Source organism: Hyperolius riggenbachi, chromosome 1 (genome assembly GCF_040937935.1).
Source record: "Hyperolius riggenbachi isolate aHypRig1 chromosome 1, aHypRig1.pri, whole genome shotgun sequence".
In the NCBI taxonomy this organism is placed as follows: domain Eukaryota; kingdom Metazoa; phylum Chordata; class Amphibia; order Anura; family Hyperoliidae; genus Hyperolius; species Hyperolius riggenbachi.
In genome coordinates, this window is record NC_090646.1 from 456,535,786 (window position 1) to 456,679,964 (window position 144,179).

At 45.4% G+C, this 144,179-nt stretch overlaps 2 protein-coding genes across 4 annotated transcripts in view; both read left to right on the plus strand.

Annotated features, from left to right (window-relative positions):
• Positions 1 to 13,341: 13,341 nt before the first annotated feature.
• On the plus strand, positions 13,342 to 102,209 carry TPST2 (tyrosylprotein sulfotransferase 2). Of its 3 annotated transcripts, none has more exons than XM_068238846.1 (9): positions 13,342 to 13,536; positions 16,279 to 16,384; positions 72,826 to 72,878; positions 79,492 to 79,573; positions 83,994 to 84,915; positions 87,849 to 88,047; positions 90,796 to 90,846; positions 92,309 to 92,351; positions 101,551 to 102,209. In XM_068238846.1, exons 5-8 carry the CDS (start codon positions 84,068 to 84,070, stop codon positions 92,336 to 92,338), a joined length of 1,128 nt encoding a protein of 375 aa, XP_068094947.1. In that variant the 5' UTR covers positions 13,342 to 13,536; positions 16,279 to 16,384; positions 72,826 to 72,878; positions 79,492 to 79,573; positions 83,994 to 84,067; the 3' UTR covers positions 92,339 to 92,351; positions 101,551 to 102,209. The 3 variants fall into 3 exon arrangements, with proteins under 3 accessions (XP_068094947.1, XP_068094939.1, XP_068094930.1); XM_068238838.1 differs by having other exon boundaries at positions 16,308 to 16,384; XM_068238829.1 differs by lacking the exon at positions 16,279 to 16,384.
• A 38,813-nt stretch (positions 102,210 to 141,022) lies between these two features.
• LOC137525207 (clustered mitochondria protein homolog) overlaps positions 141,023 to 144,179 on the plus strand; it is a 139,219-nt gene continuing 136,062 nt past the window's right edge. The window contains exons 1-2 of the mRNA XM_068246198.1: positions 141,023 to 141,197; positions 141,623 to 141,889. Of these exons, the coding sequence (XP_068102299.1) occupies positions 141,023 to 141,197; positions 141,623 to 141,889 (442 nt within the window). The remainder of the gene's footprint in view (positions 141,198 to 141,622; positions 141,890 to 144,179) is intronic.

Here is a 144,179-nt window from a genome sequence, read left to right on the forward strand (position 1 = left end):
TCTGAGCCTTAGTAGCAAGGGCTTATGGGAGCTCAGTCTGGGCAGGAGGAGGTTACTAGCCAGAGATTTCAGAGGCAGAGAGGAGGAGGAGAGGGTAGAGAAGTTTATACAGGCTGAGGGCTGAAGATACAGATCAGCTTGCTAGTGTGTAATGTGACAAACAGAAAATGACCGCTCTCATTGTATCACAGGAATAAATAATCATAAACTGTTGAACCTGTCTGCAGCTAGATTTGCTGTCTAAACTTTAGATAAGATATATAAACAAGTTACTTGTTATAGTTAGTTTTTCATCTCTGATCCGCTTTAAAGGACCACTATCACAAAAAATTTGAAAATTGAAAATGTGTGTGTACTGTATATATACAGTAGGTGTAATAAATAAATTGCTCCCAGAGTAAGATGCATTACATTGTTTTCCTGTTGCTAACACTTACAGTAGATAGCACAAATCTGACTTTTGACTAGTCCATCTCCTCATAGGAGATTCTCAGTAGTATACCAATCAACCAATTACTGGTCTGAGCCATGCTTATGCGCTTTGAGTCCTACGGGAGAAAAGCGCTTTACAAATGTAGTTTGTTGTTTGACACGATAGAGTTACCAGGCGGCAAAGAAACACGCCAGATGTAACTCCATAGAAGGGCCGCTTTTTTGAACGAGTGGTTGCCGAGCGCTAAAAGGCACCTGGCCATTGCAGTGGAGCAGCGGACAGAAAGTAAATTCCTCACCCTCAGCCTCCCATGGGAAAGATTCCTTATGGACACTTAGAAGTTTATGTAAACAAAACACTTGTAGGTCCTCTTGAAGTTTATTTCTCGGTGACCTCTTCAAAGTGAACATTTTAATCAGACGGATCAGGAATACCAACGTTTTATATTCTCCATCGCCATTAATTCTCAGCTTTCTACAGCTTCACATGGAAAACATTAAGTACCATGTGCTTGAAGTATGCTTTACCAGATTTCCCCAGTGAGAGTTATTTTTGGGAAGTGACAAGTTCCTCTTTTTCAACTTCTAGTTTTAGAAAAAAATTTCAACATGCAGTGTCACATAAAGACATAACTGAAGAAAACCTGGAAAATGTCTGAGCTACGGTATGACACCTCCTACCACACTAGTGCAGCACAGTGGAGTCACGGTTATTGGGTACAGTCCAAGGTGTCCTGAGGTGTGAAAATGGCATTTGAGTCTTATTTATTATGATTATTAGCATTACATATTAGTTGCCAATACATCAATGTATGTTCTGTGTTTCAGCTTTAAAAGCAAACCCAATTAAATAAACACATGATGTACCTGCAAATGAATATTACATACTTACTTTGCCATTGGTTCCTCTCAGGAGCTCAACATTTTCTTCTTACAACAATTCCTTCCGTTTCTGACAAAACTTTGTCAAAACTGAAATATATCAGTTGCTGGCCGTTATAACTGAAAGTACAACTGATGAGCAAGGTAATGTCCATGTTTCCCTATGGCTCAAGTGGAGGATATGACAGTTTAAGGGCTTGTTCACACTATGAGCATTTGTGTATTTTTCAAGCGCTGGTGATTTTAGAAATCGTCCTAAAAGCGCTTGTGCAATGATTCCCTGAGAGTGTTCACATATGAGTGGTTGGATTACAATCCACTTAAAAAAGCACTGCCTGTACCATATTCTGAGCGCTTAGGCTCAATGGAAGGTATAGGGAAATCGCTAAGCACTTGAAAAAGCGCTTTGTATAGCGATTTCCTGAGCGCTTTTAATAATAAATACATTGTATTTATTATTTTCCGGGTCTAACGTCAGGGAGTGAAAATCTCAATCGCTCATCAAAAGCACTTACAAAAGTGTTTACACAAAATCAGCCAACACTCAGAAAATGCTGGCTATTGCTTGACAAAAATCACGCACAAAAACGCTCATCGCTTGCGGTTTATAATATGAACATAGCCTAACAGTGAGCTGACCAGGTTGCTGTTATGGGGTAATGGCCATTTTCAAAATGAAGGAGAATTCCATTTATCACAGTGGACAAACAGGAGGCAGGAGAGAAGAAAGAGATTGATGAGTAGACTACACGGGACATAGGTATGATGTGTGTGTATATTTTGACTTTTAAATTACAGTTCAGGTTTGCTTTAACCACTTGAGGACCACAGTGGAAAGCCCTCCTAAAGACCAGGCTCATTTTTGTGAAAATGGCCACTGCAACTTTAAAGAGAACCAGAGACGAAGCACCCTCATGTATTTTATTACATGTATCAGTGGGAGCATGACAGTAAACACCTACCCTGCTTTTAGTTTCATTCTTATCTGCTTAATTAGTCTATTAGCAGCTGTGATAAGAATCCCCGACTGGCTCAGTCTAGGTTTGACCTGGAATCATTCTAGCTGAGTCACTCTTCTGTGGAGTATTTTCAAGCCCAAGCCAGCCACCTCCTGGCTCAGATTTCCTGCTTTGCATACTGAGAGCTGTGATGACATGGGAGGGGCTGCTGCTGCTGAGAGAGAATCTCTGAAACAAACAAGTGGCAATATGATCTGTGTGCTCTGTGTGCACTCTGTCTGCATAGATGATGATGACTGCAGGTTCATTCCTATGAGAGACCCTTCTTACTGCCTGCACATCATACCAAAATGAAAGCACACAGATGAAAGGCTGCAGCAGCCTTTCTCATATAGCCTAGATAGCAGCCTAGTCTCATATAGTCTAGACAGCACATCCAGAACAACTCATAACCCGGAAGCAGAAGGGATATTCGGTGGTTCGCGTTCGCGTCCCGCAGGCGAACCTTTGCGGAAGTTCGGTTCGCCCCATAATGCACATGGAGGGTCAACTTTGACCCTCTACATCACAGTCAGCAGGCCCAGTGTAGCCAATTAGGCTACACTAGCCCCTGGAGCCCCACCCCCCCTTATATAAGGCAGGCAGCGGCGGCCATTACGGTCACTCGTGTGCTGCCTGCGTTAGTGAGAGTAGGGCGAGCTGCTGCAGACTGTCTCTCAGGGAAAGATTAGTTAGGCTTAACTTGTTCCTGTCTGGCTGCATACCTGTTCTGTGAACCCACCACTGCATACCTGTGCTGTGAACCCACCACTGCATACCTGTGCTGTGAACCCACCACTGCATACCTGTGCTGTGAACCCACCACTGCATACCTGTTCAGTGAACCTGCCACTGCATACCTGTTCTGTTCAGTGGACCCGCCACTGTATACCTGTTCAGTGAACCCGCCACTGCATACCTGTTCTGTTCAGTGGACCCGCCACTGTATACCTGTTCAGTGAACCCGCCACTGCATACCTGTTCTGTTCAGTGGACCCGCCACTGTATACCTGTTCAGTGAACCCGCCACTGCATACCTGTTGTGTTCAGTGAACCTGCCACTGCATACCTGTTCTGTGAACCCGCCACTGTATACCTGTTCTGTTTAGTGAACCCGCCACTGCATACCTGTTCTGTTCAGTGGACCCGCCACTGTATACCTGTTCAGTGAACCCGCCACTGCATACCTGTTGTGTTCAGTGAACCTGCCACTGCATACCTGTTCTGTGAACCCGCCACTGCATACCTGTTCTGTTTAGTGAACCCGCCACTGTATACCTGTTCTGTTTAGTGAACCCGCCACTGCATACCTGTTCTGTTCAGTGGACCCGCCACTGTATACCTGTTCAGTGAACCCGCCACTGCATACCTGTTCTGTTCAGTGGACCCGCCACTGTATACCTGTTCAGTGAACCCGCCACTGTATACCTGTTCTGTTTAGTGAACCCGCCACTGCATACCTGTTCTGTTCAGTGGACCCGCCACTGTATACCTGTTCAGTGAACCCGCCACTGCATACCTGTTGTGTTCAGTGAACCCGCCACTGCATACCTGTTGTGTTCAGTGAACCTGCCACTGCATACCTGTTCTGTGAACCCGCCACTGTATACCTGTTCTGTTTAGTGAACCCGCCACTGTATACCTGTTCTGTTTAGTGAACCCGCCACTGCATACCTGTTCTGTTCAGTGGACCCGCCACTGTATACCTGTTCAGTGAACCCGCCACTGCATACCTGTTCTGTTCAGTGGTCCCGCCACTGTATACCTGTTCAGTGAACCCGCCACTGCATACCTGTTGTGTTCAGTGAACCTGCCACTGCATACCTGTTCTGTGAACCCGCCACTGTATACCTGTTCTGTTTAGTGAACCCGCCACTGCATACCTGTTCTGTTCAGTGGACCCGCCACTGTATACCTGTTCAGTGAACCCGCCACTGCATACCTGTTGTGTTCAGTGAACCCGCCACTGTATACCTGTTCTGTTTAGTGAACCCGCCACTGTATACCTGTTCTGTTTAGTGAACCCGCCACTGCATACCTGTTCTGTTCAGTGGACCCGCCACTGTATATCTGTTCTGTGAACCCGCCACTGTATACCTGTTCTGTTTAGTGAACCCGCCACTGTATACCTGTTCTGTTTAGTGAACCCGCCACTGCATACCTGTTCTGTTCAGTGGACCTGCCACTGTATACCTGTTCTGTTTAGTGAACCCGCCACTGCATACCTGTTGTGTTCAGTGAACCTGCCACTGCATACCTGTTCTGTTCTGTGAACCCGCCACTGTATACCTGTTCTGTTCAGTGAACCCACCGCATCAGTGCGCATACCTGTGCAGTTAAGTGAACCCACCTACCTACGTGAGTGCACGCAGTGTGATATACCACTCCGTGCATACCCGATATGGACAAAACAGGTAGAGGAAGAGGTAGTGCCAGAGCCAGAGGAAGGCCACCCGGCAGGTCTGCGCGAGGTCGTGTAAATGTAATTTCGTGTGGACCTGGCCCACAGTACAGTGCTCGGAAGAAGGCACGTCCCATCACCTCCCAAGATTGTCAGGACGTGGTTGAGTATTTAGCGACACAGAACACCTCATCTTGCTCAGCCACCAGCGCTACTACTAGCACCACTTCCGCTGCATTTGACACTTCGCAAGAATTATTTAGTGGTGAAATCACTGATGCACAGCCATTGTTGTTACAGCCAGATGAATTTTCACCAGCTCATATGTCTGAGTTACGCGGCAACACTATGGATGTAACGTGTCAGGAGGATGAAGGACCTACTGATGGTGCAAGTTTGGATTTGTTTGAGGCAAGCGAAGCTGGGCAGGATGACTACGATGATGACGATGATAGGGATCCTCTGTATGTTCCCAATAGAGGAGATGAAGAGGGGGACAGTTCAGAGGGGGAGTCAGAGAGTAGTAGGAGGAGAGAAGTTGCTGAAAGAAGCTGGGGCAGCTCTTCGTCAGAAACAGCTGGTGGCAGTGTCCGGCACCATGTATCGCCACCTATGTACAGCCAGCCAACTTGCCCTTCAGCATCAGCTGCTGAGGTCCCCATAGTGCCCACATCCCAGGGTGGCTCAGCGGTGTGGAAATTTTTTAATGTGTGTGCCTCAGATCGGACCAAAGCCATCTGTTCGCTCTACCAACAAAAATTGAGCCGTGGAAAGGCCAACACTCACGTAGGGACAAGTGCCTTACGAAGGCACCTGGAGAAAAGGCACAAACAGCAATGGGATGGCCACCTGAGCAAAAGCAGCAGCAGCACACAAAAGCAAAGCCACCCTCCTTCTCCTCTTCCTCCTCCATCAGGTGCATTATCTGCTTCTGCCGCTTTCTCCCTTCCACCTTCACAGGCACCCTCCTCCACTCCGCCTCTGCCCTTGAGCGGTTCCTGCTCCTCTGCCCACAGCAGCAGTCAGGTGTCCGTGAAGGAAATGTTTGAGCGGAAGAAGCCAATTTCGGCCAGTCACCCCCTTGCCCGGCGTCTGACAGCTGGCGTGGTGGAACTGTTAGCTCGGCAGCTGTTACCATACCGGCTGGTGGACTCTGAGGCCTTCCGTAAATTTGTGGCCATCGGAACACCGCAGTGGAAGATGCCAGGCCGCACTTATTTTTCGAGAAAGGCCATACCCCAACTGCACCGTAAAGTTGAGAGGCAAGTGGTGTCATCTCTTGCGAAGAGCGTTGGGTCAAGGGTACACCTGACCACGGATGGCTGGTCTGCCAAGCACGGGCAGGGCCGCTACATTACCTACACAGCCCATTGGGTGAACCTGGTGGTGAACGATGGCAAGCAGGGCGCAGCGGACCAAATTGTGACACCTCCACGGCTTGCAGGCAGGCCTCCTGCCACCTCCTCTCCTCCTGCTACATGCTCTTCGCTGTCCTCCTCCTCCTTGGCTGAGTGGCAGTTCTCCTCTCCAGCTACACAGCCCCAGCTCCGCAGGGCCTATGCTGCATGCCAGGTAAGACGGTGTCACGCCATCTTAGACATGTCTTGTCTCAAAGCGGAGAGTCACACTGGAGCAGCTCTCCTGGCTGCTCTTAAGAAACAGGTGGATGAGTGGCTGACCCCGCACCACCTGGAGATAGGCAACGTGGTGTGCGACAACGGCAGTAATCTGCTTGCCGCTTTGCATATGGGGAAGCTGACACACATACCCTGCATGGCACATGTCATGAATCTAGTGGTTCAAAGATTTGTGGCAAAGTACCCTGGCTTAGCGAATGTCCTGAAGCAGGCCAGGAAGTTCTGTGGGCATTTGAGGCGGTCTTACACAGCCATGGCACGCTTTGCGGAAATTCAGCGCAAAAACAACATGCCGGTGAGACGCCTCATTTGCGATAGCCCGACTCGCTGGAATTCGACCCTGCTCATGTTCTCCCGCCTGCTAGAACAGAAGAAAGCTGTGACCCACTACCTCTACAACTACAGTAGAATGAAACAGTCTGGGAAGATGGGGATGTTCTGGCCCGACAACTGGACACTGATGGAAAATGCATGCAGGCTCATGCGGCCGTTTGAGGAGGTGACCAACCTGGTGAGCCGCAGTGAGGGCACCATCAGCGACTTAATTCCCTACGCTTACTTCTTGGAGCGTGCTGTGCGTAGAGTGGCGGATGAAGCTGTGAATGAGCGTGACCAGGAACCGTTACGGCAGGAACAGGCATGGGACCAATTTTCATCAGACCCAGCTGTTTCCTCAACACCTGCGGCAGCACAGAGGGGGGAGGAGGAGGAAGAAGAGAAGTCGTGTGCAGAAGACGAGTCAGACTCAGAGGATGATGAGCAAGGTGTTTCTTTGGGGGAGGAGGAGGAGGGGACAGCGGCAGGAGAACAACCTCAGCAGGCATCGCAAGGGGCTTGTGCTGCTCAACCTTCCCGTGGTATTGTTCACGGCTGGGGGGAGGAGGTTGACTTACCTGACGTCACTGAGGAAGAGCAAGAGGAGATGGAGGGTACTGGATCCGACTTTGTGCAGATGTCGTCTTTTATGCTGTCCTGCCTGTTGAGGGACCCCCGTATAAAAAACCTCAAGGGGAATGAGCTGTACTGGGTGGCCACACTACTAGACCCTCGGTACAGGCACAAAGTGGCGGACCTGTTACCAACTCACCGGAAGGTGGAAAGGATGCAGCACATGCAGAACCAGCTGTCAACTATGCTTTACAATGCCTTTAAGGGTGATGTGACGGCACAACGCCAGCAAGGTACCACTGCCACTAATCCTCCTCCCGTGTCCACGCAGTCAAAGACAGGACGCTCCAGCGATCTCATGGTGATGTCGGACATGCGGACGTTCTTTAGTCCAACGCCTCGCCGTAGCCCTTCCGGATCCACCCTCCACCAACGCCTGGAACGGCAGGTAGCCGACTACCTGGCCTTAAGTGTGGATGTAGACACTGCTGTGAACAGCGATGAGGAACCCTTGAACTACTGGGTGCGCAGGCTTGAGCTGTGGCCAGAGCTGTCCCAATTTGCCATCCAACTTCTCTCCTGCCCTGCCGCAAGCGTCCTGTCAGAAAGGACCTTCAGCGCAGCTGGAGGCATTGTCACAGAGAAGAGAAGTCGCCTAAGTCACAAAAGTGTTAAGTACCTCACCTTTATCAAAATGAATGAGGCATGGATCCCGGAGGGCTGCTGCCCGCCCCAAGACTAAGTCAGTCCCCGCACTCACAGCATCTCTGCCTGCACGCCGTGTGACTGGCTGCCTGGCCTGCCCCAAGAAGACTAAGTCGCTCCCAGTCCCTCCACACAGCATGTCTGCCTGCAGGCCGCTTGACTACCTTCTCCGCCACCACCAACAGGGTCCGGGACTCCAGGCGGATTGCTGAATTTGCTGTAATAATTTTTCTGGTGCGTGAACATGACTGCCTAATTTTTCTGGCTGCACTGCGGGCAGCTGCAACAACAAAAGAAAAGGCATGTACATGCGCCCATTCCCCTTCGTGATCATTACCTTGCCGTGGTGAAGGGGCTTGCGTATCACAATGAAGCAATGACCGGCGCCTAGATGAGTGTCTCGGGGGGCACAACCACGATAATAAGGTCGTTGCCTCATTGTGGTCAGACCAAATTTGATCAGCTGGACAGTCACTGTTCTGTCATTCAGCTACATCAGCCAGGCGACCATATGGGCTGTAAAGCCACCAAAACCTGCACTCTCGCCATGGTGCGCACCAGTCCAGCATGGCCGTCACTACACAAACAGCTGTTTGCGGTGCGTTACACGGTGAGTTTGGTGTGTCAGTGTGAAGCAGTACCTTAATTACACTACCTGATTGATGTATACACATGCAAGATGTTTGAAAGCACTTTAGGCCTGTCATTTAGCATTCAATGTGATTTCTGCCCTTAAAACGCTGCTTTGCGTCAAATCCAAATTTTTCCCCGGGACTTTTGGCATGTATCCCACTCCGCCATGCCCCCCTCCAGGTGTTAGACCCCTTGAAACATCTTTTCCATCACTTTTGTGGCCAGCATAATTATTTTTTTTGTTCAAAGTTCGCATCCCCATTGAAGTCTATTGCGGTTCGCGAACTTTAACGCGAACCGAACCTTCCGCGGAAGTTCGCGAACCAGGTTCGCGAACCTAAAATCGGAGGTTCGGCCCAACTCTAACGTTCATCTCTGGTTCCCTTTAAGGCCAAGCTCCAGGGCCGCACAACACTCCTTTTCTCCCCAACAAAGCTCTCTGTTGGTGGGGTCAGATCACCCCCCGCATGTTTATTTCTTATTTATTTTTAAATAAATATTTGTTTTTTAAATGAATTTTGCTATTGTTTAAAATTTTTATATACAGTTCCCTCCCCCCCTCCCCCCGCCAGCCAATCCATGTGATCAGCTGTCATAGGCTTCAGCCTATGACAGCCGATCACCACCAAGTCAAGAGGGGACAGCCGTGTCACACGGCTGTCCCCAGTACAGCGCTGCTGCTGATCGCAGTGCTGTACTGTGTAAATAGACGGCGATCACGCCGTCTAACATTGCCGGATACTGATGACGGGGCGGTTCTCCGCCCCGGAGAAGGAAATGCGCTCTCAGCCTGCACGCGATCTTCAGTAGCCGGCTCCAGGACCTGACGCCAATTGGCGTTAGGCGGACCTGGGGCTGCCGCCGCGTCACGCCCATTGGCATGGAGCGGTCGTGAGGAAGTTAAAGTGGACCTGAACTCTTGCACAAGACAGAAGGGAAACAGAGATAAATGCACCCTGTATGTATTTAGAGAGTTTAACCTGTCTAATTCCCCCTCATTTTTGTCTAATCACAAGTTGTAATTTGATCTCTCCTCTGTCACCTGACTGCCACGGCAGATAAGCTCATTGGAAAGCACAGGATGTTAAAGTGGACCTGAACTCTTGCACAGGACTGAATAAATACATAGAGAAATGCACCCTGTATGTATTTAGAGAGTGTCTAATTTGTGTCCCCCCTCATTTCTGTCTAATCACAAGTTGTAATTACATGACTGCCAACGGCAGAGGTGGCAGATAAGCTCATTTGAAGGCACAAGATGTTAATAATATGTCTGCTTCCATGAATCAGGAAGTAGAAACAGTGCAGATTTGTTTTAGGATTTATATCCGCTGTAACCAAGAAATGTGTTAATGGTTATTATGCTGTTGCGTATCTTATAGAGCAGAGAGGATATCTTATAGAGCAGAGAGGATATCTTATAGAGCACAGAGGATATCTTATAGAGCACAGAGGATATCTTATAGAGCACAGAGGATATCTTATAGAGCAGAGAGGATATCTTATCGAGTGGAGAGGAAGTTTTGAGCTCAGTACGCTTCCGGTCCTGTCAGTTTTCTATGTGTTTTTATGGCTGAGCTCACACATTAAAGGTGTACATGTCTAGTCCAGTCAGGTAAAACTGATTAAAAAAAAAACTGATGCACAGCTGAACAGAAATGTGCAGATTTATGTGTCAACCAGGCCTAAGGAGTGCTTGGGCTAGACTCCCTAACACTGCTACTGCCCACTGAGCACGCAGTAGTGGCTGCAGCTCCAGCGCTTTGAATCTACCAGGAGAAAAGCATGATATATATGTTGTCTTGTCAATCTCTGCACTCTTGGCTAACAGCCAGCTGACTGGAGGCAATAGAGAATCACATGCGGTATGCAAATAAAGCAAACAGGCTGTATTTTTCTACCCGCAGGATAAAAACACACATTACCATTATACTTCACTACGAATCTCCATAGAGAAGCATTAGGGCTCATTCACCCATGTCAATGAGTTGAAATGCGTGAATAAAAACTCATGAATTGGTTTGTGAGTTGGTGTGCATTTCCATACATTTCTATGAGTTTAAGGGCCCATTTCCACTATCGCGATTTCGCATGCGTTTTTCTCATGCAAATTCACATAGCAATACAAGTGAATGGGACTGTTTCCACCGGATTCCTTTGCGGTTTTCTGTGCAGAAAAAATTTGCATGGCAGAGCCATCAGAATTCGCATGCCGCATACCGCTATGCGAATCGCATACAATGTATTTAATAGGAAATTTGCATGCGGTTTGGGTATGCAAATTTTCATGCGAATTCGCATAGAAACAATGGAAAAACACACCAGCACTGCCATGGTTAAATTCGCATACATCGTCATCCATGCGAATGTGCATGAAAATTCGCATAGACCCGCATACGAAATTTGCATCCGCATGCAAATTTTTACCGCGGCGATTCGCACCGCACAAGTGGAAATGGGCCCTTAATCACTCCAGACGGGTTTAAATGCATTGCACAGCAACTCACTGTTGTAGTGTGAATGATCAAATAAACGTCTAGGTACTTTGATGTTACCATGCAAAACGCACACTATGTGCAGAGTCAAAACTCACTGTAACTTACATAGAGTGAATAAGCCCTTATTGCGTTTTCCCATGATGCAGGAAAACTTGTGCAATTCTTCCAAGTGCAAACCCTGCCTCACTGGCGATTATTAGGCAGGGGAAAACTGATATGTACAGAATTATCCAGCAGGACGTCAATTTTTTTCTGCGTGCGAAAAATGGGATTAGCATAAGATCTCAGTTAATCAGTTTTTTTGTGCAGAAAATGTGTACATGCCTTATGGTCCTTTCACACTAAGAGCTGTTCTGTCCATTTTGATGGAACGCGCCTAGGATGAGGTTAGAAAGAAACATGAAAGTCTATTAACGTCATGTTACCGTTCACATTAGACAACGTGTTCCAGAGCTTTGTAACGCCTCTGGGAGCTTTAAGGGCTGGTTCAGACGGACGTCCGCCTGGCTTCTGGCGGCGTGGCGTTCAGACTTTCAGCGTCATCCCATAGTGGTAGGCGTTTTTCATCCCCATATGGGGGACACTAGACATGGCGCTTAATCGACCCTGGGCGCTACATGTAGTGTACAGGGTCACCTCAAACAGGACAAATCGAGATCAGAATTCCATGTTTACGCAAACGCCAATAAAAGCCCGATACAAATGCTCCCATTTACTTGAATGGGATTAATGTTGAGGCAGACACAGGAGGTAAAGTCCGCCAAGCGTCTGTGTGAACCAGCCCTTAATCGTACAATGCAGTTGTTTTCCCCCCAGGTGAATTAGAACTAGAACCACTGATAAGCGTCGAACTGCAAATTCCCATCATCATGCTGTGCTCATGAAATCAGGCTGTGCACGCGCAGGGGCATAGCAATAGGGGGTGCAGAGGTAGTGACCGCATCGGGGCCCTCCCTCAACTACAGTATTGGCTCTCTATTGGTCCTGTGCTCATAATAATCACTTCTATGGATACTTTGAATAGTGGTAATCATTAAAGAGAACCCGAGGCAGGGTTCTGACAATGAAATCTGCATACAGAGGCTGGGTCTGCCTACACAGCCCAGCCTCTTATGCTATCCAGATCTCCCCTAAGCACCCCCTGCGCTCACCCATAAATGTGTTTACTTCTGCGTTGTCAGTCTCAGCACTCCCCCCGCCTCCTGCATAGCTCTGGTCCCCGCCCGCGTCCCTTCCCTCCAATCAGCGGGGAGGGAAGGGACGCAGGCGGGGACTGGAGCTATGCAGGAGGTGGGGGGAGCGCCGAGACTGACAAAAAAGAGGTAAACACAGCCCGCTGTGACACGCTGTGTGTCGGCAGCGTGGCTGTGATTTATGGGGGATAGCAGAGCACAGGGGGGTCTGTATAGCAACAGAAGATGGGCAGTATAGGCAGACCCAGCCTCTGTATGAGGATTTCATTGTCAGTACCCCACCTCGGGTTCTCTTTAACAAGCTGTTCCCCATCCCCTTCTTGCACCTCTGACACTGTGGTTGTCATTGGCAGGTTTGGTGCACCGTACAATTCTTATGTATAGATTGCTTTGGGGGCCCCATAGTAAAACTTGCATCGGGGCCCACAGCACCTTAGCTACGGCACTGTGCACGTGTTAGGGCCCTTTTTCACAAGCCGCGATCCGCTTGAACAAGCGGTTCACCAGCGTTTTGCCGATTGTGACTGCACCGTGATTTACATGTAAATTGCAGCACACTTTTCCCATTATTTCAATTTTTCCCCAAGTGCAATCGTAGTGCTGCGCGATTATTGCTGCAATTACGTTTCGCTCCCAATAATGAACTTCGCAAGAAGTGGCAAGATAATCTTTTGCAAGCACAAACACATTTTCAAAATGCCCTTGCAAGTGGAAAAAGAGCCGTAAATAAATCCAGTGTTCACTTGAAGCAAAATGCACGTTATGCAGAAATGTGCTAGTGAGAAATCGTCAGTGGTTTCTGCAGACACAAGTGTGATCTCTCTCTGAATGCACGAAGCAAGTCTGGTACAACGTCCCTGCAGGGGAACAAGGCATCCAATGCACATGGATGGGTCGCACGCTGGCTGGGTGACCGCTCTTCTATGTGTTTATGATTATATAGGGGAGGCAGACATAACGGTCCGGCTAGGGGTGCGCGCACACTGCCGCCCGGTGCTGGCAGCACACACGACGTCGCCAGAACCAGACTCGCCACCTCAGGAGCGCGCTAACCAGTAACCACCGATTCGGCGGCGGGAGGCGTGGCCACGGACACGCGTGAGGGGCGGGGAAGCGGTGTGTGCGCGGCCCCGGGCTGGCGTGGGCGGAGTGAGAGTGTGAGTCTGTCTGGCCGTGGAGAAGGAATCGTGTGCGTGGGCGCGCGGCCGGGTCGCCGAGGGAGAGAGAAGAATACTACCGTGTGTGGCTGCAGTAGGGACAGTGTCAGAGGTGAGAGTCCGGGAGGGGGCGGGGCCATGATTGGAGAGGGCGAGAGGACCACCATTGGGTTACTGTGGCCCCCTCAAGTTTGTGGTGTATGGAGGTGTTGTTATTCTGGGTACAGTGAGAATGGGGGGCGCTCCATTCATTGCAGGGCTGTGTGATCCCCTTCTATACATCATCACATCTCTATATGTGTCTTATATGTGTGATAGCAGCTGCACTGGGATGCTGTGTGTGAGGCTGGATGTCCATTAGTGGATGGGATCCCTCACTGCTACACTACTGCTGTCATGTATGATGGACCTGTCCCCTGCCTGCTGCTGCTGAGCTGGCTGCTTGTGCACATTGAGCATTCAGGCCACCAAACTCCCTCACAACTTGATGGGGAAACTTAGTGTCATGGTTCCAACCATCATCAGTGTTATTTGCTGAGGCTGCTGGCAGGCACGAGTGTCTGTACACTGCTGTCTATAGCTCATATTGACAAGTTCATAAAACAAGTGTCAGTGTTCTCTTGTTGGTTAAAATGGGGCTCTGAGCAATAATGCTATGTATTTATATCACTGTAGGACAATAGCATGTGACCCCAGAACATGCAGTATCAGTTAATTTATACTGATAATAAACTGACTACACTGGGTGTTAATTTCTCTCTGTTATTCTCACTACTGTACAGTACTTTGTAAATACTTCGGCTTTCCTTGCTAGTTGTAAATGGTCTCCCTCTACTCCTTTTAAAGATGCATCTCTTTTTACAGTTAGCAAAATGAACAAGGTTTGAATCACATTTGCACAGGACTAATCAAATTTGGAATCAATGTATTAATTACTTGGGAGCTTGACTGATTAATCAGGCTCTCGGTTAATTAATCTTTGGTTTTTAAATCTGTTAAGGCTGTGCAATGGTCTGGTTTAACCCCTGCTATATGAAGTTTCCGTATGGCAAAAAAGTACAGGAAAGTGCAGTTAAACGTTTAGTTCTGTATCACTGATAATCCCAGTGTCAGTGTATGAAGTATTCTAACAAAGTACAGTAGTGCAGGCTAGGGTTGTATTTTATTTATTTTTTTTTTTTTTTCTGAATGATTAAAATTGTTAATGTATAAACATTGGACAAGTGATCAGATTATTTTTTTTGGTACTTATCCGTTAGCCGGGCGCATCTGGCAGGTGGCGACAAAACTCCACCAGAGTTACATCTTTCCCTACTATCCATGTCGGCCTGGAGGGGGAATAGTAATTAGCGCCACCTGCCGGATGCGCCCGGCTAACGGATAAGTACCTTCTTTTTTTTTTACTACTATTGTGAGTACCCTCAATAAGGCCTCTTTCACAGTGGGACGTTGCGTTTGATGCAATGTTAAAGTCGCACAACGTGCCCCTAAAGCACCGCATGTAGGTTATAAAATTGGATGCTCTTTTGCATAGCGTTGTGTCTCTTGGTGCACTGTTTTCATCGCATACTCATGGAACGAAAACGGCGCATGCGTTGCATTAAAAAAAAAAAACCTTACTGAGCATGTGCAACACACATAACGCAGCAAATGTATTGCTAAACGCACAGCATGCAGCACTTTCTAAATATTGCTACATGTTACACACAACGCACCGTGTGCACTGTGAATGTCACACAGACTTTGTATTGCTGTGCGTTAGTCTGCGTTGGAACATTTTCTAACGTGTGACTTTAACGTCGCACTGTGAAAGAGGCCTTGGCTTCATATACACAAATGGTAAATGATCACTTTGGGTAACAGTTTAATCAGAGCTTGTCTAGTTTAGGGGACCCCACAGGAAACCTCATAGGGACCATTTATCCAATCTCAGTACCCACTACAGCACAAAGTATTGTGATTTGCCAGATTTGAAACCTAGCAGGTTGAGAGGATGCCCAGTCAGTGTACAGATGAGCTGCAGGGCTTTCTGGGGGGAGAGTCCCACTACAGTGTGCAACAGGAACTACAATACCAGGCAGGCAAAGTGTATCTATAACTACATACTGTATACTAGAGCAGGGGTGCCCACACTTTTTTTTTTTTACCGCTACTTTGATGACTACCCCCCCCCCCCCCCCCAAAAAAAAAAAAAAAAGAATAAAATAGACTGGTAGCAATCAAAACAATTTGTGGCAATCATTAATGAAGAGGCTTGTGTAGGGTACATACTAACACTTTCAGTAACTGATTCTTATATCAGTGAAGTGTGGCATGTATTGGAAGTGAGAGAAGTAGATGTACTCACTTTGTGAGGAGTGTGACAGCGAGAATCGCTTGATCCCCACAGACCCAGCTGTGTAGGCTCAGCGTACAACAGCCAGCTGTACAGCGCTGGTGAAACATGTCCCCTCCTCCAGACTGCATGTGACATCACAGGATGTTTCAGCCACACTGTTTGGCTGATGCCTGCAGGAAGGGCTGGACGCAGGCACATTTGCTGCCCTTATTGGCCGACACAGTACTGTCAGCAAAGAGTGCATGACCTGTCTTCCGCGTCAGATCGCAGTCTACCCATTAGGCCTTTGCGATCGATGCAATGGGCACCCCTATACTAGCGTCTTCTTTGAAAGAAGGGCCTATCCCTCCCTTTTGTGTCCAGTTCTTGTACTAAAACTGCCACTCAAAACAATCTACTTAATTGATGAAACTGGACTGAGTAGTGAGAAGTGTTAGGCCCCGTTCACACTCGGAACCGCAAATTGCAATTATGATTTTGCATTGCTGTGTTTTGCTTTTTTTTTCTTTTTCCCAGTGATTAGCATTTTGCAATCCTCATTCCAGTGAAAGAGAATCGTGATGCAATCATCGGGAAAATGCTACATGCAACACATTTGTGACTGTCAGAAATCACAAACAAGGTGAGTAATCCCATAGGATTACGTATGCAGCAGTGCTTTGTTCATCGCCAGCGATCAGCAAAGCGCAAACTGTGGTCAGAAAGCGCCCGAGTGTGACTGAACCCCATTTGGTGACTTATATTGCACAAAAGTGAGTTTGTTGCCTTTTCATCGTGTGATTGGTGAAACTTATTTGGTACAATATTCTGTTTTGGCTGAGCTGATATTCATAATCCGGACCAGGGTCAGTGCAGATTAAGGCCTCTTTTCATATGCAGCTGTACTGCCTGCTTGTTGGGCAGTTCAGCCTTCCAGCTGCCGGCCGCAATTGCCTTCTGGCTACATGCAGCTGAATGGTAGCGTTTGCTGACACGCAGTGGTGTTACACGGTGACTGAAAACTCTCGTGTTGTCAGATGCAACTTCATGGGTGGGGGGCATCCTGCCCACTGTCTGTGCCAAGCACCAACAAGTATGTGGCTGATGAACAGAAGCAGGTAACGCAGTGAATTCAGTTGCACATGCAAAGGAGGCCTTGTGCCCACTAATATACAATCTTTTATTTGTCAAATTTTACCATTTCTGTCTAATATGAGGGACTAGCCAAAGTATCAATTTAAAGTATAGTCACACAGGTCCCATAACTTTGAGTAATCCTGCCATAGGTCTGTTGAAATCTTTTCAAGCTTAATTGGTGCAATATTGTATGCGGGCCGCTATATTTGGGGAGTAATGATTTGTTTGACACGTGGAGCTACTATTAATCTGTGTATAGCCAGCGATACGTCTTCTGTAATATTGTTTAGTGGCTCTGTTTCAGCTGACAGCCTAAAGTTTGGCAATGCAGCAGTGATTGTAGAACCTCTGTTTGCAATAACCGTAAGGTAACATTGCCATAGATACACAACTCTTACCCAATACTTGGCTGAAAGAATCTGGTCCAGGAAAGTGTGTTTTTCAGCAGAAAACAATTGTTTTTTTCTGGTAAACAAACTGGCTAATACTGACCACACATGTCTATAGGCTGTTTAGTGCATTTTCAGCAATTAGTCTGTTTTTAGCACACACACAAAAAAGCTTGAAACTCTGAACATTTGAAATATTACAAATAACTGCTTTAGCCTTTGTTCACACTACAGCAGATATCAAATGCATGATTTTATCTGTTTTCATAGGTCACTTGCTCACCTAGGGCTTCTTCCAGCCCCCATAGTGTGTCAGGTCCCTTGGTGTCTCCAAGTCCCCTCCGTTGTGCTGCTGGCAGCTCCTAAATTCCTGGTGTCCAGTCTGCATGCGCTTCACAATCACACTTCCATCACCAGGAGCATCTGTGCATGTGCAGTTCTCAAAAGAATGAACCACTCATAAGCAGAACGCTCTCAGTGATTGGAGCATAATTGTAGAGCGCGCACAGATGGGGCAGCGCATGCAGGGAGGAGACCCAAAGGACGCTGAGGGATCTGATGGAATATGGGGGGTTGGAAGAAGCCCGAAGTAAGTTAAAATCCCCAGTTTTGATTTCAGTACAGGTGTGCTTTAATGGACTACATCTCCTGGCATGCAGGGGCCGCGTAATATCACTGCCAGCACTTCAAACATCAGTATCTGCGTCTGGGAGTATCAAAATGCAGGCCTACATACAGACCAGGGGCTGGAGATCAGCCCCCCAAAGATAATTAAATGCTCACTGCTTCCCCCCCAATAGCCCACACCATGTACGAATCTCCCTTAGAGGAAAGTTAGTTTGATATGTTTCTTTATTTTTGCTGAGATTCCTTTAAAGAGAACCCAAGACAGTTCCATGGGGGACAGATGGGACACAGATGCATGCTCACTGCCTCCTGACATGCCTCTGTGTCCCCACACTGCTGCTCTGTGCCCCCCACCGCCACGCTATAGCCCCCCGAGATTAGCGATAATATTTGTCACTATCTCAGAGGTAAACACCGGGAGAGCGATTCCCTTTTTAAAATGCCCGCCAGGGGTGTCGCTGCAGGGTCTCCAGAGCTGCCATTGGGCAGCTCTCTCTCCCTGGCTGCGCCCCCTTCCGCTCCCCCATCTCCCTGCATGCTCGATGAGAGACATACAGTCTCTCCTTGCAGCGAAGTGAAAGGGGTTCAGTGTGGCCCACAGGAGCAGCAGGGAGCGTGTTTTTTTGCGGCTACCTAATCCGCTCAGTTCTCCAGATCAGGTAGCCTACAGTTTTTCAATTTTATGAGCCCACCTTGGACTCATAATATTCACATTTGGTTGCTTTGAAGCAATATTTTTTCCAGCTGAATTTTCTGGTGGTGGCCATACACTGATATGGCTGAAAATAAGATATGGAAAAGTGCAAAAACCCTGATGAAGCCTGCATTGTATACAATGAACAGAGGCGAACTTAAATGGCAAAAATGAAGGAGGAAGTGGTGGTCTTACCTCCCTCAAGCAGACACGCTGATGAAGCCTGCGATTGGCAGGCGCAACATGTAGGTGGGCAGGGCCTAATCCGTCACTAAGGATCACGCCACAAGCTTACTGGGCAGCATCTTCAAGTTCCAACATGAATGCTGTTTACAGTTGGGTAATAGCCCTCAACCTATATTGGACAAGATAATGATGGATTTTTGTGTCTTGGAGGCCTGCATCTGATGCTATTTGACTGGAGTGGTGACTGTCTATACTACTGATACAAGGCAACGCATATGCTAAAGTCCTGGCGGAGGCTATGTGAGTTTACCCCTAACTTGACTAATGCCTGCTTCCATGTTAAAGCGAAATTGAGTCATGGTTTATACCCCAACATCTCCCCTACTCTGAAGAGGTCTGCCAGTATATTTGTTACCTGTATGTGTGGCGGTGAGTGATGCATGAGGGGGCATGTGATGCAATTTGGAGCTGTTCCTTTTTAATTAATTTTAGCATGTATGGTGTTTTGCAATCTAATTTAGGGCTCGTTTCCATATAGCGCGTTTTCAGGCGCTTATAGAAACGCGATCACAGGGAGAGCCATTTCCATACATGCGCAGTGATTCACCCATGAATCACCACGTATGGTTTGCTGCATTTCGATGCGATTCAGCCCGCAATCCCATTCAGTATAATGAATGGGATCGCAAGCCCCGCTCCCCCGCCAAGAGTGACGCGCAGAGCCAAGGGGCTCTGTGCTGCATGGAAACGAGCCCTAAAGGTTTTTGCACTTTTCCATATCCTATTTTGAGTCATGGTTTCTAAGTTGATTTGCAAGACATGTTTATGTAGTTAACGTGACTCCTGCACTAGATGCAGTATATAGGTGGATTTATGTGTAGTTGAGATATATAGGCATCATTATCTGATCAGAGATGGATCTATCTGCTCGATTCCCTCCACATTTTACACACAGATTTTTTTTAAATCAATTTCAACATGAAATCCCCTCCCCTTCCCAGGCTGTGCAGTGTAGCAGCGGACTCTCACCTGCCAGCTACTCCTTCACTGCCGAGTCCTGGGATACATGTGTAATGTAATGCAGTGGACAGACACTAGGGGCACTGTGACCACTAGTGTAATAGTAAAGGACCTGGCCTCTGACACAGGAGGCCTGGATTCAAATCTCAGCTCTTCTTGTTCAGTAAGCCAGCACCTATTCAGTAAGGAGTCCTTGGGTTACACTCCCTAACTCTGCTTCTCTAGAAGTAAAAGCAGCTGGCTTGGTACTAAGTTCATATATTATCTAGATATGCAAAACTTTTCACTTAATACCTGAATTCAAGGTCCTTGCCCACAAGAGAAAGCAGCACTGTTCAACAAACAAGAGGAACAGTTTCAGGTCAACAGAATACCCAAGCAGCTTGGGGTATCCTACAACAGTCTATAGTCCAGTATAAAACATTACATAGATACAGTAAGCAAATAGTGGTTGCTGAGACATAGGGACCTAAAAATATGTCTCACATGCTTCTATATAAAGGGTTGGACTGAGATAATTAATCGCATGCGCTTGAAGCATAATGATCCAAATAGTTTAATATTAACAGTTTGTGAACATGTTCCAGTTCCACATCATGGAGAATGTAGTAAGTGTGTTGGCTTTCCTGTTCTACTGTTCTATACTGTGCTTTCTATGATACAGATTTATTAACCTAGTGCAAAGCAAAACTGGTGCAGAATTGGAGCAGATGCGTAGATGAAAGTTTATGATGGGTCTCACTGAGTAACTGCTTCACTTTTACGCCTACTTTATTTTTGCACCTGCTTTGCTTTAATATTTGTTTGCACTGGTCCTGATAGAACTGCCCCTTTGTGTTATTTTCTCATTTTTGTTCTGCTTATTCTGTTTTTCATGGGTTCTTCTGGCTTTTTTCTATTTTATAAAAAAAAGTGCTCCTTTTCAGAGAGGCTTCTGTAATGTGCCTTATATTTTATTGCACCCCTGAATGATTTATCTTTGTCCCCACTGCTGGCCTGTATTCTGTTTTGTAGCCAGGTAGCAATTCTGGCAACAGGGAACTTAGTGGGCCTTTGTGCAGATAGAATATGGCTGGGTTAACTTTGGCAGTAAAAATGTTCCATTTATCAGAACTGAACGGAACAGTTGCTAAAGTATCCTATGCAAAGCAATAAAGATCTTTTTACATCAGTCCTTTATTATAGGCCAGGCATGTCCAAAGTACGGCCCAGGGGCCAAATGCAGCCCACTGAGCCTTCTCTGGTGGCCCCTGAAGCTCTCTACAGTTGTCCATTCCATGTGGTCTGCAGGCGGTAGCTGTGGTGCCATATGCAGTGGCTGTTCTGCCTCCTCCTTTACTCTCCTGTAGGTTATCAGTCACCACTGTAGCAGAAGCAGCCACTGATTAGCAGCTACCACTATGCCAGCAGCAATAACCGCAATCCCTAGTTCAGCAACCTAGCAGTCTCTAGAACGGCGATATGGAATTTATCCTAGAAAGTTTGGACACTTCTGATATGGGCAGCATGCGATTTTACCTGAAAGTATGCATGCAATCCTGATTCTGAGCAGGACATACAAATAACTCTACACATTTTTCTTTAATTAAAGTTAAGGTACGCAGCATAAGTACAGTAAAGTTATTGACACACACTCAATTTGCTTTGACATTAAAAATTGTCTGCCATGTTTTGCCATTGAAGTTCCTACAGTGAGGTGCTTCCTGGTCATCCTCCCTTTTCTCTCTCCACAGAATATGACCGGCTGCTCAGCAAGCAATGTCTGTGCAGCGATCATTGCCAGAGTGCCCCCCAATACAATCACTAATGTTTGCAATTTTGAACAATGTTGGACTTAAAACAGCTACTCGTACGTAGAGAAATTGCTGTTCTTTGCAGTTGCATTTCTCCTGTGTATATCATGCCTAAAACATTTGGATGTAAAGAAATGTATTTACATTACTATGATTATCACAATGAATTGTAGAGTTAGGGCCCATGAGTGGAAACCAAGGCTGTGGAGTTGGTACAAAAATCATCCGACTCTGACTCCTCCGATTAATGAAAGCACAGACTCCAGGTACCAAAAATTGCTTGACTCTACTTCTTAGTCTAATACTAGGGCTGTGGAATGGGTACAAAATTCATCCGACTCCTCGGTTTATGAAATCACAGAGTCCTACTTTAGATACCCAGAATTGTTCCAACTCCTTAGACTAATAGTTATCAGGGTTGTGGAGTTGGTACAAAAATCACACGACTCCTCGGTTTATGAAACTACCCACTCCTCCTCCAGGTACCCAAAAATTACTTTGACTCCTCTACTCCAACTCCACAGTCCTGACGATCCCTTATGTGGGCCACACTCCAATTCATTTACAGTACACAAGTCTGTTGGCGGGGCTTGATGCTTTCATTTTGAGGAAAAGTATACTGTACTTATCTGTCAGAGAATAGATTTTAGTGGTTACTTTGTTTCCTAGCCTCTAGCTGACCTCCTATAGCATAGTTAAGAAAATAATCATCTGAAATGAACTTCAGCCTTAAAGGGAAGGTCCAAGCAAAAAAAAAAAAATGAGTTTCACTTACCTGGGGCTTCTACCAGCCCCATGCAGCCATCCTGTGCCCTCATAGTCACTCACTGCTGCTCCAGTCCCCCGCTGGCAGCTTTCTGACCTCGGAGGTCAGGGCCGCATTGTGTACATTTTTACGCATTCCCGCTAGTGCAGGAACATTAACATATACATTTTTACGCGTTAGTGGTGCAACGCATACATTTTTGTTCCTGCACTAGCTGGAATGCGTAAAAATGTATGCAATGTGTCCCTGACCTCCGAGGTCAGAAAGCTGCCAGCGGGGGACTGGAGCAGCAGTGAGTGACTACGAGGGCACAGGATGGCTACATGGGGCTGGTAGAAGCCCCAGGTAAGTGAAACTCATTTTTTTTTTTTTGCTTGGACCTTCCCTTTAAGAGGTTTTGCAGTTATCACTTTTCTCTTGATCACATCATTCATTTTTAATTAGCGTAAGAAAGTAGCCTGCTTAGAGTAGGAGTGCTTTAATTTTGATCAATATTCTCTGTGTGTTTAGTATCCTTAAAATTAAAAGCCGCTTTAATAAACAGCGGATGTTTGATTGATAACCTATGTCTTCACGTGAGTGTTACTATAATATTGTTACTTGTGGCACTGCTCTGTTTTTAAAAAGTTCTGTTGATATTCTTAGAAACGGGTTTTCATGTATCTTGTTGTTGTATTCCACCCTGATGGCATGGCACTATGTGTTTTTGGGATGAGCTGTAAGTGCAGTTCCCTGCAGTTTTATTTTACCTTAAGCTAACCTAACACTCCTGTTTTTATCCTCATTTGAATGAATGTTCACAGCACCAAGACCAAGCCCAGCAGCTTTGTACTGTTGTGTAATATGAGTGCAGAAGATCCTGGAGTAGAATGGGAGACACATGGGAGTTGATGTGTTCTAGCTCGTTTATGCTCTTATAAGCGTGGTACACTCATGCAATTTTGATTGGCCAGTAGCTGGCCAGTGTTACTACTTTCTTGTAGTACAGTTATAGAACTTCCCTACACAATGTGTTCATAGTATTAAAAATATATAGTGGTTGATTCACAAGGGTTAATTATTTTTCACCTTAAAGAGAACCAGAGAGGAATAATTAAAAGGTTTTTTTTATACATATGTTACGGCCAGAACCCGAAGTGTGGCCACTTCGCGTTCTGGCCAGCCACTTCGGGTTCTGGCCGGCCAATGTGCGAAGTGGCCGCAGCGCTGCGGCCAATGTGAGGAATGGCATGATGACACATAAGTTACAATGTATTTTATGGCCGTCACGCTGCGGCCAAATGTATTAGAAGTCTCGCACTGCCTCCTCGCCTCCTCCCCCCGCCTCTCTCTTCTCCCTGCCTCCTATACCACATACGGAGCAGCCAGCGGGGACACGCGTGTCCCGGAGAGTTGTTCGTTGCAGCAGGGCAGCAGAGCGGGGAGGCTGCAGACATTGCTTCTGCCAGCACCCGCTCTGCAGGAACGGCAGGATTCCCCTGCCGCGACGAACGACTCTCGGGGATACGTGTGTCCCCGCCGGCTGCTCCGTATATTGTATAGAGGCAGGGAGATGAGAGAGGCGGGGGGAGGAGGAGAGGAGGCAGTGCGAGACTTCTAATACATTTGGCCGCAGCGTGACGGCCATAAAATACATTGTAACTTATGTGTCATCATGCCATTTCTAACATTGGCCGCTGCGCTGCGGCCACTTCGCACATTGGCCGGCCAGAACCCGAAGTGGCTGGCCAGAACGCGAAGTGGCCACACTTCGGGTTCTGACCGTAACACATGTAACACATACATGGGGCTTCCCGCAGCTGCAGAAACCCAAATTGCTCCGTTTGCCGGTGCGGGTCCCGTCACTTCAGCCTGCTGCCCCAGGACTTTATGCCGATCGGCGTGACGCGTTAGGCAAGCAGTTAAAGTGTACCTTAAACGACTACAAATTAAAAAAAAAAAATGAATGATATATAACTAGGGCTTCCTCCAGCCCCCTTCATGCTGATCGGTCCTGATGCTAGCGGAAGATCCACGTGGTGTGGGAAGACTGCGAGGGACTAATCAGCCTGATGGAGGCTGGAGGAAGCCCAAGGTATGTTTAATTTTATTTCTTTTAGCTGTCTCAGGTCTCCTATAAAAGAAGGATGCAGGAGGAAGTTTAAAGATCTGTTCATATGGGGGAAATTAAACAAATTGATCTGATTTGATCCTTCATGACGAGCTTTCAAAATGCAAAAAACTGGATATGAAAATGGGGTCTATTCATTCTCAGCGCGCGCCATCTCGGCACAGGGTGTTGCTGAAAAACTGCTCGCCTTGCTCCTGCGCAAACTCTGGACCCGCACTGATTACTACTCCCCACTGAGTTGTAGCAACTGGGGGACGTAATTCAGGCACTGCTATTGCCAGTGACCAAATTACTTTTTTTTTTTTTTTTACTTTACTAAAAAAATCAGGCACACCGGGCTGGTCCTGAAACATTGCTGTGCCGAAAGCAGCTCGTTTTAATCATGTATTTCATTTTACTAAATGTCGTTGCTGTGCCTTTTAAAACTTGAAGCATTACTAGCATGGATAGATATTGATATTGACTATGCTGGCACATGGACTTTTATGATGTTTGTTATACCTGCTGGCCATTTTAGGCTTAGAATTAAAAGCTACGTTTTATAAATCCTCCTGTTATGGACTAGCTACAGGCCTGTTAAACCCTCACCTGGGGCCATATGCAATTCTCTTTTTCACCTGAGTTTTCACCTAGGAGATCATTTTTCATCTTAGATTTTAAATAACTTTCCAGTACTTTTCAACTAAAAAAGTACCAAAAAGTTGGTGAAATAGTACTAAAAATTATTTTGAGTATTTTCTTGCCTTCTGGGGGCTTAAAAGGAATTTTATTGACAAGTTTAAAAATATCACCTAGGAGAAAACACAGGTGAAAAAGTGAATTGCATATGGCCCCCTGTGTTGTTTTCCTTCTATATAGCATGGATAGAGCCATGCATTGCCTGAAAAAGCATCATTTTTGTCTGCTATCATAAGTTGCGATTGGCATAGTAGATGTGGTAACAGGAAGAAGAATAGAGGTTTTATAGCTTCCTCAGTTTGTGGTCTTGAAATGGCAAATCCAGCATGTAAAGATCCTTCAGTGATAAATGCAGTAAAACATTTGTCAGATTGAATATGGTGTATTGCAAGTACAATTAAGTTGTTCAACATTCCTTTACCTTGATAAACACCGGTGCTTAGTTATGTTTTAACTTTTACAATCTCAGAGCAATGCCAGTCAGCAATAGTGGATTATATCTTCCCAAATAAAGATTGACATTTAGGTAGATAGAAAGATGAGCGTGATTGTGTAACCCCAACCATGCAAAGCACTTGTACCTATTTTTGTTCTCCGTGTAGCTACAGTCACATGAAAGTGGTTTAAACTGTCATTGTCAACTGTAAAATAATGTAACCCTTAAAGAGAACCTGAAGCAAGGAAAATTATTTAAACTAAACACATGATGTAGCTACAAATGAATATTACATACTAACCTCACCGTCGGTTCCTCTGAGGCTCACCATTTTCTTCTTACAGTGATCCCTTCCAGTTCTGACAATACTTTGTCAGAACTGAAATATACCAGTTGTTGTCAGTTATATATCAGCAGCTGTCAGTTACAACTGAATGTGCAAGGTTATGTCCATGTTTCCCTATGGCTCAAATGGGTGATATTACAGTTTAACAGTGTGCTGACCAATTGTATAATCACTGCTGGGGCTGGAGGAGGCTCTGCTAGGCTAGGCTAGGCAGAAGCAGCCTAGCAGAGCCCACTCCAGCCCCGGATCCGCCAGCAGCAGCGAGACGTAACGAAGAGAGCTGCTAGGATAGGAAGAGGCGACATGCCCAGGAGGAAGCAGCAGGCACCAAAACGGGCAGCAGCTGATTTTATGGGAATAAATGAAGACTTGTGACGAATTGAGGCTGTGGTATTGACTGGCAGTGGGCCAAAAGTGAACTTTCCACCTGCAATCTGAGGTGGGCTACATCTGGTGAGCGTTTTGGCATACATCAGTTGGGGATTATCACGGAATGAGCACGGAATGAGAGCACTGAACACGGATGTGATTTGTCACCTGGTGGAGCTTGCATGCGAATTATAGAGACTTGTTTAATGTTACAGAACGGTATCACCCTATGTGAAGCTTTCATTGCAGGTCAAGGAAAGGTCACTATATTCTTTTGTTGAAGGCACAGATCTGAGGAGCGCAGCAGTGATTATACATTTGAAGTTTTCCTGAACTGGACTTTCTGTAGCGATCTCATATACTGGTGCAATTAGGTTCTATTTTATTTGAACTGTGGCGCAGTGTTTTTTTATTAATATTTTAACAATAGTGTGCTGACCAGGAAGCTGTTAGGGGGAAATGGGCGTTTTTAAAATGGACGAAGAAATCCATTGATCACAGTGGACAAATGGGACGCAGGAGAGGAGAAATAGATTGAGGAGTAGACTACACAGGAGGTAAGTATGACCTGTGTATGGTTATTTTGACTTTTTTATTTTCAGTTCAGGTTTCTCTATAACGGAATGCCACAGGTATAGTTGCTGTTTAAATGTACCCGAGTCAAAAAAAGACATATAGTACTCGCCTACGAAGAGGAAAGCCTCTGGAAACGGGCTTCTCACGCCGTACACAAGTGTGGCTGTACTGTGCCTGTGCGAGTGCGGCTGTGCTTGCACAGTAAGCTGGAGCAGCGCATGCAGGTGTGGCCCTGTGCTACTGCGCAGGCATGGCAGTACTCAAGCAGGTGCCCTCGTGCCCCTGAAGAGAACTGACGTTCGAAACGCGTAGGGCGGGGTCGAGTGTGCTATGGAGGAACTACACACCCCTCGGCGTGCAGGGATCCAGCGTGGAAGGTCCGGCTGCCAACAGAGCGCCAATCCGGAGTGGCGCACGGGGGAGAGCCCGTCTAAACTCTATGCTGTGACCATCTGCCGCAGATTGTGAGTGCAACAGATGTTTATAACTTTATTTTAATAAACAGTATTACGCTATGCGAAGTGTGTATGCTTGTGTTTTGAGGATCATCTAGTGAAGTATATCGCTTTCTTTGTGAGGACCATAGCCAGGGTGAGTGGCCAGAACCTCTGTAGTGGGGGTCTGTGAGAGTGGTCAGAAACCTCTGTAGTGGGGGTCCGTGTGAATCTATTCCAACTGCTGGGGCGCACTGTGAAGAGGTTAAGCCAGTGAGCTAGGAAGGGGGCTGAGACCCCTCGCTGCTAATGCTGACTCCTGTGATAAGAGTCAGTATATCTGGTGAGTGCGGTTTTGATCTGCAAGTGACCCTGGAGTGACATATGCCTTTATTAATGGTTTTGGAATAATAGATGGTGGAAGATCACTGGACTCTGATGATAGTGACTGTATTATTGGGATAGCGCTGCTGTTAATTTCTGTAGTACTCAAGCAGGTTCAGCTTGACCGCACTCAGTGCCAGATGAGGAGCATAGCCCCAATGTTCTGGAAGGTTCCGGCGAGCAGCAGCGAGAACATGGGGGGAGTCTGCACAGGATCCAGAGGGCTCCTCGTCTCAGCAGAGATTGCACTAGAATATCTGGCAGGGTGATGATAAAGGAGCCCCTCCTGCACTAATGCTATTAACAGTTACTTGTTGTATGTACAAATTTAGAGGACACAAACCACGTTCATTTTGGAACAAAGCGCTTTGGACTGGTGAAACAAAAATGGAGTCATTTGGTCATAACAAAAAGCACTTTGCATGGTGGAAGAACATTAAAAAAAAACCCTGCTCTGTACTGTGAAATTTTGTGGAGGGTCCATCATACTATGGGGCTGTGTAGCTAGTTCAGGGACTGGGGCGCTTACTAAAGTGATGAATTCAACCCAATATCAACAAATTCTGCAGGATAATGTTCAAGCATGAGTCATAGAGTTGAAGTTATGAAGGGGTTGGATATTCCAACAAGACAATAACCAAAAACACAGGTCAAAACTACCAAGGCAGGGGACACACGTCTTTTTCTGCATGCGTTTTTCTGCATACCCTGTGTGTTTCTATGCAGTAAAGTGTGCCATGTTTTTTCACAGCAGCTAATGTAATTGATAAAGAAAATTGACAAAATGTGCAGAATTATCCTGCAGAATTTTTTCTGCACACGAAAAGCGCCCGGCTGTCTCTGAACAAACTTCGGGTCCCCCGCCGCGCTCAGTTTAGTTACTGCAAGTCTCCGTCCACTGCGCGGCCCTCGTTCGCGTTCCCCTTGCTGGTAGTGTCCTGCACAAGGTTTTCTGGACAGCGGGAGTGCGAGTGAGGAGTGGCCGTCAACTCGGCAAGTCGGCGGTAAAGAAACTGAGCCGCGGTGGGGGACCATAGGATCGTTCAGAGATGGTGCGGATACAGGGAGGCTGCAGGAGGCTGGCAGGAGATCAAGGTAAGTGAAACTCCCCTGCCAAAGGCATTCATGTAGAGGGAGATTTACAAAGATCTGGAACGACCGTCATAGTCCCCTAACTTGAATATCATTAAAAATTTATGGGTTCAGATTTTATATACTGTAGAAGAATGGTCAAAAATGCCTCCATCCAGAATCCAGACACTCAGCCATAGGAGACATCTAGAGGCTCAATTAAGTGTTGATTTAATATCTCTGTTGGGGCGCACCTGTCTAATTTTGTTATGATGGATACTGTATAGTATTTTCGGTTATTCCAACGAATTTAATTTCACTGCATTAACATCCCTGGCGGTAAACCCAACTTGAGCTCGGGGTAGGAATAATGTGCTGTGAGCAGTAAGCCCGAGCTCAGGTCGAGGTAGCTGATTACCTGCTTGAAATGCTCTTTTGCAGTCCCGCGTGCAATCGGCGCTGTGCAGCTGGACTCAAGCCCCTCTCCCCAGCAGCATGAAGTTTTATCACGCCGCTGGGATCCCCATATCTCCGCTCTTCTTCCGGGGACCCGGGAGCCAATCAGTGCAGCGGACCGTCACAGGGCGGGACAAATTGTTAAAGTGGACTGTAAGCGAGAGTGAGTGTGTGTGTGTGTGTGTGTGTATTAGTGTTTCTAATTCCTCCTCATTTGTCTCTAATCTCAAGTTGTAATTTGATCTCTCCCCTGCGTCACCTGACTGCCATGGCAGATAAGCTCATTTGAAAGCATGCCGCCTGCACCGACCTCTGCTTGGATTTTGACCACTCTCTGCCTGCCGCCTGCACTGACCTCTGCTTGGATTTTGACTACTCTCTGCCTGCCTTATTTGTATAAGTTTCACAATTTTTAAAGTTGACTCATAAATGTAATTAAGTCAACAAATGTGTGCTCTAGTCTTTTATTCATATGCAGAATGTCTACCAGGCTTTTATTTGACATATTTTGGTGAGTTGTGATTTAAGAATTGGAGGCCTTGCACTAAGTTTACCAGGACCAACTTGCAATGTTAACAATTAAATAGTTCTGTAAAGAGGAATGGTCAAGAATTACTCCTGCCCATTGTGCGTGTCTGATCTGAAACTACAGGAAACGTTTAGTTGAAGTTATTGCTGCCAAAGGAGGTTGAACCAGTTATTAACTACATAACAACCGAGTCACGCGGATGGGCGTGACCGCGGCGGCAGCCCCAGGACCGCCTAACGCTGTTTGGCGTCAAGTCCTGGAGCTGCAGTTTCCCAGGGAACAGCCGCGCGCATGTGCGATCGTTCCCTGCCAGTTCACGGAGTGGAGCTCCGTGATTAGCCTGCTAGCCGCTGATCGCGGCTAAGAGGCTGCTTATAAACGAAAGGGGAAAGAAATCCCCTTTGTTTACATCTGTACAGCGCTGCGGTCTCCAGCAGCGCTGCATGAGATCGGCGATCCCCCGCCTCTGGCCAAGGATCGCTGTCCTCTCATAGGCTGATGCCTATGAAAGGCGGAGAACAGGATCGCCGTCCTGTTCAATCCTGTAGGCGGAGGGGAGGGAGCGAGAGAGAGCCTCTATGAGGCTTAAAAAAAAAAAAAGTACAGCAGCGATCGGACACCTCCGACGGCATGTCCCCTTAGGGACAAAAATAGGAGGGGAGTCTGATCGCCATGCTCCTTAGCTGGGCTGTGCAGGAGGCTGAAAAGCCTGCACAGCCCAGTGCAGCAAAAATGGCCTGGTCTTTAGGGGGGTTTAACACTGCGGTCGTCAAGTGGTTAAATCTAAGTTTTTCACATACCTTTTCCACCTGCACTGTGAATGTTTACATGGTGTGTTCAATAAAAACATGGAAACATTTAATTTTTTGTGTGGTATTAGTTTAACCCCTTCCAAACCGTCTAATGCCGATAGGCGTTGGGAAGGAGGCAGACCCAGGACCGCATAATGCCGAAAGGCTTCTAGAGCAGTGGGTGGAGATTAGCGGCGATTGCGTGCAGTGGGTGGAGATTAGCGGGGATCGCATGCGCCGATGTGCGCGCATCTCCACTTGAGTGCCAGCATCGATCGCCGCTAACAGACTGAAAAAAGAGAAAAGAAAGGAAGGTTTCTTTTCTTTGTACAGCGCTGCGATCTGATGCAGCGCTGTACTGGGGACAGCCCTGTCACTTGGCTGTCCCCTGGAGAGGCTCACAGAGCAATCGGCTGTTATAGGCTGATGTCTTTGAGAGACGATTCTGCTGATTGACAGTCACCGGAGGGAAAGAGAGTAAAAATAAATGAAACAATAGCTATATATATATATATTTTTTTAATTCAAAATAAAATACAAATGAATTAAAGAAAACAGAACTCCCCAGCAGCGATCATAAAGCTCTGTTGGTGGGCAGAAAAGGAGGGGAGGGGGCTCAGTTGTATGGCTCTGCAGCAAGTTTTTAAAGCTGTGGGAGGGGGGGGATGAAGCCTGTGGTCCTTAAGTGGTTAAGCAGACTGTGATTGTCTATTATTTTGACTTAGATGAAGATCATATCACATTTTACATGGGGTTCCGATCAATTTCTGCTGCGAGGGCAATGGCAATTATGGAATTTTATGGGAATTGCAGGATTCCGGGGGGGGGGGGGGGGTGTTTTGTACGCTGGAGGATACAGTACTTTTCTTCTTCTTTGGTCTGTTTCTCTTTTCACCTTCTTTATCTAATTCTATGAAGAAAAAAATTATCACATTTTATGATCAGTCTGTGCAGAAATCCATATAATTCCACAGGGTTCACATACTTTTTCTTGCTGCTGTGTACCGAGCATAAAAGCTCGCAATAACTATACAGTGGAAAAATGAAATACACTTGCAAGTAAGTAATCATTAGAGTGGGCAAGGAGATATGTATATAAAAGAAAAAGAATCCTTCATATAACAGCTTGACGCACGTTTTAATAGACTGAATCTGCTACAGAGGCATAAAAAGGTTCAGTATAACCAAAATAGTATCTCCAAAAATAGAAACAAGGTGTAACCTTGTAATCAAAGGAGACTTAACAATAGTTAAATATGAGCTTATGCAGAATGACAGGTTATCCCACAAATATATTCAGAGGTACACAATAGAATATGACCAGGTATCATGTGGGAAAAAAACACCAGCTATGTAAGTGGACCACCAGGTGGTTGGTGATGGTAGGCACAACTTGCCAGGAGTAGGGCTATAGTCTTGTACCTACCCAGAGTACACGAGTAGGCACAGATTTAGTATTTCTGGAGTTACGGTGCATATGCACACACAGTTACTGTCACCAAAAGGGAACTGCACTCCCTTGGGTAACAGTTCAGTCCTGGGTTCTGTACAGACATATTGCTAGCTTTGTGCATGCTTAATGCAAAACCATGCTAGAGCTGCTAGGAATGGAAATCATTACAGCATAGAACTGAAAATGAACACTTCTTACCCTGTTTACTACCACTTTAACGTATGCCCTTGACTTGCAATTACCTACACTGCGTATCCTGGTATTGTTTTTGTCTGTGTCTGTTAAGCAACTGCCAAGTCAAATTCCTTGGAAGTGTAAACTTATTTGGCCAAATAAAACTGATTCTGGTCCTGATAGAGGCACTTTGCTATGGAGGAAGCTGGAACTACGACTCAGAGCAGGAGGGCCAAGGAGCAGAACAGTAGCATCAGCTTTCATTTGGATAACAGATCTTTTCCTTAAAACAGAAGGTATTTGGGATTATTCAGGTTGGAGTGAGCATAGGAGGGTGTCCCACAGCACATCACTGCTGAATATGCAAATCATCCCTTTGTTCTTGCTGATAGCTAAACACTCCTTTCACTTTCATGTGATAAAGGGGAGATGGGTACCAATCTTCTCATCTGTTCAGTGCAGGATGTCAGTCTGTACAGGGAATGGCTCTTTTTAGCATCACATTATTGAATGTTATCCATAACTAGAGTTGGTCAGTAAAATGCTAATAACTTTGAATTGATACAGGCTGTATGTTAGTTATATGTAAATGTTTGCAACTTTGAATTTGACCAATCACAATCCTCAGCTACTGCATTTGATTGCTCCAGTTCCAAGCTGCTTGAATTTGCATAAATTCATTTAACCACCTCCTGTTCTTGGACGTGACTCTGACGTCCTAATTTGTCTCCCTAAAAATGCCAGGACATGAGTAGACAACCCCCCTCCCCCCCCTCCCTTGCATCCTGTTATTTATGCACATATCTGTACCAGTTTAACCACTTGCCAACCGCCCACAACCGATGGGCGGCAGCAAGGGCTGGGCCCAAACGACCGCAATACGGCCATCGGCGGCGGCGGGCGTTGTTATGCTGCGATTGCGTGACGCAATCTGGCGGCTGGCTCCGCCCACCCGGTGCTCTTACCCGCCGCCGCTTCCGTACGCTTAACTTTACGATCGCCGCATACAAAGTGTATAATATGCGTTGTATGTATACAACGCGTATTATACAGGCTGCTTCCTGCCCTGGTGGTCCCAGTGATCGAGGGACCACCAGGGCAGGCTGCAGCCATCACTGTCTGCACCTAAGCACACTGATCCTGCCCTCTAATCGCCCACAGCACCCCTCAGACCCACCCCCCAGACCCCTGTTTGCACCCAATGACCCCCCTAATCACACATCAATCACTCCCTGTCACTATCTGTCAGCGCTGTTTTTTTTATCAGGTCCTAAACTGCCCCCTGGGGGCTCCTGATCACCCCCCACACTCAGATCAGATCACCCTCCCACACCATCAGATCGCCCGCAGACCTAACCTCAGATCACCTCCAAAGTGCATGGTTTACATCTGTTCTGCCATCTAATCACAAACTGATCACCCATCAATCACCCCCTGTCACCACCTGTCACTGCTACCCATCAGATTAAACCCCTATCTGCCGCTAGGGCACCCAATCACCCGCCCACACCCTCAGAATGCCCTCAAATCCCAGCCCTGATCACCTCGCCAGTGCATTGCTTGCATCTATTCCCCCCTCTAATCACACCTTGAGACACCCATCAATCATCTCCTGTCACCACCTGTCACCCCTTAGCACACCTACCCATCCGATCAGACCCTAATTTGCCCCGTGTGGGCTCCTGATCACTCGGCCAAACCCTCAGATCCCCCTCAGACCCCCTTCCGATCACCTCCCCAGTGCCTTGATTGCATCTATTTTCACCTCTAACCACCGCCTGAGACACCCATCAATCACCTCCTGTCACCCGCCTAGCACTCCTATCCATCAGATCAGGTCCAATACAACCTGTCATCTAAGAGGCCACCCTGCTTATGACCGGTTCCACAAAATTCGCCCCCTTATAGACCACCTGTCATCAAAATTTGCAGATGCTTATACCCCTGAACAGTCATTGTGAGACATTTTGGTTTCCAGACTACTCACGGTTTTGGGCCCCTAAAATGCCAGGGCAGTATAGGAACCCCACAAGTGACCCCATTTTAGAAAAAAGACACCCCAAGGTATGCTGTTAGGTGTATGACGAGTTCATAGAAGATTTTTTTTTTTTTTTTTGTCAAAAGTTAGCGGGAATTTATTTTTATTGTTTTTTTTTTTCACAAAGTGTCAATTTCCACTAACTTGTGACAAAAAATAAAATCTTCTATGAACTCACCATACACCTAACGAAATACCTTGGGGTGTCTTCTTTCTAAAATGGGGTCACTTGTGGGGTTCTTATACTGCCCTGGCATTTTAGGGGCCCTAAACCGTGAGGAGTAGTCTAGAAAACAAATGCCTCAAAGGGGCCCGAAGTTCAATGAGCACCTTTAGGCTTTATAGGGGTGCTTACAATTAGGCACCCCCCAAAATGCCAGGACAGTGAACACACCCCACAAATGACCCCATTTTGGAAAGTAGACACTTCAAGGTATTCAGAGAGGAGCATAGTGAGTCTGTGGCAGATTTCATTTTTTTTTTTTCGCAAGTTAGCAGAAATGGAAACTTTTTTTTTTGTCACAAAGTGTCATTTTTCGCTAACTTGTGACAAAAAATAAAATCTTCTTTGAACTCACCATGCCTCTCAGTGAATACTTTGGGATGTCTTCTTTCCAAAATGGGGTCATTTGGTGGGTATTTATACTATCCTGGAATTTTAGCACCTCATGAAACATGACCGGTGCTCAGAAAAGTCAGAGATGCTTCAAAATGGGAAACTTCACTTTTGGCACCATAGTTTGTAAACGCTATAACTTTTACCCAAACCAATAAATATACACTGAATGTTTTTTGTTTTTTTTTTATCAAAGACATGTAGCACAATAAATTTGGACAAAAATGTATACAGAAATGTTACTTTATTTGAAAAATGTCAGCACAGAAAGTAAAAAAAAAATCATTTTTTTGACAAAATTCATGTCTTTTTTGATGAATATAATAAAAACTAAAACTCGCAGCAGCAATCAAATCGCACCAAAAGAAAGCTGTATTAGTGACAAGAAAAGGAGGTAAAAATCATTTAGATAGTAGGTTGTATGAACAAGCAATAAACCGTGAAAGCTGCAGTGGTCTGAATGGAGAAAAAAGCTCTGGTCCTTAAGGGGCGAAAAGACTGGTCCTCAAGTGGTTAAACATGAATGATTGATAGCAAGTTTAAAGTGACAGTGTCCCATTAAATTTATAAAGTGTTTTTCCCACTCTTAGGTAACTTTTAACCCCTACCTAACTAATGATCCACTTTTGTCACCTATACTTGGCCTTAAAACTCACAGGAACCTGTAATGGCCGCCCCCAAAGCGATCAGATGAAGTCGCTAGGGCGGCGGTTCAGGGAACCCAAGGCTGTATAGATGCATCCCTATGCTGTTGCCTAACAATGCCTGCACAGCATTGGGGTCTGCAAACTATACACCATAGCAATCGCATCCAGTCCTGCAGATGCACAGACTGGCGATAATGGTATGCTACATGCCCAACTAGTGGTAAAATATGGCATGTAGGGTATTATTTTCATCAGGAAAAGCCAAATAATAATATTTTGAGCTGTGGCACTTTTCAGGTAAAAATTGGATTTTAACATGATCAAATGTGTAATTTTTTTGCGTTTATGCCTAATTTTCCCAGAGAAAATGCCTGTGAAACTGTACCAGAGGCGATTTGTAATATTAAAAAAAAGGGACACAAAGGCACTCCGCTGACACGAGTCTGGCGACTGGGAGCTTGGTGGCAGACTAATGGGGAAGGGACGTCCCTTGCAGTAGAGGAACTCCAGCATAACTCCCCTTTCGCACCGCGAAGAGCGTTCTCATTGGCTCTTTCTGACTGTTACCCTCTTCTCCCTCGCTCCTTGATCATCAATCACCGCTCTGTGCTCTCGGAGGAGAGAACACAGCTGCATTTGCAGCTTCGTGACCCCAGGGGGTCACAAAAGCTAAACTAGAACAAAACAGAAAGGAGCAGTGGGGAGAGGCGATAATGGGCAGTACCTGATCTGGCCACCCTCCCGGATCAGGTAGGATCCTTTTTTTTTTTTTTTTTTTTTTTTTTTTTTCTATGACCGATTTGGGTTCTTTTTAAACAATACTTTGAACAAAAATATTACCCCAGAAAAGCCTAGATTGTCCCCAAAAAAGCAATGTATATACAGTGATGTGAAAAACTATTTGCCCCCTTCCTGATTTCTTATTCTTTTGCATGTTTGTCACACTTAAATGTTTCTGCTCATCAAAAACTGTTAACTATTAGTCAAAGATAACATAATTGAACACAAAATGCAGTTTTAAATGATGGTTTTTATTATTTAGTATGAAAAAAACTCAAAACCTACATGGCCTTGTGTGAAAAAGAAATTGCCCCCTGAACCTAATAACTGGTTGGGTAGCAGCAATAACTGCAATTAAGCATTTGGATAACTTGCAATGAGTCTTTTACAGCGCTCTGGAGAAATTTTGGCCCACTCATCTTTGCAGAATTGTTGTAATTCAGCTTTATTTGAGGGTTTTCTAGCATGAACCGCCTTTTTAAGGTCATGCCACAACATCTCAATAGGATTCAGGTCAGGACTTTGACTAGGCCACTCCAAAGTCTTCATTTTGTTTTTCTTCAGCCATTTCAGAGGTGGATTTGCTGGTGTGTTTTGGGTCATTGTCCTGCTGCAGCACCCAAGATCGCTTTAGCTTGAGTTGACAGATGGCCGGACATTCTCCTTCAGGATTTTTTGGTAGACAGTAGAATTCATGGTTCCATCTATCACAGCAAGCCTTCCAGGTCCTGAAGCAGCAAAACAACCCCAGACCATCACACTACCACCACCATATTTTACTGTTGGTATGATGTTCTTTTGCTGAAATGCTGTGTTACTTCTATGCCAGATGTAACGGGACACGCACCTTCCAAAAAGTTCAACTTTTTGTCTCGTTGGTCCACAAGGTATTGTCCCAAAAGTATTGGCAATCACTGAGATGTTTTTTTTAGCAAAATTGAGACAAGCCTTAATGTTCTTTTTGCTTAAAAGTGGTTTGCGCCTTGGATATCTGCCATGCAGGTCGTTTTTGCCCGGTCTCTTTCGTATGACCTTAATTGAGGCAAGTGAGGCCTGCAGTTCTTTAGATGTTGTCCTGAGGTCTTTTGTGGCCTCTCGGATGAGTTTTCTCTGCGCTCTTGGGGTAATTTTGGTCGGCCGGCCACTCCTGGGAAGGTTCATCACTGTTCCATGTTTTTGCCATTTGTGGATAATTGCTCTCCCTGTGGTTCGCTGGAGTCCCAAAGCTTTAGAAATGGCTTTGTAACCTTTACCAGACTGATAGATCTCAATTACTTTTGTTCTCATTTGTTCCTGAATTTCTTTAGATCTTGGCATGATGTCTAGCTTTTGAGGTGCTTTTGGTCTACTTCTCTGTGTCAGATAGCTCCTATTTAAGTGATTTCTTGATTGAAACAGGTGTGGCAGTAATCAGGCCTGGGTGTGACTACAGAAATTGAACTCAGGTGTGATAAACCACAGTTAAGTTATTTTTTAACAAGGGGGGTGTCAGGAACCGGCCCGCGGCACGCCTGCGTATACGGTTCCCGACTGCGGGTTTGACCAGATTAAGCGGGGAACAGCCTTATTTAAGCTACAAACAAGGCTGGAACCCCTCAAACACTTCCCACTGCCACCACTAGCGTTGCTAGACACGTTCACTCAGCTATCGAGTGCTCAATACGCAATCTGCGTTTTCGTATTTGGGTCAGCTTTGCGCTTAGGCCAAATACGGGAACGCCACGCACCCACACACACACACAGTTGCAATCTTACACTGTCGTGAAGCAAAGACCCACTAACGGTCGTTCCGAACGATACTGTTAGCCACTCTGCTGTCGCTACTCTGCTGTCGCTACTCGCACTGGCGTTGTTCGTACGTTGGGTCAGCTGCGCGCTTAGGCCAACGTATGACAAACACCCCCACACACAATGCAATTACAATTTCATACGGTAGTGTTGCTCAAGTGTACAATTAGGCATGAACTTATACACGGTTACACTTCAGTCTCTTCTAGGCTATGAGTGTTAGTTTAGTACGGCAGAAGTCAAACTTCTTAAATAATAATTTAATATTCTAGAAAAACATAGAACAATGCAGAACTTAATATATACAAAAAGATTACAAAAAGACAAAGTAAAAAAGTTACACAATTAAGAGTTACAAAGATACCACACACGGATATTTGCGTAAAAATAAACGGGGGAAAAAAGAACGTTACCAGCTTAGGTTAGAACGTTGTTTGACGGGAGGACGCCGTTTCGACCAGGAGTCGCGATCCTCCCTAGCTATTCGCTACCTCCGAGAGAAGACAGTCACTAGGCATCTGCCTCTGCTTTTTATACTCTGAGCTACGCCTGTAGGCTGCAACTTCCTTGGGGAGGGGAGGAACTAGGTTTTAATTAAATCTCAGACATATTCCATTTCCAGGTAAAAGTCCATACATCAAAGATTGTGAAGTGAGCCTTTCAACTCCAGGTGAAAACTTGATTACGGCTTTTTCCTGTCTCAGTTCTCAGACATAAATGGGATTTCCAGAGATCCACATACATGAAAAGGGTACTATAGCACCTCCACTAATGATTTAATTTCCACAGGTAAAAAATGGTATCAACAGGACTTCACCCATTTCTAATAGCCTGTCATGTACATTTCAAACGTTCCTGTGTTAGTCTCCAGACTCTGGTCCTCTGGCTTTGTGTATTGAGACAATGGGCCGTCTCCTGAGTTCAAACAGTCAGGCAGATAATCCCATTAGCACTCTCAGAGGAACTGCATACAGACTGAAAGCACCTGATATGGTCAAGACAATCACCCATTTCCTTGCCCCAAGCAACTCAAGGTAACCTGCTCCCTTCTGGCAGAAAAAAAAATGAAAGAATATGTTCCTGTTATCCTTAAAGAGAACCCGAGGTGGGTTTGAAGAATGTTATCTGCATACAGAGGCTGGATCTGCCTATACAGCCCAGCCTCTGTTGCTATACCAAACCCCCCTAAGGTCCCCCTGCACTGTGCAATCCCTCATAAATCACAGCCACGCTGCTGACAAACAGCTTGTCAGAGCTGGCTGTGTTTATCTCTATAGTGTCAGTCTGCTGCTCCCCCCGCCTCCAGCAGAACTCCAGTCCCCGCCTGCATCCCTTCTCTCCCTGCTGATTGGAGGGAAGGGATGGGGGCAGGGACCGGAGCTATGCAGGAGGCGGGGGAGCAGCTGAGACTGACACTACAGATGTAAACACAGCCTCACAGCATGGCTGTGATTTATGAGGGATTGCAGAGTGCAGGGGGACCTTAGGGGGGTTTGGGATAGCAACAGAGGCTGGGCTGTATAGGCAGATCCAGCCTCTGTATGCAGATAACATTCTTTAAACACACCTCGGGTTCTCTTTAATATCATCAGCACCTCAATATATCTCCACACCTCCGCCGTTAACTTGGTGCAAGGCAGATGATCTTCCCAGATTATCCTGCCAGCACCTACATTGTTGGTTCTGCTTGACGGGACAGTCCGTCAGCATTCCCATGATTGCTCCCCTTCCTATGTTGAATGGTGAAGCCATATTGTTGGAGAACTAAGCTCCATCTCAGCAGTTTTCCATTGTCCCCAGAAACCCGATGTAACCAACTAAGAGGGTTGTGGTCGGTTACGACGGTGAATACACGACCGTAGAGATAGTGCTGCAGCTTTTGTAGGGCCCATACAATTGCCAAGCACTCCTTCTCTATGGTGGCGTAAGCTACCTCCCGGGGTAGCAGCTTCCGACTTAAGTACAGAATCGGATGTTCTTCCCCAGTTTGGTTTACCTGGCTTAATACAGCACCTAGGCCAAAGGCTGAGGCGTCCGTCTGGACTACAAACCGTCGGCTGAAGCCTGGCGCTTGCAACACGGGAGGGCTGGCTAGGGCCCTCTTCAGAGCTGTGAATGACTGTTCACATTCTGGCGTCCAGAGAATCTGCTTGGGCAGCTTCTTTTTGGTGAGATCTGTCAATGGCTTGGCGAGGGCACTGTAGTTGGGGACAAACTTTCTATAGTACCCAGCCGTTCCTAAGAAGGACTGAATCTGCTTCTTCGTGTGGGGGGTGGGCCAGGACACAATGGCATCTACCTTCCCAGTATCTGGACGAAGCTCTCCCCCCCCCCCCCCCCCACCACATGTCCCAGGTACTGTACCTGTTTCTTGCCTATCTGACACTTGCTAGGCTTGACTGTTAGTCCTGCTGCAGTGATGCGTCCCAGAACCTGTGACAGCTGTGCTAAGTGGTCGTTCCAGTTGGCGCTAAACACGGCGATGTCATCTAGGTAGGCGACAGCGCAGTGTTCCAAACCTTCCAGGAGACCATTTACAACCCTTTGGAAGGTGGCCGGGGCATTTTTCATTCCAAAAGGCATTACATTAAATTCAAACAGACCTGAGGGGGTGATAACGGCAGACCTCTCCCGTGCCTCAGCTGTTAGAGGGACCTGCCAGTATCCCCAACTCAAATCCACGATTGTTAGATATTGCGCGCCAGCTAGCTTATCTAACAATTCGTCGACCCTCGGCATTGGGTAAGCATCTGACGCAGTTATCAAATTTAGTTTTCGATAATCTACACAGAACCGAGTGGTCTGGTCCCGTTTGGGTACTAGCACTACAGGTGATGCCCATGCGCTGTGCGACCGTTGGATCACCCCTAGTGACAGCATTTCCTCAATCTCCTTGCTGATGTGGGCCTGAACCTCAGGGGAGACTCTATAGGCTGACTGTCTAACCGGCTTGTTATTTCCGGTGTCAACATGGTGTACAGCCAGGCTGGTCAGACCAGGGCGGGCTGTAAAGGTACCACGGTAAAGGGTCAGCACATCAGATAGCCCAGCCTGCTGCTCTGCTGTCAACTCCGGATCGATCTGCACCTCGGCAACAGAGTCGGTTTCCTGGGTGGATGCCAGGATGTCAACCAGGGCCTCTGCTTCACCGTCCGGTAGCAAACTGCAGACAGGGAGAGCGCAAGCGGTTCTAGCATGATGTTCCTTTAACATATTTACATGGTATGTTTTCAGCTGCTTACCTCGGTCATCCAGCGCGACCACATAGGTCACATCACTAATCTTCCTATGTATGGTATAGGGCCCATCCCAAGCGGCCTGCAGCTTATTCTGTCGCATCGGGTTTAGGACCCATACCTTGCGAGAGTCCTGAACTTCTGCGGGGGATGCAGGCTCCATGGGGTTTGGAGTAGGCTCATACCGGGCCACTAACCGTCCCAGGTCAGTACCCAACAAAACGTTCGTGGGGATGGCATCAGTTACCCCCACTTCTTTCATTCCGCTGCCGGCCCCCCAATCCAGGTGGACCAAGGCGGTGGGTATGGCGGGGGTGACACCCCCAACTCCTTTGACAGCCATAGTCTTGCCAGGAATGTACTCCTCAGGGTTCACAAGCTGGGGGTGCACTAGAGTCACCTCTGCTCCAGTGTCTCTTAGACCGGTGGTAACCGTATCCCCAACCGTGACAGGTTGCAGATTCTCTGCATAGCTACCTGCATTCCTGGTGGCACACAACGCATTCCGGGCCCCGCCAGAGTTTGGGGCTTCCTTCTTCTTTTCTGGGCACGTAGCACTGATGTGACCCGGTTTGTTACAGGCAAAACATCTCCGAGTGTCAACGGTGGCTGTTCTACCTCCAGGCGGCTGCGGGACTTGGCTTCGCTGGGTGCTCAGAGGAGAAGGTCTCGCAGGCTTTTCTCCCTTCCAGCTGGGCGCCGTAGTCCTCCGAAAATCAGATGCTCGATTGGACGTGTAGGCATCAGCAACTTTCGCGGCCTCATCCACGGTCTTTGGCTCTCGGTCCCGTACAAACTGCCGGACCTCAACAGGGCAAGTGTGGAGGAACTGGTCTTTTATTATCAGTTCCTGCAGGGCATCAAAGGTTTCAACAGCCAGTCCTTTTACCCACTGCTGGAAGGCAGTGCGCAGGTTGCAAGCATGATCCAGGTAACTGTCATTAGGACCTCGCTGCACTGTCCTGAAACGTTTGCGATACACCTCTGGCGTGAGGTGGTATCGCGCAATAATGGCTTTCTTAATCGCCTCAAAGTCTGTTTCTTCCTCCTGGGGGAGACTCACAAATGCCTCCAGGGCCTTGCCTCTCAGCCCTGGTGTGAGGTATCTTGCCCACTGCTCACGGGGCACCCCATACTGCCGACAAGTCCTTTCAAACCCCTGTAGGAAAGTGTCTATGTCAGAGTCCTTGTCCATAGCAGGGAACTTATCCAGGGGGATTCTGTGGACTCGCTCACCTTCGCGTTCTGCGGGTCCAGCAGACCGGTTCTGCTGCTGAAGTTTAGCCAGCTCCAGCTGGTGTTGCCGTTCAGCACTTTCCCTCTCGGCCTGGTGTCGCTGTGCAGCTTGTTCCCTCTCGGCCTGGAGTCTGTCCCTCTCGGCCTGGAGTCGCTGTGCAGCTTGTTCCCTCTCGGCCTGGAGTCGCTGTGCCGCTTGTTCCTTCTCTGCCTGTCGGTGCAGTAGGATCAGCTTTAGGCGCAGTTCAGGATCAGCCGAGTTCAGTAGCTGTAGATCAGCTTCCAGAGATGGCATCTCCCTGCTCGGTGGATCGTCCAGGACATCGTCTCCCCTCGCATTCTGTGGCGGGAGCGATTCCTCCTCTGGCGTGTCGTGAGCTGCATCCACTGACGTTGAAGCACGGGCTCGCTCTGCCTCATCATACTCCTCGAGCGCACGAACTAACTGCTCCTTAGTCTGGCCGCTCGCCGTCTCGATGCCTTTGTGCTCACACAGGTTGAGTAGTATCTCTTTGTTTTGCCTTGCATAGCTGGATGCTTTCTGAGCCATCGTGTTGCACAAAATAAAAAGAAAAAAAAGGGGGGGAGGGAAAGCAAACACCAAGTGTGTATCTTTGAACAAAAAAAAAAAACGTATATAGATTCTGCACTGAGTAGACTTCTGTAGGCTAGTTGCTTCTAGCAAGCTTCCAGCCTTTAGTACTCAGAATAGCGAGCTAAACTGCGTACTAATGTACTAAACTATGCCACCACTGCCAGCCAATTATGTCAGGAACCGGCCCGCGGCACGCCTGCGTATACGGTTCCCGACTGCGGGTTTGACCAGATTAAGCGGGGAACAGCCTTATTTAAGCTACAAACAAGGCTGGAACCCCTCAAACACTTCCCACTGCCACCACTAGCGTTGCTAGACACGTTCACTCAGCTATCGAGTGCTCAATACGCAATCTGCGTTTTCGTATTTGGGTCAGCTTTGCGCTTAGGCCAAATACGGGAACGCCACGCACCCACACACACACACAGTTGCAATCTTACACTGTCGTGAAGCAAAGACCCACTAACAGTCGTTCCGAACGATACTGTTAGCCACTCTGCTGTCGCTACTCGCACTGGCGTTGTTCGTACGTTGGGTCAGCTGCGCGCTTAGGCCAACGTATGACAAACGCCCCCACACACAATGCAATTACAATTTCATACGGTAGTGTTGCTCAAGCGTACAATTAGGCATGAACTTATACACGGTTACACTTCAGTCTCTTCTAGGCTATGAGTGTTAGTTTAGTACGGCAGAAGTCAAACTTATTAAATAATAATTTAATATTCTAGAAAAACATAGAACAATGCAGAACTTAATATATACAAAAAGATTACAAAAAGACAAAGTAAAAAAGTTACACAATTAAGAGTTACAAAGATACCACACACGGATATTTGCGTAAAAATAAACGGGGGAAAAAAGAACGTTACCAGCTTAGGTTAGAACATTGTTTGACGGGAGGACGCCGTTTCGACCAGGAGTCGCGATCCTCCCTAGCTATTCGCTACCTCCGAGAGAAGACAGTCACTAGGCATCTGCCTCTGCTTTTTATACTCTGAGCTACGCCTGTAGGCTGCAACTTCCTTGGGGAGGGGAGGAACTAGGTTTTAATTAAATCTCAGACATATTCCATTTCCAGGTAAAAGTCCATACATCAAAGATTGTGAAGTGAGCCTTTCAACTCCAGGTGAAAACTTGATTACGGCTTTTTCCTGTCTCAGTTCTCAGACATAAATGGGATTTCCAGAGATCCACATACATGAAAAGGGTACTATAGCACCTCCACTAATGATTTAATTTCCACAGGTAAAAAATGGTATCAACAGGACTTCACCCATTTCTAATAGCCTGTCATGTACATTTCAAACTTTCCAGTGTTAGTCTCCAGACTCTGGTCCTCTGGCTTTGTGTATTGAGACAATGGGCCGTCTCCTGAGTTCAAACAGTCAGGCAGATGATCCCATTAGCACTCTCAGAGGAACTGCATACAGACTGAAAGCACCTGATATGGTCAAGACAATCACCCATTTCCTTGCCCCAAGCAACTCAAGGTAACCTGCTCCCTTCTGGCAGAAAAAAAAATGAAAGAATATGTTCCTGTTATCCTTAATATCATCAGCACCTCAATATATCTCCACAGGGGGCATTCACTTTTTCACACAGGGCCATGTAGATTTGGAGTTTTTTTTTATCACTAAATAATAAAAACCATCATTTAAAACGGCATTTTGTGTTCAATTATGTTATCTTTGACCAATAGTTAACGGTTTTTGATGAGCAGAAACATTTAAGTGTGACAAACATGCAAAAGAATAAGAAATCAGGAAGGAGGCAAATAGTTTTTCACATCACTGTATTTCTTTGGTGGCATAAGTAATACAAAGTTATTGCTTTATCAATCGTGACACAGATGAAATGCCAACATTTTCAGGAATCTTAAAGGGTAAAACTCAGAAATGCAAAGTGGTTAACATAAATTTGCACCAACTCAAAATGATTAGCACCTCACTTTACCCATCTGTATCAGTGACCATGTAAATTTAACTAGCACACCGAGGGCCAGTTAACATACGGTAGGCTGTTGGTGAAAGGTGCTGTTAGCAATTCTCATCCATCTCAGCTAGCCCCTATTAATTCCATAGTTTTTGTACGCGAGGATCAAAGTGTATACCAAGGGTTTTGTAAGAATTTGTAATCACCAAAGAAGTCAACTATTAAAGTTAAACTTTGTTTTCATCCGGAAAATAATCAATATTACTAAATAACATTTAATCTTTTCATCTGTGCTTGAAGCAGACAATTGCTGATATTACCAGTTGTATTCTCTTTCTTAGTTAATTATTCATTGGAAATAGTCCTCTTCCTTACCAGTTCTGCTCTCGCTGCTTACCTCAGAATCACTTGCACCTTGGCTGTTTGTGGTGGTTCAGGCCTCCATTTACTCATTAGGCTGTGCACACTTATACTAATGACACCCAGGCTGTCTAATGATAGTCTGTATGTGCTCAGGATCACAGGAAATGGCTGAGGTGTGTAATGTTTCGAGTTGTGATGAGCATTGCTGCTGCTGCAAAAAAGAAAGTTCATCAGAATTAATAATTAATAATGGGAGCCAGTGGAGCAAAGTAATACCTGCATCTGTGTGCATTGTGTAGTGTTCATAAGCCTGAGAGCCTCTAATTATTGATGAGTTTAGTTGGGCTTTAAAGAGAACCCGAGGTGTGTTTAAAGAATGTTATCTGCATACAGAGGCTGGATCTGCCTATACAGCCCAGCCTCTGTTGCTATCCCAAACCCCACTAAGGTCCCCCTGCACTCTGCAATCCCTCATAAATCACAGCCGTGCTGTGAGGCTGTTTACATCTGTAGTGTCAGTCTCAGCTGCTCCCCCGCCTCCTGCATAGCTCCGGTCCCTGCCCCTGTCCCTTCCCTCCAATCAGCAGGGAGGGAAGGGATGCAGGCGGGGACTGGAGTTCTGCAGGAGGCGGGGAGAGCAGCAGACTGACACTATAGAGATAAACACAGCCAGCTCTGACAAGCTGATTTTCAGCAGCATGGCTGTGATTTATGAGGGATTGCAGAGTGCAGGGGGACCTTAGGGGGGTTTGGGATAGCAACAGAGGCTGGGCTGTATAGGCAGATCCAGCCTCTGTATGCAGATAATATTCTTCAAACCTACCTCGGGTTCTCTTTAATGATGATAGTTATACAAATCTGCTCAATGGACCCTTGCAAAGAACAACTATAATGTGCAAAGTGCGGAAATGCATGGCAGTCAGTCAGATCAGTGAAATATATAAAATATTACTAATAATAAAAAATATAAACTGTAACTGAATGCTATGGTTTGCTGGATTTTAAAAATGTTTGCCATACAGACTGTGTGTAAAAGTGCGTACACACTTTGCCTGTCAGGGATCGGGACCCGATCCCCCAAGGGCGACATTGCTGGTCAGCCTGTACAGATGAGTGTCAGCTATGTTGCTAACGACACATTCTGTTGCTATGTGCAGGGACAACTGAGTGGCTGATGCATGGCGCAACGGGGGGCGACGCAGACAATGCTTGTATACGTTTCTCAACTGTTGGGTGACTTTCTGCAGTAATTTAGTAGTGCCCCTTTAAAGTGATCCCAAGGCGAAGCTTTGGATCAAAATCAGAGCCATACCTTTAAGAGGGAAGCCTCAATAGGATTCTGAGGCTTCCCTCTTTTAAGGTGCTGATTTGAAGTCCCCCGTTGTTGGCCGTGGCCCCCCTCCACATCGGGGCCATACAGCTCTTTCTTCTGAAGCGTGGCCGCACACTAACTGTGTGAGCCCGCCCACACATGCACGGTAGCACGAAGCCCGTGGCTCCAGCTTACTGCGAATGCATGGACAGGCTGATTCGGCTATTGCGTGGCCACACAGGAGGAAGAAGAGCTGCGCAGCTCTGATATCTACTCGCTCAGTTATGGGGACATCAGAGCAGAGAGGGAAGACTCAATAGGCTTCCTTTTCTTTAGGTAAGTATCTAACTTAGTACTCAAGCTTCTTCTCGAGTACTCTTTTACCCTCCTGGCGATCTATTAAAAACCGCCAGGGGGCAGCGCAGCAGTTTTTTTTTTTTTTTTTTTAAATCATGTAGTGAGCCTAGGGCTCGCTACATGATGGCCGCCCACCCGCTTCGATCGCCTCCGATCTGGAAATCCCGTTCAAAGAACGGGATTTCCTGGTGGACTTACCCCGTCGCCATGGCGACGGGTGAGATGACGTCACCGACGTCGTGACGTCATCGGGAGTCCCGATCCACCCCTCAGCGCTGCCTGGCTCTGATAGGCCAGGCTGCGCAAGGGGTCTGGGGGGGGGGGGGGGGGGGCAGCGGAGCGGCGGCAATCGGCGTGCACTTTGCTAGCTGCGTGTAGCAAAAAAAAATTATGCAAATCGGCCCAGCAGGGCCTGAGAAATCCTCCTGCGCGGCTTACCCCAAACTATGTTACCAGGGGTTACCGCCAGGAAGGTTAATGCTTAATGTTTTGCTTTGCCAGTGGAGCCAGACTTAAGGTGCATACACACATCAGACTATAGTCTTTGGAAAATGAAAGATCACAGACCAATTTTACCCCCCTCCATGTAGTATGAGAGCCATACCTTCACAGTCTATTCTATGGAGCTGAACTCCTGATCAGAAAAAAAATCTTTGCAAGATGCTGCACACAAACATGATGCACACACTCAAAAGATCTGTAGCTGCAAAAGATCTGTTCCTGCCAAAAATCCATTCCTGCAAATTGCAATGATAGTCTATGAGATCTGCAGATCATCATACACACATGATTTAACTAACATTCATCTGCAGATCAGATCCACCAGGATGGATTTTCAGATCTTCGGATGATTGCTTGATCTGCAGATGAATGTCAGTTAAATCATGTGTGTATGATGATCTGCAGATCTCATAGACTATCATTGCAATTTGCAGGAACGGAAAATATCACCAATTAAAATCAAGGTTCTATTCACATGAGGAAGCGAAAAGGAGACGGCACATCCATTACTTTTATTTTACAACAACTTTGTATCAGAAAAGTTCATTTTTCACTTTCACGTGATAAGACTGGTACCAGTTTTTTCACTTCTCTACAGTCTCCACAGTCTTTTCACCACCACAGTCTCTATAGTGGAGGGCTCTTTCTGTATTAAGGGAATTAGGGACAGAGAAGTGCCATCGAGAGAACATTCGTCAGGTAGTAAGGGCCATGTTGAAAGCACCATGAAGTCCGTTCACTCCTGCTGTATGTACAAAAGATCTGCTTGTGTGAATATGCTCATGTACTGAGAACAGTTAGATGCACAAGATTCACCCACTCTTAAAGAGAACTGAAGTGAGAAGTATATGGAGGCTGCCATATTTATTTTCTTTTATATTGTACAATACCAGTTGCCTGGCAGCTCTGCTGGTCTTTTTGGCTGAAGAATCACACCAGAAGCAAGCATCCAGCTATCTTGTCAGATTTTACAGAAATGTCAGAAACACCTGATCTGCTTGCATGCTTGTTCAGCGTCTGTGGCTAAAAGTATTAGAGGCAGAGCATCAGCAGGATAGGGATTTTATGGGAATTGTATGGTTTAAAAGGAAATAAATAGGAAATAAACCATATCATGTGTAGATGTGAAACTGCATAAATAATCTTAGTTGGGGTATATTTGTAAAGTTGAGGAAAACTGATACTTTGATTACTATACCACACCCCTGCACAGCAGGTGCACAATAGAAACTCCAACCTATTTGTAAGCTGAAGCTTCTGGCCATGTTGAAACACTTCTGCAGTCTGGCATTGGTGTTCCTCTACTTCTTCCTGGCCTCCAATTGGTTACAGCCGGTCAAATTATTAACCTGTTGCCAGCCGCTCCACGCCGATTGGCGTGAATGTGGCGGCAGCCCCAGGACCGCTCCACGCTGATTGGCATGACGGGCCTTCTATGAGGATTGCAAGACAGCGCACTTGTTGATGCGCACACATCTCTGCTTGGATGACGGAGTTCTGCTTCGCCTTCAGTCTGCGCTCTGAGACTGTTATACGGCAAAACCGCTGTCTAATAACTATGTACTTCGCTGCAATCTAAGGCAGCGCTGTACTGGGGACAGCCGGGGGACAAAGGAGTGATCTGCTGTGATAGGCTGACTGGTGGAGGGAGGGAGGGAAAATTAAGAAATAAGTGTATTTATTTTAAAAAAAAAAGGAAAAAATATTTACCCAAAAAATAAACAAACATTGGTAGAGCGATCAGACCCCACCAACAGAGAGCTCTGTTGGTGGAGAGAAAAGGGTGGGGAATCACTTGTGTGCTGAGTTGTGCGGCCCTGCAGGGAGGCCTTAAAGCTGCAGTGGCCCATTTAGAAAAAAATGGCCTGGTCACTAAGGGGGGTTTAACACTTCGATCATTAAGTGGTTAAAAAAACGTGGCTGACCTTGCTGACCAATAATAGAGTGGGAGGATATTCCCACCCTACTGTTAATTTAAAACAATAGCAAGGGTTAGTTGCTGGGGCCTGTGCACAGCAATGAGAACAATCTCTTGTACTAAAACAGTGGCCTCCTATACATGTAAATAGATACTGCTACCTAAAGATGCCAATGCTGTTCTTTGGTAACCAACAATGTGGCACTAGAGATGTGACAATCACAGTTTTATAAATAATTTGCTCTGTATACCTCATTTAGCGTAAAATGTGGATGGACAATTCTTTAAATAGATCCTAAAGTATTAGGAAAACGGATTTCCCTGAGAAAACATTTCTGCTTTCCCACCAAAGTGTCCTTGGCAATCCCACAGACATTCCTTTGTGTTCTGAGTGAGTCATTTCACTTTCTGATTTGTGCAGACTTCTTTGCAAACATTGCAGCAGTGACTCAAATAGAAAGATGGGAAATCTGAAAATATTATATACAACCGAACCATGTGCTGCAGCCAGGTGTTCTAGGTAACTTCTATAGATTTTTTTTTTTTTCATTTCAACTAAAAAGCTAAATACATTTTAGACTGAAAACACTGAAAAACTATTGAAAAGGTAGAGTTATCTCTTAGTTATTTGTAAGATCATGTTTAACATTGGTTTGCAAGTATTATATGTTGTCATACATAATTACAATTGATTTATTTTGGCCATAGTTTGACTAGAAGAAGGGCGTGCCAGACTTGGCATGAAATGCACACTGAGCTGCAGCTGAAGCCTTGTAACCACTGCTAAGCAACTGATAGAAACGCGGAGCTTCTCCGTTCTGTTTTTTCCCTTTGCCGTATTAACATGAACCTCCCAGGCTTTGCACTGTTAGTAAGCCGACTGTTGGTAGAATAAACTTTACATTGATATCCACTTTTAGGGTGGATGACTAAGAGTGGGTTAGGACACCGTAATAAATAAATCTATTGAAAAGTTACATTCTCAGGAAGTTCTGCTGACAGTTACACAACAGTGAAGGTAAAGATCTATTTTTTTTTTTTGTATAAAGACGCATCTGAAGGCTAGTTCAGGCTTCAGACACAGCTGTCAGAAAAGCAAAGCTTTTTTTTCTGTCAGTCATTATACCAGGCTAGTATATGACTAGGCAGCCTGACCGCATACCTGTACATTTCTGTGGAGAGAGAAGAAAGGAAGCGGGCACCACATTCATCATTTTGGGTTAAAAATAAGTTTACAGTAGCATCTGCCACCTAAAGCTAATTTTAAACTTTATCTGCAGATTGTTAAAGGCACTGTCCACATCTTCAAGCATACACAGCATAGCATAAGGTGGTACTGTATTCATATGAAGGTACAGCTTAGACACATACACCCTAGCAAAACAGACATATCAAATGGGCGATTGTTAAAGTGTCAGTGGATGCGAAAAGGCTGTCGCTTCTGCCAGCACCCACCTGCCTTTATTATACTAGAGTGCAGTAAGTCTTTGATAACTTCATAGAGCCATCAAATTTCGCCTGCAAGTGGTTACCCCATTTTGCATTATGTTTGGCCAACTCTAGACTACCAGGGCAGCTATATTAGAAGTGAAGCCCCAAATCACCAGGGAAGCCACTTAGGGGTGGGAGGGGACCGCGAGACACCAGGGAACTGTATAGGTTACGTGGGCCACTAGGCACCAAGGAACAGTATAGGGGAGGGAGGGGCATCTAGACACCAAGAAACAGTAGAGGGGAGGGAGGGACATCTAGACACCAAGGAACAGTATAGGGGAAGGAGGGGGCTATTAGACACCAGGGAACTGTATAGGAGAGGGAGGTGGCAACTAGATGTTGAGGTTGGCCTGTGACTTGGTCCCAGTATTCAATTTCGGCCTACTTTTGTATTTGAGGTTTACCCCCCGCCCTAGACTAAACTGTACCAAGGTGGGCATCTCTCAGCTGATGATCTAGCTTGTGTACAGGTGTCCCCGGATGTTAAGTGATTGCAACAGCTGAGCACATTGTTCCCCCACCTTACACCGGCCACTGGAACCCTATCCGTTGTGCAGTGCAATGTCATGTTTTCTCCATAGCAGCAGAACATGTTGCTCTGGTGACAATTATTGACGTGTACGAAGCTGTAGTGCTTCCTTTTCTCAACTGAGGTACTGCCTATGATGGATTTTTTTTCTTACGTAGTAAGGGCATCCCGTGACATGCTGTTATATTCAAGCTTGCCATTGAGTAAGTTTTTTTTTTTTTAACATTGTTTATTCAGCAAATCCCAGCTTGCTAGAAGTACATAGCTTTTCCTCGTCCAGTTTCATATCTCTGAAGGTGGCCATCAATAATTCAACCTTGATTGTACATTCTTAACATTTCTATGTAATTATCAGAGACTACCTAAAGTATCTGTTCAAAGTACGTTTTGCCTTCTACTACACAGATTTTGTAAAATTGTACAATCAAGATTGTATCATTAATAAGCCCCTTTACGCAGCTGAATCTTATCTTAGTAGTCATTAGCACCTGTTTGCTATTATTGTTCAATAATGTACTTGATTAATTCTGCACCGGACCTTCAGTTCAAATCCTTTAGGCTCGGTTTTCAAGTTTGCGCTAGGTCCGTTTGGCACAGAGCGGAGCAAATAGTTCAGGTTTTTTACAGAGGGCTGTGGCAACGCATCCACTCCATCTAGGAAAATGGAGCAGGTTCGGACTCTGCAAATCTGGATTTTTTTTTAACAAATGGAAGCAGATCCTATTTTAAACAATAGGATCTGCTTCCTGCATAGAACAAAGCTTGCAAAAAATGTACCTTTTTGCAACAAGCTGGAACCAAGCATAACTCTGTGCAAATGTACTTGGGAGGACTGATAATATTTTAAAGGCGTGAGATATGTAATGGCTTTTGGGCACACAGCAAAGGTTATGAAGTGTAAAGGTGAATAAAACTGTTTTGTTGTATGTGCACTTAAAATAGACGTTGCTCCAGAACAAACTTTCAAAATGAGGTATACAGGAGCCCCATAGTGGCATGCTTGAATACCACATTTAATACCATTTCCAGTCTATGTTGTCATTAAAGTGAACCTCCGGACTAAAAATCTACTCAGCAGCACTGAAAAGGCTTGGTGTTTCTTTAACAGTTTCACAGCATCAGAACTTTGTTTTTCTTACCAAAGCATCATTTTTAGCTGCATTTTTAGCTAAGCTCCACCCATCAAAGAAAACCGCCTGGGCTTTTTTTCCCTGATGCTGTGCAAAGCATGATGGGATTTCCTATGTTGTTCACGTTACCTAGCAACTGGGAGGGGTGATCAGCACACAGGACAGTTGGAACTGTGTCTCATGCTCCCTGTCACCTCCTTTCAACCAAAAAGATGGCTGCCCTCATGAAATCAAACATTTGCCTGTTCTTTTAAAACAGGGTGGGTAAGACATTAGGTGTCCGTAGCTGTGCCAGCTTCAAATCAGGGGTCCTTAGCGAGCAGCGTGGACCTATAGAGCCGTACAGCGCTGTACGGCGGCTGCAGCCTGCAAAGAGCTCGAGTCGGAATTCGGCAGTTACAAGTTGGGATAAACCTATCTGAGCGGACCCGGGGGGGAGAGATATTACGGCAACATGGAGAGCAGTTACAGTGCCTCCTATCACACAATGGTTTATGCTAAATCGGCGTCAGATAGGTAAATCTTCCCGACGTGACTCCTTAGCTATATAAATGTGCTATCAGTGTAAACAATACTTTTTTCATCAGCCACAATACTTATCATTAACATTGCTACACATACAAATCTTTGTTAAAGGGACTTAAAATGAAGAATTTAGCCATAGTGCCCCTTTAAGATGGCCATACACATTTGATTCCCTGCACATCACTCTGATGGAATCTTTGGAATCAATTCTTTGAAATGTTTTATTCAATCAATTTTGACCAAAAATCTATATAAAGTATTGATTGGGCGGGACGTCACCAGCCTTTCATCTGCATGCTACAATGCCAGTATGGGTAATTAACCACCCTGGCGTTCTGATTAAATCGCCAGGGTGGCTGCGGGAGGGTTTTTTTTAAATAAAAAAAAAACTATTTCATGCAGCCAACTGAAAGTTGGCTGCATGAAAGCCCACTAGAGGGCGCTCCGGAGGCGATCTTCCGATCGCCTCCGGCGGCAAGAGATAACACGGAAGGCCGCAATGAGCGGCCCTCCGTGTTTCGCTTCCCTCGTCGCCATGGCGACGAGCGGAGTGACGTCATGGACGTCAGCCGACGTCTTGACGTCAGCCGCCTCCGATCCAGCCCTTAGCGCTGGCCGGAACTGTTTGTTCCGGCTACGCTGGGCTCGGGCGGCTGGGGGGACCCTCTTTCGCCGCTGCACGCGGCGGATCGCCGCGCTGCAGCGGCGATCAGGCAGCACACGCGGCTGGCAAAGTGCCGGCTGCGTGTGCTGCTTTTTATTTGGTGCAAATCGGCCCAGCAGGGCCTGAGCGGCAGCCTCTGGCGGTGTTAGACGAGCTGAGCTCGTCCAGACCGCTCAGCAGGTTAAAGAGCAGGTCACGGCTTTCGGCTTATTAATCCAAAATTGGGAGCAGTTGGCACATACACAAGTAAATGCAAGAGAATCCTAATTTTGCAAATATATCTGGTATTTAACCTTCTTGGCGGTAACCCCGAACGTAGTTCGGGGTAAGCCGCCGGAGGGTGCCGCTCAGGCCCTGCTGGGCCGATTTGTTTAATTTTTTTTTTGCTGGACGCAGCTAGCACTTTGCTAGCTGCGCCAGCACCCTGATCGCCGCCGCCGCGCGCCCGATCGCCGCTTTACGGTGCGGCGCGCGGCCCCCCCCCCCCCAGACCCCGTACGCTGCCTGGCCAATCAGTGCCAGGCAGCGCCGAGGGGTGGCCCGGGACTCCCAATGACGACCCGACGTCAGTGACATCATTCCGCCCCGTCGCCATGGCGACGGGGGAAGCCCTCCAGGAAATCCCGTTCTTTGAACGGGATTTCCTGATCGGAGATCGCCGAAGGCGATCGAAGAGGGCGGGGGGATGCCGCTGAGCAGCGGCTATCATGTAGCGAGCCCTGGGCTCGCTACATGATATAGAAAAAATTTTTTTTTAAAAAAACTGCCGCGCTGCCTCCTGGCGTATTTTTTTATACCGCCAGGAGGGTTAAAGCAGCAGGTAATGGCCTCAATTCACTAAGATCATGCTGGAGAAAATAAGGCAAGAGATAACTTACCTCCACACAGTGAGGGAGTTATCTTATCTCTTCATTCCTTAAGTTAGCGCCTCTGTAGTCTGTAGTTATTTTCACACGCAGTTAATAAACAGCCTGTCTTTAAGTTAAGAATTCTGTAGTTATTTTAAAGACAGAAGAGTTAACTTTAGGTTTGCCGGAGGTAAAATGTTTCCTGAATACTACATGCCTTATCACCATGGTGATAACTCTAGAAACTTTATTAAAGACAGGAGATAAGCTTAGTGAATTGAGGCCAATGTCACATGTGTTGAAGTATGTCTTGAGTTTCCTTTCGTCATCTGTTTTAGTTAGCCTCCGTCTATGAGAGAAAGTTCTATGAGACTGTCCCTCTTAACAATCAGATTCACCTGAATGCAACTCACTCGTGCTCTCACCATTAAACTTCAGTTGCATTTTCCATGTTTTGCTGTTACTGATGGAAGAATATTTTCACATTTTTCTCAGTATACCCACTGAGATTTACCATTTGAAAACTGAAATCTAATGTATAATAGAAGCTTTTCTGTTCATTGTCATCAGCTCCTTCTGTCCACTGAGCGCACTTGTATAAAGAATGTATTGTACGGTTAATGAATGGTTCAGTGGAAAAATGATGTCCTGTTTTATCTGCTGTAAGAATATACAGCTATTGCTGGCTAAAATTCATCAATCCCGTGCTCTTGATTCAAAATTCCTTAGATACATTTAGGAAGTTGAGTGGCTTCTGAGCGCTCACTTTACAATGTGCATTTGCACTAACCTGCATTTTTCTCCCCACGTTGGTGTGCATTTTTGTGTGCATTGCATGCTTTTGCACTTTCACCCACTATTATTAGCATTAAAACGCATGTATTTTCTGGAAGAAATGTTACATGACACTCTTTTAAAAATGCAGCACAAAGAAACACAAACGCAAGTCTAGAAGCTAAAATTTTTTTGTATGGAAAACCATATGCAGTGCGTTTTTAAAAGCATGTGTGTGTGCAAAAGCATATATTGTGAAAGCAAACCTGAATTGAAAAATAAGTCAGAAGAAACGTATGCATGTCATACTTTCCTCCAGCGTAGTCTGCTCATTAATCTCTTTCCCTGCGCCTTGGTTGTCCATTGTGATCATTTAAATTCTCCATTTTAAAAACGGTGAGGACCCCGTAATAGCTTCTGGGTTGGCACACCATTAACCTGCAACATCGCCCACTTTAGTCATAAAAACATGGACATTGCCTTGCACATCAGTTGTCCTTTCACTTATAACAGACAGCAACTGATATAGTGGAAAAGGGCCATAAGGCTTCCAGTTCCGACTAGATCTACCCGTATTTTTCAGACCATAAGACACACCTTGGTTTAAAGGACAAAAACCAGGGAAAAAAATACTAAACCTGGTTTGGCCATGGTGCCTGGGTGTCTTGTGGATCTTCTCCCCTCCCGATTATTTTGTAGCTCTTGCATCCCTGTGTCCCCTTTGTACCTTTTAGTGTCTCCCTTGTGTCCTCCTCTTCCTCCCTTGCTCTCTAAAGTGTCCCCTGTGTCCTCTGAAGCAGGGCTGTGGAGTCGGTACAAAAATCTTCCAACTCTGACTCCGACTCCTCAGTTTATGAAACCATGACTCCGACTCCGGGTACCCAAAATGGCTCAGACTCCGACTCCTTAGTCTAATACTTAACAGGTCTGTGGATTTTGTACAAAAATCATCTGACTCCGACTCCAGACTCCGATTCCTCAGTTTATAAAATCAATGACTCCAACTCAGACTCCGGGTGCCCAAAATTGCCCCGACTCCGACCCCTCGACTCCGACTCTACAGCCCTGCTCTGAAGTATCCTCTGTGTGCTCTACAGTGTCCCATGTGTCCTTTAAAGTGCCTCCATGTGCTCATAGGTGTCCCCTGTACTCGTCTGCCCAGTCCCCCTGTCCTCCTCTTTCCCATCCTCCTTAGAAACTGACAGCAAGGTAAGGATGTAATATTAATTTGCAGGTATGTCATTTGTTTATTTTAAATAATTTTATTTGGTTCAGTTTTTATTTGTGACTGTAGCTGTGGCTAGCTATTTTCTACACTACTCCAATTTCACTGAGAACTGTGGGCGTATACAGGTCCAGTTACTGAGGTTTGCATGGGGGGGTTGTAATATTAAAAGGCACTAAAACTATTTCTCCTCTTCAGCAAATTTCATGACATCTAGCTTCCCCCTTGTATGTGTGTACTAATTATGTGATCAAGGAGTTTCCTTTCTGCTCAGTTGTGGCCAGTTAGAGTGGAAAAATCTTTACATAGTTTTGCTGGCGATGGGGTCCCCCCACTCTGTAATAACCACACTACTCAAGTAAATTAGATGGTTTTGAACTGTTCTCTTCTTTGGAGGGGGGAGGGGGGTGTCACTTACTTTCAGAGTGTTGTATTTTTATGATTTTTTTTTAGGGCAGGGGTGTGTGTGTTTTTGACATTTTTTATGCACATGAAATAACTACACATTCTCTTTAGTGGAGACTATGTTAAGCACTGTATGACTCTACGCTTGTCTAGCATAGCCTCTTGTCCTTGGCAACTGGGGGCATTTTTACAAACTGTGACTACAGAGATTATTTTAGACTTATTTAGCTCTGTATCCTGCTTGAAGCAAAACTGGCAAAATTGAATTTCTGATCTTTCAGCAGAAATGACAGTTTTGCTGAGACTCTAATTTTGCATGTGACACTAATTCTCCTCTAGGTGTGAACTAATTAGTCGCCTTGCACATATAGTGCATCAGCTTATGGCTAAAGAAACACAGATTTTCTTTGATACGGAGACCAATGCTGAGCTGACAGTTGGCCAAAGGAGCAGTACTAAACTTGTCTCCACAAAAACCTACATCTACATCTACATCTGCTTATATTTAATAACATTTTAGAGCCCTTCTATGGATGTGTCCTAGAACAGCTGGAAGTAATATCCGTAGAAATGATTTCAAAAGACTCCGTCCATGCAGTAGAGTAATATCCATATGATGTGCAGGTGGGAACTTTGGCCTGGAGCACGGTTTCCATCCAGTGTACTGTGTCATTCAAAATATGCACACATCAGCAAGGAAGCATATTGTGATTTCAGCACTTCACACTGGCTATGTGGCAGAGACCATGTATTAAATTCAGCTTTCTGTGGGGGTGCAGGACAAAAGAAGGGTTCAGATGGTAATACATATTAAACCTGACCTCCTGTCAAAGCAGTTTTTCACTTTTGCATAAAGCACAAGAAACGACTGAATGTAGAATACTAGATAAGAAGAGCAATGGCTCCAGTCCTCTTTGAAGTCTCTGGAGAAAGGCCAAGCAGACAGAGAAGGTGCAGACAGCCAAGCTTGTCTTCGCTTGGAAATTATAAAAAAAGTTTTAGTCACTTATGTCAACTGAATGTTCTTTTGGATGTTAGTCGACAATATCTCAGGCAGACATGGATGGAAGAGTCTTAGGGCTATACAAAGGGGCATGTAAGAGGAATCGTTTACCAAGAAAAAATGTTAAATTGCTGTAGCATCTATTTGGTGAAATAGGCAAGCATCTATTTGGTGAATAGGCAAGAACAATGAAGCTGTACTTAGTATTTCAGGCTAAAAGTATTACAGACGTCCCAGCAAGCTGATGGTGAACCAGAACTTCTAGGAGTGTGTAAGGGACTACAAAAAGCCCTCTTACTAAAATGTTAAGCAAAACAAAAGTTTGCCTTCTTAAAACAGAAAGCATTTGCAATAATTCAGCTTAGAGTGAGCATTATGATGTCTTCCACGATGTATCAATGCTGAGTATGCAAATCATCCTTTGTTGTCCCTGTAAGATAAACACTGCTCCAGAACCGCTGGGTCAAGCTAAAAGTATTAAACTTTATTGCATAAAAAACTTGCTAAAAATTACAGCCTCAGAAACCTCCCTCCTGTCAGCCCTGAATTATCAGGAGCAACCAAGAAATAAGCCCTAACCCAATAATAATCCTCACCCACACCACATGCGATGTGTGATTGGCCTGGCTCTACTCTTCAGAACACGATTTGCTCCTGCTGGGTTGCTTGCAGTTTCAGTTGGCAATAAGGGTGGTGCATCTACGCCCTGTTTTGATGGCTATCTGGCTGCCAGGGTGTAGATTTCAACTCACCACCGATGCATGCATCCGCCATTTTCATCGATCTCGCCACTGAATCCCCGACGTCTCTCGCTGCAGCTCACTCGCTCTGCCTGTCTCTATGATGGCAGAGCCCTGTGAGTGGGTCAGAAGCCGATTTCATTGGCTCCTGGCTCTGTCTTTCATAGTAAGCAACTCCCATTGCCAAATCCTGACCGGCTCACAGGACCTCTGCCGTCATAGAGATGGCATAGTGGGCGACCCAAGTTCCTGACGTACGGCGCTTGCGTCGATTTATGTGCGGCGATCGTCTGGACTCCGCCGTTTCTATGCCAGCGGTCTCTGGTCCTTAAGGGGTTAGAGACCGCTGGTACTTAAAGTGAACATCCGGACTAAAAATCGACTCAGCAGCACTGAAAAGGCCTGGTGTTTCTTTAACAGTTTCACAGCATCAGAACTTTGTTTCTCTTATCCAAGCCTCATTTTTAGCTGCACAGAAGAAAACTGCCCGGACTTTTTCCCCCTGATGCTGTGCAAAGCATGATGGGATTTCTGATGTTGTTGCTCTCGTTCTGCTGTTTTGGTGCAAATTTTTTTTTTTACACTTTGAATTTGACATTTGTAGCCTAGCGTGTGCAGCTGGGAGGGGTTATCAGGACACAGGACAGTTGGAACTGTGTCTCCTGCTCCATGTCACCTCCTTTCAACCAAAAAGATGGCCGCCCCCATGACAAAGATGGCAGCCCCCATGAACCACAAACATTTGTCTGTTCTTTTAAAACAGGGTGGGTAAAAAATTATATTACCTATCTATTCTAATTAACATAACTAATGTAACTTAATGACAGTATGTTTGTTTAGGCTGAAGTTCCCCTTTAAGTGGTAAAGTGAATGGGAACTGGCTTTAAAAAAAAAAAAAAAAAAAAAAGCCAGATACTTACCGAAGGAGAGGGAAGGCTCTGGGTCCTATAGCTCCTTCCCTCTCCTCTTCCAGTCCCCATTGTAGTGCTGGTTCCCGCGTAGCAGCATCCAACCAATTTGGTCAAATGCTGCCTTCTCCGCTTCCGAAGGGAGTCTTTGGAAGTCTTCGGGAGCCCGAGTGCTCTCAAAGACAGGCCACTCCATACTGCGCATGCGCAAGCCCCCTCTCTGGCTCGTGCGCAGTATGGAGCCGCCTGTCTTCGGGAGGACTCGGCTTCCAAAGACTTCCAAAGTCCCCCACGGCGGGGGATTTGAACTGGGAAGCTGCCGCCTGAACGAGAGCACCAGGAGAGGAGAGGGAAAGGTGCTCAGGGCCTAGGGCCTTCCCTCTCCTTGCGTAAGTATCTGGTTTCTTTTATTTTTTTAAACAAAGATCCCATTAACTTTAAACTGTTCTAAAACAGGCATAAGGATTCTCAGAATTGGTGCAGTGGTGCTAGTCACCACTAGCAGACTGTTAGACGGTACTGTCTATTTACATTGTACAGCGGCGCAATCTAATGCAGCGCTGTACTGGGGACAGCAGTGTCACTCGGCTGGTCCCTGGAGAGGCTCCGATCGTGATCCCCTCTCATAGGCTGATGCCTATAAGAGAGGATCACCGTGATTGGCCGGTGGGGGGGGTGGAAGAAATAGAAAAACAGACAATTTTATTAAAAATAAATTAATAAAAACAATAAATAAACATGGCACCAGCGATCAGAGCCCACCAACAGAAAGCACTGTTGGTGGGAAGAAAGGGAGAGGAGGAGGATTCACTTGTGTGCTTAGTTGTATGGCTCTGCAGCTAGCAGTTAAAGAGTAACTGTTAGCCCCCAAAGTGAAATTTAAATCTCTACAGCAATGTTTTATTTAGTATTAAAGTGATCCAAAAAGCCAATGCAGAACTTAAAAATCAATATAATTATGTTACTATGTAGCCTTTTGCCTAAGCTAATGACGCAAAGCCGCATATCTGATACTGATGAGCATGCAGAGCATGCCTATGTCTGCCCGACCCGCCCCCCCTCTCCCCCCCAGGACCAGGTGCCGATCTATTTGCACCACAAACAGCTGACCGCTCTGACAGGGAGAGAGAGCGGCAGGGTAGCCACGGCAGAGCAGCCGCCACCGTGCATCTCTCTCACATGTCTCACATGTGACTCGGCGGCGGCTGCTCTGCGTGGCTGCGCTGGAAGTGCTCCCGCTCTCTCTCCCTGTCAGAGCGGTCAGCTGTTTGTGGTGCGAATAGATCGGCACCTGCCACCTGGTCCTGGGGGGGGAGAGGGGGGTCGGGCAGACATAGGCATGCTCTGCATGCTCATCAGTATCAGATATGCGGCTTTGCGTCATTAGCTTGGGCAAAAGGCTACATAGTAACATAATTATATTGATTTTTAAGTTCTACATTGGCTTTTTGAATCACTTTAATACTAAATAAAACATTGCTGTAGAGATTTAAATTTCACTTTGGGGGCTAACAGTTACTCTTTAAAGCTACAGAGCACTAAATTGTAAAAAATAGACTGGTCATTAGGGGGTGTAAGCCTATGATCCTGAACTGGTTAATTCAGTCTTGTGGGTAATAAAACACCGCATACAGCACAAGCTGACAGCTCATCCCTCAGTGTGGTAGCTTTGCATGAGTTTTAGAAGTGCTATCAACCACTTCTTATTTCTACGCAGATTAGCACTGGTTTCTTATTTTTTGTAGAGAATTTAATCTCAGAACACATGCAGATTACAACTGTGATGAAATAAGAAAAATAAGCTGTGGTAATTGCTTTGATAATTCCGGCCCAGTGTCTGTAATTATTTCTGTTTATTATAATTATGGCCTTGGAAACGAGTTACCACAGATCTGAGAAGTTCAGGGGGCGTGTTCCAGACTGCTGAGCTCAGGGTGTGCATCTCTCAGGCAATCCACGGAGACGAGAACCACAGTGTTGGCTTACCTTTACCTGAGGTGTTCAGTGCCCTGCACAGCTGTAGGACATGCATTATGAAAGAGGATGCAAATACTAAGGACAGGTGTGTATTGGGCTAAGTTCACACTAGCATAAAAAACAAGCACTTTCTATTTCAGAAAAACACCTGTTTAACATCATTAGGACCGATATAAGGAAGGAACTTCTAGCTTTTACTGGCATCTTACACAGTACAATACTCTACTGCTACTACTGTACTAGGAATTACATATTTGTTTTCTTTTGTGGGACAAGTGCTGGGCATTTCTAATAGAAATAAGTGAAACTCCTCTGTACCTCCTCTGTAGTTATTTTCACGCGCAGTTAATTAACAGCCTGTCTTTAACTTTAGAATTCTGGAGTTATTTTAACTACCTGTGGACCACCGCAGTATAAATCTACGGCGGGCAGGGGGCGCAGCGGTTCTGACCGGACGTAAACTCTACGTCCCATTTACAGCGCGTCCCCGCCGCTGTCGCCGCTCTGTCCCTGCTGCAATGTACTGCCCTGCCACCTCTATGACGGCAGAGCACTGTGATCCGGGCAGGAGCCGTTTTCATTGGCTCCTGGCCCAGTCATTCTTGTAAGCCGTTCCCATTGGCTTACATTGAGTGACAGGGTCAGGAGCCAATGAAAGCGGCTCCTGACCGGCGCACAGCGCTCTGCCGTCATCGCGACGGCAGAGAGAGCAGCCTGTGGCGGATTTTAACGGCGATTCGCCGGGAAGCGGCGGTTTACTGGACCAGATCCCTCTGGTCCTTAAAGGGAACCAGAGACGAAGCACCCTTGTGTATTTTACCATATATATCAGTTAGAACATTAGAGAAAACTCTTACCATGCTCTCTGTTTCATCCTCACTGCTAAAAGTGTCTGTTATCAGCTGTGATAAGAATCCCGGACTGAGCATTCAGTCTGGCTTTGCAGCGAATAATTATAGCTGAGTCATTATAGCAGAGTCACAAGGGGGCAGGCTTGGACTTGAAAAGACACTAGAGAAGACTCAGCTATAATCTTTCCGTAGCAAAGCTAGACTGAGTGCTCAGTCGGGAATTCTTATCAGAGGTGTTAACAGTCAGATTAAACAGAGAACAATGAAACAAAGAGCAGATTAGGTGTTTACTGTCAGGTTCCCACTGATTTATAAGGTAAAATACAAGAGGGTGCTTCATCTCTGGTTCTCTTTAAGGGGGCAGAGGGTGCTGGTCCCGAAGTGGTTAAGGATTGAAGAGTTAACTTAAAGACAGAAGAGTTAACTTTAGGTTTGCCTGAGGTAAAAGGTTTCCTGAATACTACATGCCTCATCGCCATGGTGATAACTATGGAAACGTTATTAAAGACAGGAGATAAGCTTAGTGAATTGAGGCCAGTGAGTTGAGGCATTCTAACTTTAAAGCACTAGGGTACACATCAGGCTTTATAATTACAGAAGAGATGTTGTTTTTATTTATCATTTATGAAAGATTCCTGTGTACACATCACAGTTTCAATCAGATTTTATAAATATGATGAGTGATTTTCTACAGCAGCACAAATAACTTGTTTTTTGATTTATTTATTTCATTTTTGTGGACTAAACACAGTGCTATTACTGTATATGCAAGTTCTTTATAATGACTATTACCTGAGAAACATTTTATCATAATTTCTCTTTTAACCCTCCTGACGGTTTGGCAAAATTCGCCAGGGGGCAGCAAATACGTTTTTTTTTTAATTTTTTTTTTTTTTTTCATGTAGCGAGACGAGGTCTCGCTACATGATAGCCGCTGCTCAGCGGCATCCCCCCAGCCCCTCCGATCGCCGGCGGCGATCGGAGGGGCTGGGGGGATGCCGCTGAGCAGCGGCTATCATGTAGCGAGACCTCGTCTCGCTACATGAAAAAAAAAATTTTTTTAAACAAAACGTATTTGCTGCCCCCTGGCGAATTTTTCAAAGAACGGGATCTCCTGGAGGGCTTCCCCCGTCGCCATGGCGACGGGGCGGGATGACGTCACCGACGTCATCGACGCCGTGACGTCAAAGGGGACTCCGATCCACCCCACGGCGCTGCCTGGCACTGATTGGCCAGGCAGCGCACGGGGTCGGGGGGGGGGGGGCGGCTGCGGCGACGCGTATAGCGGCGGGTAGCGGCGGCGATCGGGCACTGCACGCAGCTAGCAAAGTGCTAGCTGCGTGCAGCAAAAAAAAAATTATGCAAATCGGCCCAGCGGGGCCTGAGCGGTGCCTCCCGGCGGCATAGCCCGTGCTCAGCACGGGCTTACCGCCAGGGAGGTTAATTACAGTTTAAACCACACCATCAAAAACAATCCTTCGGAGATTGCCGCATTAGTAAGCGGTAATCCCCTTCTGGCTAACAGCCAAACAGGAAGTGATGCTTTCTTGCGGTCACTAACTGTTTTGGAAATACAGAAGTGCACAGAAGGGTATTGTAAAAATATGCTTCTGCATATGCCGCCGCACCGCCATCATCTGATGGAAAAATTACATGGTGTGTACCAAGCATTAGAGACAACTCACCTTTGTGTAATGTTTCACCTTATTATACTTTTTTATTCATCAGGCGATATCACACCAGATTTGTTTCCCCGATCCCTTACATTTTTTATTCTGTTATTAAATCCCTTTTGTCCATATTGTCTTCCTGTTTTGACCGACTCTCCTTGATCTTTACTTGACCTGACCTAGGTCATGTGTGGTGTCCCACTACCTCTTACTGACTCTCTGGTAACCAGTAGTCACACCCTGGAAGAGCCTCTGCTAATCACTGGTACCAGGGTCAACAAAGTTAATCACCCATGAGTGACACTCATACTAACTAGCCATAATATATATACACTGCAGTATTAGGCCTGGAACCCACTAGGAGCGCTTTTCTGAGCACTTTGTGATTTGAAAAGCTCTTGCTCATGTAATGTGATCCCACTTGAAAGATGTGATTTTTTTTTTTTTTTTTAATCCCCCACAGCACTGCATTAGCAAGAACTTTTTCAAATCACTAGCGCTCAGAAAAGGCTTCTGGTGGGTTTGAGCCCTTATAGCTGAAGGCAGGGCAGTTGTCTGGAACAAGTGGAACAAACTGGTCTTTCTCCTATACATGGAGTAAGGCAAATGCAGGGCACAGATTTTCCCATCACCCATTAGAGATTGAAAACATATTAAAGTCAATGGGAACCTTAAAAAAAAAAAAAAAAAAAGCCAGATACTTACCTAGGGAGAGGGAAGGCTATGGTTACTATAGAGCCTTCCCTGTCCTCTCCCAGTGCCCGTTCCAGCGCTGGCTCCCCTGTAGCAGCATTTGACCAAATTTAGTCAAATACTGCTCTATCCGCGGCTGAAGGGAGGCTTCAGAAGTCTTTAGGAGCCCGAGTGTTCTGGAAGACAGGCCGCTCCATATTGCACACGTGCGAGAGCAGTATGGAGCAGCCTTTCTTCGGGAGGACTCGGCTCCTGAAGGCTTCAGAAGTCCCCCACGGTGCGGGGTTTATATGGTGGAGCCAGCGCTGCACCGAGGGCACTGAGAGAGGAGAGGGGAGGCTCATTAGGACCCAGGGCCTTCACTCTCCTTAGGTGAGTATCTGGTTTCTTTCTTTTTTTTTAAAGACTTCCATTAGTTTTAACGACTTTATGGAGCACAAATAAGAAAGAGAATGTAGGCACATTCTTATATAACCAATATTTGTGCATGCGTTTAACATTTTAAGCATGTTTTGCCTCAGGTTTGCTTTAACTCTGGATTGGCTGCTGCAACAGTAGTGCAGTGGATATTCACAACTATTTTAAGGTGTCTGCAGCTTTTTGACTTTTTAAGTAATGTAAAAACCAACCTAATCAGTGAAAGGTGTAGGATATTTGAGTGCAGGGTTCCTATTTAGTGAGATTTGGGTTGAGATTCAACATGTGTATGTTACATTAGGTGATAATAGAGGTTATGACACCTTTCGTCAATATTTGTAATATGAGCAGAGTGTAAATACTCAAAGCAAGTGTTCCTAACCTCAGAAAAGTCAATAGAGTAATAGGAAACAAAGACGTTTTCTTCCAAGTCCAGGTTGTGGCCCTGCCGTTAGAGCAGTGCCACAATCCACATCCTATAGAAGTAGCATAAGAAAGTGGAGTATATATGTTGTAGGCACGTGACGCCTCTTTCCTTGGTCAACAAATTTCCTAGTAACTGCAAGCTGCAGCATGTTGGCGACACATTGTAAGAACTGACGGTATGATGAGAATGAGCTATCTAGACATCAGCTTGTTATTAAATGTAGAATTGCCAGATTCTCTAAAAGTTACGTCGATTTAAAAAGACATATGTTCATCATGTTTAACCAAGGAAAAAAGTAATCTTCAGAAAAATCAAAATACTGTGGACTGGTTTACTTTAGAAGACTGTTCTTTCCTGAAGCTGTATGACAATCCGATATAATCCTTAGTCAACACTATTCATTTTATTTTAGAAATGCAGGTGCAATTTTCTTTTCTGTTTTACAGCTCAAGGTTTATGATGGATAAAAAATTGGAGAGCAGCACGCAACTGATACTCATTTACTGCTAATATTGCTTAGTCTAATGTGACCAGAAACCTAGCTGTATGTTCACTAAACCCTGTTAAAGCAGGCAGCACATATTAAGTTTACTGGGATTTATGCATAACTAGTTTTTGTTGCATCCACGCTGCCACCATGACATAATACTCACATGTTCCGACGCTCATCACCGCCGCTCAGTCCATTCTGATGTGCCCGGTGGTCGGGGATCCTCCATTGAGCTGTAGCAGAACAATGGGAATTGTCAGCAACAGGGAGAATTCTCATTGGTTCATGTTGGAGTAATGAGAATTCTCCCTTTTGCTAGGGAGACTTGGCCTGTTGCAGCTTATGGAGAGCCATGCTTCTGCTGGCCCCCAGGCTGCTGAAGGCACCGAGTGCGGGACGAGAGGTGGCTGCGAGACAGGTGAGTGGCGATGCGAACAGGCCAACATAGCGACGCTCCGGACATGGAACGGACGGGTGTATTTACGTAAAGTGGATGCAGAATGGACGGGACACAGCCTTGCAGATGTGCATTCGGTTTTCTTTCTGCATCTGCACAAGTGTAGACCGAGTTTTCGGGCTGGTTCCCATGGCTACGGCGCTGGCCAATTAAGCCCTGCCCGTTAAAATGAATGGACAGCGCTTTATATTGTCCTTTACTGCCGCTCACTGTCGTTTGCTCAAACACCACGCTTTGATCTCAATTATTCACATTTTTTTCAGCAATTGCAGATGTCAAATGTTTTGCCACACACTGCACATGGATTAATAATAATTCATCAATAAAACCGCCACTCCCCCCAGGGCTGTGGAGTCGGTCCAAAAATCCTCCGACTCCTCAGGTTAGGATTCCTCCGACTCCGACTCCTCTCATTTGCATATTACAATTTTGTTGATTAAAAGTATGTAACATGAAATTCGTCTCTTAACTGCCAACGCTTAGGAATTTTACAAGACAACTGAAGTGAGAAGGATATGTAGACTACTATATTTATTCCCTTTAGACTAAAACTAGTCCTTGGTAAGAGTACTTGTAAAAGGTACAAACCGGAACAAAGAACATCTATCAGGCTCTAGGCAGTGTAAGTGTGGGTACATGTAAGAATGATGTGCAGGTACTCTGCAGGGGAATGAGGAGATTGTAAACAGACAACACCTCTGTGTTCAATGTGCACAGCATTCTCAGTGGATTCCCTGCAGCTCTGTGGGGAGTGCATATGTAGAGTATAGTACTACTGTGTAACAAAGTAAACCTGAGACAGATGAAATTAAAGTTTTATACATACCTGGGGCTTCCTCCAGCCGCCTTCAGGATAATCAGTCCCTCATTGTCCTCCTCCACCACCTGGATCTTCTGCTATGAGTCCAGGTACTTGAGCCAGTCGGACGTAGTGCGCATGCACACACTCCGCCGCCAGGAGCATACTACACCTGTGCAGCACTATTGCGCAGGTGCAGAATGTTCCTGGCTGTGGGAGCGGCATGCGGCCGGACAGCGCTGACTGGCTGAATTACCAGGACTCATAGCAGAAGATCCGGGTGGTGGAGGACAGCGAGGGACTGATTAGCCTGAAGGGGGCTGGAGGAAGCCCCAGGTATGTATAAAACTTTACTTTTCATCCGTCTCAGTTACCCTTTAATTTGTAGTCCCCAAACCAAATTTTAACAACATATCAAATTATTTGATTTCATCAGCAAAGGGAGTGCATACATTTGCATAAATCAGCATCAATGCAGAATTATTTCCATCTCGTTGACCATCTCTATTAGTGACACAGCTACACATCAGGCTTTATTCTTACAGCATAGATGTTATTTAGTATATATAAGAGATTCCTGTGTACACATCATATATACAGTCACAATCAGATATGTATATCTGACCTTAAAAATACGGGGACTGCTTTATTGAAGCAGCACAAGTAACTAATTTTTATTGGTTTATTTCATTTTTGTGGACTAAGCACAGCTATTACTGTATATATACATTATTTTTAATGACTATTATCTGAGAAATAAAACATTTTATCATATTTTCTATTTTAATTACAGTTACAAATTCATTAGAAATTGGAGTCGGTGCATTTTTTCCCGACTCCGACTCCAGGCACCCAAAATTGCACGACTCCGACTCCACGACTCCGACTCCACAGCCCTGACTCCCCCAAGTGCTAATACTTCTTTCCTAAGGGCCCCTTGCAGAGTATTAGGGCAGCGGAGCATTCACACACTCACCTCTTTAGCTATCATCTCCCAGTGCCTATACCACGTGACTGGGCGGGGAAGGTGGGTGCACAAAAGTCGATGGGTTACTACGGACACTAGGTGATGACGGCAGCGCAAAGGAAGGAGAGTGCTGGCTGAAGAGGGGCGTGTGAGAGTGCTTTGCTGTGCTAATACTATGCATGGAAGGCCCCAGGGAGCAGCATTAGCAAGGGGGGGACACTTCACGAGCTCTGGCGCCCCACCCGCTTAGATACTATTGCACCCACGATCAAGCACTAAAATAGATAGAAATTGATCAAAACTACAATTGTGCAGCATGTTTGGGCAACAATGTTCAGCATATTTGATCACAGTGATCAAATCTGCCGGGAAATGTCTTACAGTGTATGGGCACCTTCATGCCTGCTATACACGATGCAATTTCCCATCAGATTTAGGTTCCCTGCACACTGCATGTGATTCCGATTTTTAATCGTTTTTTACACGCGATTCCGATTTTTAATAGTTACTGCATGCTAAGTTTTTTTTTTTCATCCATTTTTCTGTTGATAGCATTCAGGGAAAATCAGAATCGAATTTTAAAATCCGAATCGAGAATTAGATTTGCAGTGTGCAGGGACCATAAATCTGATTTCCAATCATTTTTTCAAACAACATTTGGAAATCAGATCGGACCTGCTAGAAATTTGATTTGATCATCAATCTGATGGGAAATTGCATCGTGTGTACCAGGTATTAGTCGTAGGACAAAGTGTACCAAAGACATTTTAAAATAAAAGTTTTATACATACCTGGGTCTTCCACCGGCCCCATCTACAGGATCTTCTTAAAAAATTAGCATATTGTGATAAAGTTCATTATTTTCTGTAATGTACTGATAAACATTAGACTTTCATATATTTTAGATTCAAATACACACAACTGAAGTAGTTCAAGCCTTTTATTGTTTTAATATTGATGACTTTGGCATACAGCTCATGAAAACCCAAATTTCCTATCTCAAAAAATTAGCATATTTCATCCGACCAATAAAAGAAAAGTGTTTTTAAAACAAAAAAAAATCAACCTTCAAATAATTGTTCAGTTATGCACTCAATACTTGGTCGGGAATCCTTTTGCAGAAATGACTGCTTCAATGCGGCGTGGCATGGAGGCAATCAGCCTGTGGCACTGCTCAGGTGTTATGGAGGCCCAGGATTCTTCGATAGCGGCCTTAAAGAGAGACTGAAGCGAGAATAAATCTCGCTTCAGACCTCAGAGTTAGCAGGGGCATGTGTGCCCCTGCTAAAACGCCGCTATAGCGCGGCTTAACGGGGCTCCCTTCACCCCCAAATCCCCCTCCGTAATGCGGGGGAGCGCTTCCTGGTTGGGGCAGGGCTAACCGCCGCAGCCCTGCCCCACACGCGTCTGTCAGCGCGTATCTCTGCCTCTCCCCCGCCCCTCTCAGTCTTCCTTCACTGAGAGGGGCGGGGGAGAGGCGGCGATGCGCGGCTGATAGACGCGACTGGAGGCAGGGCTGCAGCCGTTAGCCCTGCCTCCAGGAGCGACCAAGTCTGCGACCAAGTGTCGCAGTGGGGGGTTTTTAGTGGCGCTATTGCGGCGGTTTAGCAGGGGCATACGTGAGAGATTTATTCTCGCTTCAGAGTCTCTTTAAAGAGAACCAGAGATGAAGCACCCTCATGTATTTTATTACATTTATCAGTGGGAACATGACAGTAAACACCTACCCTGCTTTTAGTTGTATTCTTCTCAGTCTAATCTATCTGTTATCAACTGTGATAAGAATCCACCGACTATTCAGTCGAGGTTTGACCTGGAATCATTATAGCTGAGTCACTCTTCTGTGAAGTCTTTTCAAGCCCAAGCCTTCCCCCTCCTGGCTCAAATTTCATGCTTTACATGCTGAGAGCTGTGATTACATGGGAGGAGCTGCTGCTGCAGGAGAAATCTCTGTCTAACAGACAAGTGTGGCTGTGTGATCTGTGTGCTCTGTCTGTGCAGCCTGTCATTATTATCTACTGTATGCAGTTTCATTACTATGAGAGACACTTCCTACAGGCAGCCACAAAGCATACCAGAATATGAAGTTGAAAGCACACAGATGAAAGCCTACAGCAGCCCTTCTTGTCTATAGTCTCATATAGCCTAGACAGCACATCCAGAACACCTCATAACCTGGAAACAGAAGGAATATGAGCCGGAGGCCATATTGGATATTTCCTGGAGCAATAATGGATAAAAAGCACTCAAAAAGCCATGCCAGAGTGGCGAAATTATCGGGTAGAGCATTTATTCTTTACAAGCTATCAACTGATATGTTTATTTTGTGTGAATCGTTCATCTCTGGTTCCCTTTAAGCTCATCCAGAGTGTTGGGTCTTGCGTCTCTCAACTTTCTCTTCACAATATCCCACAGGTTCTCTATGGGGTTCAGGTCAGGAGAGTTGGCAGGCCAATTGAGCACAGTAATACCATGGTCAGTAAACTATTTACCAGTTGTTTTGGCACTGAGAGCAGGTGCCAGGCCGTGCTGAAAAATGAAATCTTCATCTCCATAAAGCTTTTCAGCAGATGGAAGCATGAACCCACTTTTGAACCAGAAACAGCGGCAGAAGCGCCTGACCTGGGCTACAGAGAAGCAGCACTGGACTGTTGCTCAGTGGTCTAAAGTACTTTTTTCGGATGAAAGCAACTTTTACATGTCATTCGGAAATCAAGGTGCCAGAGTCTGGAGGAACACTGGGGAGAGGGAAATGTCAAAATGCCTGAAGTCCAGTGTCAAGTACCCACAGTCAGTGATGGTCTGGAGTGCCATATCAGCTGCTGGTGTTGCTCCACTGTGTTTTATCAAGGGCAGGGCCAATGCAGCTAGCTATCAGGAGATTTTGGAGCACTTCATGCTTCCATCTGCTGAAAAGCTTTGTGGAGATGAAGATTTCATTTTTCAGCACGACCTGGCACCTGCTCACAGTGCCAAAATCACTGGTAAATGGTTTACTGACCATGGTATTACTGTGCTCAATTGGCCTGCCAACTCTCCTGACCTGAACCCCATAGAGAACCTGTGGGATATTGTGAAGAGAAAGTTGAGAGACGCAAGACCCAACACTCTGGATGAGCTTAAGGCCGCTATCAAAGCATCCTTGGCCTCCATAACACCTGAGCAGTGCCACAGGCTGATTGCCTCCATGCCACGCCGCATTGAAGCAGCCATTTCTGCAAAAGGATTCCCGACCAAGTATTGAGTGCATAACTGAACATAATTATTTGAAGGTTGACTTTTTTGTTTTAAAAACACTTTTCTTTTTTATTGGTCGGATGAAATATGCTAATTTTTTTGAGATAGGAATTTTGGGTTTTCATGAGCTGTATGCCAAAATCATCAATATTAAAACAATAAAAGGCTTGAACTACTTCAGTTGTGTGTATTTTAATCTAAAATATATGAAAGTCTAATGTTTATCAGTACATTACAGAAAATAATGAACTTTATCACAATATGCTGATTTTTTGAGAAGATCCTGTACACTGATAGCTCCCACGATGCCGTCCTCAGCCTTCTCTATTGCCGAAGAGATACGCAGAGGACGCACTTCTCTTGCGCAGACTAGCCGTGACTGGAGGAAGTTACAGGACCTGGTACTGGAGATAGAGAAGGCTGAGGATGGCAGCGTGGGAGCGATCTTGCGGAGGGGGCTGGAGAAAGCCCCAGGTATGTATAAAACTTTTATTTTAAAATGTCTCTGGTTTCCTTTAAAGAGAAACTCCAGTGAAAATATTGTAATAAAAAAGTGCTTCAATTTTACAATAATTATGTATAAATGATTTAGTCAGTGTTTTCCAATTGTAAAATCTTTCCTCTCCCTGATTTACATTCTGACATTTATCACATGGTGACATTTTTTACTGCTGGCAGTTGATGTCAGTGGAAAGAGATGCTGCTTGCTTTTTTGACAATTGGAAACAGCTGTAAACAGCTGATATTTCCCACAATGCAACAAGGCTCCCACAATGTGATGTCAGAACCATAGTCCTGACATCACACTGTGGGAGGGGTTTCACCACAATATCAGCCATAAAGAGCCCCGATGATCCGTTTCTGAAAAGGAAAAGATTTCTCATGGGAAAGGGGGTATCAGCTACTGATTGGGATGTATTTACATGTATTAATTATGCCATCATTATTTCCATTAACATTATTGTTATTTAATGTGTATTAGTATCTGCTGCTGTTTGCAAATGACTGAGGTTAGCTTTTTCCTAGAATGAAATACAATGTATTGCTTTGTTTTGGTAGCATCATACTAATGTGTTGTCCACATTCTAAATGCATTTATTGCTTCTCTTTCAGAAAGTGCATTTTTAAACCGCAAGAAGACACTGCGTGAAGATGATTGCACCACGGTGGGTTAATATGAGAGAATATGGTTTTATATAATGGCAAGATAGGTATAAATATTTGATAATTAAATGGAGATCATTTTCCCTTACCATTAATAATTGACTGGCTTGAGATGGATGAGGAGGATTGTATAAAGATAGTGTGGCAGAGCTTTTTTCTCTTTTCTGCCAATGAATCAATTAGAACAGCATTTGTTCGCTGCTAACCAATATGTATTTAGGGTATAGTTGTGTATATAAATATTTGTACACATAGCATAGTGTTTGGTGTGGTGCTATCTGTGGTGCTGGAGAAAAAGTGCAACCAAATACAGATGTGAATGTAGAACTCATATTCTATAATAAGTAAATGCAGCATATGTGATCTAGTTAAAGGTTATGTGTATAATAAAGACTGATTTCAGGTATGTATTCAAAATACAGCTTGCATACGTACCTGATTCTGCCTTTATGCCAGCTACATGTTATCCCCAGTATGCAGTACCCTCCGGACAACGTGGACTTGATTGACAGCGGCGCTTGCACAAGCGCAGTAGAGGACAACTGCACAAGGTCAGCCTCTGCAGTGGATGGGTCCGAGAGCCAGTGACTGAGAGTGGAGCTGCGGCGTGGGACATGTTGGCTGCCAGGGGCTGGAGGAAGCCCCGGGTAAGGAGATCTTATTTTTTTTTTTTTTTTGAGCCTGGACATTCCCTTTAAAGAGAAACTGAACTGAAAATAAAAAGTCAAAATAATGATACACAGGTCATACTTACCTCCTGTGTAGTCTACTCCTTAATCTTTTTCTCCTCTCTTGCGTCCCATTTGTCCACTGTGAACAATGGAATTCTCCATCCTCCATTTTAAAAATGGCCATTAGCCCATAACAGCTTCCTGGTAAGCACACTGTTAAACTGTAATATCGCCCACTTGAGCCATAGGGAAACATGGACATTACCTTACACATTCAGTTGTAACTGACAGCTGCTGATATATAACTGACAGCAAATGGTATATTTCAGTTATGACAAAATATTGTCAGAACTGGAAGGGATCACTGTAATAAGAAATTGGTGAGCTTCTGCTGACCAATGTATGTAACCTTAATCTGCAGCTACTTCATGTGTTTATTTTAAATACTTTTACTCGATTCAGGTGCCCTTTAAGGTGGCCACTAATGGTTCACTTTGCCAAACGATCGATTACAAATGATTTTTCGTGTGATTGATCATTTGAGACCACTAATGAACAAAAACCTCTGAATCAATCCAATCAGAATAATGAAATCAATCCGATTTTCGTTTCCTTTCGAAAGGATTGGTTACGAGATTTTTGTCCATTAGTGGTCCTAAAAGAACATTCTCAATCATTCATACAAACAATCGTTTGTAATCAGTCGTTCAGCAAATTGTATCATTAGTGGCCACCTTTAGAGAAGGAAGACCAGAAGTGTGAACAGCTCAGGAGATGACAAGGTGGCCATTAAGGGTACAAATTTTATTGAGCAGTGAGGTTTTTTTTTTTGTAATCAGATTTTCTTGCACTCTACAAAATTCTATTGCAAAAAAAAATCACACTATTAGGCCCCGTTCACACTGCACGCGTTTCCAGCTGCGTTTTGGAAACGCGTGCAGGAGGCCGACACGCATGACATCAGACAGTGCATAGAGTGCACTGTCTGATGTTCACACTACATGCGTTCCGGACCTTTGCGGTCCGGGAACGCATGCTGCACGCATTTTTTGCAAAAAACGCACGGCTGTCCCATTCACTTTTCAGTGATGGGATCAGCCACGCAATGCATAAAAAACCGTGGATGGCGTGCGTTCCGCACGCATGGCCGTCCGCATTTGCAACATGAACGGGGCCTTAAATGGTACCTTTATATGGATTGTGCTGTTAAAGTGTACCCTGTAAGGAAAAGAAAAGCAAAGGTTAGACAGTTAAAGGAATACTATCGATGTATGCATTTATTTTTAAATGCTGTATGTTGTAGCACACATTAGGACAAGTACTAGGAGCAATTTGATTCCTCATACAGCTGTTCCTCTTGGATGTAAAATACTCCGTCAGTTTTATGGCTCATACACACGGGGCACAACTGTTGCCACAAACACGTGGCACGCGCATGTTGCGGCGACAGGTCCCCCGTGTGTATGAGGCGCGCGCCGAGAACCGTTGCCAGTCAGAGCTGTTGCCAGGCGATTGATGTGGCCAATCGCCGGCAACAACTGTCGCCGCAACTGTCGCTAGTCCGCCACGCGTACTGTGTGTTTATGCGGACTAGCGACAGCAACCCATCCACCATGCACGGAGCTTCTGGCGGGGGGGAGGAACCTTCGGCGACAGCTTCCGCCGCATCTCTGTCCCTCTGTGCGCCGTGTGTACGGCTGCTGCACAGAGGGACCTGGCGACGAACTGTTGTTGCTTTTTTTTTTTTTTTGTCTCTTGTGAGACATCTGTGCCTCGTGTGTACGAGGCTTAAAGGGAAGGTTCAATCAAAATAAAAAAAATGAGTTTCACTTACCTGGGGCTTCTACCAGCCCCATGCAGCCATCCTGTGCCCTCGTAGTCACTCACTGCTGCTCCAGTCTCCCGCTGGCAGCTTGCCGACCTCGGAGGTCGGCGGGACGCATTGCGTACATTTTTACGCATTCCCGCTAGTGCAGGAACATTAACACATACATCTTTACGCGTTACTGGTTCAATGCGTAAATTTTTACGCATTGAACCAGTAACGCGTAAAATGTATGTGTTAATGTTCCTGCACTAGCGGGAATGCGTAAAAATGTACGCAATGCGTCCCGCCAACCTCCGAGGTCGGCAAGCTGCCAGCGGGAGACTGGAGCAGCAGTGAGTGACTACGAGGGCACAGGATGGCTGCATGGGGCTGGTAGAAGCCCCAGGTAAGTGAAACTCATTTTTTTATTTTGCTTGGACATTCCCTTTAATGCTGGAAATACACCATAGATTCTTCTGTAAAGCTGGCCATACACTGGCCCGATTTGCGCCCGTTTCGACAGCAGATTCGATCACTGGGATCGAATCTGCTGCCAATCGTACACGCCGAATTTCGATCCATTTCGTCCGATCCCGTCGATCGTGCCGTGCGAAAAATAACCGTCGATCGCCCGCGGGTAAAAAGCGCATCGCTAGCGGCGTTCGAGTGCCCGACGACCGACGCAATAGAGCCCGCATACATTACCTGCTCCGCCGGCGCGACTCCAGTCCCCCGGTCACCGCTGCTCTGTCTGCGCTCTGGTCTCCAGGTCCGGCATGCCTCACTTCTTCTAGCCCGACAGGAAGTTTAAACAGTAGAGCGCCCTCTACTGTTTAAACTTCCTGCCGGGCTAGAAGAAGTGAGGCATGCCGGACCTGGAGACCAGAGCGCAGACAGAGCAGCGGTGACTGGGGGACTGGAGTCGCGCCGGCGGAGCAGGTAGTGTATGCGGGCGGGCGGGGGCAGCAGCAGCACCACCACAACAGATTGTGAACGGTTTCAGGCTGAAATCGGTTCACAATCTGTTTGCTGTAAAGGTAGCCATACGATCCCTCTCTGATCAGATTCAATCAGAGAGGGATCTATCTGTTGGTCGAATCTGATGGCAAATCGACCAGTGTATGGCCACCTTTAGATTTTTCTGTTAGATTTTCTGTTAGAATGCATAATTAGATTATTTTCTGTAGAGAATGGTCATTATCTCTGGTGCATTATCTTCTGTTTATCTCCTGCTGAGTAGAACAATGCCTAATTGTTCGGCAGATAGATGGTAAGATAGATACATTTCCAACATGTTGAACTTTATCTATCTGGCAGGTAAATCTAACAGAAAATTGTTTGGTGTATTCCCAGCATAAGATACAAAATGTATCTAATGCTGGGGATACACGGTACATTTCTGTACCGTGTATCGACCAGCTGATCCGGCCAGCTGATAATATTCAGCTGGCTCGATCAAGCCGCTCAACCCCTGCGGGCGGACAATGGCAGGGAATCGAGCGCTGATAAGGAAGCGCCGGCGGGGACAAGCGGTAATCGAGCCGCGTGCACTCGGGGATGCGGCTGGGGTCGATCCAGCGGCTAATCGGCCGCCGGATCGACCTGTGCATTCCCAGCATTATACTGACTGCTCCCAGAGGGCTAGACCATGTCTCTACATAGGGGAGTTGCTATCAACTCCTCAGTTTATAGTTTAATTACAGTATCACCTTGCTGAAAGAATCTTATTGATATGGTGGTAAGGAGTTAAAGATTGTAGCAATGTGTTTATTATCTTTGCTTCTCTTGACTGATAAAGATACTAATAATGCTAATTGTAAACAGTGGTCTTCCCCTCTCAGCAGCTTGTAAAGTGGATGCAGCCTGGGGTGAATCATCATCACAAGCAGGCAGCCAGGCAACCAGTCTGAGGCAGGGAACACACTTGTCTTTCAGTTTTCTGTGTGCGTTTTCCTGCATACTTTTTCTGCACACCAAGTGTGTTTCTATGCAGGAAAACGCGCACGTTTTTTTCACAGCAGATGTAGTTGATAGAGAAAACTGACTAAATGTGCAGAATCAGGATGCAGAATGTCAGTTGTTGTTTTCTGCGTGCGAACAACATATTAAGTGTGCACTAGCACATTGATTAACATGAGTTCTCAGTTTTTCTGTGCAGAAAACGCGCACGAAAACCGTCAAGTGTGTTCCCTGCCTGAGTGTAAACACAAACTAGTGTTATAGCTAGTTATATTCCAGCAATATTACAGCTCATTTAGTTACCTGTTACCACCTCAGATCAGCCTATTTCTCCTCATGTCTCCTGCATGCTGTGAGTGACACAGTGAAATATATTTGTGAGCTGTGTGAGAAATTAATTTTTAAGCAGGGATAGTGAGAGAGAGACCTGGGTGAATAAATAAAGTGCCCCTAGCACTAGTGGTAATGTGTACACTAATACAGAGTTTAAAAAAAAATAAATAAAAAAAAAGTTGTTTCAATCGATAGTATTCCTTTAACTCAGTAGAGGGAAGCATCTGGTTAATCCAGGGGCTTACCCCATCCTCCTCACCAATCCAGCTAGGGGGCCTTTTGATATGACGTCAGAGCTCCCTGAGCCGGTCAGGAGCCGATTTCATTTGCTCCCGACTCCATTGGCTAACATTGATCACAGGGTCAGGAGTCAATGAAATCAGCTCCCAACTGCCTCAGGGAGCTCTGCCATCATAGCAAAGACAGAGCGAGGGGGTTTCAGCGATGGGAGAGTGGCGTGATCGGCTTTAGCGGCGGGTCTGTGCAGCGTGACGTTGGTAAGCTTTTTCAAACCAGCAGTCTCTGGTCCCTAAGAGGCCAGAAAACTGCTGGTACAGAAGTGGTTGTCCTTTGTGGTTTCTTACTATATAATTATACAAATCAGACCCTTGAAGAAGATGTAAAAATTATGCCAATTTTCACTCTGCTTTGTACCTGTAATAAAGTGAGAAGGAATGGTATGAAAGATCAATTAAAAACTGCTTTTAAAGATGATAAAAAATGTAAGTAATTTAAATGTGTTTTGCTTGTGGCTGGAGCTAAGCTTTTAGCAGCTCGCTCAGATGTTCTTATGAAATCTGTTTACATTACTTCAAGCTTATCTTGTTCCTGACCATGAAGTTTGTATGAAAAAAATAAACATTCTGAACACAGCAGAAAGATAACGGAACACTGCCACCTATTGTATGTTTGTGGTATCTCCTTCAAGTATTAACCAATTATAGCAGTCAAAATATTTTTCTTCCTTTTTATCTCTCTTTTTTGGGGGGATGGAGATTTATATATAACCGGATTAATACAGTAAATTAACTGTCTCTAAGTTACTCTATCTACACTACACTGACCAGCTACACTACACTAATCCCTGCTGCTCCCACTAGTTACACTACACACTACACTACACTAATCCCTGCTGCCCTACCATCTAAGCTACATAGCAATGCACTACACAAACACTACACTACATTTTAACACAATTACACTACATGAACACTTCAGAGACACAGACGGACTGCTGTAATATAGAGATTCCTGAAACAGTGATAATGACAGGGACACCAGGAGCCAATATAGCGTAGTATTTTTGTTGTTCGATATAACTGTAGCTGTAATTAATAGGTACTCACAAATCAGGGTTGCCAATTTGTGTGGAAGTACCGTTTCCACTCCAGCCATGTGACTCCAAAAAGCGATATGGTTAAAAAGATCAAACATAAAACGAGACCCCACCCAACAAGGGTAACTACAGTTAAGACCAGGCATGAGATGCCCAACAATATACCGGTAGATAAAATAATCAAAACAAGTTTAAAAAGGATGTACTGTAAATGTGGGCTTACCTCCAAGGATACATGAGAAAAGTTTAACAATATTCATTTGTAAAGTATTTAAGACAGCACATTTTTTACATCCTTTTTCAACTGTTTAACCCTGTTTTATTTTAGAAAAGAATGTCAGCTGTTTTGCAGAACTTTTTTTGTGCACAGTCCATTTAAAATAATGCTACATTAATGCATTTAAAAGCATATTTACCATAAAATAAGAATGTCGGGACATGGGTTAAAGCATAAATATTGAACTCTATTACACTCATGTGACTGGTTTACTTTTGTGAAATCTTTTCAGGTGTTCTGGCTTAAGGAGGCCATCTAATCTGCATGACAGATGTACTTCCAACAGAGAAAAGGGGCAAAGCTGTTCCTAAAAGGTAAAACTCTGTTTTGTTTCTGTAATAAAGTAATAGGTGTGCTTTAAATGGAACCCAAAGTAAGAGGGATATGGAGGCTGACAAGTTTATTTCCTTTTAAATAATGCACATTGCTTGGCTGTCCTGCTGATCTGTGCCTCTGATACTTTAGGCCATAGACCCTGAACAAGCATGCAGATCAGATGCCTATGACAAATATGACAAGATTAGCTGCATGCTTGTTTCAGGTGTGTGATTTAGACCCTACTGACGAGAAAGACCAGCAGCACTGCCAGGCAACTGGTATTGATTAAAAGGGAATAAATATGGCAGCTTCCATAGGCCTCACACCTCGGGTTCCTTTTAAACATATAAAGGAATGGTGTACAAGGCTGTGCCCAGAGGTAATGAATAAGGCCTGGGACCCACCTGTAGCATTTTAGCCAGCGTTTTGCACAGCATTTGCATTTTGAAAAAAACGTGCTCTCATTCACTTGTATGAATTGAATTACCATAAGACAAAGTGAAATCCGCTCTGCCTCTGTCACTAGGGCAGTGCTTGACCCACAGAAACAGATGAAAGGAGAAAGTTCCGCACAATGTCCATAGCTATAATAAATCCCAACTTTTTTGAATCAAGTAAAAGCTGTACAGCCTGGTAGCTGACATGTTTCCGACTCACACGTCCTCCTTAATCATAGCACTTGTGCTATGATTAAGGACCCGCGATTCTGAAACATGTCAATAAAGTTGAGATTTATTATAGCTATGGACATTGTGCAGAACTTTTTCCAATCATCAATGAATTGAATTGTCACAAACTATTTTGATGTGATTTGGAAAAATTGTGCTGATTTTGACGCAATCCTCTTTTCATGTGAAAGCATTTTTCAAAACGCAAACACTGTGTTAAAGTGTTGGAAGGGGGGTCCCAGGTCTTATGGCAGTGGAAGTAATCATATACTGTTCAGTTACCTTATAAGGCAGTACTGTGAAGTGGGTACCCTGTTTCAGCAATAACAATCCGATTTACCCCATTTAGTAAGAACAGCTATATCCCTAGAAGTGTTGGAATCCAGATTGAAAACCCCCCTCTTCAGTTTGTCATATACATGTAGCCCTTACCTCTGGGACAAAACACATCCTGCCACCAATAATTGAAACAAGACATATTCTGCGCTTTGAGTCCTACAGCAGAAAAGTACATTGCAAATCTTGTGTGTGTGTTGAGTGCCTCTGAAATGCAAATGTACATATTATAATAGGCCCTGACTAACAGGTCTGTATACTTGCATTGACTGTCACCACCTTATTAGATAGCAACTTGTGCTGTTAAAATGTACCTGCTTGTCTACAGGCTGGTACACATGATGCGATTTTCCCATCAGATCGATGAGTGGATCGATGTTGTGCAGTATTGATTTTAGGACAAAATTGAATTGAGCGATTTCTGTCCGAAATCACAATTTCTTTCCCCTCTGTGTATCTTGGTCCCTGTCTCTCTTTGTGCCCCCTTTGTGTTCCTTCTGGGTCTTTCCCTGTAGCCACTCTGGGTCTTTCCCTGTACCTGCTCTGTCTCTCTCTCTGTACCAGCTCTGGGTCTCTCTCTGTGGCCCCTCTGTCCTCCAAGCTGCGGCAGTGTTGGACATACCTTCCACCACTAGTCCAACAATGCCCGTCTATCCACTTCTTCTTCTGCAGAATCTAATGCACGGCATACTTCCTGTATGTCTTGTGAAATACAGGAACCAGGAAGTATGCCATGCACAAGAGACGGCAGACGGCAATAGAGGCCGGACAGTGTTGGGTTTGTGCAGAAGGTATGTCCAACACTGCAGATGCTGCAGGCCGCACTCGCCAGGATTTGGGGGAAGTATGAAGCCGCTTCTTAAAACTTCCCCTATGCCGAAATGTGATTGCAATACTCGCCGCTTTGACGATTCTGAAATTGTGATCTTGGTGATCGCGATTTCAGTTTAAATTCGATTTATTGTTCAGGCCTATTGGACATGCCAGAAATTATCAGCTGACCAGTCGATCTGATGAGAAAATTGCACAGTATGTACCAGCCTTTCCACCCCTGTGGTGGTGTCTTATTATACTTCAGTTTGCTCCCCTATCTCATTTGATTGTGAAGTGTCCCTTGCATGCCTACAGTGGTGTCTTGTTATGTTTGTATGTATCTCTCTCTATACTTACCTGAGATTCTGCTGTTGATCTTCTTTCTAGTAGAGTGGTACACACATTTTTGAACAGTGACAGCAGCTGCAGTACATTTCTTCGTCGCTCTGGTGCTGATTTATAGGCTCTTCTACCTCTCGTAAGATTATGCTATTCCCACATGTAAACCATGAAAGAATAGCAGACCTAAAAGGGAATGCTTGCAAGATATAAAGTGTTTTTACCCTTCAAAAGCTATCAACTGCAAACATTTGTGATATTCTTCAAGTGTTCTCTCTAGTCAGCTATCAGACCTTTGCCTAGGAACGAGAGATGCAAATTGCTTGATGGCACCTGGCGACAAGAGACTCCCATCCAGAGAGAATAGAATAAGTGTGTTCTGTTGGGGGAAAACAATCTTATGGTCAACAGTTGTAGAAATAAAGTTGTATTTAAAGTGAACCTAAAGTTAAAATAGACTATTAGATAAACAATTGTATCTATCCTTCTACTCTAAATGACTTTTAGATCTCCCACAGTTTTATGTTATGTTTAAAAACGTAAAAAAGTAGATATATTGTTTTGTCTCCGCTCAATGAAACAGTCTGTTCCATGTCTGAGAGTGCTCAAATAACTGAATCATTGCCCTTCTCAATCTATCCCATGCTCTCAGATGCCCAGTTCTCTGCCAGGAAAGTATTTTATGGCTGTAATTCTTCATCATATAGTCTGCCCTGATCCTGACTGGAGAGAAACTGTCAGTTGCATAATGTAGCAACAGAAGAAAAGCATCACAGCATATTTGTGTGCTAGGCACTGTACACACGTCTAGCCCATCATGTCACATGCCAGTTAAAGGGACTCAAAGCTGACAAATTAAAGATTGTATACATACCTGGGGCTTCCTCCAGCCCCATCTGCTCCAGTCGCTCCCACGCCGCTGTCCTCCGCTGCCCGGGTTTGAACCTCACCTTGCTCACCGATGTCTCGCGACGCATCTCCATGTCAACAGGACGTCACATGATGTGACGTCAGGACGTGCCAGCGTGTAGTACACTGGTGACATTGGTGCGCTTCAAACCCCCCTGGTGCCCACTCGCAGCTCTGCAGCTAGGGAGTAGGGGTTGGAATAAACTTTGCCCAGGCCCGCTGTACTGTAGACCCTGAACAACAATGTAGATCAAGGGCTCTGACTGAAGTCTGACTGGGTAAAGGTGTCCATACATTAGAACAAATATGGGCAGATTCGACCAAGAGATACATTTGTCTCTATTCGAATCTGCCATACACTACAGGCCGATTCCCGTGCGATTTCAGCATGAAATCATCAGGGAATCTGCTGAGCTACCGCATCCATCCCGCCGCTGCCCCCAAAATGTATAAATGTATGTTGTGTAGTGCATTTATACATTACCTATCCTGTAGCAGCTTGCCGGGTCCATCCATCCATCTCGCTGAGTAAGCCGCATACACGCTAGCGGCGCATAGCGTCTGACGTCAGCTGCTATGCTCCTTCGTGACGTCAGACATAGCGCCGCCGGTGTGTATGCGGAACCCGGCGAGATGGACGGAAACCGTGTGGAGGCGGACATCGGACAGGTAATGTATAAATGCACTACACCACATACATTTATACATTGCAGCGGTGGGGGCTTCGTCGTCTCGTCGCTCGTTCGCAATTCGGCCGCCGTACCGCCGCACACCCGACCAACCAACCTTGGCCCGACATTTTCCAACATGCGCGGTCGACTGTGCAGCCAATTTCTATCCTGAAATTGGTCACTTTTTCGGTCGGGCATGCACTTGGCAGCACCAATTTTCATCCAATTCGAATATAATAATCGAATTGGATGGTCGGTTGGTTGGTTGGTCGCCTAGTGTATGGCCCCCTTTAGCCACATGCTTGTGTGGGAATCAGACACTGCTGACGCCAGAAGATCAGCAGGGCTGCCAGACAACTGGTATTGTTCAAAAGGAAATAAATGTCAGCCTCCATAGGCCTCTCACTTCGGGTTCACTTTAAACTCACTTATCACATGGCAGTTACAGAGATAGAAAATGCTCTTTTTAGCTATCTGATGAAACAGATTGCAATCAGAGAAGAGGGTATTTGCACACTAATTCCAGTATCTGTTATAATCTAGAGGCTCTTTTATTTGATAGATCATGGAGCTGCTGGATGACAACCCACTTTGAATCCTATAGCGCACTGAGACATCTGCAGTATATAAACCAAATAGCTGATTAAATTCCATGTAATAATTACCTTTTCTATTTTCAGGATACTCATGGGTACGTTTCCACAGTAAAGGTTTGCCATCTCTATCCGGCGTTCCCGCATGTTGACCAGTAAGAATGCGGTTCACTGTGAGGAAGGTGCTGCTGGTGATTTCCTTCATCGTTTTTGTGGCATTGGCTGCGCACCTCGGTCAACAGATGCTAGAATGCCAACAGATCCTTGATGGAGGCTATAGCAGGAAAAACCGTGGAGTCATGAAGCCGGAAAACGAAGAACTGGTTATGATGGACGCCAATAACATAGAATACAGATACAGTAAAGACATGCCACTTATATTTATTGGTGGTGTTCCGAGAAGTGGTACTACACTGATGAGAGCTATGCTGGATGCTCACCCCGACGTCCGCTGCGGTGAAGAAACACGGATTATTCCACGGATATTAGCAATGCGGCAAGCTTGGTCAAAATCCGGCAGTGAAAAAATGCGTTTAGACGAGGCCGGCGTTACAGACCATGTGATGGACGCTGCTGTGCAGGCCTTTATACTAGAGATCATAGCCAAACATGGGGAACCAGCTAAACTTTTATGTAACAAGGACCCATTCACATTGAAGTCGTCAGTTTACCTCTCCAAACTGTTTCCAAATTCCAAGTTTCTTTTAATGATAAGGGACGGACGTGCCTCTGTACATTCCATGATTACTAGGAAGATAACCATTGCTGGGTTTGACTTAAACAGCTATAGGGACTGTCTCACCAAGTGGAACAAAGCGATAGAGATTATGTATGCACAGTGCTTAGAGATTGGGGAGCGAAAGTGCCTTCCTGTCCATTATGAACAGTTAGTATTACATCCTAAGCAAACAATGCATGCTGTTATTAACTTTCTGGGCATACCATGGAATGATGCAGTACTGCACCATGAGGAGCTGATTGGCAAACCTGGTGGAGTATCACTCTCAAAGTGAGTATTACTGAAGGAAAGCATGACCTCTGTACTCTTATGATGCATGTGTTAGAAGGGCTGTGGAGTTGGTACAAAAATCATCCGACTCCTTAGATTATGAAACCTCCGACTCCTGGTACTCAGAATTGCTCTGACTCATCGACTCCGACTCCTAAGTCTAATACTTACCCCTGTGGTGGGTCGTCACTGCCTTCCCATATGGCGGTAAAGATGCGTTCTCAGACTTTCTATCTCAGCAGTGGGACTACAGGGGCTCATTCCTGGCAGCAGCCTGCGGAGCTGAGGTGGCAAAGCAGCCTGTGCCACACTTTTCTGTTCTGCAGCCCACTACAGGTTTGCTTTAAAGGGACTCCGAGCACCTCTCATGGGTATGCCTTTAACCTCCCTGGCGGTTTGTTAAAATCCGCCAGGGGGCAGCAAATACTTTTTTTTTTTTTTTTTTTTTTCCATGTAGCGAGACAATGTCTTGCTACATGATAGCCGCTGCTGAGCGGCATCCCCCCAGCCCCTCCGATCGCCTTCGGCGAACGGAGATCAAGAGATCCCGTTCAAAGAACGGGATCCCTTGGAGGGCTTCCCCCGTCGCCATGGCGACGGGGCGGGATGACGTCACCGACGATGTGACGTCAAAGGGTAATCCGATCCACCCCACAGCGCTGCCTGGCACTGATTGGCCAGGCAGTTGCACAGTGCGGCGACGGGTATAGCGGCGGATCGGCGGGTAGCGGTGGCGATCGGAGGTTACACGCAGCTAGCAAAGTGCTAGCTGCGTGTAACCAAAAAAAAAAAATTATGCAAATCGGCCCAGCGGGGCCTGAGCGGTGCCTCCCGGCGGCATAGCCCGAGCTCAGCTCGGGCTTACCGCCAGGGAGGTTAAGACTCCGACCAGTACTGCAAAGTACTTAAAGGATAACACAATTGAAATCTGACACAATGAGATGGACATGGGCATGTACAGTGCCTAGCACACAAATAACTATGCTGTGTTCCTTTTTTTATTTTTCTGCCTGAAAGAGTTAAATATCAGGTATGTAAGTAGCTGACTCAGTCCTGACTCAGACAGGAAGTGACTACAGTGTGACCCTCACTGATAAAAAATTCCAACTATAAAACACTTTCCTAGCAGAAAATGGCTTCTGAGAGCAAGAAAGAGGTAAAAAAGGGGAATTTCTTATCAGTCAGGGTCACACTGTAGTCACTTCCTGCCAGTCAGCCACTTACATACCTGATATTTAACTCTTTCAGGCAGAGAAAGAAAAAAAGGAACACAGCATAGTTATCTGTGTGCTAGGCACTGTACATACACATGTCTATCTCATTAGGTCACATTTCAGTTGGGGTATCCTTTAAAGATGCATACATTTCTGTAGCTTGTGCTCTCCTCTTTCATTTAATGCCTGAATCATCATTCTACACCAAATAGTTTTAGTTCGATTTCAATTTAAAAATCGCGGCTGCCATCTTAGCTATGTTGAAACTTCCGGGTAACCCCTGTCTTCTCTGTTAGAGGAGTGCTTTACTGAATTAAGCAGAAAGAGGAAGTGACACGCATGGCTATTGCAAGAGGCTCCTCCAGAGGGGTCATAGCACGACTTTTTTTGAAGTCGTCTGGGTTAAAAGCACACCCATGACAGGTGCTCAGAGTCCCTTGAAGTTGGCTGCTTACAGATTTCCAGTCAGCCTTTAAAGCAAACTGTTACTTAAAGTGGCACTTAAGTCAAAGCCTTCCTTGCCGCAATAGCAGCATAGAGGGCACTATTGGGGCTGGGAACGCGAAGAATCACTCACATTCCCAGCCTGTCGGCGGCTGATGGCAAAACCGGAAGTGGCCGCCAGCGGGTGCAGGAGGATCGGAGCGACTCTACGTGGGCACCGATCAGCTGCAGGGGGCTGAGGGAAGCCCCAGGTGAGTAAAACTCATTTTTTGTATTTGACTTAAGGTTCACTTTAAAATAAAGTCTGCATCTTGAAGTAACATGCTGTCTTTGTTAGTTTTCTGAGTTGAGCTGCAACTTTAGTGATGTCAGTACTATGCACAGAAAATGGAGAATTCACAGTTTTCTATGTCTGCTGTGAAAAGTTACCTTAGCTTGGTATCTGAAAGTGTTTCGCTTACTCAACCAGTTTGAGGGAAGAAACAATTTCAGCAGTTTATTTTCCTCTACTACCATTGTGTTAATCAATTTACCCAGAAACGTATTCATGATTAGGGGGTGGCAGGGTCGAGGGGAGCTCTAAAGATCACAGTTTGCAGCAGCAGCCATTATCTTTGTTAAATTGGACCCAAATTAAAAATACAAGATTTCAGAAATAAAATCTATTTTCTAAATTATAATGATAAATATCAGCCTTTTTTCAGCTGCATGATGATAAATCTAAAATATTTTACATTTATTGGAGGAACCCCTCCCTTCCTTTCATATTGCCGGGACAGAATCCGGCAAAATGCTGAAGTAGGTGGTGTCCGGCAAAGGAGGAATTGCTAATGGCTGCCACCTGTATAACCCTAGTTATGAAAAGAGAAGGGAAAAAGCACGCACTGAAATGCTCATAGTTTTGAAGGAGTATTTATCTTTGTATGTGTCAGAGTGGTGCAACTAAATATTTTGAATTAAAAAAAATGTTTGGTTTGGGTCCACTTTAATGAGGTTAATCACCAAAAGTTGATTCACCACTATGTACATTTTCCCCCTAGATCTTTACATAGCTACCTATGTTAACGAAGCTGTAATGTAATCAGAAACCGGTGGATTATCTGGGTATTTATTTTACCCCATTTGAGCTCCAGAGGTTTTGTGCACTAGTGAGCAAAAAGCGGGTATCTAGTTGAAACAACCTTATTTACTTTTCTTTAGAAATTCTGCAAAGGTTATCAAAGTGCCATATATGCAATGCTTCCTAAACATTAATAGATCACTCTGTATTTTTAGGACTGAGAAATCAACAGACCAAGTAATGAAACCTGTGAATCTTGAGGCCTTGTCTAAATGGGTTGGAAAACTTCCTGCAGACATTGTAGATGACATGCCTCGTATAGCCCCAATGCTTGCCAGACTGGGCTATGATCCTTATGCTAACCCGCCAAGATATGGTAGCCCAGATGCTATAGTCATCAACAACACACACAGGGTAAGTAAACACAAATAGAAATACAAGCTATTGCTTGTCATCTAAATATGTGCTCATACTGTGAATTTGTTTTGACTGTAAGTAGGCATTAAATGGAACCTGAATTGAAAAGAATCTTCATATTGTAATAAACAATGCCATGCTCATTCTTTGCCTTTAACACCGGCCCAGAAAGAGCATGTAGATCAGATGCTGTGATTCTGGTCTGACTCCAAGGAGCTGCATGCTCCTTGCAGGTGTGTGACTCAAAAACAACTAAAGTCAAAAGATCAGCATAACAGCCAGACAACTGGCATTGTTTAAAAGGGAATGAAGATGGCAACCTCCACAATTTTCTCACTACAGGTGCACTTAAAGTGTACCTGAGATGGGTTCACAAATAAATAAATGTATACTTACCGAGGCTTCCTCCAGCCCCATGAGCACTGATGCGTCCCTCACCATCTTCTCAAGTGCCTCCATTTGCCTGGTATCGATCCCAGTAATCTGGCTCAGTTGTGCCAGTCTGCTCTTCTGCACATGCACAGCCCCTCCGCGCATGGGCAGAAGAGCCCAAATAGCGTGGCCGATACAGATTCCTGGGACCAATACCAAGCAAACGGAGGCACTCGGGAAGACAGTGAGGAATGCATTGGTGCTCATCAGGCTGGAGGAAGCCCCGGATAAGTATAAAATCTTTTAGTGTCCCCCATCCCAGGTTTACTTTAAGGTGTTTAAGTGTTGTTTTGAAAAATTTTGAGATGCCGTGTAAAATATACGTAAAAGGTAAAAACTATTGTTCATTATTTGCAAATCATTAAATCCTTATAATTAGTTTAACTTCCATACAGGAACAGACTTGCCACAGTGTTCCTTTCTATAGGCTAGTGTCTCCTCATCTCCACCCTATTTACTCCTCTGAACCTGCCTCCCACTGTCTGAAAATGGGATTTTGTTGAAAGTCAAATTCTTCAAGGAGTGATAACAGGGACTGGGGGGAACAAGGAGAGGAATGAAAAATACAGAGGTACCATTGGGTCCATAAATATTTGGACAGACACAGTTTTTTTGTAATTTTGGTTCTGTACATTACCACACTTGCATTTTAAGTGACACAACTCAGTAGTTGAAGTGCAGACTATCCATTTTAATTCAGTGGGGTAAACAAAACGATTGCATAAAAATGTGAGGCAACTAAAGCATTTTTTAACACAATCCCTTAATTTCAGGGGCTCAAAAGTACTAATGTCAAACTTAACTCTTGTACAGAAATACTGAAAATTCAAGAGTTTACTAACTTACATGCGTTATCATATCCAAAAAAGCCACTATATACTGCATGTGCGGAAATAATTTGCATGTACCGTATTTTTCGCCGTGTAAGACACACTTTTTCTCCCCCAAAAATGGGGAGAAAAAGTCCCTGCGTCTTATACGGCAAAGGCAGGGAATCCCCAACTTAATAACGCCCGCCGTTCCGAACCGCCGACCCGCCGCCATGTTGGGGATTCCCTGCCTGCTATCCCCATGCCTGCCCGAGTCTCCTGGCCCCCCCGGATGGAGTGTTAATAGCGGCGGCAACGTACCTTTGGCAGGCTCCTGCGCTGATCCTATATCATCGCGCTGCCCCCCGCTAGCCTCCTCTGCCTCCCCCCTCTGTATCTGGCCCCCCCGGGTGAATGAATAAGTATCGGCAGCTTACCTCCGCAGTGCGCCCGCGATGACTGCAGACGTCCGGCTTCCAGGCACTTCTCGCTCTAGTGGCCGGCTTTGAACTGCGCGTCATCAGTTCAAGCCGGCCACTAGAGCGAGAAGTGCCTGGAAGCCGGACGTCTGCAGTCATCACGGGCGCACTGCGGAGGTAAGCTGCCGATACTTATTCATTCACCCGGGGGGGCCAGATACAGAGGGGGGAGGCAGAGGAGGCTAGCGGGGGGGGGGGGGGGGGCAGCGCGATGATATAGGATCAGCGCAGGAGCCTGCCAAAGGTAAGTTGCCGCCGCTATTAACACTCCATCCGGGGGGGTCAGGAGACGCAGGTGGGAGGGAGGAAGGCTGGGGGGGGGGGGTAGAGGACATATGGGGGGCACTGGAGGACGTATGGGGGGCACTGGAGGACGTATGGGGGGCACTGGAGGACGTATGGGGGGCACTGGAGGACATATGGGGGGCACAGGAGGACATATAGGGGCACAGGAGCACACATGAGGACACACAGGAGGACACATGGGGGGCACAGAAGGACACGTGGGGGGGCACATGAAGACACAGGAGGCATGGGGGGCACAGAAGGACACATGGGGGGCACATTAGGACACATGGGAGGTACAGAAGGACACATGGGGGCACAGGAGGACACATGGGGGGCACAGAAGGACACGTGGGGGGCACAGAAGGACACGTGGGGGGGGTACATGAGGACACAGGACACATGGGGGGCACAGAAGGACACACAGGAGGACACATGGGAGGTACAGAAGGACACATGGGGGCACAGGAGGACACATGGGGGCACAGGAGGACACACAGAAGGACACATGAGGATATGGGGGGCACAGGAGCACACATGAGGACACACAAGGATATGTACAAGACGCTCCTGGAATATGGATGCACCAGGTTTAGGATTATTTTTTTTTCCTGGTTTTTGCCCTCTAAACCTGGGTGCGTCTTATATTCCGGAGCGTCTTATACGGCGCGAAATACGGTATATTCTAATGATCACTGTTATTTTTATACTGTTTTATTGAGAAGTTTTGTTTTTTCCAGATCTTGAAAGGAGATTTTAAAACTCCAAGCAGTCTGAAAGGTTATGTTCAGGTGAGACATTATTTTTTTTTAAGCATGTCTAGTGTGTATATCTGAGCACTCATCATCCAAAATGTTTGTGCTTTCTGCTTTCGTGGTATCAAGCTCTTCATAGTCTCTTCTACAAAACTCGTGAAGAACTCTTATTGGGGATAAAAACATTAAAAAAGGATGCAGAGAGGGATAGAGGCTAGCACTGCTGATAAGGGTGCGTTTATTGGTTTTGCAATCAAAAGACTTGCATTGTATACATGGAAAGAGGTCAACTCTGGGACGCTTTAATCTTCTCTTTCACTCACTTTCCCACTTCTTTCAACCCAGCATGCATTCTGTACCAGCCCAGCCCACCAGTACCAGCCCATTATTCCTATGCACCGGCCTTATTCCGTTCTAAGTTTGGGATAGCATACGTCCTTCACTCCTTCCCCTCTCCTCCCCCTAGTTGTCCAACTCGTAGTAGTCTCTAATAAGTAGCTTCCTCTTTAGAGGAGAATGTCTGGCCACACTGGTCTGCACTGACATAACATTGCCATCTGTGCACACCAGGGTTTTTGTGCCATATCTTTTACCTGTGCTGTAACGGATATAGTGTGCACGTCACCTGCAGCTACTTCTGTAGGAATGACAATAGGATTATACATTACTGTTTGTTTGAAGTGTCCTGGGGTGCTCTGCTTACAAGGGGCATGCCAGTGACGTGTAGGCAGAAGTGATCACGCCGCACTGGCCATTCAACCCATGTCATGGTGACACGCTGCCTTGTCAGATCCTGTAGGTGGGCAAGTGCCAGGGGCGTGAAACAGTCATCCGGGCAGCACAGTGGCATAGTGGTTAACGCACTTGCCTTGCAGCTCTGGGTCTCCAGTTCAAATCCCAGCCAGGTCAACATCTGCAAGGAGCTTGTACTGTACATTCTCCCCATGTCTGTGTGGGGTTCCCCCGGCCACTTCAGTTTCCTCCCACATCCCAAAAACCTACAGATACGTTAATTGGCTTCCCCCTAAATTTGCCTTAGACTACGATACATACACTACACAATACATACATAAGACTATGGTAGGGATTAGATTGTGAGCCCCTCTGAGGGACAGTTAAGTGACAAAAGACAAATGTATACTCTGTACAGTTCTGCAGAAGATAACGGTGCTATATAAATACTAAATAATAATAATCCTTCCCGGGGTCCTCTGTCCTGCTGCCCACACAGCCGCTATGAACCACTCCATGTATGCACTGTAAGTGTACTATTATTGCTAAACCAATAAATGCACCCTTACCAGCAGTGCTAGTGCCTCATCATCAGCCTGATGTCCGTGAATTGTGGCCATTGTTTTAATCAGAAAAGTGTAGATTATAAATGTCATTCCTGCTCGGTGGCCAGTGCATTGACACTTTCCTGTAGTTCTGATTTAATGATTATTGAGTGAGGCAGCTACATCATAACGTGTGTTGTTTTTTTTGTTTTTTTTTACAGCTACATCAGAATAACTCATCGCACTGGTGACAGCAAGTTTTAGGTAACGCTTTAATTGTCTGACGTTCTGTGAATGTTGATTAATGTTCTGAAATGAATTTGCTTTGCTGATTTAATAGTATGATAACTATCAGTCATACAAAGTAAGATTCCTTTGTAAAGCTGAACATTTGTCTGGAAAGGCTTTTTTAGGAAGCTGCTGGGATCCAGTTCACAAGCTGAATATTTGTTCCTGCGTATTGGAGCACTTGTCCTGTGGCAAATTTGTTGGTACTTTTTAACAGCTCGTTCAAAAAGTGCCTTATACCTCTTTAAAAGAGATTAAATGAAAATCGATTGTCCCACCTATATTTGAAGGTCATTGATGTGTAAATTAAGGAAAACAAGCAGGCAAAGATACAGTGGGATTAGAAAGTTTGGGCAACTTTGTTAATCGTCATGATTTTCCTGTATAATTCGTTAAAAAATAAAAAATAAAAAATGTCAGTTAAATAATCATGTAGGAAAGACACACAGTGATATTCGAGAAGTGAAATTAAGTTTATTAGATTTACAGAAAGTGTGCAATAATTGTTGAAACAAAATTAGGCAGGTGCATAAATATGGGCACCACAAAAAAGAAAGGAAATCAATATTTAGTAGATCCTCCTTTTGCAGAGATTACAGCCTCTAAACCCTTCCTGTAGGTTCCAATAAGAATCTGGATTCTGGTTGAAGGTATTTTGGACCATTCCTCTTTACAAAACATTTCTAGTTCATTCAGGTTTGATGGCTTCCGAGCATGGACAGCTTTTTTTAACTCACACCACAGATTTTTAATTATATTCAGGTCTGGGGACTGAGATGGCCATTCCAGAACGTTGTACTTGTTCCTCTGCATGAATGCCTTAGTGGATTTTGAGCAGTGTTTAGGGTTGTTGTCTTGTTGAAAGACCCAGCCCCGGTGCAGCTTCAGCTTTGTCACTGATTCCTGGACATTGGTCTCCAGAATCTGCTGATACTGAGTGGAATCCATGCGTCCCTCAACTTTGACAAGATTCCCAGTCCCTGTACTGGCCACACAGTCCTACAGCATGATGGAACCACCACCATATTTTACTGTAGATAGCAGGTGTTTTTCTTGGGATGCTGTGTTCTTTTTACTCCATGCATAACGCCCCTTGTTATGCCCATATAACTAAATTTTGTTTCATCAGTTCACAGCACTTTATTCCAAAATGAAGCATGCTTGTCCAAATATTCTTTAGCATACCTCAAGCTGCTTTGTTTGTGCTGTGGGCGGAGAAGAGGCTTCCTCTGCATCACTCTCGCATACAGCATCTCCTTGTGTAAAGTACGCCAAATGGTTGAACGATCTACAGTGACTCCATCTGCAGTAAGATGATGTTGAAGGTCTTTGGTGCTGGTCTGTGGGTTGACTCTGACTGTTCTCACCATTAGTCGCTTCTGTCTATCCGAGATTTTTCTTGGTCTGCCACTTCGAGCCTTAAAGCGGACCCAAACCAAACATTTTTTTTAATTAAAAATATTTAGTTGCACCACTCTGACACATACAAAGATAAATAAACACTTCTTCAAACCTATGATCATTTCAGTGCATGCTTTTCACCCTTCTCTTTTCATAGCTAGGGTTATACTGGGGGCAGCCATTAGCAATTCCTCCATTGCCAGACACCATCTACTCCACCAGTTTGCCGGAAAAATCCCGGCAATTTGAAAGGAAGGGAGGAGTTCCTCCAATAAATGTAAAATATTTTATATTTGTCATCATGCAGCTGAAAAAAGGCTGCTATTTATGATTAGAATTTAGAAAATAGATTTTATTTCTGAAATCTTGTATTTTTAATTTGGGTCCACTTTAACTTGTACTGAGCCTGTGGTCTTCCATTTCCTCAACATGTTCCTAGCTGTGGAAACAGACAGCTGAAATCTCTTGAGACAGCTTTCTTTATTCTTCCCCTAAACCATGATGGTGAACAATCTTTGTCTTCAGGTCATTTGAGAGTTGTTTTGAGACTCCCATGTTGCTACTCTTCAGAGAAAATTAAGAGGAGGGAAACTTACAATTTACCCCCCTTAAATACTCTTTCTCACAATTGGATTCACCTGTGTATGTAGGTCAGGGGTCACTGAACTTACCAAGCTAATTTGAGTTCCAATAATTAGTTCTAAAGGTTTTGAAATCAATAAAATTGCCCAAATTTATGCACCTGCCTAATTTTATTTAAACAATTATTGCACACTTTCTGTAAATCCAATAAACTTCATTTCACTTCTCAAATATCACTGTGTGTGTCTCCTATATGATATATTTAACTGACATTTTTTATCGTAACAACCAACGATTTATGCAGGAAAATCATGACGATTAACAAGGTTGCTCAAACTTTTGCATCCCACTGTATAAAGTATTGATTATTGAACTGATATTTTAAAATGACCTGGACACATTAGTTGGTACCCTTAGAAAAGATCATAAACTATTTGGACACAAGGATTTTTCATGCAAGCTATTTTCTTTAATTAGACTCACAAGTCGACAGTTGTGTAATTGGAGTAGAGTGCTCACTCTGATGTTTGGTATCATCATGAGTCCCACACAGAACATGGACCATAGAAAGTGAAGGAGAGCATTTTCTGAGGAGTTTTGTTTGACTTGCTTATCTAGAAAATTCTATCTCCAGGCATGTACTTCAGCATTATCCAGACAACAGTTCTGTTGCTAGGTGTCATGTGAGTGCCATTTGGGGCCACTACCCCTAGTGCCATTTGTAACCATTGCCCTTATGTGCACTTAAAGCGAACCTTAAGTCTACTAAAAAAAAACGAGATTTACTCACCTGGGGCTTCCCTCAGCCCCCAGCAGCCGATCGGTGCCCTCGCAGCTCCGCTCCGATGTCCCAGGACCCGCCGGCCGCAATAGCAGCATAGGGGGCGATATACAGGCTGGGAACGCGAACAATCACTCGCGTTCCCATGCCTGTCGGCCGGTGACGGCCAAACCGGAAGTGCTCGCCGGCGGGTCCTGGGACATCGGAGCGGAGCTGCGAGGGCACCGATCGGCTGCTGGGGGCTGAGGGAAGCCCCAGGTGAGTAAATCTCATTTTTTTTAGTAGACTTAAGGTTCGCTTTAACGTCGTTTTGTACAGATCCACACCACCTCAAAGTGTTCATTTTTGTTTATTAAAGTTAAAAAGACATACAATTATGTTTTGGGGTGGTGCAGATCTCTACAAAACAACGTTACTGAAAATCCTGTGGTGCCCAGGAAGTGTTTTCTGCACGCCTCACCCCATATCGTGGATGGTCAGCCAGAGTGCTGCTCCACACTAAAAAGCTTATGAGCACTTAAAGAGACTCTGTAACAAATTTTTCAGCCTTAGTTCTTCTATCCTATAAGTTCCTATGCCTTTTCTAATGTGCTCTGGCTTACTGCAGCCTTTCCTAATTGCACTGTCTCTGTAATAAATCTTATCTCCTTTCCTCTGTCGGGCTAAGGCATGAATGTGTGGAATGTGCAGGGCTGCTTGTGATTGGATAGAAGCGATACACACCCTCTGCAGGCCCCCTGCACACTCTGTATGACTCACACACTCTGTTTATGTGAGCCTATCACAAGCTGGTTAGTTTGTTTGTAAACACTGCCTAAAACTGTTAATTACAAGCCAGGATTGCAGCAGAGAGTGGCAGAAACAGCCCAGAGCGGCACAGGAGAAAATAAGGAATAGTATGGTATGCTTTTTAGTGTAAGAATATTAGAGTACAGATTCTCTAAAGGAGTTATCAGGCAAAAAAAAAAAGTTTCACTTACCTGGGGCTTCTACCAGCCCCATGCAGCCATCCTGTGCCCTCATAGTCACTCACTGCTGCTCCAGTCCCCCGCCGTCAGCTAGTTTAGTTTTTGCCAACCTCTGGTCGGCGGGCCGCATTGCGTACATTTTTACGCATTCCCACTGGTGCAGGAACATTAACACATATATTTTTACGCGTTAGTAGTTTAACGCGTACATTTTTACGCGTTGAACCACTAACACGTAAAAATGTATGTGTTAATGTTCATGCACCCGTGGGAATGCGTAAAAATGTACACAATGCGGCCCGCCGACCCCGAGGGTCTAAACTAAACTAAACTAGCTGATGGAGGGGGGGACCAGAGCAGCAGTAAGTGACTACGAGGGCACAGGATGGCTGCATGGGGCTGGTAGAAGCCCCAGGTAAGTGAAACTCATTTTTTTTTGCCTGATAACTCCTTTAATTGATTTTTCATTTGGGACCTCCCAAAGAAGGAGCATATTAGTTCGTGTATGTCTCATTGGGTGAAAAGGAGTCCTTTTAATGAAAATAATTTGCAAAAGGAGCACAATATGACATTTTACTTCCAAGAAACTGCCATATAGAATTGTAATTTAAGGAGATGAAGGTCCAGTGTAAGAATAAGTGAAAACAACTTAAAGGAATACTATCGATTGAAACGACTTTTTTTTTTTTAATACTCTATATTAGTGTACACATTACCACTAGTGCTAGGGGCACTTTATTTATTCACCCAGGTCTCTCTCTCGCTATCCCTGCTTAAAAATTCATTTCTCACACAGCTCATAGTAGTTTGGGTCACCCTGAGCTGCTTGGTTACTCTGTCACACAGCTCACAAATATATTTCACTGTGTCACTCACAGCATGCAGGAGACATGAGGAGAAATAGGCTGATCTGAGATGGTAACAGGTAACTAAATGAGCTGTAATATTGCTGGAATATAACTAGCTATACCAGGAGTCTGTGTTTATCCTCAGACTGGCTGCCTGCTTGAGGTGATTCACTCCAGGCTGCATCCACTTTACAAGCTGCTGAGGGGCAGACCACTGTCTACAATTAGCATTATTAGTATCTTTATCAGTAAAGAGAAGCAAAGATAATAAACACACATTGCTAGAATCTTTAACCCCTTACCACCATATCAACAAGATTCTTTCAGCAAGGTGATAATTAAACTATAAACTGAGGAGTTGATAGCATCTCCCCTTTGCAGAGACATGGTCTAGCCCTCTGGGAGCCCTCAGTATTAGATACATTTTGTATCCAACACTGACGCCAAAACTGAGGAGGATTTTACAGCTGAGAGGAACAGCTGTGTGAGGAGTCAAATTGCTCCTAGTACTTGCCCTAATGTGTGCTACAACATACAGCATTTAAAAATAAATGCATACATCGATAGTATTCCTTTAATAAAGGGAAGCTGTATACCATGTGTCATTATAATTTATTTATTGTGGGTGCAAGAAGAAAATTTCCTTAATACGGTGTAAGAATCAGTTGAAAAAGAGTCATATAATGGCAATGGACTGGATAGTGGACTGCAAGTGTACATCATGGAACTGGGAGAGAAGAGAAAAGTAGGAGAACTTGCTTATAGAAGTAGATGGGACTGCAGTGTTCTCCCCAGAAATTTTTTTCAGCCCGGTGGTATGAAAAAGTAGCTGGGCGGGACGGGGGAAATACAGGGCAATTGTCCAGATCCGGCTGATGGGCCCCACAGGTCCCCCTACCTCCCAACTGATAGTGCTTTCCGGAACACCCCTGCAGAATATAACAATGATATTATAGTAGTACAGTTAGGGTAGCAGGCGACTAGTAAGGACGGATGGTGATAGCAGGCAGTGGGGTAAGAATATTGACAAATGGAAGTGGACAAGTAGTGGGTGAGACGTAGAGGCAGACTGTTGTGGACATGTAGTGACAATGAGTGTACTGCTCCATACAAATGCAGCCAGCAGTAACCCTTCAGCAAAAGGAGGGAAGGAGAAGTGGTAAAAGAAGGCTCATAGACAGAATGGGAGGGAGGCATAAGGAAGACTGAAAGAATTACAGCCTAGAAAGAACAGTGCCAGTTAAACCTCTTACCTACCAGCTGCCACTCACGGCCGCAGCAGGGGTTGTGAAAGTCGGGTCTGGCATTCTCCACATAGGATACAGGCAACTTGTTCACATGTTGTGCAGGCTGCCACTTCAGGACGAAACTTGCAATATGCAACAGTGCCTGTCAGTATAAAGTACAGGAAAGGGGACGGGCACAGCACATCTTCACTTATGAAGGCAGCAGCATAGTGTTTTTTTTTTTCCTAAATGCAGGCGATACAATATAGTAGCTGGCTAGTGTATTGGTTAAAGGGAAGGTTCAGGGAGGGTGGGTAAAAAATAAAAATCAAATTCCACTTACCCGGGGCTTCCTCCAGCCCGTGGCAGGCAGGAGGTGCCCTCGCCGCCGCTCCGCAGGCTCCCGGTGGCCGACCCGACCTGGCCAGGCCGGCTGCCAGGTCGGGCTCTTCTGCGCTCCAAGGCCCGGAACTTCTGCGTCCCACGCCGGCGCTCTGACGTCATCGGACGTCCTCCGGGCTCTACTGCGCAGGCGCAGAAGTACTGCGCATGCGCAGTAGAGCCCGGAGGACGTCCGATGACGTCAGCGCGCCGGCGTGGGACGCAGAAGTTCCGGGCCTTGGAGCGCAGAAGAGCCCGACCTGGCAGCCGGCCTGGCCAGGTCGGGTCGGCCACCGGAGACCACCGGGAGCCTGCGGAGCGGCGGCGAGGGCACCTCCTGCCTGCCACGGGCTGGAGGTAGCCCCGGGTAAGTGGAATTTGATTTTTATTTTTTACCCACCCTCCCTGAACCTTTCCTTTAAGGGCACTGCCTCTGACACAGGAGACCTGGGTTTGAATCTCGGCTCTTCCTGTTCAGTGAGGGTCCTTTTACACTTATTGCATTGGTTTGCATTAGTGTGCGTTAGTATGCGTTTTTCCATAGCAGTGCATTGTGAAAAAGCTTTCAGTTGAAACGCATATAGTGGGAACTGAACCATTGGGAAACATTGACATTACTTTGGAAATCAGATTGTATAAAAAAAATCGAAATCGCATGCAGTGTGCAAGAGGCCTAAATGTTATTTGTCTTGCTCTTACATCACTGGCGCACCGCATTATTGAACAAGGAGGGTGTCTGAGCACCCAGAGTCCCCTCTGCACAAGCCTGTAGAGTTGGCAGCGGAGCTTAATGTACCTCTTGTAGCAGCGGCTGGGTCCACACTCCTCATTTTTTATTTTCAGTCTTTCAAATGTAACAACTGGAACCAAACTTGTCTGGATAATGGAAAAGTATTGAATTATCTGCTATTAAAGCCACACCTGACTTGAGAAGAATAGGGAGGCTGCCATATTTATTTTCTTTTAAACGATGCAAATTGCCTGGCTGCCCTGCTAATCCACTGCCTGTAATAACTTTAGCCATAGACCCTGAACAAGCATGCAAATCATATGTTTCTGGCTGAAGACTGACTGGCTTATCCACATGCTTTTTTCAGGAGCGTGATTCAGACACTACTAATGCCAGAAAAATCAGCAAGACTGCCCAGCAACTAGTATTGTTTAATAGGAAATAAAAATGTCAGCCTCCAAATTCCTTTCACTTCAGGTGTGCTTTAAGTGTTTTTCAACTTCCGATTGAGTCCTATCAGAACTTAGGGTGTTGTTAAAAGTTTGATAAATAAGTGGTTGTAAATGTTATGTTTATTTTTATTTTTTCGCTCTCGGGTTTCTCTAAATTAATATGAGTGAAGTTCATGCTGTGGGTGTGTGCATGTGACCTCTCTGCAGTTCTCACTATGTCACATTTATTTCACCCAGCACTGTGCATACCACAATGGTGTGCAATATAACCTCTAGCCTGTTGATAGAAGGCTTATTTGCCTTTAAGTTAGGAATGCATTTAGGGCTCTAAGCATGAGGGGGTTATATCTGCATCAATGTAATATAAGAAGTATAAGAAAACCTATAAAAGATTAGCAACATTGGAAGGAAGTTAAAAAAAACAAAAACCGGTGATGGTGATATTAAGTCAACTTAAAAAAATGTACAGAAAGAAAGGAGGAAGGCTGAGAACTTGATTGTGGATGAATGAACTAAAGTTGATATTGAATGTTTGACAACATTGTCTCACAATACAGCTGAAGATTGTTCCCAGATTACCATATTCAGGCCAGATTTGCATCTACTCAGGGTGATAAAAGAGTTGAGGTCAGTTATCCATAGGCCACTAGTCCTGCAGATCTCTGGGAGCAAGCCAGAAGAAAGGGGGGACTATAGCATCAAAACAGGTACGGTAATGGGAGGGGAGGCAGCCAGCAAAGCTCAGTAAGGCTAGCACATAACAGTCTTACTTAAAGAGGATCTGTAACATAAAAAACAGCCTTTGGGGGGTACTTACCTTGGGACGGGTAAGCCTCTGGATCCTATCAAGGCTTTCCCTGTGCTCTTCACCTACCGGGATCCAGCATTGGCAGCCCATAACCAGCGGCCATTTCAATATTTAACTTCTGCACTCCAGTACAATAGCGGCTTTCTGATTGGCTCTGGTGGAAATAGCCGGGCCCGATCAGGTCCGCTCTACTGCGCAGGTGCAAGCTGCATATGCAGTAAAGCAGACCTGATCTGGCTTGGCTATTTTTGCCAGAGCCCATTGGAAAGCTGCTGCTGCGCAGGAGCGCTAAAGGTAAATATTTCAGCCACTACTGTGCCTGCGCCACAGCCAACCAGCCTGTCAGCTTATTTTTCAGGGGCTCCTATCGCTGGATCCGGGAGGATGGGGAATCCTCAGGATACCAGCGGCTTACCCCTCCCGAAGGTCTCTTTTTTTTTTTTTTGTTTAAGTACAGTTCCTCTGTCAAAATGAAGGAAATTCCCCATTAAAAATGCAGACTGTTAATTCGAGGGAGAGTTAACACTTGTGTTGGTGGAAAACGCAAGTGATCTCTCGCATGCAATTTTCCATACAATATGAGCGATTGTCTGCGTTTAAACATGGGCTTTTTTTTTTTCAATACTCAATTGTCAGTGAGTAACCGTATGTGGAAAAGTAGTGCACGTTGTCAGTTTTTAAAACACAGAAACATTGCATTGCAGAATCGCAGATGCTTCCTGAAATTGCAGTTGCATGAAATCACCTGCAATTTGAACAAGTGTGCCCCCAGCCTGAATCTTTAAAACTGTGAAATATATTCATATCCTGCAGATGAAGATAGAAAGCCTATGCCACTTAGTAGCAAGAAAAAAAATCCAGTCCATGTTTGCTGAATCATTTATCGCTCTTCAGTGTTCTCCAGCTATAATAAATCAAGCATATTGTATTTTATGTTTATACCACCATTGTAATATGCAAAAAAACACTAACCTGTTCTTTTTCTTATCTGTTTGCAGGGTTGGATGTTAAGTCCTATAAAAAGCCTGAAGAGAAAATAGTCCTTACAGTTGTGAAAGGAAACTAGATATCCAAGCATATTGCTTGATAAATATTGCCAAAACTGTGACTGTCCAGAGTGAATGTATTTGCACATGTTTGTACTGCTGGATTCTTTCACAGCTGGAAGTATAAAGTGACTTCTGTAGCTCACCTGACCTTACTATGGAGGCAATGTGATCATTAACTCATTCCAGAGTCTGCAGTCACTCTTTTATAAGGCATCACAGCCCTTCGGACCACAACGGTACAGCATTGCTCTGTAACTGCCCAGCATTTACCAGCTAAGTGAATTAGCGGACTGGGCTCTGCTATCTCACACCCCTTTGTTTTTAAATGTCACTGACTGAATGGATGAAGGCGCAAAGGCAATAAATTGTGTTTTTCGTTTACTTTTCTACCGTTAAAAGAAGAAGCTGGTGCACTGTAAGTCTGTTGGCTTCAGAGGCATCAAAGCAAGAAGTAATACCAGAAAAGCTCATTGCTGTAGAAGTGTTAAACTAGTGACTTTTAAATGTATTCTACAAATCTCTATTTAAATTTTAATATATGATTCAGTCATTGCATTCAGTTTCCATTCCTATTTCATTATATTAAACCGTTTTAATGAAGTGCCAAATATTTGTTTTTGTCTTTTGTTGTACACTAATGCCTCACTTGTAATCTTTAGGCGTTTTTTTTCACTTGAAATGTGCATTTGAGGTGCAGTGCCCCGCTCTCGGCGCATCGCAACGCACATAACCACAAACATATGAATTTGCGGAGTGCGCGGCAGTGTCCTATGAATAGCGCTGCCCCCTCACCCTGTGACATACTCTCTGCTGGACAGTAAGTATGTCACTGGGATTCCCCGCCATATTCCTGTCATTCCGCACCGTCGCCACCAACATTTTAAAAATGTATGCGTAGCCCATTGACTTACATTACTTCCGCCGCTGCGTTGCTGTGGAAGTCCAGCGGTAACCCAGCTGTTGATTTTGCAGTGGTGGATGGGGCACTTTTGGCGCAACACGACGCGGTCAGCATGCCAAGCCCTACTGCCTGGCATTGCCATTGCGTTAGCCTGTGGTAAAACAGGGTAACTTACCATAGGTTTACAATGCAAGTGTAAAAGGGGCCTTAAAGGACACATGAGGTGAAAATAAACTAATGAAATGAACAGTTGTATCTATCTTCCTTCTCCTAAAAATGACTTTTTAAGATATTCCACAGTCTTATTTTATATTTAAATCTACTTTTCAAGTTTGTACTGTTTTATTGTTTCTGCTCAATGACACATTCATTGAAGTATGCCAGAGCTAAAATCTATGAACTATTTACTTTTTTTTAATCTCTTTTTTGCACTCAAAAGCTGTTTTCTGCTAGGAAAATGTTTTATAGTTGTACTTTCTTATCAGTGAGGGTACTACTTTAGTCTGACTCAGTCCTGATTCAGACAGGAACTGCCACTTGCATACCAGATGTTTAACTCTTTCAGGCAGAGAAAAAGAAAAAAAAAGAACACAGCACAGTTATTTGTGTGCTAATCACGGTACATACACATGTCTATCTCATCATGTCACATGTATCCTTTAAAGATTCTGATTTTTATTTTTTTTTAAAAAGGACAAAGGTATCCAATTGCGTTATAGATGAACACAAAAATCCGTGTGTGAAAATTTCACTTGCATATCTGTGAAGTCTGATCATTGCTTTCTGCACATCTGTTTCTGTCTGTGTCCAGGAAGTTACATCCACAGAAATAGGAAGCATAGCACAGAGCAGTATCATACCCATTCTTAGGCCCGGAGCCCACTAGAGTGCTTTCAGTTGCACTTTGGGATTGCTGCCGACTTGTTTTATCTCTTGTGGGGAAGGAATCAGCACTTTAACCACTGTCCAGTTTCCAGTTCGTATTGGATTATTAAAGAATGATTGGTAGGCTTTTTTTGATTGTGCTAGGGGGAAAGTAACAGCATTGCCAACAGCAGCTGCCACTCACTGGGTTACATTTTACAATCTGTATTTGAGATCCAGCTAATGTTTTATTTTAGATTTGGATTGTGTGAAAAGGAGTTATGGCTCTTTTCCACTAAGAAACACGATCTGATAGGTGTGCAGTGAGTTTGCAATGTCCGACAGGGGAATAAAATGTACTGGAAAATATTTTGAATTGTTGAATCTGCCTATTTCTTGCAGTCCTAGGCTTTGTATAGGAGCTCAAGTGCATAAAAAAAGGCAGCAGGCAGGATGGCTGCTATTAGGGAAAATTGTATTGCCGACGCATCGTGCTAATGGAAACATCCCTATGCGGTTAACAGCAGTTGAGTGAGCACCTATAGTTATTGCCATCTGATAGTAATTGTAATCACAATGCAAAATGCATTTAGTGGAAAACATCCCTTAGGAATGTGGAAGTTGCTATTGCTCTCTTTGTCCTCATTACAGAGAAGTTGCCTTACTTCCTCTTCCTCTCATATTGAGATGGATAGTCCTATGGACATGAAATATCAGCAGCAAAGATTCACAAACAGGTTCTAACTTCTACATCTTACTGAATCCTTTCACACTTTGAATGTTTCACTTGGTTTTTACCACAATTTATGTATTAATTCCACAAGACAGACCATGCTGTATTCACCTGCCCTTAAAGGCATTTGGAAACGGTGCACTCAGTTATAGAGCCGTAGAGTTCATTGAACCTTGACAGCTACCACTACCACTCAAGGCTGCAGAAAACACAGCCATAGCAGAAGGTATCTGGGTGCTGTGAAAGAACCAATATGTAAATCCGCTTTATAGAGGAACTCCAGTGAAAATAATGTAATGAAAAAAGTGCTTCATTTTTACAATAATTATGTATAAATGATTTAGTCAGTATTTGCCCATTGTAAAATCTTTCCTTTCCCTGATTTACATTCTGACATTTATAAAATGGTGACTTCTTTAATGCTGGCAAGTGATGTCTGTGGAAGGAGATTATGCTTTTTGGCAGTTGGAAACAGCTCTTATTTCTCACAATGCAACAAGGCTCCCACAATCATCACACTGTGGGAGGGGTCACCACAATATCAGCTATATAGAGCCCCCTGATGATCAGTTTAGGAAAAGGTAAAGAATTCTTGTGGCAAAGGGTATCAGCTACTGACTGGAACGAAGTTCAATCCTTGGTTACGGTTTAGTGTCTGATACAACATTCTTCTGGATTTAAAAAACAAAACAAAAAAACAATCCCTTCATTTCAGAGCTACATCACAAAGGTTTCCTGAAACATACAGATTTGTTACTTCTGTTTGATCTGCAGAAACGGCCACATGCACAGCTAGACTTCCTACCAGGAAAGTATAGATTGTGTCAGCTTTCAGATAAGTACAGCTAATGCTCCAACAGAGCTGTAATGCTCTATGCAGCTAGATACACTTGTAGGATGAGCAGACTGATACATGTTGTAGCAATTTATGTTTTAAACAAAGGTGACATTTTTACAATTGATTACTATGTATATTCTTATGTATATTCGTTCCATTTTAAATGGGCACTATGGCAAAAAATTGTAAAATTTAAAATATGTGCAAACATAAACAAATAAGAAGTTTTTTGGCAGTTGTACAGAGCAACTGCCATTGACTAAGTGCGTTTGAAAATAATTAATTCCCTGAGAATCCCCTATGAAGAGATGGACTCGTCCAAAACCTGCCGCTTCTGTCTGATTTCTACTACCTACTGTAAGCGACAGCAGCATAGGAGAAAAGTAATTTATGGCTCATTTTACTCTGGAAAAAATGTACTTCTTATTTGCATATGTTTACACATATTTTAAAATGTTTCGCCATACTGCCCCTTTAACTAAGTGTGCACACGGCAACTACAGGTGTGCTTCTCTGCCAAGGCTCACCTTACAGGATTTTTTTCAAAAATACTTGAAATGTGTGCATATTGCATTTGTGGTGTTATGGTGTTTTTAAAGCCGTGTTTACTGGCCCACTGCCATGAACGGAGATTACACACTAGAACGTTTTAGTGGCGTTTATATGCTTGATTAGCATTTATGTAAACTAGACCCAAGACAGCACAAAGAGCAGTAAATGATGTGTAAAGTGCACTGACCCATAACAGCCAAGCCAGAGTCATCTCATAACTACTGCATGATGGAAATTTTAATGAACAGATGTTACTTAGAAAAACGTTATTGTGCTTTAATCAGCAAACCTGGATGTCTGCTTTACAGTGTTAGTGTATTTATACTTTAATGTGCCTAAAATAACTTTTAAACGAGGCCCTGATCAATGGAATGCACTTATATTATTTTTAATAGAATATATTTACATTATTTTTAACCCCTTTTTAAAGATACAGGCGTGTCATCACCTGTATGTACTTGAAGAAAAAGATATGAGCACCAAAACGGAACAAGATCAGCTGCCAGAGGTTATCCAATCCACAATGAAATAGTATAAACAAGTATGTAAAATCCTCAGCGCTGTCACTTTTACAAGTTAAAAACACATAACTTACATTGAGGGTCCATGCACACTGGACCCTAATTGCATCAAATCGCTTCTAAGGTATTTGTATGGACTGAATGGTCACATACACCTTATACACGTTTAGACCATTTCTGATCCTTTAAAGGGAAGGTTCAGGGAGGGGATTAAAAAAATAAAAATAAATTTCCACTTACCTGGGGCTTCCTCCAGCCCGTGGCAGGCAGGAGGTGCCCTCGCCGCTGCTCCGCAGGCTCCCGGTGGTCTCCGGTGCCCGACTCGACCAGGCCGGCTGCCAGGTCGGGCTCTTCTGCGCTCCATTTCCTGGCACTTCTGCATCCCACGCCGGCGCGCTGACGTCATCGGACGTCCGCCGGGCTGTACTGCGCAGGCGCAGTACTTCTGCGCCTGCGCAGTACAGCCCGGCGGACGTCCGATGACGTCGGCGTGGGACGCAGAAGTGCCAGGAAATGGAGCGCAGAAGAGCCCGACCTGGCAGCCGGCCTGGCCAGGTCGGGCACCGGAGACCACCGGGAGCCTGCGGAGCGGCGGCGAGGGCACCTCCTGCCTGCCACAGGCTGGAGGAAGCCCCAGGTAAGTGGAAATTTATTTTTATTTTTTTAATCCCCTCCCTGAACCTTCCCTTTAAGAGTAGCCCGCTCTCCTACCTGACCACGGTTTCAGCTTACGCCATCATCAGGGGTTATAACTTGTAACTTGGAGCGCTGAATAAAGTGTAACCCCCTGTTGTTTATGAACTAAAGCCTATGTTGTGGATTTGTGCCCTGGTGGTGGCTACATCTATTATTGAGCACTTGGTGACTGCAGGCTGCAACAGTGGAGAGGTAAATGTGACAGTGCTGAGGATCTTACATACTTGTTTATACTATCACCAGTATGTAGACACTGTTCTTAGACCCCTAGTAAAGAGGCTACAGTATATGCTGAACTCTGCTTAACCACTTGCCGACCGCCCACAGCCGATGGGCGGCGGCAAAGTGGATGCCTAAAGGACCGCAATACGCCCAAGGGCGTTGCGTCCTTTTGGCATGCCGGGGGAGCGATTGTGTCATTGATGACGTGCGCTTCCTCCGTCAACTGGCTCCGCCCACCCGCCATACGGAAGCGCCGGCGGGATGTTAACCCTGCGATCGCCGCTACAAAGTGTATAATACACTTTGTAATGTATACAAAGTGTATTATACAAGCTGCCCCCTGCCCTGGTGGTCGCAGTGTCCGAGGGACCACCAGGGCAGGCTGCAGCCACCCTAGTCTGCACCCAAACACACTGATCTGACCCCGCCCCCTGATCGCCCACAGCACCCCTCAGACCCCCCCCCCCCTGCCCAGCCCCCAGACCACTGTTTGCACCCAATCACCCCCCTAATAACCCATCAATCACTCCCTGTCACTATCTGTCAACGCAATTTTTTTTAAAGTCCCTAAACTGCCCCCTGGGGACTCCTGATCACCCCCCCACCCCTCAGATTCTCCCCAGACACCCCCCCCCCCCCCCTGTGTACAGTATGCATCTATCCCCCCTGATCACCTGTCAATCGCCCATCAATCACCCCCTGTCACTGCCACCCAACAATCAGCCCCTAACCTGCCCCTTGCGGTCAATCTGATCACCCACCCACACCAATATATCGCCCGCAGATCCGACATCAGATCACCTCCCCAGTGCAGTGTACATCTGTTCTCTACCCTAAACACCCACTAATTACCCATCAATCACCCATTAATCACCACCTGTCACTGTTACCTATCAGATCAGACCCTAATCTGCCCCTTGCGGGCACCCAATCACTCGCCCACACGCTCAGATTGCCCTCTGACCCCCCCTTATCAATTCACCAGTGCATTAATTAAATCTGTTCTTCCCTGTAATAACCCACTGATCACCTGCCAATCACCTATCACCCATCAGTCACCCCCTGTCACTGCCACCCATCAATCAGCCCCTAACCTGCCCCTTGCGGGCAATCTGATCACCCACCCACACCATTAGATCGCCCGCAAACCCGCCGTCAGATTACCTCCCAAATGTATTGTTTACATCTGTTATCTTCTCTAAACACCCACTAATTACCCATCAATCACCCCCTATCACCACCTGTCACTGTTACCTATCAGATGGTATGGTATGGTAAAAATACACCCCAAAACACATTATACTACTTCTCCTGAGTACGGCGATACCACATGTGTGACACTTTTTTGCACCCTAACTGCGCTAAGGGGCCCAAAGTCCAATGAGTACCTTTAGGATTTCACAGGTCATTTTTGTTTCAAGACTACTCCTCACGGTTTAGGGCCCCTAAAATGCCAGGGCAGTATAGGAACCCCACTAATGACCCCATTTTAGAAAGAAGACACCCCAAGGTATTCCGTTAGGAGTATGGTGAGTTCATAGAAGATTTTTTTTGTCACAAGTTAGCGGAAATTGATTTTAATTGTTTTTCTTCACAAAGTGTCATTTTCCGCTAACTTGTGACAAAAAATAAAATCTTCTATGAACTCACTATGCCTCTCAGTGAATACTTTGGGATGTCTTCTTTTCAAAATGGGGTCATTTGGGGGGTATTTATACTATCCTGGAATTCTAGCCCCTCATGAAACATGACAGGGGGTCAGAAAAGTCATAGATGGTTGAAAATGAGAAAATTCACTTTTTGCACCATAGTTTGTAAACGCTATAACTTTTACCCAAACCAATAAATATACACTGAATGGGTTGTTTTTAATCAAAAACATGTTTGTCCACATTTTTCGCGCTGCATGTATACAGAAATTTTACTTTATTTGAAAAATGTCAGCACAGAAAGTTAAAAAAATCATTTTTTTTGCCAAAATTCATGTCTTTTTTGATGAATATTATAAAAAGTAAAAATCGCAGGAGCAATCAAATAGCACCAAAAGAAAGCTTTATTAGTGACAAGAAAAGGAGCCAAAATTCATTTAGGTGGTAGGTTGTATGAGCGAGCAATAAACCGTGAAAGCTGCAGTGGTCTGAATGGAAAAAAAGTGGCCGGTCCTTAAGGGGTAGAAAGCCCTAGGTCCTCAAGTGGTTAAGCAATGCCACCTGCCCCTACCCTATGGATATGAGTTAATTGGGCAATTTACATTATCATGCAATAAACACTGCACATAGTTCATGGGCACTGAAACAAACTCAGAGGGTGAAGAAACACAAGAAAGTTAATGGTGAATACATTAAGTACCACCTGGGCCAACTCTGCTCCTGGGCCTTATAACAGCTGATATGGCTATTGCAACACCCCTGGAACATGATGTGCTTTAACTTCAGACTATCAGCTTTAATTTGAGGGTATTTACATCCAAATCAGGTGAACAATGTAGGAATTACAACAGGAAATAAAGAGAAGTCCAGGTGTTACTAGCACTTAAATAAAAGGGTCATAATGAGTGTATAGAGTCAGATTGCAACTATAGAAGCAGTGGGCACAATATAAAAACATAATTTAAAGGGAAGGTTCACGCAGGAGCTAAAAAAAATAAAAATCCAAATCCACTTACCTGGGGCTTCCTCCAGCCCCTGGCAGGCAGGACGTGCCCTCGCCGTGGCTCCACAGGCTCCCGGTCTTCTCCGGTGGCGCACTCGACCTGGCCAGGCCCGGCTGCCAGGTCGGGCTCTTCTGCGCTCCAAAATGCCCCTAACGGGGGCGCGCTGTCATCGGACATCCTCCGGGCTGTACTGCGCAGGCGCAGAACTACTGCGCCTGCGCAGTACAGCCCGGAGAACATCAGCGTGCACCAGTGACACGCACGTTGGAGCGCAGAAGAGCCCGACCTGGCAGCCGGGCCTGGCCAGGTGCGCCACCGAAGATGACCGGGAGCCTGCGCAGCCGCGGCGAGGGCATGTCCTGCCTGCCACAGGCTGGAGGAAGCCCCAGGTAAGTGGATTTGGATTTTTTTTTTTTAGCTCCTGCGTGAACCTTCCCTTTAACCACTTGAGGACCACAGTCTTTCTACCCCTTAAAGTGAATGTTTACCGGTTAAAAAAAAAGTCAGATACTCACCTAAGGAGAGGGAAGGCTCGGTCCTAATGAGCCTTCCCCTCTCCTCTCCCGGTGCCCGGTCCCGCGCAGGATTCCCCGTGGCAGTATTCGACCAGTTCGGTCAAATACTGCCACTTCCGCATGCTGAAGGGACCTTTTGGGAGCACTCGGGCTCCCGATGACGCGGCCGCTCCATACTACGCATGCGCGAGCGCCCTCTATGATGCGCTCGCGCGAACGTAGTATGGAGCGGCCCGTCTTCGGAAGCCCGAGTGCTCCCGAAGACCTCCGAAGTTCCTGCGGCGGCGGACGCGAACGGGGGAGCCAGCGCAGCACCGAGGGCACCGGGAGAGGAGAGGGAAGGCTCATTAGGACCGAGCCTTCCCTCTCCTTAGGTGAGTATCTGACTTTTTCTTTTTTTAACCGGTACCCATTGGCTTTAAGGATCAGAGCCTTTTTCTCCATTCAGACCACTGCAGCTTTCACGGTTTATTGCTCGGTCATACAACCTACCACCTAAATGAATTTTACCTCCTTTTCTTGTCACTAATACAGCTTTCTTTTGGTGCTATTTGATTGCTGCTGTGATTTTTACTTTTTATTATATTCATCAAAAAAGACATGAATTTTGTCAAAAAAATGACTTTTTTAACTTTCTGTGCTGACATTTTTCAAATAAAGTAAAATTTCCTATACATTTGAGCGCGAAAGTTATTCTGCTACATGTCTTTGATAAAAAAAAAAAACATTCAGTGTATATTTATTAGATTGGGTAAAAGTTATAGCGTTTACAAACTATGGTGCCAAAAGTGAATTTTCCCATTTTCAAGCATCTCTGACTTTTCTGCCCACCTGTCATGTTTCATGAGGTGCTAAAATTCCAGGATAGTATAAATACCCCCCAAATGACCCCATTTTGGAAAGAAGACATCCCAAAGTATTCACTGAGAGGCATGGTGAGTTCATAGAAGATTTTATTTTTTGTCACAAGTTAGCGGATAAAAAGGACAATTTGTGACAAAAAAAAAAAAAAGTTTCCATTTCTTCTAACTTGCGACAAAAAAAAAATGGAATCTGCCACAGACTCACTATGCTCCTCTCTGAATACCTGGAAGGGTCTACTTTCCAAAATGGGGTCATTTGTGGGGTGCGTTTACTGTCCTGGCATTTTGGGGGGTGCTAAATTGTAAGCACCCCTGTAAAGCCTAAAGGTGCTCATTGGACTTTGGGCCCCTTAGCGCAGTTAGGCTGCAAAAAAGTGCCACACATGTGGTATTGCCGTACTCAGGAGAAGTAGTATAATGTGTTTTGGGGTGTATTTTTACACATACCCATGCTGGGCGGGAGAAATATCTCTGTAAATGACAATTTTTTTATTTTTTTTTACACACAATTGTCCATTTACAGAGATATTTCTCCCACTCAGCATGGGTATGTGTAAAAATACACCCCAAAACACATTATACTACTTCTCCCGAGTACGGCGATACCACATGTGTGACACTTTTTTGCACCCTAACTGCGCTAAGGGGCCCAAAGTCCAATGAGTACCTTTAGGATTTCACAGGTCATTTTTGTTTCAAGACTACTCCTCACGGTTTAGGGCCCCTAAAATGCCAGGGCAGTATAGGAACCCCACAAATTACCCCATTTTAGAAAGAAGACACCCCAAGGTATTCCGTTAGGAGTATGGTGAGTTCATAGAAGTTTTTATTTTTCTGTCACAAGTTAGCGGAAATTGATATTAATTGTTTTTTTTTCACAAAGTGTCATTTTCCGCTAACTTGGGACAAAAAATAAAATCTTCTATGAACTCACCATACTCCTAACAGAATACCTTTGGGTGTCTTCTTTCTAGAATGGGGTCATTTGTGGGGTTCCTATACTGCCCTGGAATTTTAGGGGCCCTAAACCGTGAGGAGTAGTCTTGAAACCAAATGTTGCAAAATGACCTGTGAAATCCTAAAGGTACTCATTGGACTTTGGGCCCCTTAGCGTACTTAGGGTGTAAAAAAGTGCCACACATGTGGTACCGCCGTACTCAGGGGAAGTAGTATAATGTGTTTTGGGGTGTATTTTTACACATACCCATGCTAAGTGGGAGAAATATCTCTGTAAATGACAATTGTTTGATGTTTTTTACACACAATTGTCCATTTACATAGAAATTTCTCCCACCCAGCATGGGTATGTGTAAAAATACACCCCAAAACACATTATACTACTTTTCCTGAGTACGGCGGTACCACATGTGTGACACTTTTTTGCAGCCTAGGTGCGCTAATGGGCCCAACGTCCTTTTCACAGGTCATTTTGAGGCATTTGTTTTCTAGACTACTCCTTGCGGTTTAGGGCCCCTAAAATGCCAGGGCAGTATATGAACCCCACAAGTGACCCCATTTTAGAAAGAAGACACCCCAAGGTATTCCGTTAGGTGTATGGCGAGTTCATAGAAGATTTTATTTTTTGTCACAAGTTAGTGAAAAATGACACTTTGTGAAAAAAAAACAATAAAAATCAATTTCCGCTAACTTTTGACAAAAAATAAAATCTTCTATGAACTCGTCATACACCTAACAGAATACATTGGGGTGTCTTTTTTTCTAAAATGGGGTCACTTGTGGGGTTCCTATACCGCCCTGGCATTTTACGGGCCCAAAACCGTGAGTAGTCTGGAAACCAAATGTCACAAAATGACTGTTCAGGGGTATAAGCATCTGAAAATTTTGATGACAGGTGGTCTATGAGGGGGCGAATTTTGTGGAACCGGTCATAAGCAGGGTGGCCTTTTAGATGACAGGTTGTATTGGGCCTGATCTGATGGATAGGAGTGCTAGGGGGGTGACAGGAGGTGATTGATGGGTGTCTCAGGGGGTGGTTAGAGGGGAAAATAGATGCAATCAATGCACTGGGGAGGTGATCGGAAGGGGGTCTGAGGGGGATCTGAGGGTTTGGCCGAGTGATCAGGAGCCCACACGGGGCAAATTAGGGCCTGATCTGATGGGTAGGTGTGTTAGGGGGTGACAGGAGGTGATTGATGGGTGTCTCAAGGTGTGATTAGAGGGGGGAATAGATGCAAGCAATGCACTGGCGAGGTGATCAGGGCTGGGGTCTGAGAGCATTCTGAGGGTGTGGGCGGGTGATTGAGTGCCCTAGGGGCAGATAGGGGTATAATCTGATAGGTAGCAGTGACAGGGGGTGATTGATGGGTAATTAGTGGGTGTTTAGGGTAGAGAACAGATGTAAACACTGCACTTGGGAGGTGATCGGACGTCGGATCTGCGGGCGATCTATTGGTGTGGGTGGGTGATCAGATTGCCCGCAAGGGGCAGGTTAGGGGCTGATTGATGGGTGGCAGTGACAGCGGGTGATTGATGGGTGGCAGTGACAGGGGGTGATTGATGGGTGGCAGTGACAGGGGGTGATTGATGGGTGGCAGTGACAGGGGGTGATTGATGGGTGATTGATAGGTGATTGACAGGTAATCAGTGGGTTATTACAGGGGAGAACAGATGTAAATATTGCACTGGCGAATTGATAAGGGGGGGTCTGAGGGCAATCTGAGCGTGTAGGCGGGTGATTGGGTGCCCGCAAGGGGCAGATTAGGGTCTGATCTGATGGGTAACAGTGACAGGTGGTGATAGGGGGTGATTGATGGGTGATTAGTGGGTGTTTAGAGGAGAGAAGAGATGTAAACACTGCACTTGGGAGGTGATCTGATGTCGGATCTGCGGGCGATCTATTGGTGTGGGTGGGTGATCAGATTGCCCGCAAGGGGCAGGTTAGGGGCTGATTGATGGGTGGCAGTGACAGGGGGTGATTGATGGGTGGCAGTGACAGGGGGTGATTGATGGGTGATTGACAGGTGATCAGTGGGTTATTACAGGGAAGGACAGATGTAAATAATGCCCTGGCGAATTGATAAGGGGGGGTCTGAGGGCAATCTGAGCGTGTAGGCGGATGATTGGGTGCCCGCAAGGGGCAGATTAGGGTCTGATCTGATGGGTAACAGTGACAGGTGGTGATAGGGGGTGATTGATGGGTAATTAGTGGGTGTTTAGAGGAGAGAATAGATGTAAACGCTGCGCTTGGGTGGTGATCTGATGTCGGATCTGCGGGCGATCTATTGGTGTGGGTGGGTGATCAGATTGCCCGCAAGGGGCAGGTTAGGGGCTGATTGATGGGTGGCAGTGACAGGGGGTGATTGATGGGTGATTGACAGGTGATCAGGGGGGATAGATGCATACAGTACATGGGGGGGGGGGGGGGGGTCTGGGGAGAATCTGAGGGGTGGGGGTGATCAGGAGGGAGCAGGGGGGGGATAAAAAAAAATAGTGTTGACAGGGAGTGATTGATGGGTGATTAGGGGGGTGATTGGGTGCAAACAGGGGTCTGTGGGGTGGGCAGGGGGGGGGGTCTGATGGGTGCTGTGGGCGATCTGGGGCAGGGGGGCGGGGGAAATCAGTGTGCTTGGTGCAGACTAGGGTGGCTGCAGCCTGCCCTGGTGGTCCCTCGGACACTGGGACCACCAGGGCAGGAGGCAGCCTGTATAATACACTTTGTAAACATTCGAAAGTGTATTATACACTTTGTATGCGGCGATCGTCGGGTTAACATCCGGCCGGCGGTTCCGTATGGCCGGCAGGATGTTGCGGCGGGTAAGCGGCGCCAGGCGGAGGCGGAGGATCGCGTCACTGATGACGCGATCGCTCCGCCCATGCCCCTACAAGGACCGCCGCCATTTGTCAATACGGCGGTCCTTGCGGGGTCCACTTCCCGGCCGCCAATTGTATATACGGTGGTCGGGAAGTGGTTAAAGAGTAACTGTCAGGCAAAAACAAGTAATTTTTATCTATGTTCCCCTGTGTTAAACAGTGTGGAAGGAAGCCAAATATCAATACTGAAGTAAAAAAAACTCTCTTACTTTATTGTGGGCTGAATAGCAGCCCTCCTTATCTCCAGGCTGTTTAGGAGGCCGCATCAGACTGAAAAGGTCGCAGTCAGCCTGCAAAGCAGTATGGGAAGGTCTTACTTCCTCTCTACTGCCCTCCCTGCACCACCCCTTCATTTCCCTATCCAGCCCTGCTGCAGCCTCATTGGCTGGTCCCTCTCTCCTTCCCTCCCCATCCAGACACCCTGAGTGACAGAGTGACAGCTACAGGCTGCTGCCCTCCACACCCCCCCCCCCCCGCGAGTGACACCCGCGATTATCGGCACATCCCCCCCGCGAGTGAGACCTGCGAATGTCGGCAACCCCCCCTGACCCCCCTACCCCCGCGAGTGACACCCCGCGATCGTCGGCAAACCCAACCCCCTCCCCCCCCCCCCCCCCCGAGAGTAAAAGCCCGCGATCGTCGGCAACTAGCGCAACCCCCCCCCCCCCCCGCGAGTGACACCCGTGATCGTCGGCACCAATTCCCCCCCCCCGCGAGTAACACCCGCGATCGTCGGCAGAACACCCCCCCCCCCCCGCGAGTGACACCCGCAAAACGACCGCCCGCAAACCGACCGACATCGCAATCACCTGCAAACCGACCGACATTGCAATCTCTGGCAAAACGACCAACATCGTAATCGCCTGCAAAACGACCGACATCGCCATCAACTGCAAACCGACCGACATCGCAATCGCCCGCAAAACGACCGACATCACAATCGCCCGCAAAATGACCGACATCGCAATCGCAAGCAAAACGACCGACATCGCAATCGCCCGCAAAACGACTGACTTCGCAATCGGCCGCAAAACGACTAACTTCGCAATCGGCCGCAAAATGACCGACTTTGCAATCACAAGCAAAACGACCGACATCGCATGCAAAACGACTGACATCGCAATCGCTCGCAAAACGACTGACATCGCAATCGCAAGCAAAACGACTGACATCGCAATCGCAAGCAAAACGATCGACATCGCAATCGCTCGCAAAACGACTGACTTCGCAATCGGACGCAAAACGACTGACTTTGCAATCGCAAACAAAACGACCAACATTGCAATCGCAAGCAAAACGACTGACTTCGCAATCGCTCGCAAAACAACTGACTTTCTCAATCGGCCGCAAAAGTCTGACTTCGCAATCGGCCGCAAAATGACCGACTTTGCAATCGCAAGCAAAATGACCGACATCGCAAGCAAAACGACTGACATCGCAATCGCTCGCAAAACAACTGACATCGCAATCGCAAGCAAAACGACCGACATCGCAATCGCAAGCAAAACGACTGACATCGCAATCGCAAGCAAAACGACCGACATCGCAATCGCAAGCAAAACGATCGCAATCGCTCGCAAAACTACTGACTTCGCAATCGGACGCAAAACGACTGACTTTGCAATCGCAAACAAAACGACCAACATTGCAATCGCAAGCAAAGGACCAACATCGCAATCGTACGCAAAACGACTGACATCGCAATCGGCCGCAAAACGACCGACAGCGCAATCGCCCGCAAAATGACCGACATCCATGGCCGTTTCTACCCCCGTGCGGGGCGTGCCGCCGCCCGGGGCGCTGCTGGGAGGGGGGCGCTGTGATGGAGGGGGGAGCCGCAGCCGCGGGGAGGGCAGCCCGACCTCTCCCTCCCTCTCCCTGGGCCGCCCTCCATGCGATCCCCCCTCGGACGAAGTGCAGAGTAATGCGCAGGGAAGCGCTATAGAAAACTACTCACCTCGCTGGCTCCAAGCGCTGCTCTCTCGCCGCCAGTCTCATCTCTGCCTACACACGCTGATACACACACGCTGCTAAACAGGAAGCAGCGTGTGTGTGTATCAGCGTGTAGGCAGAGAGAGGAGACTGGCGGCGAGAGAGCAGCGCTTGGAGCCAGCGAGGTGAGTAGTTTTCTATAGCGCTTCCCTGCGCATTACTCTGCACTTCGTCCGAGGGGGGATCGCATGGAGGGCGGCCCAGGGAGAGGGAGGGAGAGGTCGGGCTGCCCTCCCCGCGGCTGCGGCTCCCCCCTCCATCGTGGGGGGCACCTACCTAACCTATACTGGGGCAGCTACCTATCTAACCTATCCTGGGGGGCACCTACCTATCTAACCTATCCTGGGGGGCACCTACCTAATCTAACCTATACTGGGGGGCACCTACCTATCTAACCTATGCTGGGGGGCAGCTACCTAATCTAACCTATACTGGGGGGCACCTACCTAATCTAACCTATACTGGGGGGGGCACCTACCTAATCTAACCTATACTGGGGGGCACCTACCTAATCTAACCTATACTGGGTGGCAGCTACCTAATCTAACCTATACTGAGGAGGCAGCTACCTAATCTAACATATACTGGGCGGCACCTACCTATCTAACCTATACTGGGCGGCACCTACCTATCTAACCTATACTGGGGGGCACCTACCTATCTAACCTATACTGGTGAGCAGCTACCTATCTAACCTATACTGGGGAGCAGCTACCTATCTAACCTATACTGGGGGAAGCTACCTATCTAACCTATACTGGGGGGCACCTACCTAATCTAACCTATAGTGGGAGCATTAACTTATCTAACCTGTATTGGGGGCACCTACCTACCTAGCTAGTCTATACAGGTGACAACTATACTGGCTACCTATATTGGAGGCACCTACCTAACTAACCTATACTGGGGGGCACCTTCCTATCTAACCTATAGTGGGAGCATTAACTTATCTAACCTGTATTGGGGGCACCTACCTACCTAGCTAGTCTATACAGGTGACAACTATACTGGCTACCTATATTGGAGGCACCTACCTAACTAACCTATACTGGGGGCATCTACCCATCTAAGCTATGCGGGGGGCAACTATTCTGGCTACCTATATTAGAGGCACCCACCTAGCTAACCTGTAGTGGGGGCACCTAACTATCTAACTTATACCGGGGACGCCTGCCTATCTAACCTATACTGTGGGCAACTATACTGGCTACCTATACTGGAGGCACCTACCTGGCTAACCTATACCGGAGGCAACTATACTGGCTCACCTATGCCTGGCTACCTATACTGGGGTACCTATAGCTGGCTACCTATACTGGGGTACCTATTCTGGGGGAATCTATACTGAGTGCAACTAGACCTGGCTAACCTACACTGTGGGCACCCATACCTTGCTTTCGGGGGGGGGGGGGGGGGGGCGCAATTTTTACACCCTCGCCCTGGGTGCATTTTAGCCTAGAAACTGCACTGCCGACATCGCAACCGCCCGCAAATTGAATGACATCGCAATCATCCGCAACCCCCCGCGACTGACAATGCAATCGCTCGCACAGCTCCCCCCACCCCAACTGACAGCGAGATCGCACGCAACCCAGACATGATCGCTCCCCGCTGAGTGCCTAATAGTGTTGGGCGAACATCTGGATGTTCGAGTTCGGTGTGGTTCGGCCGAACATGCCCCTGATGAACCCCGAACCCAACCTGAACATGTCCCTTTGGGGCCCCTAGGGTCCCAGCATAAAAGGAGAGCATGCCCCGAGCGCTGGGGGGGCCGGAAATGCCCCCACCCCTCCCCGCTAAGCTCTCCCTTCTGCCGGTACCCTATAATTAAATTTAAGTGCCCAAAAGTACCTGAGGAGGAGGAGGGCAGGAAGAGGGAAGCCGGAGTTCTTGGGCACTAGTACCATCTGGTGCTTCCGCCCTCTCTTGACGCACTTCCTGTTTACATTTGAAGTCGCGTCAAGAGGGCGCAGAAGTACCGCGATGACGCGAACATGCTCTCCCTTTATGCTGGGACCCTATAGGGGGCTATGTTCGGCCGGACACGGCTGTGTTCGGCCGAACAAAGAAGGCCTGTTCGGGTTCGGGCAGCGTGCCCGAGCACCCTCCCGAACACCATGAGGCGTTCGGGGGGTGCCGAACCGAACCCGAACAGGCCAAAATCCGGGCGAACCCGAACAGTGGCGAACACTGTTCGCCCATCACTAGTGCCTAATACACACGATGCATTTTCCCGCTCGATCCGCGGGTCGATTAGATTATTTCCAACATGCTCGAATCGGATTTTGATCGTTCCTGCCGTCGATTTGGCATAATTAACATGTTGGAAATAATCGAATCGATCCCGATTGACCCGCGGATCGAGCGGGAAAACACATCTTGTGTACCGAGCATAAGACCAGAGACTGGTAGGAGTGTCTGAGGGCTGGGACTTGGGAGGGCTAATGTATAATTAATCAGGAAGCAGGGTAAGGGAGGATATGACATCACAATTGGCTTCAGACAAGACAGACAAACATGGAACCTGCCATGAGCTGTCAGGAGCATCATTCTCTGCATATACTACATAAAAATTCTGTGAAATCCAAACGTGGACAGTGAAATGCATATGTAATGTAAGTACAGCCAGTATTTAGCTACTGATATATGTGTTTTTTGTCTCTGAAACCCTATACCTAACAGCTCCTCTTTAAGAGTGCCTACATCTGAGGGCCCCATAAAAAGTTTTGCTGTGGGGACCCACGAGCTCTAGCTACGCCACTGTGATGTTCGCTTCATTTCAAAGCCATTGTGGTTGTGTATAGAGCCAAAAATGTTAGAATTGTGTGGATGTCCCAATATTTATGGATCTGACTAAGTCCTGCAAGCCTGATCAGCTGCAGATAGATGGCAGTGTATCACTAAAATGAATATACTTCACCTCTAGAATGAGCACAACAATAATTCTATACGCAGGTAGTGCTTGGAGTCTTAAACATGGCATGATCCTAGTTAAGTTTGTTAATAAAGCAAAACATTTGTACATTCTAAAACAAGGTTACACATTTCTAGGCACAGAAGTTTAGAGACTCTTTCACATGGACAGAACAGTGGTGATTTGTGTCAATGGACCTCTGCTACCTCTCCCAATTTACAATTGCTATTGCTACCACTAACATTTGTTTGTAACCGTGACACAAAAACGCCTCAGCCGACTTAAGTCAGGCATGTGTACGAGGCTTTCGTCATGTCATTTCTCATGCTGTTGAAATAGGTTTTTCAAATCATTTCAAGCAGCAATTTGGGTTCTGGGTTAGTGTAATGGTGCCCATACAAGGCACAATGAAAACATTACATTTTCCCGATTATTTGACCAAAATGATTGAATAGAGTGAAAATCTAAAAGAATCCATTTTTGGGTTGAGATAAAAAAACGATTATTCAATTTTTTTAGCTAAAAATCTAATCGGACATGTTGGAAAAATCTGGGTGATTGTGAAATTGTATAGTGTATGGTAGGGTGTATAAGAAAATACTATTAGATAAAACAACTTTTTCTTCATATTCAATCGTTTTTCTCGTATTTTTGGAAATATTGAACACTCGTGTATGGTACCTCGAAAATAATTTTAAAAATTATTGGACCAAATGGAATAATCGATCACATGTTTTTGATCAAAAAGAAAAGTAAAACATTACACTGTGTATGGGCATCATAAGATTCTTGCTCTAAACGTTTGACCTGGGTCAATAATGGTGCCCATACACGTTACAATTAAAATGTTCGATTTTCTAGTTTATTCAACCAAAACAATCTATTTTTAATTGAGAAAAAATGAGTGATTATTCCGTTTTTTTCAATAAAAATCTGATCGGACATGTTGGAAAAATCTGGATGATTGTTTGAGAAAGTGTATAGTGTATGGTAGGTTGAATATGAAAATACTATTAGATAAACCAACTTTTTCTTCATATTCAATATTTTTTCTCGGATTTGCAGAAAAATCTAACGTTTGTGTAGGCAACCTTGAAAATAATTGTAAAAACTATTCAACCAAATGGAATAATTGATCAAATTTCTCTGATCAGTTTTTTTTTATTTTATAACATTGGACTGTCAATTGCTTCTTGTGGATTGATCCCTTCTCATAAAGGCCTTGTGTGCATTCCAGATAATTCTTTAACTAGCGCCAGCAGTGGTGTGGGCGGTACAGTATTCCTCTAATGCTCGTTGGATAAGTGGGTGATACTTAAGCTAAGTACTCACGGGGGGACAATTGTAGCTGTCGCTGCACACGGGAGCGTGTGCGCGACAGTTCGGAGACAGTTCGGCGACAGCTCGTCGCCAAGTCCCTCTGCATACACACTGCAGCAGAGGGATTAGCGATGCGGCGGAAGCTGTCGCCGAGGTTCCTCCCCCCTGCCGGATGCTCCGTGTAATGTGTGTGGGTAGCTGTCGCTAGCCCGCATACACATGCGGGGCTAGCGACAGTTCCGGCGAGGTTGCGGCGACGGCTGTAGCCGGCGATTGAACATGTCAATCGCCTGGCGACAGCTCCGACGGGCGACGGTTCGGGGCGCGCGCGTCATACACACGGGCGAACCGTCGCCGCAACACGCGCGTGCCACGTGGTTGCGGCGACGGCCGTACCCCGTGTGTATGAGGCTTTAGGAGAGTTCGACACAGCGTCATTCATTCTCCATGACCTAGCAGTGGGTGGGGTACTAGCAGTTAAGGGTTACAAATAGTGGGGCATGTTCTGACTGTACTCTACCAATTTGGGAGCTTTAAACCTTAAGAAGCAAAAATGTATCCATCAGAATCAGATCAATTCTGGTTGATGAACTGTGAATGGGTTATGGGTACCATTCTTAATTTTCATAATAATTCTGTTTAGGAAGGAGACCTTACAAAAATTATGTGCATAAAGGTTGGCAAAAGTATAAATCTTAAAATAATTTTCCCCAAGACTAAAACGGGGGAGTGTACAGGCGTGTGTGGCCGCTGGAGTTGTGCGGTAGTGTGCAGGCGTGTGCGGCCAGGAGTCAGTGTGCCGTCGTGTACACACGCAGAGTGCTCCTGGCCGCACATACCTGCGCACTACCACCCAACTCCGGCAACCTGGACGGAAGTATTAGGGCACTAAGGAGGGGGACGGGGGGAGCAGTGGGCATGAGGACTGCCTCTGATACATGCCTGCTTCCCCCGTATACAGTATAGATCCCAACTCTGGAATCCTCTAAATGGGTCTCTTGCAAGCAGAGGATATGTTTGTTTTTTTTTTGTTTTTTTACCTCAGGCTAATTTGCAAAGCAGATACCATTTCCTATGTGAGTTCATATCTCTCATATTAAGAGTGACTATGTTTAGCTGCATTTCAAAAGGAGGAGTGTGTTGTGCATAATTATTTCCTTACATAAGTGTAAACAATCTCCTCCACCTGGGAACATTACCAATAAGCACCATCTGAAAACCTTGTGTGTTATAAAAATGCCACAACTATCATTTTGATAAAGGATGAGAGTGAGTATATATAATACAACAAAATAGAAACCAAGCAGAAAAACATTCTAGCTAAAGGTGCCAATACATGGTACAATTTTTTCAATTTTTTCGATTAGATAATTTAGTTTGATTATTCCGTTAGATCGAAGATAAACATTTTTCCAACTTGTCTGATAGGATTTTTATAGAAAAAAATGGATAATCGTTTGTTTTTCTTGATCGAAAAAAAAGATTCATTTCAACTTTCATTCATAGTTACAAAGTTACATAGTTATTTGGGTTGAAAAAAGACATACGTCCATCGAGTTCAACCAGAGAACAAAGTACAACACCAGCCTGCTCCCTCATATATCCCTGTTGATCCAGAGGAAGGCGAAAAACCCTTACAAAGCATGGTCCAATTTGCCCCAAAAAGGAAAAAAATCCTTCCCGACTCCAGATGGCAATCAGATAAAATCCAATCCCTGGATCTACCGTAGGTACTATACCTAATAATTATCCATGGATGTCTTTCAACACAAGGAAAGCATATAAGCCCCCTTTAAATGCAGGTATAGAATTTTCCATAACTACTTCCTGTGGTAATGCATTCCACATCTTAATCACTCTTTTTGTAAAAAACCCTTTCCTAAATAAATGGCTAAAAGGTTTTTCCTCCATGCGCAGATCATGTCCTCTAGTCCTTTGTGAAAAGGCCTAGGGACAAAAAGCTCATCCACTAAGCGTTTATATTGCCCTCTGATGTATTTATACATGTTAATTAGATCCTCTCTAAGGCGTCTTTTCTCTAGACTAAATAAACCCAGTTTATCTAACCTTTCTTGGTAAGCGACACCTTCCATCCCACGTATTAATTTTGTTGCTCGTCTCTGCACCTGCTCTAAAACTGCAATATCTTTTTTGTAATGTGGTGCCCAGAACTGAATTCCATATTCCAGATGTGGCCTTACTAGAGTTAAACAGGGGCAATATTATGCTAGCATCTTAAGTTTGTATTTCCCTTTTAATGCATCACAAAATTTTATTAGCTTTAGCTGCAGTAGCTTTATTTGTTGTGGATGAGTACTCCTAAGTCCTTCTCCAAGTTTGATGTCCCCAACTATATCACGTTTATTTTGTATTGTGCTAGACCAGGCATGGGCAAACTTGGCCCTCCAGCTGTTACGGAACTACAAGTCCCACAATGCATTGCAGGAGTATGACAGCCACAGTCATGACTCATAAAGGCAAATGCATTATGGGACTTGTAGTTCCGTAACAGCTGGAGGGCCGAGTTTGCCTATGCCTGTGCTAGACCATTGCTACGACCAAAATGCATGACTTTACATTTTTCAACATTGACTTTCATCTAATATAAATCATCCTATCCAGATCCTGTTGCAATATTCTGCACAATTTTGTATCATCTGCAAAAATAGCAACATTGCTCACTACTGCATCTACTAGGTTTACTAATTATTTATATAATAAATTGAAGAGCACTGGACCCAGAACAGACCCCTGTGGGACCCCACTGCTAACAGTCTCCCATTTTGAGTATGATCCATTGACCACAACTCTTTGTTTTCTGTCCATTAGCCAGTTCCCTATCCATGAACACAGACTCTTCCCCAGTCCTTGCATCCTCAACTTTTGCACCAGACTTTTGTGTGGTGAACAGTGTTGAAGGCCTTTGCAAAGTCCAAGTATATCACATCTACAGCATTCCCAATATCCATATTAGCATTCACTACCTCATTAAAGCTGAGCATATTAGTCAAACTGGACCTGTCTTTAGTAAACCCACGCTGATGCTAAGAAATAAGATTATTTTCTCCTATGAAGTCATGTATAGTATCTCTTAGTAGCCCCTCAAATAGTTTGCATACAACTGATGTTAAGCTTACAGGTCTATAATTTCATGGATCTGATTTTTTTGCCCTTCTTAACTACTTTTGGACCGCAATGATTGAAATCTACACCCTGTTTTGGTGGCTACCTGGCTGGCAGGGAGTAGATTTCAATCAATCGACAGCGCGCGTTCTCTCTGCTTTCGATGATTTTGCCGCTGTTTCCCCGCCGCAGCTCACTCGCTCTGCTGTCTCTATAATGGCAGAGCCCTGTGAGCAGGTCAGGAGCCGATTTCATTGGCTCCTGACCCTGTCTATCAACGTAAGCTGCTCCCATTGGCTTACTTTGATAGGCAGGGTCAGGAGCCAATGAAAGCAGCTCATGACGGCTCACAGGAACTCTGCCGTCATAGAGATGGCAGAGTGGGTGGCCCAGGTTCGCGACGTGCGGCGGTGATTCGACATTATCCGTCGGGATTCCGCTGTTTCTGGAACCAGTGGTCTCTGGTCCTTAAGGGGGCATAGACTGCTGGTACTTAAATGGTTAAATAATGGGAAAAAGTGGGCTGTATGCCAATCTATTGGAACTCTGCCAGTTGGAAATGAGTCACAAAAGATAAGATAAAGAGGTTTATTGATAACTGAACTTCCCTTAGGACCCGAGGATGCATGCCATCCGGGCCAGGTGCTTTGTCTTTTTTTAATTTATTTAGTCTTGCATTCACTTCTTCCTGCATTAAGTATTTAATATTATAATTGGAAGATTGAGAATTTTCTGCATCTGTAATTTGCAACAGTGATGTTTCCCTTGTGAAGACAAGCAGAGCCCGCTATATGTTGGGGCAAGAGGGGGCATCGCTCCCTCAAATAAATATGTCCCCTCAAGCAGGTGGGGTAAGCACAGTGGCAGGGAAGGGGGGACGTTCCCCCCCCCCCCTTTTGCCAACCTCCTTACTCTTTACACTACCCCCACCCCCCGTAATGTTAGGCTCCCACTGTCTTTTTACCTTTTCTTGTCTACATATTGAGACTTTACCCTCCCACCTCGCCCCAGATCCTAGTGTAAAATGTCCTCCAACTGTTTAGCCATCTTCTCCCCCAATGCAGTTGCACCCTCCCCATTTAGGTGCAGCCATCCCTGCTTTAGAACCTGTAGCTGACTGCAAACTCTGCCCAGTTCTCCAGGAACCCAAACCCCTCCTTCCTACACAAATTTCTCAGCCACTTATTTAACTCCCTGTACCATTAGGCTAAGCAAAATCCAGGAATGGTCCAAACCTCCCTAGGTAAAAAGGACTAAAGAGTTAGGACCACATCAAAGGGGGGAAGAAAGGTACTATGTGTGTACCTGGGGCCACAGTGGCAATAGAGCTAAAAAAAAATGAGAGCGATCCGAGGCAGTGATAACGTGTCACAATTGTCTACAGCTGATGTATGTGTCCATCTGCTGTGAATGGATGGGTGAGGTGGAATCTTTCCGGAATTGGCATCTGCCAGGGAATATTCCAAAACTTCAGCAAGTCCAAGCCTTCCTGGATGTTTTTAGGATGTACACATTTCCTTGTCTGTGGACTATCAATTTGGTGGGAAACCCCCACTTGTAGGGGATCTGTTTGGTCCATAATGCATCTGTTACAGAGATGAGAGAGTGTCTTACTTGTAGGTAGGTAGAGAACAGGTAACTTCTGGCAATTTCTGGTAGATGATAGAATAGACTTTCTTGACATGATAATAGTGTGGGCAAAATTACATCTCTTGAGATTTTTTTTTGGAAGAAAGCTGGGTTTCAGTAGCCTACATAGTTACATAGTTACATATTTACATAGTTATTTTGGTTGAAAAAAGACATACGTCCATCGAGTTCAACCAGTATAAAGTACAACACCAGCCTGCTCCCTCACATATCCCTGTTGATCCAGAGGAAGGCGAAAAAACCCTTACAAGGCATGGTCCAATTAGCCCCTAAAGGGAAAAATTCCTTCCCGACTCCAGATGGCAATCAGATAAAATCCCTGGATCAACATCATTAGGCATTACCTAGTAATTGTAGCCATGGATGTCTTTCAACGCAAGGAAAGCATCTTAGCCCCCTTTAAATGCAGGTATAGAGTTTGCCATAACGACTTCCTGTGGCAATGCATTCCACATCTTAATCACTCTTACTGTAAAGAACCCTTTCCTAAATAAATGGCTAAAACGTTTTTCCTCCATGCGCAGATCATGTCCTCTAGTCCTTAGAGAAGGCCTAGGGACAAAAAGCTCATCCGCCAGGCTATTATATTGCCCTCTGATGTATTTATACATGTTAATTAGATCCCCTCTAAGGCGTCTTTTCTCTAGACTAAATAAACCCAGTTTATCTAACCTTTCTTGATAAGTGAGACCTTCCATCCCACGTATCAATTTTGTTGCTCGTCTCTGCACCTGCTCTAAAACTGCAATATCTTTTTTGTAATGTGGTGCCCAGAACTGAATTCCATATTCCAGATGTGGCCTTACTAGAGAGTTAAACAGGGGCAATATTATGCTAGCATCTCAAGTTTTTATTTCCCTTTTAACCACTTGAGGACCGTGGGCTTTACACCCCTTAAGGACCAGGCACTTTTTTTCCATTCAGACCACTGCAGCTTTCACGGTTTATTGCTCGCTCATACAACCTACCACCTAAATGAATTTTGGCTCCTTTTCTTGTCACTAATAAAGCTTTCTTTTGGTGCTATTTGATTGCTGCTGCGATTTTTACTTTTTATTATATTCATCAAAAAAGACATGAATTTTGGCAAAAAAAGGATTTTTTTAACTTTCTGTGCTGACATTTTTCAAATAAAGTAAAATTTCTGTATACATGCAGCGTGAAAAAGGTGGACAAATATGTTTTTGATGAAAAAAAACCCATTCAGCCTATATTTATTGGTTTGGGTAAAAGTTATAGCATTTACAAACTATGGTGCAAAAAGTTAATTTTCCCATTTTCAAGCATCTATGACTTTTCTGACCCCGTCATGTTTCATGAGGGGCTAGAATTCCAGGATAGTATAAATACCCCTCAAATGACCTCATTTTGGAAAGAAGACATCCCAAAGTATTCACTGAGAGGCATAGTGAGTTCATAGAAGATATTATTTTTTGTCACAAGTAAGCGGAAAATGACACTTTGTGACAAAAAAAAAAAAAAAAGTTTCCATTTCTTCTAACTTGCGACAAAAAAAAAAATGAAATCTGCCACGGACTCACCATGCCCCTCTCTGAATACCTTGAAGTGTCTACTTTCCAAAATAGGGTCGTTTGCGGGGTGTGTTTACTGTCCTGGCATTTTGGGGGGTGCCTAATTGTAAGCACCCCTGTAAAGCCTGTATAGCGCAGTTAGGCTGCAAAAAAGTGCCACACGTGGTATTGCCGTACTCAGGAGAAGTAGTACAATGTGTTTTGAGGTGTATTTTTACACATACCCATGCTAGGTGGGAGAAATATCTCTGTAAATGACAATTTTTTGATTTTTTTTTACACACAATTGTCCGTTTACAGAGAGATTTCTCCCACCCAGCATGGGTATGTGTAAAAATACACCCCAAAACACATTGTACTACTTCTCCTGAGTACGGCGATACCACATGTGTGGCACTTTTTTGCACCCTAACTGTGCTAAGGGGCTCAAAGTCCAATGAGTACCTTTAGGATTTCACAGGTCATCTTGCGGAATTTGATTTCCAGACTACTCCTCACGGTTTAGGGCCCCTAAAATGCCAGGGCAGTATAGGAACCCTGCAAATGACCCCATTTTAGAAAGAAGACACCCCAAGGTATTCCGTTAGGAGTATGGTGAGTTCATAGAAGATTTTATTTTTTGTCACAAGTTAGCGGAAATTGATTTGAGTTGTTTTTTTTTGCAAAGTGTCACTTTCCGCTAACTTGTGACAAAAAATAAAATCTTCTATGAACTCACCATAGTCCTAACAGAATACCTTGGGGTGTCTTCTTTCTAAAATGGGGTCATTTGCAGGGTTCCTATACTGCTCTGGCATTTTAGGGGCCCTAAACCATGAGGAGTAGTCTGGAAATCAAATGCCGCAAAATGACCTGTGAAATCCCAAAGGTACTCATTGGACTTTGGGCCCCTTAGCACAGTTAGGGTGCAAAAAAGTGCCACACATGTGGTATCGCCGTACTCGGGAGAAGTAGTATAATGTGTTTTGGGGTGTATTTTTAAACATACCCATGCTGGGTGGGAGAAATATCTCTGTAAATGACAATCTTTTGATTTTTTTTACACACAATTGTCCATTTACAGAGATACTTCTCCCACCCAGCATGGGTATGTGTAAAAATACACCCCAAAACACATTATACTACTTCTCCTGAGTACGGCGATACCACATGTGTGGCACTTTTTTGCACCCTAACTGTGCTAAGGGGCCCAAAGTCCAATGAGTACCTTTAGGATTTCACAGGTCATTTTTGTTTAAGACTACTCCTCACGGTTTAGGGCCCCTAAAATGCCAGGGCAGTATAGGAACCCCACTAATGACCCCATTTTAGAAAGAAGACACCCAAAGGTATCCCGTTAGGAGTATGGTGAGTTCATAGAAGATTTTATTTTTGTCACAAGTTAGCGGAAATTGATTTTAATTGGCTTTTTTTCACAAAGTGTCATTTTCCGCTAACTTGTGACAAAAAATAAAATCTTCTATGAACTCACCATACTCCTAACAGAATACCTTTAGGTGTCTTCTTTCTAGAATGGGGTCATTTGTGGGGTTCCTATACTGCCCTGGCATTTTAGGGGCCCTAAACCGTGAGGAGTAGTCTTGAAACCAACAATGTCGCAAAATGACCTGTGAAATCCTAAAGGTACTCATTGGACTTTGCGCCCCTTAGCGCACTTAGGGTGTAAAAAAGTGCCACACATGTGGTACCGCCGTACTCAGGAGAAGTAGTATAATGTGTTTTGTGGTGTATTTTTACACATACCCATGCTGGGTGGGAGAAATATCTCTGTAAATGACAATCTTTTGATTTTTTTTTTACACACAATTGTCCATTTACAGAGAGATTTCTCCCACCCAGCATGGGTATGTGTAAAAATACACCCCAAAACACATTATACTACTTCTCCTGAGTACGGCGATACCACATGTGTGACACTTTTTTGCAGCCTAGGTGCGCTAAGGGGCCCAACGTCCTATTCACGGGTCATTTTGAGGCATTTGTTTTCTAGACTACTCCTCACGGTTTAGGGCCCCTAAAATGCCAGGGCAGTATAGGAACCCCACAAGTGACCCCATTTTAGAAAGAAGACACCCCAAGGTATTCCGTTAGGAGTATGGTGAGTTCATAGAAGATTTTATTTTTTGTCACAAGTTAGTGAAAAATGACACTTTGTGAAAAAGAACAATAAAAATCAATTTCCGCTAACTTTTGACAAAAAATAAAATCTTCTATGAACTCGTCATACACCTAACAGAATACCTTGGGGTGTCTTTTTTTCTAAAATGGGGTCACTTGTGGGGTTCCTATACCGCCCTGGCATTTTATGGCCCAAAACCGTGAGTAGTCTGGAAACCAAATGTCTCAAAATGACTGTTCAGGGGTATAAGCATCTGAAAATTTTGATGACAGGTGGTCTATGAGGGGGTGAATTTTGTGGAACCGGTCATAAGCAGGGTGGCCTTTTAGATGACAGGTTGTATTGGGCCTGATCTGATGGATTGGAGTGCTAGGGGGTGACAGGAGGTGATTGATGGGTGTCTCAGGGGGTGGTTAGAGGGGAAAATAGATGCAATCAATGCACTGGGGAGGTGATCGGAAGGGGGTCTGAGGGTTTGGCCGAGTGATCAGGAGCCCACACGGGGCAAATTAGGGCCTGATCTGATGGGTAGGTGTGCTAGGGTGTGACAGGAGGTGATTGATGGGTGTCGCAAGGTGTGATTAGGGGGGGGGGAATAGATGCAAGCAATGCACTGGCGAGGTGATCAGGGCTGGGGTCTGAGGGCGTTCTGAGGGTATGGGCGGGTGATTGAGTACCCTAGGGGCAGATAGGGGTCTAATCTGATGGGTAGCAGTGACAGGGGGTGATTGATGGGTAATTAGTGGGTGTTTGGAGGAGAGAACAGATGTAAACACTGCACTTGGGAGGTGATCTGATGTCGGATCTGCGGGCGATCTATTGGTGTGGGTGGGTGGCAGTGACAGGGGGTGATTGACAGGTGATCAGTGGGTTATTACAGGGAAGGACAGATGTAAATAATGCCCTGGCGAATTGATAAGGGAGGGTCTGAGGGCAATCTGAGCGTGTAGGTGGGTGATTGGGTGCCCGCAAGGGGCAGAGTAGGGTCTGATCTGATGGGTAACAGTGACAGGTGGTGATAGGGGGTGATTGATGGGTGATTGACAGGTGATTGACAGGTGATCAGAGGGGATAGATGCATACAGTACACAGGGGGAGGGGGGTCTGGGGAGAATCTGAGGGGTGAGGGGTGATCAGGAGGGGGCAGGGGGGGGGATAAAAAAAATAGCGTTGACAGATAGTGACAGGGAGTGATTGATGGGTGATTAGGGGGGTGATTGGGTGCAAACAGGGGTCTGGGGGGTGGGCAGGGGGGGTCTGAGGGGTGCTGTGGGCGATCTGGGGCAGGGGGGGGGGAGAAATCAGTGTGCTTGGGTGCGACATAGGGTGGCTGCAGCCTGCCCTGGTGGTCCAACGGACACTGGGACCACCAGGGCAGGAGGCAGCCTGTATAATACACTTTGTAAACATTACAAAGTGTATTATACACTTTGTATGCGGCGATCGTCGGGTTAACATCCCGCCGGCGCTTCCGTATGGCCGGCGGGATGTTGCGGCGGGTGAGCGGAGACAGGCGCCGGTGGAGTATCGTGTCACGGATGACGCGATCGCTCCGCCCATGCCCCTACAAGGACCGCCGCCTTTGGGCATGAGCTGGTCCTTGCGGGGTCCGCTTCCCGGCCGCCTCTGTGCGTTAGGCGGTCGGGAAGTGGTTAATGCATCCCAAAATTTTGTTAAAAGTGTTATGGAGAGAAAGAATATGCAAAAACGCTGCAAAATTTTGTTAGCTTTAGCTACAGCGGCTTGGCATTGAGTACGATTATTTAACTTGTTGTCAATGAGTACTCCTAAGTCCTTCTCCAAGTTTGATGTCCCCAACTGTATCCCATTTATTTTGTATGGTGCTAGACCATTAGTACGTCCAAAATGCATGACTTTACATTTGTCAACATTGAATTTCATCTGCCATGTATGTGCCCATATAGCCATCCTATCCAGATCCTGTTGCAATATGACACTATCTTCCTGAGAGTTGATGATTCTGCACAATTTTGTATCATCTGCAAAAATAGCAACATTGCTCACTACTGCATCTACTAGGTCATTAATAAATAAATTGAAGAGCACTGGACCCAGAACAGACCCCTGTGGGACCCTACTGCTAACAGTCTCCCATTTTGAGTACGATCCATTGACCACAACTCTTTGTTTTCTGTCCATTAGCCAGTTCCCTATCCATGAACACAGACTCTTCCCCAGTCCTTGCATCCTCAACTTTTGCACCAGACTTTTGTGGGGAACAGTGTCGAAGGCCTTTGCAAAGTCCAAGTATATCACATCTACAGCATTCCCAATATATGGTTTTGATCAATGATTAACTCACGTTTAGTGTTGTGCAGCCTTAACGATATTTTGCACATTCACTTTTAAACTATCAGATCCAATGGACTCTGGAACTCCTCTAATTTTCATGTTAATTCTCTTATTGCTGTCCTCAGAGCAATTGAGCTCATCATCAATCCATCTAACTTCATCTGCTAGTTCCTCATGGGTTTCCACAAGTTTGTTGTGAGCCTCAGTGAAGTTAGACATTTTGATTTCAACATAAGCCACTCTATGGTTAGCCTGTAGTGATTTGAAAAAAGCTGCTCAGAGAGGCCTCTGATGTCTGCATATAAGGCCTCGCTAAAAAGGATAACACAATTTTTCAAGATGTTCTGAGAGATGTTTTGGTCTAAGGCAGGGAAGCCTGCTAAGGGGTCTCCTACCTGATTTGCAGGGGGCTCTGTCCTGGGCCTTGAGGAAGGTGAGGTCAGCGTAGATGCGCCGCTGCTGTCCTGTCATGTACCAGGCTGTGTGAGGTTTGTTCACAGTGAGGATGGCTGTTGATTGCCACTGTGGGAGTGCAGTCTGAGCAAAGGAAGACAGGTCGAGAAGCCGCCCTGCTTGTGTGAGCCACAGAACATCTCTGCTGTCCACCACTGAGAAAAACTTGGTAAATTTGCGAGGTCTGAGCCTGTCCTTCTTTTGTTTCCCAGGCATGATGACAGAGCAAAGGGGTTTAGCTTGCCAGCTAGTGTCTTGTAGTGTAGTGACTTTGGAAGCAATTCTGTGGGCTGCAGTGTTGGAGCTGCCCTCTGAGCTACAGCTCTGTTTACATCTAGGTTGGCATGAAGCTATCCCCTAAGTAATAAATGTTTGGGAGAGGGTGCAGAGGCACTAAAGAGACTTCTAGGTGCCTCTCAGTCAGTCTTTTTTTAATTGAGGCCTACTCAATTAGTGGTTGCGGACGACCGAAAATGAGGTTAGATGCTATAGTCCGGCTGCAGGTTCACAGAGCTCCAGAAAAAGTTCAGGGCTGGTATTGAGGAGCTATGGTTTACCCTCAGGGAATTCTGTGAACATGGATCAGTCAGAGCTACGGTGAGGTCCTCTGAAGGCCTACCTTGCCCTCGGATTTCAGTAAATCTGGTGCCTCTGAATGCTGCACAGAGGGGGAGAGGTGTCCGCAGTTTGTGCTGCTTCAAATCATGGGACAGTTAGTTCGCTGCAATGGCAGGATGGCTGGACATTCTCAATCAAGACAGGAGCATACAAGAAATGCTACCATCCACCATTAGCAATAGGCCATGCCCCCAAGCTAAGTGCTACCGTTTTGCAGTTTTTAAGTGTAAATGGACCCTAAGGAAACTTACACAATTTTTTAGGAAAGGTGGTTTGCAACATGTAACTCACAGGGTGGCAACATATAGGCCATCAATTAATGAAACCTTCTTCTAACAGTTGACACCTGGAAAGGTCTAGAAACCTCTATATGAAGGGGAAGCTATTCTGAAGCTAATGTATACTAGAAAGTTGTGCTTCACTTGGGCCGTTCTATGGTTTTGTACTTTTTAATGTGCAGACATGACTACTGGCAATACAGTATTATATATCAGCCAATCAAAATTGCTCTGCCAGCTGGAAAATAAGGATGCTTTTGATAGCTATGTCAATGGGAGGACCTTGCAGGAGAAGTAGTGGGTGCCTAAGAAGGTTTTTGTGGGCTTGTGCTTCCCCAAAATCATCTTATTGTTGTTTTTCATGCCTCACCTGATCATCTGCAGACAAGGGTTGCAGATGGGCACAAAATCATCCACCAAACCGCTTTTAAAAAATACCACACACACCAATGATCTTTCGTTAACCATGGCTTTAAAGAGACACTGAAGCGGAAAAAAAAATATGATATAGTGAATTGGTTGTGTACTATGAATAATTACTAGAAGATTAGCAGCAATGTTTTTTTGAACATTGCATCATTCTCTAATATGTGCAGATTACACAACACTCAGCATTCAAAATGATTCTTTCAGAGCAGTCTGTGAACTAATAACCTCTCTTCTGGCAGAGAAAAAGTAATTAGTTCACTTACAGTTGAGCTAATAAGTCAGATAACAGCCCTCTCCAGACTTTGAAAGTCGTAGAGATTAATGGCTTTTTTGCATAGAGATAACAACTAGAGTTTCTTAACTCTTCCTGTACTGGAAACAATTAGACTGATATATCTGATCTTAATGTTTTATTTCTTAGCTGTACTACACATACAAATCATAATATCATCAATTTTTTTTCGCTTCAGTGTCTCTTTAAGCGTGTTATAGATTAGTTATTATGAGTGCTGCCTTCTGCTTATAAAGTAGCCCATGCCAAGAATCTGTGCTTTTCTCACCTGATCCTGGCAGATCATCCACTGTCATCTCTCCTACCAAATTGGGATGGTCAATGACAGGGCAATTTTTGGCATAGGCAAGCCAGGCAGGTGCCTATCTATTCATAGCACACTGTGATTTATACACAACTGCTTGTTGTGTAAGGACAATGATAAGAGGAGGACAAGAGTTGGACAATGAGGTGAGGGACAGAAAATTGTTAGCATCTTCTTAAAGGGAATTTGAAGTGAGAGGGATATGGAGGCTGGCATATTTCTTTAATTTTAAACAATATCAGTTGCCTGATCAATTTTAATTATTAGCAAAGGAAAACAGGAAACTATTGTATGTCATTAGCCACGCCATTTTCATATTTGATGCAGCTATTTTAGAAAAATTAACTTTGGAAAAGTCAGTTGCATTACCCATAGGGACCCAGAGATCTGAGCACAGCATATGGAACCTCCAGCAGTATGGGAGTGTCCTCCTCTGCACAGAACCATAACCTGACCATGCCCATGTAATGTCTGATCGTGCTGCCCGGAAGCTGCCTTCCTCACTGAGGATCCTGCATGCTTAGTGGGAGCTTAAATATTATTCCCCCGAAATATCTCCGCTTCCATACTTCCTACACTCCCCAAAGTTTGAGGATAGCAAGCCCTGCTGGTTCCAGAGATAGATTACACAAAGCCATTTTATGAACCAGCGGGGCTCAGGGGCCTGCAATTTGGCACAGAGGTAGTTCAGGGGATCTCCTCCCTATCCTGAAAATTTGGAGAGTGTAGGAGGTGTGGAAGCAGAAATATTTGGGGTGTTTAGCGCAGTAGCACAATCAAACAGGAAATGTGGCTGCTCAGCCTCCTAGTGTGCATGCGGGGCAGTGCAGATTTACAGGCAGCAGGATCAGACACAACACCCACCTCTCTGTGTTCTTGTGGAGCACAAGGGGGAATTGATGCGGTCAGCTCTTTATTTACAGGAAAAGACTGGTCTCCCCTCCCAGTTCCTCCCCAACTGCCTCATATGGGAAGTGATAGAATCGGGGAGTTGCTTTCAGAACTCGTGGTAGACTGCTGTGCAGTCCAGCCAAACTGCATCTAATATTGTCACAGGAAGTCAGCATTGTAACCCAGACAGCAGGGCAATAAAAATGAATAAGGCAAAAATGCGTTATTTGCAATTCTTACAATATACGTGCAAAAATATGAGTCTAAAGGAACCCTGAGCAGTGCCTTAAAAATGAAATCCGGACTTATCTAGAGCTTCTTCCAGCCCCCTGTAGCCCGCGAGGTCCCCCGGCATCTTCTTTGTCCCTTCTGTGGATCTGGTAATCCAGTGATTTCAGCTGAAGTTGCATGTGGCCACCCCCACACATCATCATGCTGGTCACTGTAAGCGTATGCACAGTTCTCTAAAGACTGAACCACACATGCGTAGGACGCTTACGGCAACAGGGCGTGATGATGCGCTGGATGCGCAAAAAGTGGGCACACACACAACTTTAGCTGAAGTCGCCGGATTACCGGAGCCACCAGCGGGACCACAAAAGAGCCAAAGAAGATGCCAGGGGACCTTACGGGTTACGAGGGGCTGAAGGAAGTCCCAGGGTAAGTCCAGATTTCATTTGTAAGGCACTGCTCAGGGTCCCTTTAACCTCCTTAATGGTAATTCTGAGTCATGCTCAGGGTTGGAAAACCACAGCTTAGAGGTAACCCTGAGCCTGACTTGTAGTAGCCGCCACAAGGTTACTACATAGCATAACATGCAGCAGGCGTTTAAACTCACATCCCCCAGGATCCAGACCCCGGCAGCCATTCTTCTCCCTGTCTTCCGAAGACTCTGCAACCACCTGGTGAGATCGCCATCTGTTGTCATGACGACAGACAGCGATCCCGCTAAAGGGTTACAGTGCCACCCGGAGCACGGAGAGAAAACTGCAGCGCTGGATTCCAGGAAAGTGAGTAAGTGCAGGGGCTGCTGCAGGCTCTCTGGGGATATGCTTTTTTTTTCTTGCTTTTCGGGTCTAAAACCACGTGAAAAAATTGTACTGCTTTTAGACCCTAAAATCAGGAAAGAATCATACCGCCAGGGAGGTTAAATTGAGTACAGCTAAAATATATGATTGAATGCACAAATGTACTGTAGTTCAAAATGTTCAGCATTAATAATGCTGGAAGAGGTGATTTCAAAGGAAAAGGTTGATCACATCAGGCAAAACAAAGTCAATGAACTAAATCACCTTGCCTTTTTTTTTCTTTTTCTGTTTTCAAAAATTTTATTGAGTTTTCAGTTTTCAAAAAGATACATTAAAGCTAACAGAGCCAAATAGTATAGTAACAGTCAATGTAACATTGATCAGTTATCATACAATGAAAGGAGTGATAATATAATCACAATGTAAACAAAGAGGTAATGCACATCTGAAAGTTTTATGAAGGTGTGCCCCAGAGGATCATGTCCAACTATCTGGGGCATATATATGAGTAAGGGGAGGGTGGTCCCAGTGGCTACTCAACTTTCTGTACTATAGCAATTGTGACGTGGTCTCCACATGGCAGTGAATACTCAGCCTCTTGGGACCTAGCTCAGGTCACGCGGTCTCTGATAACATGGCAATTGTAACAAAGAATCAGACATTCTGAATCCTGTGCCACTACAGTGCTCATTGAAGCTCATGTAGCACAGGTGTGCTTATTCTGTCTCCTATAACACAGACTATTGCCTCACACTACTTACCTTTACCTAACATGCACAAAGAGCTAAATATTGACACTGTCTCTGTAAATCAATATAATGGTATGTGTTGTGCAAGTTCGGGAGGATTTCCCTGGATTCCTGTTACACATTTGAAAGAAGTGAGGAAATTCTCTGATAGGGACACAGACACCCATAAAGATACTTTTTGTCTTTTTAAAACTTATGTCAGGAGACCCTACACAAGACTGTAATCAAATGCTAATTTAGTAACTTTTCCAGCAACCCCCTCTGCCTATCTTTTTATATGATCCAGGCAAGGTCGGCAGTCTTGTACACTATTAACCTTCTTTCCAGTTCAGGTTTGCTGGATCTCGTATATTGCCTCTAAGGATGCTTTTATGCATCATGGGCCAAATCACTACAATTAATATTGTGTAGATTCAGCCACTGACATGGAACAGTGCAGCTTTCTTTTGGCCAGGATGAATAGGTAGTCCAATATAATGTGTAATCACTAATTAAGAGAAAACTGAGAAACGGACAGCAGAGATAGTGCTAAGAGTACAGCACTGCTCTGTCTGTCTTGCTATTTTCCATAATCTAGTAGTGTGCAGCATTTTCCCTTCCCTAACAACTGTTATTATGCCAATAATTAGGACCACATCACTGCTACTTAGTTCCAGTAATCTATGTATGTAGCTTTAGTAGGAATGAATGAGGTTAATCTGCTATAAGTTTGTGACCTAAACCTCATTCATTTCTCTCTCCTTTGTAATTGTCTAAATACAAGTATTATTGCCAGAGCACCCTGTAAGGTGGCTCCACCACTGGCTAAGAGAGGCCACTGTAAAAGAACTCAAGGAGACTGGTGAGTTGGCAACATAGCGAATAACCCAAATCAAGTCACCCATCATTCAGGCAAAACACTGGACAAGGAGAGGTTGGATCTGGCAGCATTTCTGCAAAAGGTGGACAATGTAGCATTTAGACTATGCTGGATGAGCTAAGGTCAGGTTGGGTCAGGTAGTATTTATGAAATATAGTGGACAGGACTAGGATGGTACACAGTGAGGCAAAGGTTAGTCAGGTTAGAGATGGAGATTGGACAAGCAGGTTACATTCATAACACCATGAGCCATATGCAATTCACTTTTTCTCCTAAGTTTTCTCCAAGGTGATAATTTTTCATCTTCAATTTAGAACAACTTTACAGCACTTTTAAATGGAAAAAAGTACCAAAAAGTTGGCAAAAAGTAGTATGAAAGTTATTTTTTTGCTTGTTGGTGGTTTAACATATATTTTACTGGCAAGTTTGAAAATATCACCCAAGAGAAAACTTAGGAGAAAAAGTTAATTGCATGTGGGTCCATGTGCCTTCCAGGAACTTATACATTTGCAGGGATGGAGAACTTTCATATTGGGGGGGGGGGGGGGGGGGGGGGGAAGGCTGTGTTAACACAGCAGTGCTTGCAAAAGAATGCACACAATGTCCACAAGCAGGCGCATGCTTATTTGCATCCACTCACTTCTGGTATTGGTGCGTGCCACATACCACAGCCAAAAGGCCATGGCCTGGAAGGCACAGAGGCATTGCCAAACAGGAGCAAGGGACCCAATAAGTATAGCAGAAACACTATAGTGCTGTAGCTGTTTAGGCAGGGCCGGCGCTACAATTAAGGCAGGGAAGGCAGCTGCCCCGGCCGCCTGGGGGGCCCCTGGCCCCCGCTGGCAGCAAACAGAAAATCTGCGCAGCCTGGGACACACTGTGCTGTGCGTACATGCCTGCTGCTGCTGCTGCCTGTGTCCTGGGCTGCTAACTCCTGGGTGTGTGGGTCAGGTGCCGGGTGCGGTGCGGAGACCGCGAGTTATACAATTTGAGCCAGAGCTGGGGAGCGGGGAGGAAGAGATGCATACCAATACCGCTGGTTCCAGCATCGGGTCTCCATGGACAGGGCCGGCACTACAATTAAGGCAGGGAAGGCAGCTGCCCCAGGGCCCCACCTGCCTGGGGGGCCCCTGGCCCCCACTGGCAGCAAACATAAAAAATCTGCGCAGCCTGGGACACACTGTGCTGTGCGTACATGCCTGCTGCTGCCTGTGTCCTGGGCTGCTGACTCCTGGGTGTGTGGGTCAGGTGCCGGGTGCGGTGCGGAGACAGCGAGTTATACAATTTGAGCCAGAGCTGGGGAGCGGGGAGGAAGAGATGCATACCGCTACCGCCGGTTCCAGCGTCGGGTCTCCATGGATACCACCCGGTGTCCTGAGCCGTCCACTCTTCATCCGTGACTCAGCGCTGCCGGCTCCACCTCCTGGATGCACATCATGCAGGCATGGACGTCAGTGCATGGACGTCCATGCCTGCGAGGAAAGAGGAGAGGACATCGTCACGTGACTGTCGTGACGTCATCATCGTCATCACTGGCTGGCGGCATCAGCGTGTGGTGAGCCTGTCCGGAGCCTGACTGACTCATATATATTAATGGTAAGTCAGTCAGGCAATCCAATTCAATATATTATAACATGTGGATGTGCATGGGGGGGGGGGGGGGGGTTAGCCGGAGGGGGGGGCTTTGGTGGCGATGGGGGTTTGGTTGTGGGATCCTGCTACCTGGGCCTGGCCTTCCACTGAATTATTTTTTTTTAATTAGTATGTGTAAGGGGGGGGGGGACTCGGGGAGGGAGGGGGATTCCCATTTGCCACCCAGCTTCATGAATGTGGTGGGGGAGATCCTGATGCCTGGCTTGCCACTAAATTCTTATTTTTTTATTTATATGTGTAAGGGGGGGACTCAGGGAGGATTCCCATTTGCTACCCAGCTTCAATCAATGTAGGGGGAGGGATCCTGCTGCCTGGCCTGTCACTAAATTCTTTTTTTTTAATTAGTATGTGTAAGGGAGGACTCAGGGAGGGAGGGGGATTCCCATTTGCTACCCAGCTTCAATCAATGTAGGGGGAGGGGGGAGGGATCCTGCTGACTGGCCTGCCACTAAATTATTTTTTTAATTAGTATGTGTAAGGTAGAACTCAGGGAGGGAGGGGGATTTCCATTTGCCACCCAGCATCAATAATTGTAAGGGGGGGATCCTGCTGCCTGGCCTCCCCGGCTCACCTGGGTGCCTCCCGTCCCAGCTCCCCCTGCAGCTAGTAGTGTTACAAAGGTATAAATATATTAAATTATAGTAGTAATATTTACCAGAAGTACAAGAGCTGGGAACTTCCGCCCACACCGCTCGACGTTACTTCCGGCAATGACGCCCAATGAAATACAGAGGGCGTCATTGCCGGTAAATATCCTATATAATAAAACCCTAATGTCTATGCGTCCCCTGTGCTATGTGTCCGTGCTGTTTTTGTGCTACTGCGCATGTGCATGGACACTGGCCATTGGGGAGCAGAGACTCAGCGTCCAGGAGCGGGCACGCGGCGGCCGTTGACGTGCGGCAAAAGGACTGGAAGGGAGAGAGCGGGTGGCTACTCTCTCCCCTCCTGTCCTCTCTCGCACGTTAACAGCCGCCGCGGACAGGGGAGCCTGGGGAGGGGTGAAAGCGGATGGCCGTGGGATGCGGCAAGGGGAGAGGGCGGGCGGCTGCGCCCGACTCCAGGCACCCAAAAATAGCCCCGACTCCTCGACTCCGACTCCACAGACCTGCTTTTTGACTGCACTGTCCCTCAGTACCAGATTGCCTTGGGGGACCCCAGCCTATTGATGTGAAATGCTGCCTTATGTGTTTGGGGATACACTGCCTATTGATGTGAAATGCTGCCTTATGTGTTTGGGGAGACATTGCCTATTGATGTGAAATGCTGCCTTTATATGTTTGGGGAGACACTGCCTATTGATGTGAAAAGCTGCTTTATGTGTTTGGGGAGACACTGCCAATTGATGTGAAATGCTGCCTTTATGTGTTTGGGGAGACACTGCCTATTGATGCGAAATGCTGCCTTTATGTGTTTGGGGTGACACTGCCTATTGATGCGAAATGCTGCCTTTATGTGTTTGGGGAGACACTGCCTATTGATGTGAAATGCTGCCTTTATGTGTTTGGGGAGACACTGCCTATTGATGCGAAATGCTGCCTTAATGTGTTTGGGGAGACACTGCCTATTGATGCGAAATGCTGCCTTAATATGTATGGGGAAAGCTTGCATATATGTTTTTTTGGGGGGAGTGTTGCCCCCTACCCCCCAATCTGCCCAAGACTATTTTTTTCCCTTTATCTTTTAGTAATTTCTAAAGATACTACTGGTCCAAGATGAAGCGATCCTATCTCAGTGGTTCTCAGAAAAGGAAAATAGCTGAAGAAAAAACAAGGAAGTTGGAGACCTATCCAAAATTAACATCATTCTTTCAGCCACATCGAGAGTCACAGCAAGCTGAAGCTTCAGCATCCAGTGATGGAACTCCTTTGCCACCAGCCACAGAACTGGGTGAGGAGACTGAAACTCATGGATCCAAGGACATAGTTTCCTTTATGGAAGCACAAATGCCTTGTGGAAGTGAACCAGTCAGCAGTGAAACGGCTGCAGAAAGCACTGATACTGCTGTTTCCATGAGTGTTATTTTGCCACAGGAGACAGTCCCAATGCTGATGTTTTAAGTGATGACCCAGCGTTGTGGCCTGCTGCAATTTCAGATGCACAAAGAATGGAGTTAGTGAAGAGAGGACCCAAGCAAATTATGGACATTATCTTTCCACAAACCATCTTTCCACAAACTAAATCAGCAGTCCCAAGACATTTTACAAAATAAAATTATTTCATTCAAGTTGGCAATGGAGACAAAATTCTACGTACATGGCTGCTTTATTCTGAGAAAGTAGATAAAGTATTTTGTTTCTGTTGCATCTTATTAGGAAAACGAGATATGATAATATCCAAAGATGGGTTTGGCATTTGGAAGAATATCCATTCATATCTGAAAGACCATGAACACTCGGCTGCTCATGAGCAGTGCAAGCAGGACTGGCATACCGTACGCACAGGCATAAGTGCCAAAAGGACAGTCGATAGTGCCAACTTGCAGCAGATTGAACTGGAAAAAACCTACTGGAACTCTTTTCTAACAAGGATAATAGACATTATTTGTCATTTGGCGCAACACAATCTGGCCTTACGTGGAAGTACAGATAGACTATATCATCCCCACAATGGCAATTTTCTTGGCTTGGTCGAGCTTCTTGCTAAATATGACTCAGTTATGAATGAACATGTGAGAAAAATTCAGAGGAAGAAAATTAACCACTTGAGGACCTAGGGCTTTCTACCCCTTAAGGACCGGCCACTTTTTTCCCATTCAGACCACTGCAACTTTCACGGTTTATTGCTCGCTCATACAACCTACCACCTAAATGAATTTTGGCTCCTTTTCTTGTCACTAATAAAGCTTTCTTTTGGTGCTATTTGATTGCTCCTGTGATTTTTACTTTTTATTATATTCATCAAAAAAGACATGAATTTTGGCAAAAAAATGATTTTTTTAATTTTCTGTGCTGACATTTTTCAAATAAAGTAAAATTTCTGTATACATGCAGCGCAAAAAATGTGGACAAACATGTTTTTGATAAAAAAAAACCCATTCAGTGTATATTTATTGGTTTGGGTAGAAGTTATAGCGTTTACAAACTATGGTGCAAAAAGTGAATTTTCTCATTTTCAAGCATCTATGACTTTTCTGACCCCCTGTCATGTTTCATGAGGGGCTAGAATTCCAGGATAGTATAAATACCCCCCAAATGACCCCATTTTGGAAAGAAGACATCCCAAAGTATTCACTGAGAGGCATAGTGAGTTCATAGAAGATATTATTTTTTGTCACAAGTAAGCGGAAAATGACACTTTGTGAGGAAAAAAAAAAAAAAAAAAAAAAAGTTTCCATTTCTTCTAACTTGCGACAAAAAAAAAAATGAAATCTGCCACGGACTCCCCATGCCCCTCTCTGAATACCTTGAAGGGTCTACTTTCCAAAATGGGGTCATTTGTGGGGTGTGTTTACTGTCCTGACATTTTGGGGGGTGCTAAATTGTAAGCACCCCTGTAAAGCCTAAAGGTGCTCATTGGACTTTGGACCCCTTAGCGCAGTTAGGCTGCAAAAAAGTGCCACACATGTGGTATTGCCGTACTCAGGAGAAGTAGTATAATGTGTTTTGGGGTGTATTTTTACACATACCCATGCTGGGTGGGAGAAATATCTCTGTAAATGACAATTTGTTAATTTTTTTTACACACAATTGTCCATTTACAGAGATCTTTCTCCCACTCAGCATGGGTATGTGTAAAAATACACCCCAAAACACATTATACTACTTCTCCTGAGTACGGCGATACCACATGTGTGGCACTTTTTTGCACCCTAACTGCGCTAAAGGGCCCAAAGTCCAATGAGTACCTTTAGGATTTCACAGGTCATTTTGAGTAATTTCGTTTCAAGACTACTCCTCACGGTTTAGGGCCCCTAAAATGCCAGGGCAGTATAGGAACCCCACAAATGACCCCATTTTAGAAAGAAGACACCCCAAGGTATTCCGTTAGGAGTATGGTGAGTTCATAGAAGATTTTATTTTTTGTCAAAAGTTAGCGGAAAATGACACTTTGTGAAAAAACACAATTAAAATCAATTTCCGCTAACTTGTGACAAAAAATAAAATCTTCTATGAACTCGCCATACTCCTAACGGAATACCTTGGGGTGTCTTCTTTCTAAAATGGGGTCATTTGTGGGGTTCCTATACTGCCCTGGCATTTTAGGGGCCCTAAACCGTGAGGAGTAGTCTTGAAACGAAATTTCTCAAAATGACCTGTGAAATCCTAAAGGTACTCATTGGACTTTGGGCCCTTTAGCGCAGTTAGGGTGCAAAAAAGTGCCACACATGTGGTATCGCCATACTCGGGAGAAGTAGTACAACGTGTTTTGGGGTGTATTTTTACACATACCCATGCTGGGTGGGAGAAATACCTCTGTAAATGACAATCTTTTGATTTTTTTACACACAATTGTCCATTTACAGCGGTATTTCTCCCACCCAGCATGGGTATGTGTAAAAATACACCCCAAAACGCATTGTACTACTTCTCCCGAGTACGGCGATACCACATGTGTGGCACTTTTTTGCACCCTAACTGCGCTAAGGGGCCCAAAGTCCAATGAGTACCTTTAGGATTTCACAGGTCATTTGTGTTTCAAGACTACTCCTCACGGTTTAGGGCCCCTAAAATGCCAGGGCAATATAGGAATCCCACTAATGACCCCATTTTAGAAAGAAGACACCCCAAGGTATTCCGTTAGGAGTATGGTGAGTTCATAGAAGTTTTTATTTTTTTGTCACAAGTTAGCGGAAATTGATATTAATTGTTTTTTTTCACAAAGTGTCATTTTCCGCTAACTTGGGACAAAAAATAAAATCTTCTATGAACT

What these genes read in the sequence shown, in the direction of transcription:
- TPST2 (XM_068238846.1), top strand. Translation starts at nt 84,068, where the DNA reads ATGCGGTTCACTGTGAGGAAGGTGCTGCTGGTGATTTCCTTCATCGTT. An exon ending in GGTGGAGTATCACTCTCAAA is followed by an intron (nt 84,916 to 87,848) that starts GTGAGTATTACT and finishes CTGTATTTTTAG; the next exon opens with GACTGAGAAATCAACAGACC. An exon ending in TCATCAACAACACACACAGG is followed by an intron (nt 88,048 to 90,795) that starts GTAAGTAAACAC and finishes TGTTTTTTCCAG; the next exon opens with ATCTTGAAAGGAGATTTTAA.